This window comes from Podarcis erhardii, assembly GCF_964252035.2.
Source record: "Podarcis erhardii genome assembly, chromosome: 2".
Classification (NCBI taxonomy): Eukaryota; Metazoa; Chordata; class Lepidosauria; order Squamata; family Lacertidae; genus Podarcis; species Podarcis erhardii.
The window spans coordinates 36,498,976-36,624,377 of record NC_138498.1 but is presented as its reverse complement, the minus strand read 5'-3'; the positions used below and the strand labels follow the sequence as shown (position 1 = coordinate 36,624,377).

Here is a 125,402-nt window from a genome sequence, read left to right as displayed (position 1 = left end):
GGCAGTGCGACCAGATTTGCTGCACCAGGTGTCAACCCTAGGGGGCACCACAGGGCATCACAACTCTGATGTAGTGAGTTAAGCAGAACGGAAGGTGGGAGCCGAATTTTGACTTTGCTGAAGTATGAAAAAACAGTTCGCTGTCACAGCGCTGTCAGGCAAGGAATGTCCAGAGCGAGGAATTAACTATAGGATTGTCAAAAGTACACTCCTACATTTCTCAAGCTACTCCAAGGTGTGCACCCAATGAGGCAGTTTCAGCGACAGGGAGGTCCTGCCCCAGACCTTCCACATGTTCCTCTTTTCCAGGGACATCCCTGATTTAGAGAAGCCATCCTGGTTTCTGATTTGATCCCGGAATGTCCCGCTTTTCCTTAGGGCATCCTAATTTTCATTGGAGTAATGTTGGAGCGTATGGAGTTATCAGACCCCCAAGCCGTCTGAAGGCAATCGGGTATAGGGGTGGGTTTTTTTTAATGTTTAATGTTTTATTTTGTTTTTATACGTATTGGAAGCCACCTAGAGTGGCTGGGGCAACCCAGTAAGATGTGTAGGGTATAAATATTAAAGATATCGTTGTGGAATGGGATATCCCTATTTTAATTGGAGAAATGGTGGAGGGTATGCAACTTTGGCTCATGTATCTCCCCCACTGGAGCTGTGCACAAGCAGGCAAAGACTACACCTGCGTGTAACCTTCTGTTCCTCCCACTTCAGTCCTCTTCTGGTCCTGGGAGACAGTGGAGCAGGAGAGGTGGGGGCAGGAGGAGGAGGAGGTATGGAAGCCCTTGACTCTAAACCAGCCTGACTTCTCTCTCCCTCCCCCTCCCCCTGCACCTGTTCTCCACTCTCCAATCCTGCAGCTTCTCCTGCTTCTGACTCTCATCTCGTGGCCCTTAAGGGTTCCCCAGATCCCTTCTTCCAAGTCAGCCTCCAGCCCCTGCCCTTCTCCCAGTGCCCACATCAGTATTCAGCCACTCCCTCTGCCCTGCCACATGTGACTTATTTATCCCTCAGAGATGAGGTGGTGAGGGGGGGGGGTCCTTCCATCGTGGGAGGAGCTATGGCAAGAATGGCAACAGGAAGATTTACATATGCAAATATGTGAAAACTTCGGGCCTTTGGAAGTGCAGGAATTTTCCCACTTGCTTTACTGAATTGGACTTTTGTTGTTGTCTTTTGTACTGTTATAATTATATATCTACTGGACCACCTCTCCTGGTATGCCCCGCAGAGGACCTTATGGTCCATGAATAACCATAGTTTAGAGGTCCGCGGCCCTAAGGAAGTCAGACTATTCTCCACCAGGGCCAGGGCCTTTTCAGTGATGGCTCCGACCTGGTGGAATGCTCTGTCCCATGAGACTAGGGCCCTTCAGGATTTAACCTCCTTCCGTCGGGCCTGTAAGGCAGAGCTAATCCACCTGGCCTTTAATTTGAATTCAGCCTGATCTTTTATTTCCCTTCTCTTCCCTCCCCCTCCCCATTTATGAAGATTACCCACTCTGACACCCCACAGCTAATTCTCCCCCGGCCTCTTCGCTGGCCCAAGTAGGACCAATTCAGCCAGCTAGCCCTGGGGATTATCTAATGTTTATTTCCCCTAAATTGATTTTTGAATTTTATTCTTATTCATGTTTTTATACTGTATTTTATGCTGCTTTTATAATTAAGTGTTTTAAATTTGTTGTTAGCCGTCCTGAGCCCGGTTTTTGAACCAGGAAGGGCAGGGTATAAATAAAATTATTATTATTATTATTATTATTATTATTATTATTATTATTATTATTACTATTATATTATTTGTGCAGCACTACTGTTTGATTCCTTATTTTTCAAACCAGCTTCACAGCAACTAGCGTTCTTAAGCCTTTCTTAATTTGTCACCAGGCAAGGCGCGGACAACTTTGCATGGGGGGAAAGGCATCCCCACCCCATCGACACCATATATGGTGTGTATACAAACATAAATGAATCTGACAGTAATGAAGCTGTGTTGGTGTGAACAGCTGGGAGGAAAGTACAGTGGTGCCCCGCAAGATGATAGCCTTGCAAGACGGAAAACCCGCTAGACGAAAGGGTTTTCCGTTTTGGAGGTGCTTCGCAAAACGAATTTCCTATGGGCTTGCTTCGCAAGATGAAAATGTCTTGCGAGTTCCTGCGGGTTTTTTTCCTCCCTCCCCCTTTTTCTAAGCCGCTAAGCCGCTTATCTGCTTATCCGCTAAGCCGATAAGCCACTAAAAGCCGCTAATAGCGCTAATAGCGCTAAGCCGCTAAGCCGTCAATGGGCTTGCTTCGCAAGACGAAAAAACCGCTAGACGAAGAGACTCACGGAACGGATTAATTTCGTCTTGCGAGGCACCACTGTACTGTGAAACGCATGGCGGGGGGGAACCAAACAGTTCACTGCACTCTAAGATGGCAATGTGGTGACTGGGAAGCTCAATAGCCCAGTTGGTTAGAGTGCGGTGCCGACAACGCACTCAGGTTGCAAGTTCGATCCCCATAAGAGACAGCTGCATATTCCTGCATTGCAGGGGATTGGACTACAGTCATACCTTGGATTACAGAAGCTTCGGGTTGCACGATTTTGGGTTGCACACTGTGCTGAGCCCGGAAGTACATGCGCAGAAACGCTAAATCGCACTTTGCGCATGCGCAGAAGACCAAATCGCAACCCGCATGTGCGAAGATGCAGCACTGCAGGTTGAGGACGCTGTGGGTTGCGAACGTGCTTCCTGCACGCATCCACTGTAGATGGTTCTCAGGGTCACTTCCAACTCTGTGAGATATCCTGCTCTATGAGCCAGCTACTGGATTGGGAAACTGAGCAGCGATTGTGCTGTAACCTGGGTTTTCCAAATCATAATCTGACACCCTAATCACAAATCGTGCATCATTAGCACAAGAAGACTCTTGTTCTGAGTAGTGAATACATCACTCTGGGGTTCAGCCATATGACATCTATGGTCTGAGAGTGGGCGCAGCCCCAACACTTTACCTGGGAGGCTGTGCAACTGTGTGCCTAGGCTACAGGCTACCCCGGTAACAGGTAGGTGGTGCTAACATATCACAGACTCCTCATTCTTGTTAGTGCAGACAACCTAGGACATTGGTCACATCCATACCATAACTCAGAGCACCTTTACAGTACATGGTTTCTCCCAAGGAACCCTGGGAACTGTAGTTTACCCCCTATCAGAGCTACAGTCCCCAGCAACCTTAACAAACTACATTTCCCAGGATCCTTTGGGGGATAGCCATGGTGTATATACAGTCTGAAAACTGTTTCCCACTTCTTCAAACCCAGCTCTCTGACTACAGAGGCCCTCCCTATCTCTGATGTACTTACTCAGCAATCCTTGCTTTCAACCGACCTCTCTGACTCGAGTAACTATGGACTGCTCCAAAATCTCATTATGCTGTATTCAGCCACACTGCATAAAATTGTTTTTCAGGACAACACAGATATATTTTATCCAGAGATTCAGTTAATCTCATGAACAGACTTTGGTTTGGAATAGGTTTGCTGCCTCCAAGACTGGAGTCTACCTGCCTCAGCCATTAACTTGCTGGAAGCCTTCAGAAACTGCCCTTTCTCCCTTATGGGTAAAGATCATTAAGTTGCTAGGAGAAAGGAGATCATTTTTTGCCCTCTTTGCTCTCAGCAAGTGAGCTGGTGTTTGTGGACTGGTGGTTAGTGTCAAACTAGGACCTGTGAGACCAGAGTTTAAATCCCCAATCTGTCATGAAGATTACGGGGCTACCTACCTCACAGGGTTGTTGTGAGAACAAACTGGGGAATAATCATGTATGCCTCTTTGAGCTCCTTGTGGAATGCTGAGATAGAAATGTACAAATAAAACGAAACATACCGTATTTTTCGCTCTATAAGACGCACCTTTTCCCTCCTAAAAAGTAAGGGGAAATGTGTGTGCATCTTATGGAGCGAATGCAGGCTGCGCAGCTATCCCAGAAGCCAGAACAGCAAGAGGGATCGTTGCTTTCTCTGCGCAGCGATCGCTCTTGCTGTTCTGGCTTCTGGGATTCAGATTTTTTTTTTCTTGTTTTCCTCCTCCAAAAGCTAGGGGCATCTTATGGTCTGGTGCGTCTTATAGAGCAAAAAATACGGTAAATAAGAACACATTTCTTACAAAGCACCTACTGCTGCCTCTAAGTGTAACTTGCCAAGGGCCTTACTATAATAATATAATAAGTTACAGTCTAAATTAGAATATACCTCTTAATAAGTTTTAACCCTCATGACAGAGTTAATAATGTATTGTTCTTTTGCTCCACCATTCTTGTCCTGTATCTCGTGGGGGAATTGTAGCATACCTGCCTGGTGCCATTAATATAGGTCTAATCTGCCTGCTTTCATCCCTAATTCTCCAAGTGATGTCACAATCCAATTTGTGACATTGTGCATGCTTACCACGAAACCAGGTCAGCAAAGCCGCGAAGCCAAAAGAAAAGAAAGGTCCTGTATATTGAATAATATTATTATTATTGTGGTGGTGGTGGCAGAACAAGGTTGTTTATGAAGGACGTTGCCTACGCTCATGTGGCCAGGCTCCATTTTGCTTTTTGAGGGAGGGGGGGTCACGTTTTGAATCCAATTGATTTGCTGTCCTAAAATCAGCAAGAAACAGAAACGACCCACTTTCCCTCGCCCAGTCCTTTCCCTCTGCTCTCATTCTAGAGTCACAGGCTGTCTTGGCTGCCGCTTTACGTCTTTTAAAACCACATGAAAAGAGAAACCAGCCCTATATTAAGACTTACACGGCGTTCGCAAACAGTGTAAAGATAATTGATTTAGAGGAACCCCAAGGCACTCAGATTCTGCAAAGATGAAAGCCATGCAAGGATCTAGGCAGACAGATACAGATTTTGTTATTATGTGGCGTGAGCTTCATCTCAGAAGCGAACTTCAAATGCAGTGAATTCCACAAATTTGTCAGATACAGGCTCAAATCTCAGGCATCTTTCAAACAGGCAGGACGTGTGTCTTAAAATCTATAGGAAGCTGTCGCTGAGCGAATTCATTATGCCATTTGTTTAAATCATATTTCTCCCCACCCCGCCCAATCTTGCACTGGTTCAATAAAACAACTTCCTAGGCAGTTAAAAGAAAACACTTGGAAAAAATCCATTTAAGATAAATACATCCCTTAAAACAACTAAGAATGCAATCTTCCCCATGTCTACTTAGAAGTAAGGTAAAGGTAAAGGGACCCCTGACCATTAGGTCCAGTTGTGACTGACTCTGGGGTTGCGGCACTCATCTCGCTTTACTGGCTGAGGGAGCTGGCATTTGTCCGCAGACAGCTTCTGGGTCATGTGGCCAGCATGACTAAGCCGCTTCTGGCGAACCAGAGCAGCACACGGAAACGCCATTTACCTTCCTGCTGGAGCGGTCCCTATTTATCTACCGTATTTTTCGCTCTATAACACGCACCAGACCATAACACGCACATAGTTTTTAGAGGAGGAAAACAAGAGAGAAAAAAATCTAAATGAAACAGTGGATGTATGATTTTTGTGGTTCATGCTGTGGCCACAGTGAGTTTGGAGTAGCCCAATGCAAAAATCCTGAGGATCCATGTGGATCCATGCTTTGTAACCACGTTTTTGCACCACTGCGACCCCAGGCAACAGTGGGTGTGTGATTTTTTTGGTGCAAGATGTAGCCATGGACATGCTATGTGATCTGATGGTGAATTTGGGGTGACCCAGTGCAAAAATCCTGAGGATCCATGTGGATCCGTGCTTTGTAACCACGTTTTAGGTGGGGAGGGAAGGAAAAGCACTCAAGGGACAAGGAGCACGTGTGGGGTGTGTGGAGAAGGGTGCTGCTAATAATGCAGGAGAGGGGTATAAGAGGAGAAGGCTCCTCTCCTCTCCCGCTTTGCTCCTTTGAAGCAAGCAGGCTCTCTGTCCCTCTCTCCTCCCCACTCAGCGGCTCTTCTCCCGCTTTGCTGTTTCAAAGCGAGCCATGGAGGAGGGAAGGAAGGGGAACCATGGATCCTCTGCTCATAACTGCAGCAGATCCCCCCCCCCGCCACCTGTAGGCATTCGCTCCATAACATGCACAGACATTTCCCCTTACTTTCTAGGAGGAAAAAAGTGAGTGTTACGGTACTTGCACTTTGACATGCTTTCGAACTGCTAGGTTGGCAGGAGCTGGGACCGAGGAACGGGCGCTCACCCCGTCGCAGGGATTCAAACCGCCAACCTTCTGATCGGCAAGTCCTAGGCTCTGTGGTTTAACCCACAGCGGCACCCGCGTCCCACTACTTAGAAGTAAGCCCTGTTAAATTCCATGGGACTTAGTCACAGGTAAGTGAGGCTAGGATTGCAGCCTATAATAGATTAAGAGGAGGTCGATGATAAAAAAAAATCTGTAATGAACAATCGATAAAATGGTTAAAACAGCATTCAGATAGTCGGGGGCTTCCAAAAAAGCCTTTGACAAAGCTCTTAACAAAGAGGTGGGTTGAAGGATGGGCCATAGCTCAGTGGCAGGAGCTGATCCAGGCTGAATCACCAAACAGCACTTGGGAAGACTCCTTGCCTGTACTCAGGAGGGGTGCTGCCGGTCAGTGTAAACAATGTTGAGTTAAAAGGACCAACAGTCTCTCTTGGTACAAGGCAGGCTCCTTTGTTCCTACAGGTGGCACTCCCCGGGGGGGTGGGGGGGTGGACTTTGGCATTTCAAATGTCAACGGCACCCTGCACAAGGCCAAAATTCGCGCCTCCAAGCCTTCCGTTCTTGCACATGCACTACATCATAGTTGCGAGGCCCTGCAGCAGCAGCCCTTGGAGCCCAGTGGAGGGGATGAAATCGGTGGCGCTGTCCTATTCTGTGAACCGCCCTGGAATCTTATGGGCAGTATGTTAATCAATCAATCAATCAATCAAATAAATAAATAAATAAATAAATAAATAAATATCTGCCTCTGGCACCACCTGAATTAGAGGGAGAGCCTCCTTTGCTGTTGTTTTTAGAAGGGTACAGGGAGTTGTGGCTGAAATGTGTGTGTGTGTCAGGGGCTTGTGGATAAAGGCCTCCCATACCCATCTGAGCAGTGCTTTCAAAGTGCATGGTTTGATCTTCATAACACGTATCTTCTTCATGACCTCAACTTGGAACTAGGGCTTTGCAATGATCGTAATTAACTGTGGGTTGTTGTTTTTTCTAATTGCATGTGTTTTTGTGTAAATGTGTTTTTATTATATTTTTACCTATGCTTATGTTAAGTTATAAGCCTCTTGGAGACCTTTTGGGGGTGGTATAACAACAACAACAACAACAACAACAACAACAACAACAACAACAACAACAACAACAATTTAAATTATATCCTGCCCATTTGGCTGGGTTGCCCCAGCCACTCTGGGCAGCTTCCAACACATATAGAAACACAATAAAACATCAAACATTAATAGTAACAATCTGATCCAATACAAAAAAGTCACAATAACTTTTAAAATAAACAACCTATATAAAATAAAGCAATATTCAACAATCCCTTAAGGGTGAGCAACAAATTATTGTTGGATGGAAAAGCCTTCTTGCAAAATTTGAAAACATAATGTTGGTAATAAATAAATATTGTGGAAGAAAATAATAATAATAATAATAATAATAATAATAATAATAATTTTTATTTATACCCCGCCCTCCCCAGCCAAGGCCGGGCTCAGGGCAGCTAACAAGCAATAATAAAAACAAGTTGAATGAATACAACTTAAAAACAAGATTAAAATACAACATTAAAACACTGAAACATTAAAATGCAGCCTCATCACAGGAGGAGAAAGGAAAAAGGGAAAAAATATAATAATTATAAGAGCAGTTCTTTCTCGTTCGTTCAGACTTCTCTTGCCCAAGTATACCAGTTTCGCTCACCCATTCTTCCCCCTCCCTCGGGGGGGTCCCATGTCAGTATCATATTTAATGGCCTGGATGTAACTCTTGCCATCCTGATGGCTGAAATCAGAGCTGCCAACATTCTTTTCTGCCAGAGCTCCTGTGTGTATCCTCTGACGGAAGAAAACCAACAAGTGTCATCTGTTCCCGCAAGGAGGCACAGCGACAGAAATATGCAGCACTGCGTAAGAGTATTGCCAAGAAAACTGACAGCAGCAATCACAACCATCACTTGTCTTCATGATTTTTTGAGTGGGTGGGATGGATAGAAGTAAGACATTGCACATGTCTCTCTTCAGTCCAATGGAATATCCACTGCTTTCTAACTCACTAAAATTCAGGGAATGATTTACAAAGCTCCCCAGGCCCTTCCGTAGTGGCCATCCTCTATCAACTGAAATTAGCACCTGCCCAACAAGGGGCTGATAACAATTCGGATTGGACTTCCCTTTGCCTTTTAAATTCCCCACCATCTGGCTCCCCCTGCTGGCAAAACGTTTAAATGCAACGAATAGCTCTTCGCAGCGCTGTATGTATTCTGCAATTGGCAACAGGAGACTCTGGAAATAAATAAGGCTTCTGGGAAATTGTCCACTTCTGGGCTTTGTGAGCACAACGAGGTACACACCCCAGGCAGCTGGTTTTACATGTCACAAAGGGCAGCAAATTATTAGCTATTTAAGTTGTTATTATTGTGCCTTTCCTCTCCCAAGGAGAGGCAATTGTTGGATTTCCTGCCAAAATAATGCGGCCAGTCTTAAGTGTTTTGTTTTTTTCCATTTTGATACAGCCTGGGCAGGATGGCCTTTACTGTTCTGCCTCAGGCAGCAAGTGTCTCAGGTAGGTCATAATGCTAACAGCTGCCTGAATCTCAAAACACGGGTGGCAAAAAGAAGAGGAGGAGTTTGGATTTTATATTCCGCTTTATCACTACCCTAAGGAGTCTCAAAGCGGCTAACATTCTCCTTTCCCTTCCTCCCCCACAACAAACACTCTGTGAGGTGAGTGGGGCTGAGAGACTTCAGAGAAGTGTGACTGGCCCAAGGTCACCCAGCAGCTGCATGTGGAGGAGCGGAGACGCAAATCCGGTTCCCCAGATTACGAGACTACCGCTCTTAACCATTACCCCACACTGGCTCTCATTGAGGCTTAGCCAACAGGGAATGTAATTATCAGTATGTTCGTTGTGTAGCTCTTCCTGCCCCCATACACCCACTTGGCAACTGCCTTAAAGCAAGCCTGGTCATTGGTCCATTTAGCTTAGTGTTGTCTACACGGACTTGCAGCAGTTCTTGAAATGGGGACATTCCCAGTCCTACTTAGAGACACCAGGGACTGAACCTTCTGCGTGCTCTACCACGATGCTACTGGCCCATCCTCAATGAAAATGTCTGAAGACGTTGCCTTGAAGTTAGCTTCTAGTTCCCAGTTTGAACTAGGTGCACAGCAAGCTGTCTCACACCAAGTCAAGCCAGTTACCATGCAATATTTGTGTGTGTGTGTGTGTGTGTGTGTGTGTGTTTGTGTAAACAGCATAAGTGCTAAATAAACCTGGAGGCTTGAAGCTCTGTGACTGATAGCACTGGCACAGGTGAGTGGAAAGGGATAGTGACTTGCCTGTGCCAACAGATGTTACCCGAGTGCCACTCAGTTACCGTATTTTTTGCTCTATAAGACGCACCAGACCATAAGATGCACCTAGTTTTTGGAGGAGGAAAACAAGAAAAAAATATTCTGAATCTCAGAAGCCAGAACAGCAAGAGGGATCGCTGTGCAGAGAAAACAGCAATCCCTCTTGCTGTTCTGGCTTCTGGGATAGCTGCGCAGTCTGCCTTCGCTCCATAAGACGCACACACATTTTCCCTTACTTTTTAGGAGGGAAAAAGTGAGTCTTATAGAGCAAAAAATGCGGTACTTCCCTGGTCTTTTGTTTGTTTTTGTAAAATGGATTTTGCCGCAGCGGAGTTCTACTGTTAGAAAAGTGGCATCGTCTGCAGGCAAGGTGGTTTGCGAAGCAGAAGAGTCCATGTCCCTTCCCTGACTCCTGTTCAATGCAGGGAAAACAACTAAGGGAGGGGAGGCAGGGATAAAACAGGGAAGCAATATGGGGTTCTTTCAGGTGCACATGCTCACAGCACGGCAGAGCTTGAAGATTGGAGGAGTTGAGCTGAAGGATGAATGGGGAAAGTGGACTTGAAGGAAGAGGCATCATCACACAGGTGATCTGGAAGGCGGTGGAGTGATTTGGCATTTGGGGCTCAGTCGCTTCCTCCTCCCTTGTACAGTGGTACCTCGGGTTACATACGCTTCAGGTTACATAGGCTTCAGGTTACAGACTCCACTAACCCAGAAATAGTACCTCGGGTTAAGAACTTTGCTTCAGGATGAGAACAGAAATCGTGCTTCTCCGGCGGCGCAACAGCAGCAGCGGGAGGCCCCATTAGCTAAAGTGGTACCTCAGGTTAAGAACAGTTTCAGGTTAAGAACAGACCTCCAGAACGAATTAAGTTCTTAACCAGAGGTACCACTGTATTCAGATTGCAATCTTGGGCAGACCATTCGTATCCACCTTGCCCAGCACAGCTGCTTCCAAAAGTGGTCAGTCAAGCGCTTCTGGGAAGCTTGGAGGCAGGACATAATGAAGGCAACAGCCATCTCACTGACAGCAGTGGTATTCAGGGGGGTTGCTTAATAGGAAGGCTTGCGGGTAGATGGAGATGATCCAGTAGGCTTAGCTTGGTAGGTGTGATCTGTAAAATTCCCACTTCTTGGGGTGCTAGCTTCCTCTGGAAAATTTTGAGGTGGAGCTGGCACAATATTTTTTTAAAAAAAATTATTATTTATACCCTGCCCATATGGCTGGGTTTCTCCACCGTCTTTACTACTTTCAAATTCAAATAATCCAGTCTACAAAATCCTGTGCATGGCCTGTATTTGAGTAGAATTGCAGAGCTATGAAAATTATGCTGTGTTATGGCTTTGTTTGACCTAAGAGAGAAAACAGCAATTGGGCTCCTGATTTTGCATTTAAAAAAAAAACTCTGGTAGGATCTTCTCTTGCAGTGTTATTGTCATTTTGCACCACTCCACTGCAGTATGGCAGCATAAAATACTCTGCTGCAGCTGCAGCAACAGCAGCAAGTGCACCGTAAAACACTGGCGCTGTACATAATGGCTTGCGCTTTATGGATATTTGCAAGCATAACATTGAATTATTGCCTGCTCCAGAAGGGTTCTGCAGCCTGTTTCATGATGTTATAACAGACTCTAACCAAAGTGACTGGCTTTGTTACTCCCTCGATTCACCATTTTGCATTTAGCTGGGGATTTTATCAACTAGCCATGTTCCCAGATGATACGACGAGATATATTCTGCCCACCTCAGTGTTTCAGAATAAATTATGCAGAATGTTGTATTCAATTTGCGTAATTTATTCTGATTGCAGTTTGCAAAATTTGCAAGCACAACCGGGAGTGGTGGTAGGAGGGAGTGTGAAACTGCACAGCCTGCAGTTAAAGAACTAAGATTTGCCAGGAGAAAATCTCTGCATAGGCTGCACTCCTACACAGTTAGGTACAGTGATGCCTATTGATCTGCAGTAGTCTGAGACACACCAACAGAGCAGTCCTTGCCTGTCTGCTCAGAAGGAACTCCACTGAGCTCAGTGGGACCTACACCCAGGAAAATGTGTATGGGATTGGAGGCTAAGACTGCACAGGATTCAGGTACTCAAGAGAATTACTGGATTTTTGGCCACACCCACTTTTAATTTCTAAAGTACACCGTTTGTACTTTTCCACATTTTCACCCTATGCGAACTAGAAAATTGGTTTCGAAAACTAACTGAACACTGTCATTGTTAAAGCCTACAAAGATCTGGAGTGACGGATGCCACAGAAAACAGAACCAGTGTACCTACAATAATTGCACAGAAGGAGGATTTTGACAGGTGTGGCTTGCCATGTCGGAGAGCCGTATATTTGCATGTGTACTGAAATGTTCTCTTCTGCCATTTTAGTGTGCAGTTACATTTCACCTTACTCTGAGACTATAGTAGACTCTAGGCTATAAATGCAGCAGCTGCGACCTCTTGAGCGGCCATTTACTACTTATAAGGCTGCCTGGAAAAGGATGTAATTTTGTTTTCTCTTGTGGGGAAACTCCCTGCCCTTCCTCTCCCCCAAGCCCTTTGATGTTCCATGTGCCCAGTCCTCCACACCAGGTAATATAAGAACGGGAAGTTTTGAGATGCTCAAAATTCACCAGACATTTCTGTTGCAAAATGCAAGGAAATAGGACCGTGTGCCTTGAGGCCGAGCAGCTCAGCCGTCAGCCAACCCCTAAGCTTTGTATATCCAAACAGCCTCATGGAGCTTTCTGCATAGATATCAGGTTTCCCACCGAATGTTTAGCACTGCCCAAAGAGTAAGTTATGTGTTTATATCACTGAGTTTCCTATTTAGGCTTGCAGGGGAGGATTGGCGAGGAGGGAGGAGCTGGGTTGGGCGGGGAGGAAGAAATACACATCAGTAATGCTGTCAGCACAAATCTATATATGTCTATTCAAAAGTAAGTCCCACTGAGTTCAATAGGGGTCTCTCCCAGGCCACTGTGTATAAGACAGCACCCTGAATAAATAAATGCAGGACTAAAAATGATCAGCTGGTATTATTATCAGGAAGCCTGTTCCCTGCCTGTGTTTTTTCTTTCTTCACAGCGCTGACTTCTGATTATCTTAAAAACCCCCCAACCAAATTGTATTTATTGTTTTCTTCCAAATAATGTTTTCTTGTCTCCTTAGGTGATCTTTCGTTGCTTAGAATCCTACTGCCTCTGTTAGAAAAATGAATTAGAGTATCTACATCTTTTTTTATATACTGCAAAGGTGTTACTAAGGCTGCAATCCTAAAACTGCTTACCTGGAAGTAAGCCCCATTAATTCAGCGCGACTTACTCCAAGTAGATGTGTTTACAACTGCGCTGTAAGGCCCAGTATGAATCTAGCAGGCATGGGGTAAAGAGATTGCTGCCCCTTTTACAACCCTTGATATGAAGACAGGCAGAATTTAACCTCACACTAATGAAGCAGTGCTGATGTGAACAGCTGGTGTGTGTGTGGGTGTGGGTGTGGGTGTGGGTGTAAGTGCTGTGAAATGCACTGGAAAACACACAACTCTGCAATCTAAGGTGGTAACATCAACACACCCTTAAACTGTCAATTAAAGAATACTATGCAGCTCAAAAGGCTTGCATGACTAACCTTTATCAAAGATGTTGAACTAATAAAATATATCATGCTGAATATTTTGTGTTTCTGGGAGCTTAGCCTGTGCACCTTACAGCACCATTCTTTGCATGTTTATAACTTGGAGGCAAGTCCCACTGAATTACTCCCAGGTAAACGTGCTTAGCATTTTAGCCTCAAGCTAGTATAGCTGAGATATTTAAATTGTGCTGTAAGCTTGTCTCTAAACTACATTACAACTGATTCTCTGTTTAAGCCAACTCTGCAAGGCTTGGGCATCATCTGTTCCCAGCTTGGCAGCACAGGATGCAACAGACACAAATTCTTAAATGTTTTTAATGTGCAATTCCTGTTTCTTTTAGGCAGCATCTGTTGCTTGCTGAGCGCTCACAGCAAGGAAAATGAGAAAAAAATGGTTGCTGAAGGATTTGATATATTTCAAACATTTGAATCCCATTTTGTTCCAGAGCTGTTCGCGTAACTTTTGTTGTGTGCTTGAATCCATGTGGACAGATTAATTTTTTAAAAAGGGAGCATCATTAATTGCACAGCTTTGGGTGTTAGTTTAATAAACCTTTGTGGAGCTGCTGGATATAATTGCATGTAGCACTAGTGCGAAGTGTTCCAGTGCTGCCTGGGAAATAGAAGGAGGTGGGGAAAGAAAATTGTAATTTTTAAATGGATAATGTAATTTGTTAGTTGTAGGGCCCTCCAAACATTGATGAAGACTGCTGCCTCCACACTGGGAGACTTTGTGCCAAGTTTGGCTATGGTATCTTGAGCAACAGCCGGACCAATGCCAAAAAACAGCCAGTCTTTTGGTTTGCCATCTTGATTCAAAATGGCTGGTGGTCAAATATTGATGAAGACCGATTATATCACAAGAGGCAGCTGTACCTATACATAACAGACAAAACAAACAAACATTTCCAAACAATATAGTTGATCCTACATGGAACGTGCTTTACTGCCTCAGACAGGTATAGGATGTGTATACATTACCATTTTGAAATGCAGCCAGATGGTTTCAATCTGAATTGAAACTAGTTTGGGGTGGGAATGCATCAAAATGCAGTATTGATTTTGGGAATTATGGGACTAGAGTTACTTAAGCAATACAAAAATTTATTTATGTATGCGACCACTGCAGCTTAAGTGATTTTTGCCCAAAGATGGAAAGAAGAAAACATCCCAACCAAAGAAGAATGGCAACAGAAATCATTAGAATACTCAGAAATGGCAAAACTTACTGGAAGAATAAGAACCAAGAGGATAAACTTTTAAATACAGAATGGAAACCAGTTATTTGCAACATTATTGTAAACAAGTTAAGACATTAGCAGGATTGTAGTAAAAACATGCAGTAACAGAAAACTTATAATGACTATTTGGGATACATAATAAATAGGGGTAACTTGGAAATGCAGTAAAAAGTAGAATAGATATAAGAAACGGTAGAAAGGGGGGAAATGAAAATATGATGTGTGGAATAATTTAAATTTATGCTTTGTGTTTGTTGTAAACTGAAAAGTATAATTTTTTAATGCAGTATTTCATTAAAAATGACAGGACACAATATAGATATGGATTGTGGCAAATCAATACAGATATGGATTGTGGCAAATATGTGTACACTGCTTCCCAGACCAGAGGGCAGTGGATGCAGAGTAAACAGGAATGTGCATACAGCCTTTGAATTCAGGGGGTGTTTCGGACCACATGCAGCGATTCCTCAGATGCACCCATGTTTGGTCAACTCAATGGCTTTGTATGCAGACTGTTTATTTATCTGGGCTGCTCTTTGCCTGCTCTTCATTAAAATAAAACCCAGAACAGGTTCCAACATGGAGAACACATAATACCTACTCAACCATGAAAACAATCTAAAATCTCATTTTAAAATATCACAACAAATCAAAAAGTGCCAGAAGTGCTTAAATGGGTATACATCCTCAAGCTGTGTGAAAATTTGCCCACCAAATTGTCCATCATAACTGTGGGTGGTGAAATTGAAAAAATTACTGAATATTCTCTGGTGTGCAAGTGAAATTCTCCAACAGCTTGGGAATGGTTGAAAAATATCTGTCAGTCTGTTTCTCTCTCTCTCTCTCTCTCTCTCTCTCTCTCTCTGTGTGTGTGTGTGTGTGTGTGTGTGTGTAATTCTCAAAACGGTATGGCTCAGTTAATACAGAATGAAATTATGTTATAAATTCATACTAGTGGACTAAGGAAGGAATAGGCTTGGAGTACCAAACCCCTTCCTCCTTTCAACAATATTAACATATTGTTATGTAGTAATTTAAAACTACACTGTAGTATGTACAGTGCTTTTTTTCTGGGGAGACGCAGGGGTATGTATACCCCTAAACATTTTGTGAATCTAAGTTTGGCCTCATTGAGGGGCAGTATTTCAATATGAGTAGGAAAATGAGAGTAGCTAAACATTTTTTAATATAGAAAAAAAGCACTGAGTATGTAGTAATTTATGTTACTGTTATGTAGTAATTTAAAACTGGATCCACAGCTGCACCACTTTGTTAGGGGGGGGGGAGAATGAGGGAAGGAATTTCACTTACTTTTTAAGAGCGGATTAGTTTGAAATTCTCCAGCAGTTTGGCAGGAGCCTGAAAAAGAAAAAGAATTTAGTAACTTGCCAGAAATTTATGTTCTGAGGTTTTTCAACCCATCCCTTGGTGATAAAGGTTCAAATTGTTTTACTCCAAAAAAGATAATACTGTTTGGCCTGTACTGATAAAATTACTATAGTAGCTATGAGGTATAAATAAATGATAACGTCACCATTTGGCACATTTGGACGGCTATCAGGAACACATTGCTCTGACAGAGCCCACTATTTTCCTAACCCGATGCTTTGGGTACTTGGGTCTAGCTACCATTAAAATTCCCCACAGTGCATCCATTGCAGTATTATTCTGGGTTATTGTAATGAATTTAAATGGCAGTTCTCAAGCACCTGCTGCCAACCTATTTGCCCACTTGAGAGGAAGGCACCAGCCAGAGGGGTAATTTCATGAAGACATCAGACCTAGGGCTCCTTGAGGGCAATGGGACTTGCTCTCAGCCAGGTATATTGAACTGCAGCCTGGATCTACCTTATTATAGGCTCGCTTCTGAAACAAATAATCTCATATACATTGGTTTCAGTAGGATTATATCTGCTAGTAAAGTTCAGGAACTGCATAAGACTTTTAGCATTGTTAAGAGACCGATTCCTTCAAAGAATGACAAAAGCTCAACCTTCCTCCACGGATATTTTAAGGTGGTGAGGGAGAGACTATTGTAGTTCTTTCAATGAGGCCTCACTAACTGGCAAAACGATGTGAAAACCGAAACAGCTAGCTCCATTTTTAGAAAAAGATCAGAGAAGCTAAAACATCTCTCTTTGTTCCCATTTTTCCTTTGAACATGCTTGGTATATGGCTGAATTCTACCTTTGGTTTAAAGTGTGTACATAATCCAGTTACCACCTTGAACTGCAGTCGCTCCTTTAAAGCTAAGCTACATTGATGATAATGATGATGATAATTTATTTGTTCCCCAGCCACTCTGAGCGGCTACCAACAAAGATTAAAAATACATTAAAATGTCACACATTTAAAACTTCCCTAGGGTTTTACTTTAGAGTAAAGATCAGCTGCAAAGCAAATCTGTATCCACGAATCATTTCCATTCAGGGATAGCTTTACTTCCAGATTTAAAAATGAGCTTAAGAATCGCCCAGCACATGACCAGAGAGAAATTACTTTGATTCATTGTGAAAGCTAAGCAAGTCTCAGCAGGGTGAGTATAGGGGGCTGGGAGACCTGCTACCTAGCAGCTCCCACCGTACACTGCTCTGAACTTCCTGAACAAAGGACAGGATTGAAGTATAATAGTAAAAAAAGAACACCTTATGATGATGTTACCCCTGAGAATGCTGCACTTGCTGTGACAAGTAGAGTCTATCTACCCTTCCTGGCATTATGCTGCTCTAGTCTGTCTACTAGGCTTCCTAAATGGCCAGATTGAAAACAAACAAACCTCAAACCCAGCTTGCCCTGTCTTGTCCCTTGTGGTTTAGTTAGCAGCAGCTTAAATGGGTAGCAGTTGTGAGACATGGCTAAAGAAGTCGAACAGTTAAGGCTGCCAGTTTTTCCCCCTTCCTGTCAAGGTTATTGGGCTTCTCCAAAAGCAGGAATGTTTTGTATTTGTTAGGTACTAAGCTCGGATCCTAGTACAATAGGTAAGTAGGATCCTAGAATGCAACAACTGATTGGCTTGCAGGAGAAGACCAATCAGGCTCCAGGAGGAAGTTAATCAGCCTATTAGGCTGGTAGAATTGCAGAATGCAACAACTGATTGGCCTGCAGGAAAAGACCAATCAGGCTCCAGGAGGGAAGCAGAATCAGCCAATCAAACGGGACTCATTGTATAAATAATGTATATAAAAGCCTGAGATTGGGGGGGGGGCAATTCAATCACTGTTTTATAAGCTGCAATAAAGAGCATGAAATCACTACGGGACTCCCAAGTATATTTCAGTATTCAACTATTACTCATACCAAGTAGTTCCAAATTATTTATCAAATGACAGAGGTGACATTGAAATCTGATGGATTATCATTGCTGAGTTGCCCAGAGGATGGGTGTTAAACAGAGTGACTAAAATGTTACTTATTAATTTTCTTATGGTGTGTGGTGGAGAGGAGGGACTTATTGGCATGCAACTGTAGAGGCTATTAAGGAAGGGCTGCTAACAGTGTTTGAACTGGCACAAAGGTAGAAATGTTATTCATTTCTTTTAACAATTTATGTACTGTTTAACACCATAGTTATGAATGCAAGAGCCTGTTGAATCAGGCCAATGGCCCATCTAGTCCAGCATCCTGTTTTCATAGCGGCCAACCAGATGCCACCGGGCTCCAGTTCATTCTCAACCAAACCTTGATATAGGTATGAACTGTGGAAAGGCTTTCTGCCTCAACTTCAGTGTTTCTTTGTGGTTACACACCATTCTAAGCATTCCTGTTGATGGAATATTTATTTGACTTCTATTCGTTCGTGACATCTTGCACGAATTATATGGCTTTTGTTTGTGAATTAAGAAACAATGGATAGTGTTTCATAAATATTGCCAATACAATATTAGCCTAAGTGTTGCCTTTTGTTGATCAGTCAATATCAGAAAGGGCACCCATTCATGGTATAATGGAATCAGCATGGTGGCACAGAAGGTTTGTTATCGCTGTGGTTTGTGAAATACAGTGTTTGTCATACGAATGCAACTTTACAGCAGGCAGAAATTCAACAGGTGAATGGTTTGAGACATAGTAATATAAATCACACAGAGTGTATATGAATGTCATGCATACATTGAAAGGCACAGTAAGCCTTTCTTTGAAAGAAGGTAACAACTTAAGGCAACAGAAGAGTCCTGATTGCCCATCTTTGCCTTCTAATTCCAGCATGTTCTTATCCCAATCGAGATATGGGCATGCTCCTTTATTTGTGTGCTAATTCAGGCACATTGACTTTGTGCGGACTCAAGGGAAAAGGGAGCAATCCCAGGGTGCCCCCATTTCTTGAGTCTGGCTTGCGACCGTGCTGATAAAAAGTCTGGCCAGATTAAATGTTGGCCACCTTACACTGCAGTCTTAAGTACACATAAAAGGACGTGGGTGGCGCTGTGGTCTAAACCACTGAGCCTCTTGGTCGGTGGTTCAAGGTGAGCTCCCGTTGCTCTGTCCCAGCTTCTGCCAACCTAGCTGTTTGAAAGCAAAGCAGGGCAAGTAGATAAATAGGTACCTCTGCTCCAGGAAGGTAAACGGTGTTTCCGTGCGCTCTGGCACTCGTCATGGTCCTCCATGTGCCAGAAGTGGTTTAGTCATGCTGGCCACATGAGCCTTAAAGCTGTCTGCGGACAAACACCGGCTCCCTTGGCCTGAAAGCGAGATGAGTGCAGCAGCCCCATAGTCAACTTTGACTGGACTTAATTGTCCAGGGGTCCTCTACCTTTTACCTTTACCTTTAAGAATACATACTAGAAAGCAAGTCCAAATGAAATAAAGTGTGCCTTTCTGGGTGAGTATGTGTCGGCCTCTGCGGCTTAGGGTGAAATAACCACCCAATCCCAAGCAAGCTTGCTTAAAATGCAAGCCCCATTGGGCCAAGTCTAGGATTTCCCCTCAACAGGACGACGAGGAGTCCCCAAAATTCAGCAGGGCTGGCTTACCCTTCTGCAGTAAGCATATTATTATCATAATTCAATTTATTACCCAGCTTTCAGCAGCAGGTCCCAGGGTTGGTTACTATTTAAACCTCAAATTTAAAAGCAGTTAAAAACAGATTGTACTCAAAGGAATAGGGAGGGGCCCTTAAAACATGCATACCAGATGTCAAAGGTGTAAAGAGGTGCATCTTCTGCATTCTCCAAAAGCTGAAGCTGGCAGATGCCCCTCTGTGGGGAGGGAATCCCACAATTTAGGGGGCTGCTACAGAAACGGCCTCACCTTCGCCACCACCCCATTGTTTCTGAGGGAGGTGGAGCTACCAACCCACTCCTCCCATGCTGAGCTTAACACTGGGGAGGATCTGTAGGGAATGAGATGGTCTTTCAGAAATAAGGTGGAATGTGGGCGCCCTTAATGTCATTTGGGCCTTTACAGACCCTCCATGTGTCTCAATTTCCTAGGGACAGTCCTGGATTTACAGAAGCCATCCTGATTTCTGATTTGATCCCAGAATGCCCTGCTTTTCCTTCGGACCTCCCCATTTCCACCAGAGAAATGTTGGAGGGTCTGGAATTATGCAGCCTCCTCACCCAAGGAGATAAGTTAACTATACAACCTTTAGAAGACATTTGAAGGCAGCAGTTTTTTGGTGTTTAATGTTTTACAGTATTATGCTTTTATATATGCTGGAAGCTGCCCAGAATCACTGGGGCAACCCAGTCAGATGGGTGTGGGGCATATCTGTCAACCTTCCCTTTTTTTGCAGGAAATTCCCTTATTCCAGCACCGTTTCCGCTGCTTCCCCAGATTGTTAGATATCCCTAGACTGTCCCCAGGACAAGTGAGGCTGCTGATCCCTTATTTTCGAGACTGCTGATCCCTTATTTTCAAATCTGAAAGTTGACAGCTATGGTGTGGAGTGTAAAATAAATAATAATAATAGAATAGGACGTTGCTGTTTTCATTGAGGAAATGTTAGAGGACAACTTGAATTGATCCCGGAAACGAGCTGGCAGCCTATGATTCGGAAATAGTGTATGTATGTAAGACATTTAAGTAAATTTCCTCTCAGCGCCACCGCCGGACTTCTTTTGAGAGTAAACAAGGCTAGATGGGCTCCAGCTGTAGGCTGGAGGGACCCGGGCCTGCAGCCTCGCGGCCCACCGCTCCCAAGCAAGAGTGGCGCATCGTGAAAAACAAATTTGGAAAGTTGAAGCAGAAAAAGATGGGAGGCAGGCAAGCAGGCGGGTGTTCGCACCCTCGCGAAACTTTTCCCTTCCCTTTCAGCAGGTCGGCCTGTGGTGACTCTAGGAAGCACCGCCTTTTATTCCAGCGAAACGTCCCCCAGCTCCTACCAAGGTGAACTTGGGCAGCTGGCCGGCGGCGGACTCCACACGGCCACCAGCACCGCGCTCGCTGCCGCCGCCGCCCTCGCCCTCGCTCTCCCTTCCCTTCCCTCCATCGGGCCATGTGCCAGGGAGCTGCTGGGGCCGCGAGAGGAGGCGCCGCTGGCTGCTTAGCAGGCGGCCTCCATTGGCTGGAGAGCAGGGCTGCCGCTCACGTCAAGGCGGCGCCCAGCTCCTTTGCAAAGCTGCCTCCGCCGCTGCTGCTGCAATTGCAGCGAGAGGAGAGAGGAGATGCTGCTGGCGTTGCCGAGGTTGCCTTCTGCACTCGTAGCAGCAGCGGCCGCAGCCCGAGCTTGAGCTATGTGCATGATGATGCCGGCTTCTTCCCGCCCCATCCCAGCTGCACTGCTCTATAAGGGATTCCCGTTAGCCCAGCTCGCCTAAACGGCCCCCAGGTTGATTCACTCCTTTCGCTGGAGGGGGGGGGCGACGGAGGAGGAGAGGGGGCGGAAAGGAGGGAATGGGGGTGGAAAAGATGGGGGGAATGGCTGCCTCTGTCCCCTGCTCGGTAGCAGCAGCAGCAGCAGGCACCGCCACCCCCCTGGGGGCGGCAGCAGCAGGCAAGTCAATGCGGCAGCTTCTCCAGTGAGGGACCAGCAGCGCAGTTGCAGGAGGCAGCGGCTGACCTGAGTGCCTGCGCGCGTATTGTGTCTCCCGGCTGCCTTTCCGCGCCTCTCCTCTCGCTTTGCAAAGGTGCGAGCTAGGGAGGCGTCTCTCTCCAACCGCCGACCCCCGACCGCCTCCTCCCCGGATGCCCTCTAATACTGTCCTACGTCTCAAGCATGGGAGCGCTAACCAGCCGGCAGAACGCAGGAGTGGAAGAGGTGGACATCCCGTCTAATTCCATCTACAGATATCCTCCTAAATCCGGTAAGGCTTAGCCGGGATGGGAGGAGGAGGAGCAGCAGCGGGGAGAGGCGAGGAGGGGAAGAGATCGGGGAACTAGCAGGGTGACGAAGCAAGGCTGGACAGTTGAACTCCAGGCGGGAGCCGGCGGGGGGAGGTCGCTGGATTTCGGCATTGCACAAGCTGCCTGGGACGGGGGTGAAAAGCAGGACTTGCCTTTTACCGCACTGAAGCTGCTTCTTTGGCGGGGAGGGGGCGCAGCCAACGAGTTTTCGGAGAGTTTTGGTGTCGGTCGAAGAAGGTCTCCCATGCAAGTAGCTCGAGAAGGTCTGGCGGCCGAGAATGCGGGTTTCTTTCGCCTGGGTCGACCTCCTCTAAAGCGCTCCCGGTGGCATCTGAATTGAGATAGCAACATTCATGGCATCATGCTTGTTGGTAAAGAACCTTTAAAAAATACTAAGTATTCTGTGGTGTTGTTGTTTTTAAAAAAGCCGAGCCCAAATCCAATGAAGGATTGCAGTTCCTTTTCCCTAAAATATCTGTGTGTCCTATGCCACCCCTTGGAATGGGGTTTTCGTACTTGGTACCTGTATTGACATTTTCACATGCTTGTTTATATTCTAATTGCTGTTTGGAAATATCCCATCCATCCTGCTGTCTAACAGTTTTTCCGCTGTTGCTCACGATGGAATGTTTTCCAGTATTGATGGGACAGGGATACTGGGTTACCGAAGCCACACATGTAGTATTAGGTGGGATGAAATCACAGTACACTACTGTACTTTTCTCACTCTCCTACATATAGGTGTAGAACTTCATGGTCTGCTTGTCAGTTTCCTCCTTTTTTTTTTAAAGGAAGCTAGAGGTAATGGTAGCTAGGAGAGACAGGATAAAATGGGATTAGAATTTAGCTTGCATGCAAAGTGTTGGGTAGCTGATTTTTTTTCCCCTTGACACTGTTCCTGTGCCTTTAACAGTAGTCTGGCATGCAGAAATTATGACAGGTTAATTTCCATTTTTTAAAAAAGGTTTTCCTGCTCCATTTTTGTCAGGCAGCTATTAAAGGAAGGAGGCCATGTGCAAAGGAAGGTACTTAGGAGCTATTGTGCATAAGAGAGGATTTGAGCAGGTAGTATTAGCCATGCAGGAGTTGGGAAAACATGTAAGTGCCAAATATTCTTCATCCTGCCTTTTAAAGGGGTATACTCTTTGCATCTGATCATTCTGGTTCTGGGGTCCCCAGTGCATCTGGGGTCCCCAGCCAAGGCTCCTCTGCCCTCTCTTCCTGTTGGCTTTTTTGTTGCATTTGGTTGGGTGGAGGGTCTTGCCTGTTTGAGTGGGTGCTGCCTTCTTTCTTCTAGTTCATTTATTTTGGGGTGAGTGTAAATGCCTTGCCTGCTCAGGGGCATTCTGAGCATCACCAGCTTTTCCTCGTGTTAAATGGGTATTATTATTATTTTTTTTAAAAGCCTGTGAGGGCCAAAAGGTTGTGGACCCTTACTGTAGTTAATTACACAGGAGAATGCTTTGCAAAAATGGGCGCAAAACTGTGCTGCGCATCCTAGTAACTTGTAGTAGTTGCATTGGGACACTACGCTACACAGACTGATAGTTTCATTTCTTATTCAGCTATCAGCATTCTGAATGCAATCCTGTGCACACTTAGAAACCCATCCCGTGGACCTCAGTGGGACTTAACTTTTGAGTAAAACTTGCATAGGGTAGCCTTTGCTTGATTACTTAAGATTAACTCCAGTTTCAGTCATTGGGGCCTGCATCTGAATACATGTGCTTTAGAATGAAGGTGCCAGGATATCTTACTAATTATAAATGAAGGGTGTGGTCTTTTTTAGCTGCTTTCCATATTTATTGCTGGAATTTTTAGAAAGGGAGCTGTGTATTTTTACTAATATTAGTGTAGCACATCAAGCTCCCTTGAAGTCATGTTTCTATTAATTATTTTTAATTGTGTGTTTTGAAGATTTAACTCCCATTGGGACAGTGTAATTCAAAACAAAAGGGGTTGGGTGCCCTCAGATACTCAGAAGGGCATCTATCTAACCCTTTTGTTTTTAGTCCCTAGTGAGCAATCTTTGGAGTCTAGGTGATTCCAGGGTTCTTGTTGAAGCTCTGCACTAAGTATATTGTTAGGAATGAGTTGTGACTGTGTATGGCAGTACCAGGGGGCTGGACTGGTGTTGAGGCCAGGGGACACGTCTAAAGAAGATGCAATCTATTGAGGCCTCATCATAACCGCTTCTTGCTTAAGCCCCACATTGTCTGAATTTCTTGAGTTCACTTGTCAAGGTCTGGGTAATAGTTGCTTTCATTTATCATTTCTCAGCTTAGTTGACATCCAAGAACTCATATGGAGTGCATGTTTGCAGAAGCTGTGACCTTAGCTTTCACAATAGTTTCTCTTGGTGCTACAAACATGCTTGACTTACTTTTCAGGAAACATTCAGAGTAGGGTTGTGTTGTAAGGCCTACTATTTTAAATAGGGCTTACTCCCACGTAAGCTTCTACAGAATTGCAGACTTGGTTTGAATTTATATGCACACTTAACCGGGAGTAGGCTACATTCATTGAGGCAGGATTTACTTCCAAGTCGTCATGTCTAGGATTGGGTTGCATGACTGCAGCTTTCTGCCTGTTTCCTTGATCCTAGCTGTCATTGAGTAGCTGCTGAAAATATCAAAAGCTGCCTTATATTGAGTCAGATCATTGGTCCAGCTAACTCAGTACAGTGTTACCTTGGGTTACAAACACTTCGGGTTACAGCTAACCCGGAAGTAGTACCTCGGGTTAAGAACTTTACCTCGGGATGAGAACAGAAATTGTGTGGTGGCAGCAGGAGGCCCCATTAGCTACAGTGCGACCTCAGGTTAAGAACGGACCCCCAGAACGAATTAAGTTCATAACCAGAGGTACCACTGTATTGTCCCAGGTCTACCTTGATATGTCGAGGATTATTGTTGTTTCATGAAGGGTTTTTAACCACTGCTCACTTCAGTGTTTATCAGGAGCATTTCTCTTCCGTTAGAGTAACACAGAAGTTCAAAGTCCTTTGTTTTATTTAATTTTCAAATCACAACTTTATGACCTTTTAAAAAGAGGGGGACGTAAGGTTGTGTTTACACTTGAAAATGATTTGTTCGGCACTGGAGATTGTTAACAATAGGTGGTAATTTTGTTAAGCAGTTAATTATCAAGTTAAGGTAAAAGAAAAAGGGTCCTTAATGATGTCTCCATTGCCCAAATTACTTGCTGATTACCAGCAAGGACCTTTGCAGAGTCATTGTTAACATAAACTGTTTCTGTATTGAGAATACATGCCTGGCTTTTTCAGTAGGCAGAGCAGCTGGAATCGGTTTGCTAAAACATCTGCCTGGCTGTTGGCATTTAGCAACTTTTCTTCCACCAATTGGGACAGAAGGTGTTTTCTGAAAGATTCATAAGCATAAACAGATGATGCCTGCCTTTACTTTAATAATTTTTTTTTTAAATGGCCACACATTGGTATGGTGCCCTTTCTGTGGAGTTATGCCTTGTCCTTGATGGGCTGAGTGCAGTGGGAATGGCCTTTCCGTTTGGGCCATCAATCTCTTTGACGGCTGCTGGTCGTTTTCTTATTTGTGACTAGTTTATTTTTTATAACAGAAAGCTTTTCAGCAGCAGCTACCTCTTGAAAGAAAGAGCCTTTGGTGTGGGGAGAGTTATTCGGACGCATAAATAAGCATGCCAAGTGAACAGATCAGCAGTGTGCTTGGTGCTGTATAAAACACAGGCTGCACACAGTTCCTGCCCAGAAGCTGTGTCTGCGATAGGTTAATAACATCAACCAAGAACACATGAGCCTTTACACCAGGGGAGTGTTGCTCTCCAGGCCTGCTTACCTGGCCCTTGGGGCACTCCTGGGACTACACCCCCTCCAACCTGCATCCTTCTCTGGCCCTGATCCACCCCCTCCTGGAATGTTTTTGGATGCTGGAAGGCACCCTTGAATTGTGATAGTGCCTCATGCTTGTCTGGATGAAGGCTGGAGAGGTGTGTGTGTATTGTGGTGAGAGTGGTGGGTATCACAGAATCGTAGAGTTGGAAAGAACCACAAGGGTCATCTATTCCAACCCCCTGCAATGCAGGTATCTTTTGCCCAACGTGGAGCTCGAACCCGCAACCTTGAGATTAAGAGTCTTGTGCTCTGCCAACTGAGCTAGGTAGAAACCTTTGCATTCTGCATGTCTGCAATGTAGCCTACTGTGCAAAGGTCTCAGCCTTGGCCCCGCCCACTTCTTTTGCCTATGGCCCTGCCCACTTTTTCCTCTAGCACCCCCCCTTCACCCCCCCCCCCGTCAAGGGTGCCCTCTACGTAATGCAGCCCTCAAGCTAAAAAAGGTTTCCCACCTCTGCCCAGGCTGTGTGCTAAATCAAGTAAGATGCTTCAGGTGCCAAAGGGAGAGTAGGGATGGACTGTTACCTACCATTACCCACGGCCCTCTCCCGACTAGTCTGACTGTGAAGCCACAAGGGTGAGGTTTATTTAGGGAGCATTGTTTTAAAGGGAGATGTTTTTAATTTACTCTACAGGGTGGGATGCTGCCCGAGAGGTGCTGAGCATCAGGTGCGCTGATGGCTGGCTGTACCTAACTCCCCACAGGACGTGGGCTTGTTGGCAGAGGAGGGTTTAATCTCCCTAGGTGAGAGGTGGGGAGAAGGTGTCTGTATTGCCTCAGGTGGGAATCAGTGGTGTTTTTCTCCCTGCTGTTGTTTTATTGAGTGGACCTATTTTTCTCTGCATGATTATAGGTTGGTTAAACATTTGGGTGTTTTATTGAGGTCAGAATTGAGCGGCTGAAGTGATGTGCGTTTAAGGAAAGTGTGCTTGTTGGGGGGCGGTTCTGTTTTTTAGAATGTGTATGTGAATGATTTTGGTGATTACGTATGCGTTTGTAATATTTATGATACTTTCATGATACATAATGAAATTATTTTTGTAACTCTATTTTGATTTGTGTATGTTTTGCTTTGGTGGTTCCCTTACTTCTTTTGTACATCGTTCAGAGAGCTATTCATTGATTGTGTTCCTTAAAGTGTGGAATTGTTTATTAGTAGTACAATATTGTTTTATATTTAAATGTGGAGTTTGCCTTACATTTCCCCCCCTATTGATTCATTTTTGCTGGGAAGCATTTTGTTGAAATATGCTATGGCAAACTAAGAGGATGCACTGCATATTTCTTACCTCAGAGCAGAATAATGTTGTGAGGTACCATAAAGTAATTTGTGCTAGTAAATGAAGATCAAGAGGAAGAAGTAGAAGCATCTAAGGTTAAAAACTTTGTACATCTTACCTTATATGCCTTTTTGGTTTTTTACTGTAAACATTTTAAACATGGCAATGTCCAGTATGTAATTGAGAAATCTGACCCAGGGTTCTAAGCACACTTCTCTGCACGTCCCAATATCCACCAAGATTGGTGGCGGTGTCAAAAAGAGAAAGTGAATAGATAAAGCATTGGAGTCTATCAGCTAGGCATCTTCCAGATCTATCATCTATCAGCAAGGAAGGGTACAGACTGGCTGAGAAGGTGGTCATGCATGCATATGAAAGAGAACAGGGTGACAACAGTTACTTTTGCCCTCCCCTTTGTGGCATACAGTCTCCCTCCACCCCCCAGTGTCCACCAAGGATCATTTAGTTCAACCCCCTGCAATGCAGAAATCTCAGCTAAATCCTACATGGCAGATGGTCATTCAACCTCTGCCTAAAAACCTCCAAGGAGGGAGAGTTCGCCACCTCTTGTGGGAATCTGTTCCACTGTAGAAAAACTCCTACTGTCAGAAAGTTCTTCCTGATATTTAGTCAGAATCTCCTTTCTTGTAACTTGAATCCATTGGTTTGGGTCCTAGACTCCAGAGCAGGAGTAAACAAGCCTGCTGCATCCTCCATGTGACAGCCCTTTAGATATTTGAAGAGGGCTATCATATATTATATCAGTCTCCTCTTTACTATACTAGGCTAAAGATACTCAACTGTTCATCTTCAGTCTTGGTTTCCAGACCACTGATCATCTTGGTTGTCCTCCCCACACTTTCCAGCTTGTCAATATCCTCCTTAAATTGTGGTGCCCAGAACGTGCTGCAGTACTCCAGGTGTGGCCTGACCAAGGCAGAATAGAGTAGTACTATTACTTCCTTTGATCAGGACACTAGACTTCTGTTGATGCAGCGTAGGTGGTGAGAGGGAGGGGTTCTTAACTTCTTTCCACATTTGCTGTTTCCGATGCTGTAAATCGACCAAAGTGCTTTCTCGTTTAGGAGAGACTTGTCTCTCCTGTGTCACCTCTTTGCTTCCACTGGAAATGGATCCCCTTCATTTAAAGGAGCTGTTAGGCTGCCATGAAGCTCACACTGCCTCTAAATATGAAAATTCAGTTAGCTATCATGGCGCAATGGTCAGTGTCTGTCTGTGGGGAAACTGCTGTATTTAAGTAGTTGTTGCTAAATGTGGTCAACTACGTTAAGTAGGAAGAAATTAAAGGAAGAAATAGATGGTGCAATTAATTGGTGGCACTTGTTAGGGTGGCAAACAGGATGGCATCAGAGTAAGGAGAGTCTAGTGAATATTATTTTATTTGGCTGCTTGGACAGCAGTGCTTTCTGTCACAGCGCTAGAACATTGAGCATCTCTGTTCAGTCAGTGGCCTCCTGCTTAACCATGTGCTCTCTGCCAGAGCAACAGTGGACATTGTCATTCATACTCGTAGGGAAGGCACACACAGGAGAGAGAAGAGTGTGACAAAGGGTGGGGGAACCCCCAAGAGAGCCTGTCCAACTGTAACACAACAGCCCTGCAGTGCTGTCAATGGGACCTGTTCTCTGGTAGTTGCTGCCACCACCCTCTCACTTATTCTTGCAGCCTAGATGGGACAGGACCTGGGATACACCAAAGCAAAAACTTTTTTAAAGGCTCCAAACCATTGCACACAGCACTCCTCAGTCCAACCTGCTCACAAACTGCTGGGGGAAAGCAGGGCTAGATTCCAGCTGCCTTATCCTAGCCCAAGATCAAAGCAACTAGCTTGTTATCCTGGCAAAGCCTTCTAAACTTCCTAAAACCCAGGAACTCTGAGGCCAACGCACCCTGCATTTTTCCATACGGTTCTCTTATAAATGAGAAAACCTGAAAATATTTTGATTGAAGTACGGGGTAAAAGCAGTGGGTCCCCAATTGATGCCCTCCAGACATTTTTGAATGGCAACTCCTCTTGGTCCCAACCAGTCTGGTCAAATGTTGGGGATGATGGACATTGTAGTCCATTGTAGTATTTGGAGGGCTTCACTGGTTATGGCTGCAATCAAAAGTATGTAGAGATAGGTTCAAGCTCACTAACTAGTCTCCCCCAAAGTTTACCTTTTGTTCCTGGGCTCTTGTCAGCAGCAGATATAAATAAGCTCTACGGTGCCTGTTCCAGAGAGTGCTGCTTTATTAATGGCTGCATGATGTTCATTCAGCTATTGTAACAGTGGGGTTTCTTGGACAAGAATACAGACAGATGTACTTAATCTCCGTAAAGATCCTTAAGTAGGCCAGAGCACATGTCAGAACCACCACATGGATGCTGCCAAAAATATGGTCATCTTGTGGCAACTGATTACTGGCTGTAATGAGTGCTGTATGGAACTGTGCGACCACAATATGAGTCTCCTTGCTACTATTCCATGTTTCTGATAGTTGCTGGCAAGGCTAATGGAGATACACAAACTACTCTTGGGATGGTGGTGATTTTACATTTCTATCCTGCCCTTGCTCCAAAAGGTAGCAAATTACAAAGCAGCAAAACAGTGCATCAGCAAATAAAATATAAGCACTTGAACTTCAGGAATATCTAAAAAGATGAAAATCATCTGAGAATTGTCGCGTATCCTCACAGCTTATAATGTCAAGGCTGCAAGGAATACGGTCTTTCAGCCATCAAATGCCTTGGTGAACAGAGATGTTTTAAAATTCCTCTTGAATGTTAATGATGGGGACAGAAGCAGCTCACCTGGGGGCGGGGAGCATTCCACATATGGGGTGCCACTCCTGAAAAGGCCCTATCGTGCCAACTGTTCTGCCTCCACCTGTATATAGCAGTGTTGCATAGGCATAATGCCAACATTTTGGAAGTTAGACTTTTTGTAAAGTTGGAGGGGGACAGTCTTGGTGACCCGAGTCAGCCCTGTGTAGTAAAGTGATTGGCGGGGACTTTCTTGATTTTTTTTTTTAAAAAAACAAGGATGCAAAGTTCCAGCAGCACCGCACAAAATCTTATCAGAGCGAAATTTTAAAGACTATCGATTGCAACCATGCTGCTCTGTTGCAGCTTCAGTTCACTGATTGAGGTTTGGATATGAGTAGTTCTTGACAGATGGTGTGCTCTATAGATACCTGGTCAGTTCTTTTAACATGAAATAGGGTTGTATATTTTCTGCAGAGTAGGTTTGGGTAAAAATGGCAGAAGTTTTACGAGTGAGAAGAAAAAGTGGTAGGTGGACTTGACTGTAATTAAATCTCAGCCCAGGACTGAAAATTACTTGTGTGGAATACCTATTGGCTGTATGCGTTCAGAAATTGTAAACGGGCTTGAATTTATAGTAATGCAATAGATTCTCAAGAGATGCGTTTTTCCCCTACTGCATTTTGCACTGGCGCCCATGGAAGGAGGCAGTCAGCTACTTCTGGTAAATGCATAGGCTTATTCTGTCGCAGCAGATGAGCTGTTTACTGTGGAGAAAAGGAAGTGCTGCTTGGATTTATTGACCATTCATACTAAATACTTCTTCAAATAAGCCTCCAGATACATGGAGCTTCCTGCTGTGATTTTCCTGTGCTGTGGTTTTCCCCCTGGAAATTCCCAAACACACTCCTGGCCTTGCTGGTTCCTTTATGAAACGTAGGAGCCCTTTTTTGGCCCTATGTGCAGGAAAATAGGGAGGGGGGATACTGATAATCTGATCAGGAGGTGGAACAGTTTGAAGGTATGGCAGGATTCAGGTGGGAAAAGATACCTTGACTCTCTGTTTAAATATGATTATATTGCCCACTTCTGTGTGTCAGTGTGGCAGAGGAGAAAGCGTGAGTTAGGATTAAGAGAAACACACCCTTCCATAAGGTTCCTTATAATCATCTAGCCTTGAGTGCTATACAGTACTTACTGTTCAATGGAAGCCTAACCCATCAACCTAAAAATGTTTCAGTGGTTCCCAAACCTTTTCCATTTGAAAATTGTTGAGGGTCTAGGTGGACCATTTAATGATATTTCTTCCTGTTGTAGTGATCGTAGTGTGCAGTGCTAGATGCTGCGTGATCTTAAACTTCATTTTTGTTGCTGCTTTTCTTTCTTATACAGGGTGAGTCCTTTAAAAGAGACCCTGTGGATACAGAGTACAGTGGTGCCCCGCAAGACGAACGCCTCGCAAGACGGAAAACCCGCTAGACGAAAGGGTTTTCCGTTTTGGAGGCACTTCGCAAAACGAATTTCCCTATGGGCTTGCTTCGCAAGACGAAATGTCTTGCGAGTTCCTGCGGGTGTTTTCCCCTTTCCCCCCCTTTTCCTAAGCCGCTAAGCCGCTTATCAGCTGATCTGCTGATAAGCCGCTTATCAGCTGATCCGCTAAAAGCCGCTAAACCGCTAATAGCGCTAATCTGCTAAACTGTCAATGGGCTTGCTTCGCAAGATGAAAAAACCGCTATACGAAGAGCCTCACGGAACGGATTTTTTTCGTCTTGCGAGGCACCACTGTATACATGTTCCACGGGGCCTCTTTTAAAAGACTCACTCTGTATACAGTATTGCAGTTTATTGTACTGAAATTTTAATTCCATAGAATTCAAGCTATAATACAATAAAATGCAATATAATAAAAGAACACAATAAAAGCTCGTATGAATATTTAATGCAATGAATGTGCCATCTTCAAACAGATCCACACACACACTGCAGACCACCTGAATGTGGCCTGCAGACCAGATTTTGGAACCCCTTGGCGTGGATGATTCACAAGCCTGTGTGCAGCTTTTTATTTCTAACCAATTTAATACAATTGACATAATCAAGTGGTAAAACTCTTCCTGGATTAGCCCATTTCAGGCTCTAGTGGTTTGGACCTGGGTGGGGTTTTGTATGTTTAAGTGTGCCCTTACGGGAAGAAACCCACTTGTAAACTAGTGTAATGGAGAGACAGTTTAGAGGTTTTTAAAAGAAAGAAAGCATTTAAACATGCATCGAAATAGAAAAATATACATAGTAAGAATTATGCCAACCAATCAAACCATTACAATATAATACTCACTGTGTTGTGAACACATAGGATGAAGAGTAGGGAACCTTTGGTCTGCCAGATGTTGCTGAACTACAACTCCCATCAAGCCTGGCAGCAAGCATGGCCAATGGGCCAGGGATGATGGGAGCTGTAGTCCAGCAACATCTGGAGGGCCAGCGGTTTCCCACACCTGCATTAGGTGCATCATTGCTTTACACTATTTAGCGCATTTTATTTCCCACTTTCCAATGTGAGGCTCCAGACTCAGGCTGGCTTAGCTTCAGTAAAACGGCTGTATCGCTTCTTCCTTAGAATAAGGGAATGTGCATGATCTGGTACTCTTTTATGTGGCTATAAATCATGAATATGAATGGAAACTCACTTGTGTTAAACTGGTTTATTAGAACCTCAAGCATATTGTGAAATATCTATTAATTTCCTTACAATAACCCTTGAGGAATATTTTAGTTAAAACATCTATTACAATATATCATAAACTAATTCTGGCTGAAGCAGAAATTGCTGACCTTGTCGAGGCCTTCCAGGTTTTTCATTAAATCTGGTTAGTTAACTAAATCATGTCCAGCAGAGGTTTCACGTTGGGCGGACAATTGGGCGGACCAGGACTGCTCTCTTCCATGCACAGGTAAACAAATCTCCAAACTGAGAAACAGACAAGACATTTCCCCCCTAACCCCACCCCCCAAAGTTGCATCGTACGTATCTTCTTCAGCTTCTCTAGATACTATCCAGTAAGACCGGTCGAGAGCAGTAAGGGGCTCATGGGAAAGGAGGATTTCTGCACTTAAGTGGATTATCTGAACTGCAAGCAGCACAAGGGCCGTCTGTTTCCCTTGTTGGTGTACAAATGGCTCCAGGATAAATGCCGCCTACTGCTTACCGGTTCACAAGCCCTTCCCTTTCTGTAAGCATCTGTATAAAATGTTTCTATCTTAAATTAAAAACAAAACAAAACAATAAACCAGGGCAAAAGTAGGCAGCTAATTAGCCTGCTGCTCTGTCCAGGGCACAGCTGAGATTTTTTTCCTAGGCTTTCCACCTTCTGGGCCTTCAACACAATGTTAAACCCACAAAACAAGCGCCATTGGGAGCATAATTAGGATGTGCAAGCTTATATATTTCTCCTTCACCCCCGGTTGCTCTGCGTTTGGCTTCTCTCACACGCATCAGACAGCTTCATATCTGTATTTGCAGGTGTTGGCATCTACGTTATAGAAACCTTGGTCATGTTCCATGTAAACTGCTTAGAGAGGTTATGGATGATTAAGCAGTATATAAACCTTGTTGAATAAACTAACTAACTAACTAACTAATTAACTAACCAACCAACCAACCATGTCCCCATTTTCTTTGTGACCTTGTAAGTTGCAGATTTCTTGAGAAGGACTGCATTTCCCACAATAATTTAACTGTCTTTAATGAGGTTTTAGTCCTCTTGGGGCAGGTGTCTGTTAAACAGCTGTAATTTGGTTCTTATTACTTGAGGTAGAGGTTTCCCTCTCCTTCAAGCCTTTCTTTCTAATTATATTATATTATATTAGCAATAATATATATGTCTTCTAGGACCAAGACCTTTGGAGTGGAGGTGGGGGGAAATGCTGTTTTAGTAGTGGGATTTCACATAGGTTGGGTGACAAACAGAAATGCTAAACATCTCTTACTACTCTAATCAAAATCTGATTAGACCAAAAGCCTTGCTTTTAATCAGTGATTAATGTATTAAGACTTCCAGCCATACTTTCACAGATGGGCAGTGATGGGTGGGTGGGCAGCTAATGTTGGTTTTGGAGTATAGCTACTAGGGCACACAAATTGTCTTCCTCTATCTTTTATGTAACCCTGAAGAGGGGAGGGAACTCTCTAATGCACACATTGATCCAGAGCTTTATCTGTGTTTAGTTGCTGGTGTCCAAATGATTATGCAGCAAGTGAAGTAGAAGGCGCTATATGCCTCAAAGAGATTTCCTCTCTCCAGTCAGTGAATATCTAGTCAGTTTTATAGATTCTTCACTGACTACGAGCCAGACAAAGAAACAAGTCTCAGCAATACCCTTTTCATTTTTAGAATGAGGTTTTTCCAGCTTATCTGTTCTGCTGTGCTATTTTTAAAAAAATCTTTGAGGAAGAACTGTGATGATTATAGAGCCACAATTGCATATCTGAGGTTTGAGGGATGAGTGTACTTTGAATTTTCTGCCGTTACAAAGCATGCAAATCTTGTTCCTTATAAAATCGATATGGAGGATCTCTCTGTATAAGCAAATAAAATTGTTTCAGAAATGTTGGTTAAAAAATGGCTGGGTTTGCAGCAAGTTAAAAATTGTAGCTTGAAGAGTAGGTGGTTTTTGTTGCCAGCATATCTCCCCTTACCAAACACATTCCATTAAAAGTTGCCATGTTGGAGGTTGAAATTGTTGTTTTTAACAATCAGATATCCGAATAGAGGATCTACCGTATTTTTCGCTCTATAAGACGCACCAGATCACAAGACGCACCTAGGTTTTGGAGGAGGAAAACAAGAAAAAAAATATTCTGAATCTCAGAAGCCAGAACAGCAAGAGGGATTGCTGCACAATGAAAGCAGCAATCCCTCTTGCTGTTCTGGCTTCTGGGATAGCTGTGCAGCCTGCATTCGCTCCATAAGACGCACACACATTTCCCCTTACTTTTTAGGAGGGGAAAAGTGAGTCTTATAGAGCAAAAAATACAGTATTTCATTGGTCTGGTGCCAATCCATTGTGTGGTTTTTAAAGTCAGCTTTACAATTGGCCATTTTAGTCGATGGGCAGCTTAATGCAGCTATGCATGTCAGTGAAGGAAAATGAGGACTTGGAGAAGACCTGGAAACGATGTGTGACTTCTCCCACGCAGTTTAAAATGGTGAATGTGCCAATACCTGACAAGTAGAAGGCTAGTTAGAAGTAGTGGTGGTAGCTGCCAGCATATCTGGATGGTGTGGGTGGGTGGGTGGGTGTGGCTAGGTAGGTAGGTAGATCATTATGTGTGTATATGTATATATTGTTGGTGTCCATAGAGTGAAGGGGAATGGGGACTGTGGTATCTTTAGGATATACAGTTTAATTTACAGACATATACAACCTGAGCATAGGATGGAAAGGCTCACAGCATTCCCACATGAACACTCCCATTAGCTTTCTGGGTTTCCCCAAAACCATAGCTTTGGATTCAGCACAGAGCAAGACTCATCCGGCCAGGTAAGGTGGGAAAAGGCCCACTCTCCTCTTCCTGGAAGCATCTCCACTTAGTGTTACTATAGTAACATGGCTCACTCTTGAAGATGCTGATGACAGTACTTAACTGGCCAGCTAAGACCATTAGTTTACAGAGAGATTGGTTTGGCCAGTTCAGCACATTTCCTCTTTTGGGTTCTAATCCAGGCATAGGCAAAACTCCGGCCCTCCAGATGTTTGTGACTGTACTTCCCATCATCCCTGACCATTGGTTCTGTTAGCTAGGAGTGATGGGAATTGTAGGCTGGAATTAACCTGTGCCTGTAATCTCATGGTTACAGAATCACATTCATGGAAGCAACCCACCAGTATTTTCCACAGCAACCCTTCAAGCCTCTAACAATATACTGTATGTCTAAAGGTGCAAGGCAGTGTTTTTGAGTTTGATTGAGTAGCAGTCAGTGATGGTGTGCAATTCCTTGACATTAAGAATGCATATTGTGGCTTCGGTTGTATTCTGTGGCTTGGCTTACTTCCCTGAGTGATCTGCTCGCTTGTGTTTTGAGATCTTTGTTATAGACTGATTTTAAGAGCTTCTAAAATCATAATCATAAATACCACCCCAAGGACATTTTTTTCCTAATTTGTAACATGAGTAAATGCTTTTTTGTAATGCGTGTTAAGTGTTTTATCAGCTACATATACGTGATCTGATATGTGTTCTGCAGCTTGGCTCACCTGTTTGAGTTATAGGATCTGCAAGTGATTCCTGCTTTCCCCCTATGCTTCTGACACAGTTATATTGCATTAGGTTGATCTGTGGTTTCCTGATGAGGTGTGCGGATGGCTTTGCCAGGTGGTGGGGGGCTTAGAAGTATATGAAGTGGCTATACACCTTTGATGAATAGAGTGTTTTCTGCATATATAGCAAGTCATTAGGAAAGGTGCATCTGTTATTAATCTGGACACTTGCTATGCTTGTTGCTGTGGTGATCGAGTATGCATGCAACCGGCGGAAATTTATTAGCTTTGTATGTAACAAGTGATTTTTAAGCCTTACAGTGGTACCTCGGGATAAGTACTTAATTTGTTCTGGAGGTCTGTTCTTAACCTGAAACTGTTCTTAACCTGAAGCACCACTTTAGCTAATGGGGCCTCATGCTGCCGCTGAGCCGCCGGAGCACAGTTTCTGTTCTTATCCTGAAGCAAAGTTCTTAACCTGAAGCACTATCTCTGGGTTAGCGGAATGTGTAACCTGAAGCGTATGTAACCCGAGGTACCACTGTATTTATTGAACTTCTGGTTGGTCTGAATGGGAGCAATGTTAAACACGTTCCAACTAGCAGGTTTGATGTAGGAAGTAGTGAGAGACTATAGGAAGCATTTTGAACCCGTTAAAGTGCAGTACACTTTCTCATCCTCATCTCACAAAAATCAGAAAGATCTGTTTTAAGCGACAAGTCTTTTAAATATGCTCATGCACCCAAAGTATGGAAGCTCTAAAACTTAAGGATTCTTCTTTTATTTATTTAGGGTGGAATTTAATGTAGCTCTGAGCTCCTTGTTCCATCAGTACAAGGATTTATCCTTGTGAAACAAAATGTTCTCTCCTATCCTCCCAGTGCCCCCATTAAATTGGTTCTAAAGGTCCCCCCAACCACCTGGAGCAGCTTTGCAGAGGGTGCAAGGGGTGAAAAGTCCCAGGGCACAAGCAGAAATCCTTGCACTGGCAGAATGTGATGGTTCATTTATTTATTCAAATATTTATAAATCTGCACTTTCATAAAGGCATAATGCAGCAGTATGTAGCAATACAGGATTACAATAGAATCAGTAAAGGCATCAGGAAAAACACAAAAAACATCTGTAAATACTGGTTGATTTGAAAGGAAACAAATACGTATTGCAAAGGCCTGCATAAGCAATGGTAATTTTCAGAAGACATCTAAAACTGGGATAGCTCGGTCGGTAGAGCATGAGGCTTTTAATCTCAGGGTCATGAGTTTAAGCTTAATGTTGGGCAAAAATATTCCTGCATTGCAAGGGGTTGGACTAGATGGCCCTTGTGGTCCCTTCCAACTCTATAATTCCAAGACAAGGACGATTCCTGCTTACCCTCCAAAGTGAACCTAACATCAGGATTCCCCACCCACCAAAGCTGCGGAGAAAGTAGAGTGATGTCGAAAGGGAAAGGGTGGATATGCGTAGCTTAGGCTCTAGTCACAACAGGTTGGACTGTAGAATATCTTTACTGCTTACACAGAAGTGATAGTAGCCAAAAACTGGAAATCGCAAGAGATACCAACAACAGAAGAATGGCAGATGAAGATGTTGGACTTTTTGGAGCTGCCCGACCTGACTGGAAGAATCCGCGACCAGAAGGAAGAGGAGATACAAGAGGATTGGAAGAAATTTAAAGAATATTTAGCTAAATATTGTAATGTAAGATAAATATGAAATTCTTGGAATTAACAAATAGGCTTGGGGTAGAATAAGAATATGTGGTACTAAATATTAATGATTAGAATAATAATAATAAAGGAGAAGAGGTTAGTTAATGAAAGGAGTTAATATTATTAGAAATATGAAATTGGAGATCTGTTATACAGGTGATATAATGAAATTCAGATAGAGGGGATTTGAGGAAGTCAGTTACCAATGTTAAGAGATTTAGGTATTTGAAGTAATAATCTTCTTATGTGTTTAGTTTATTTTCTTTGATTTTTTTTTCGGTGTGAAAAATCTGGAAAATCAAAAAAAAATGGAAGAAAAAAAAGAGAAAGTAGAATGTTGCTGAAAGGGAAAGGGTGGATATGTGCAGCTTAGGCTATAATCGCAATCGGTTGGACTGTAGAATATCTTTGCTTATCACAGAAGTGATATTAAGGTGCTTTGCCATGTTCTCTCCAGGCTTGTCCACCTTGCTTCTAGGATGATGCAAACTTTTGTGGGTTCTGTCTTGCTAATAACTATCTGTACACCAGGGTAATGAAGAGTAGTCTCTCTGGAGAGGTCTTTGTAATTAAAGCAACCAGTTTGACACCTGAGATTAATTTTGGAAAGATAAAGCTACTGCTCACTATCTGTAAGGCACACAGCTGTGTGGGGTCTAACCAGTTGTTTTCTAAAAGCATAGTTCTGCTGTTCCTGCCTGACACTTGGTTGTTGCTGTGCGTTTTTGTCACTGGGAAACAACAAGCAGCTTGCTAGGCTGTCAGGGAGCATAGGTAAATTTCGTTCTTCTGGTGGTTGTGTTCACATAACAGATAGGCAGCTGAGGGGAGGCTCAAAGTGGGGACTGCGTAGTTCACAGCTGAGTCTCTTAGCCTTGGTTATGGGAGTGTGTGCTACACTCTCTTGCATATTCAGCATTGAAAAGCAAACTTGAACTCAGAGCCATTTGGCCATTATGCTCCATCCCATAGACCTTTTTTGTGGATGGGTCGCTTTGCTGCAAAATATCAAATAAGATCTCTTTAGCACCTCATAATGGATTCTTTGGAGACCAGGATCTAAAGCTACACGTGCAGGGTGAGGTAATACAGTGGTACCTCGGGTTACATACGCTTCAGGTTACAGACTAAGCTAACCCATAAATAGTGCTTCAGGTTAAGAACTTTGCTTCAAGATGAGAACAGAAATCGTGCTGCAGCGGCGCAGCAGCAGGCCCCATTAGCTAAAGTGGTGCTTCAGGTTAAGAACAGTTTCAGGTTAACTACGGACCTCCGGAATGAATTAAGTACTTAACCCAAGGTATGTGTAGACAAGATGAACTGGAAGCTCATAGAGGGGCAAGAGGAGGGATTTTTGATAAGTACTGTACAGATCTAAGGTTGTGCATGGAATTCCCAGACATACCTGGAATACTGCAGTTGGAAGCAGTGCCTGGGTGGAAATTGGCAAAAAAATGTATGGCAAAAACGCTCAACAACATTTGTGTCTGGATTTTCACTTTCTGGAATATGGCAACCTTATATGCACAGCCCTGCAGCCCTTGCCAGGCTCATCTTTCTTCTGCACAACTGAATCCTGACCTCCCATTGCATCTGGTCACCTAAATGTGTGGCTTGCTGTGATTCTGCATCTGTTTTTCGAAGAATGATGCAAGGTTTTAACTATGCTCACTTTTAAATGAGGTCCTTCATCTCTCAGCTTCTTCCATGTTTCATTAGAAGGCTAGATTAACTCTCTGGTCAAACTGCATTCCTTTTCTCTTGCCCCTCAGTCATGTGCCTGCATTGGTTTTGGTGAGCTCCAGGGTTCTTTCAAATGTCTGTCTGTCTGCCTCTCCCCCCGCCCCAACTCTTGTTTCCCTATAAATTATGTACATGGAAAAAATGGGGCCAGAAAGCAGCAGGCATCAATAATTGATTGCAGAACCTTCCTAAATGATGAGCTGCATCTTGGCGTTTGTAGAGGTGCCTCGTGTTCTTCTTGTCTGGAAACAATTGTATAGGGGTTGTTGTTTTTTTGATGACAAATATACAGTATTGATGTTTGCAAGGGGATGCTGCAGGTTTTTCAGTAGATGTTTTATAAAAGAGAGCTTTGTTTCATTTTGAACTGTTGCCTTTAAATTTTTATTTCTTTAAAAACATTTTGCACTGCCTTTCATACACCATGAAAAGGCAGTGTACACACAAAAAAGGGAGTGTGTTAAACTTAAAATTCAGAATGAAATGGCAGCTACTAGGTCAATGGCAAATAAGTTCAAGCCTCCTTAGTGGAGATTTTATTTTTATCCGCTCGATATCTCTATTAGTTTTGAAATTGTTGTTATACGTGCAGTTGTTTTAACTGGACCCGTTTCAGTCTGGGTTCAGGCCTGGGCTTGGCATGGAATTGGCCTTGGTTGCCCTAACAAATGACCTCCTTCGAGGGACAGGTGGCAGAGTGCAACCCTACTACTGCTGGATCTCTTAGCGGCTAGGGGGCTGCACGTCTAGGTTTTGGCAATTTAACTGTGACACTCTTCTTATCCCAATGCTACTTAACATCTATATGAATCTGTTTGGAGCAAACCAATAGGAGGTCTGGGGTACAGTGTCAGTATCCTGATGACACTAGGCTTTGCTTTGCTATCAGATCTGAGTCAGGAGAAGACAGTGCATAGATTGAACCAGCGCCTGGATGCAGTTGTCGAGTGGATGATGGTCAACAGATTTGAAGCAGAGTCCTGCTAAGATAGGGACAGTGTTCACACTTCCGTTTACTGTGCAACCACTGTGTTTCCAGGGCAGAGTTTTTAATCTATGTTCACCCGACAACGTCATACAAAATGCATTTATATTCTGTACTTGGTTGTGAGATACTACTACTTGATGCTGCTGCTTCTTATCACAAGACCATTCCTAATTTGTCTCTAGCCAAGGTGTAAATGTCTTTGCATGGGGTAAACACATCCCCACCCCATCAGTGCCCCCCACAAAGAATCTGACACTAATGAAGCCTTGTTGATGTGAAGAGATAGAAGAAAAGCGCTGTGAAATGGATTGTTTGCTTTAAAATGTGTATATAGCCTTTCTGCAGCAGGTAATACCTCAGGCAGCTTACATACACACAAAAAGGATAAAACATACAGTGGTACCTCAGGTTACATACGCTTCAGGTTACAGACTCCGCTAACCCAGAAATAGTACATCGGTTTAAGAACTTTGCTTCAGGATGAGAATAGAAATTGTGCTCCGGTGGCGCGGCAGCAGCAGGGAGGCCCCATTAGCTAAAGTGGTGCTTCAGGTTAAGAACAGTTTCAGGTTAAGAACCTGAATGAATTAAGTACTTAACCCGAGGTACCACTGTATTGTAAATGTTGAGGTTCTGTCTGGAAAATAGAAGTAGATGAAGATAAATCATGCTAGCTAGAGCATTCATCAGACTGGTTCAATATGTGCAAAGCCATGTACAAAATATTATGAGAATTGAAAATAAAGTTTGGTTTTATAGAATCTCTGACCTGGTTTAAGATCCATATTTGTGATATTGACTCATTGTGCAGGCTTGTTACCCAAGCTGAAGTTTCTTTATATAAGCCATAGTAACCCACCAAAAAGAGTCATTGCGAGGCCAAACATAATAGTCTATAAAGTCACCTTGAAAGTTTTACGGGTGAAAGGGTGGACTTTCAATATTTTAAAAATAAAATAATGTCCCTCACCAGATTAAAATGTGCTACGGAAGCAATTACTAGAGTAATTGTCGTTACACATTTCTGTAACCTATGAAGTGATGATTCAGCTGACTTTTGTATACCTACCACCAATCCTCACCTCAAGGTGAGGACAGCAGAGGAGTGAAAAGAGCACGTTTTGAATTAACTGTTGCAGCGTGCGGCTTTTAATAACGGCCCTCAACCCATCCAACTGGAAAATAGCTTGTGAAATAGAAATGTTTATGTACTCCTTAAAGATGAGTGTGTAGTTCTTACTTCTATGGCCTGTTCTATAAAAGCGTTACTATGGTAGTAGCGGTGATGTGGTTTTGCTCGTTTGGATCAGAGGACGGGTAAAACTTGAATAATTGGCAGTTTCAGGAGAGTAGCCATGTAAAAGTTTGTAATGGCAAGGTATGCTCTGTGTAATACCTTCAAGGTTAACCAAGCTGTTGTGGAAAGGACAACAAATGAAACCGCTCTGCCGGGGAAAGCTCTTATCCTCGTTTTCTTTAAAAGCAAAGGCCTATCTATTACCACTAGCGTTGTAATACTAGATTGTTAAAAGTGCATTTGACCTTTTTTGCTAAATCCCGTAGTTGGGATAAAAGTGCATTAGAAGGGGCATGGGGAGTGTATGTATACACATTGCAAGCCTGCTGTGAGTGGTTCTATTCTAAGATGTTCAAACAAACAGTCAATAAAAGATATGTGTAGGAAGCTGTATGTGAGCTGTAAAGAGAGAAGTTTGTTACCCTTTTGTTTAAATTCCATACAGAGTTTTCCAAGTGTTGCCATATCCTATTATTTTTATGTGGCAGGGTAGTCTCAAATTCCACTGCCGTGGAAGTCGATCACAATCTGAGGAAGCTTTCAGAGCAATTGCAAGATTTCCATTTTTGCTCAAATGTTCTTTTTTTTTTGGTGGTACCTCAGACTCTTTTTTTTAAAAAAAAAAACCACGCACTGGGTGATACACAGAGTTTGTCATATTCCTAAGTCCATTGATTTCAGTGGGTGTGCTCGTGACTGTGACTAACTTTGGATATGATGCATAAAGCTACTTTTTCAAGATGGAACATAGTGCCTCAGGGCAGATGACCTCAAGGCTTTCTTTAACACGGGCTGGAAAATTTTCCATGGCTATATTTCTCTGCAGAAAACTTCAAACTTCTAGAAATGCATCACTGATGCATTTACTAACTTGCTTATATACCCTGCCCTCTATCACGTTGCGGGGTTCACAATTTGTGCAGGCGACACGACATCAGTAAAACCAAGAGCGAGTAAAATGTTCTATAAAATATTCATCTTAAAGCTGTAACATTAGGCTGCAAGATTAACAGTTCATACATGCTTGAGGAACCAAGTACTAACGTGGTACCAGAACAGAGCCAAAGTTGGTGCTAGCTGGGCCTCAGAGGAGTGGTCATACCACAGACAGGGTGCCACAACAGAGAAGGCCCTTCCTCTTCCATTGCTACATAATCTGAGGTATACCTAGGCTCCCTTGCGCCCTGGGCAAGGAGCTATATTGGTGCCCCACAATCCCTTGCACCCTTGACAAGGAGATACTGGCTGCCCAGAGGAGCAGCCCGGGATGTGTACACATGGGTGGGTGGGTTCCTAGCCAGTCTGAATCAGTGGATAGGAGTGATTTTGCGTCCCCCCTCCCCGGGTCTGCATCATTTGCAGGAGCCAACCTGACCAACCCCTAGGTATGCCCCTGCAAGTAATGTTTCAAACTTAAACATGGAAAGCGTAAAGCTGGTGGTCAACAAAAGAGGTTTAAAGACTGTCTCAAGGCAAATCTTTAAAAATGTAGTATAAACACCAACAATTGGGAAACACTTGCCTGCGAGCACTCCAATTGGAGAACAGCCTTTACCAAAGGTGTAACGGGCTTTGAAGACACTCAAACTCAGGACACAAGGGACAAATGTGCTAAGAGGAAGGCACGCTTGGCAAATCCACACAGTGATCAACTCCCGCCCAGAAAGCAATGTCCCTACTGTGGAAGGACGTGTGGTTCCGGAATTGGCCTCCAAAGTCACTAATGGACTCATTGTTAAAACTGTGTGTATGGAAGACAATCTACAAGTGAGAAGAAGAAACACGTAATGTACAACTCTCAAAGGTGGGATGCAGAGAAGGGCCTCTCCAGAAGAATTTAATGCTTAGGCAAGACAACAGAGGGAGAGGTGCCTCCTTCAAACGTCTCGGTCTGAGGCTGTCTAGGGCTTTTTAAAGTTATTGCTGACGTCTTGGAATTTGGATGGGAAATATATTGGCAGTCGGTGTGGTTCCTTTTGAAACCAGAGTCAGGTAGCTCAAGCTAGCTGCTCCACTTGGCAAACTAGGAGCTGGTACTAGCTGCAGCATCTAAGTCATCTTGAAATGGCAGCCACTCAGAGTGCATTACAGCAGTCCAGGTTTATCAGAACATGGGTTACCATGGCAACCCTACTTGTATACTGGAATGGCTGTAGCTAGCTGGTGAACCTACTGCCCAAGGACCAGCTGGGACTTCCAGATATCTAAGAGTAAGGTAAAGGTAAAGGGACCCCTGACCATTAGGTCCAGTTGTGGCCGATTCTGGGGTTGCGGCGCTTATCTCGCTTTATTGGCCGAGGGAGCCAGTGTACAGCTTCTGGGTCATGTGGCCAGCATGACTAAGCAGCTTCTGGCAAACCAGAGCAGCGCACGGAAACGCCATTTACCTTCCTGCCGGAGCGGTACCTATTTATCTACTTGCACTTTGATGTGCTTTCAAACTGCCAGGTTGGCAGGAGCAATGGGGATTCGAACTGCCAACCTTCTGATCGGCAAGTCCTGGGCTCTGTGGTTTAACCCACAGCACCACCCGCGTCCCATCTAAGAGTACTCCCATACATATTTGCTCCTTCGGTGGGGGTGGGGGGAGGGGGGAGTGTATCTCTGGTAGAGATGTCAAATAAATTCAGCACAGGTCTGTCTGTTTTGAGTCCTATAATAGAGAATAAAACCGATCACAGAGGTTTCCCTTTTGAATATGTACAGCTAACCTGAACAACGCTGCTAAACCCTACTGCGGGGAAATGTATGTGTTACTCTGGCAACAGACCTTGTGTTGTCCCTGTAAGTGTTGCAGTCTCCTTAAGTGATAGCCTTTGGACTGTTTCTCAGCATCATTATTATTCATGGTTTACAATTGTGGGAGAGACTTAAGTGCACACCTGTGAAAAATGCTGTACTGGGATGGCAGAGTTAAGCAATGCTGTAAAATATGGTGTGCAATCTATAACTGTGTGTGCGCGCCAACCAATGACTTATAAAATGTAGTTATTAACAAATAATGTAAATTTAAGCCTAGTGGCTAAGCGGCTGAGCTACAAATCAGGAAGTCGACTTATTTATGTGAAGTTCAATACACATAACAATTAAAAGCACTATAAAAGTGCCAGCTACCCCATTTTTCCTTTCCTTTTTCAGTTTGCAAATTTGAAAACTCTGCCAGGAAAAGTGGGTGTTGGATGAGAAACATCATATGGCTTGGAGGCAGGCATACTGTACATTTGCAAGGAGGGACGGGGAAATAAAATGTTTGCTACTGACTCACCTCTTCTGGTTTCAGAGTTTTGAATGAAACCAATAAATATCTCCACAACCATGAGGGCTAGGAGCTTACTGTTATTTTAAAATTAAAGCATTCATTTTCGCGAGTTATTCCACAGTGCATTGTACTTATTGTGTCCATGTTGATAATTAGAACCTCTGTGATGGTTCCTTTCCTTCATAGCACAGTGGTACCTCGGGTTACATATGCTTCAGGTTACATACGCTTCAGGTTACAGACTCCGCTAACCCAGAAATATTACCTCAAGTTAAGAACTTTGCTTCAGGATGAGAACAGAAATTGTGCTCCAGCGGCACAGCAGCAGCAGGAGGCCCCATTAGCTAAAGTGGTGCTTCAGGTTAAGAACAGTTTCAGGTTAAGAATGGACCTCCGGAACGAATTAAGTACTTACCCAAGGTACCACTGTATACCGAACTCCTTTCTCTGCTCCTAATTCTAACCAGCCTCTTTGTTTCCCTTTCTTTTTCAGGAAGCTACTTTGCCAGTCACTTCATCATGGGAGGTGAGAAGTTTGATTCTACGCATCCTGAGGGCTACCTTTTTGGAGAAAACAGCGATCTCAACTTCCTTGGGAACAGGCCTGTAGCGGTAAGGAGGGGGAAAAAAATCCCGTTTTAATAAAGTTGGATTTGTAGCTTGGGGGGGGTATGAGTGGACATGGAACAAATATTCCTTTTTAGGAGTTTTTGTTTTGTTTTGCATTCATCCTCACTCTACCTACCTCTCAGGGTTGCTGTACATATAAAATGGGAGGACTATGTACACCATTTTGAACTCTTTGGAGGAAAGGTGGGATATAAATATAATAAGTAAGCTGTTATGTGCACTTAGTCTGATGGGAAGGCATTTTTATGTTAGATCTGTTTCAGAATCCAATTCAAGATCCCTAAAAACACAGTAGGGTTCTTAACATCCCTAGGTAGCTCTTAAATCTAGCTGTGAATGTTCATTGGTTCTGAGGTGTTGTCCATTTGGTGACATGGGCAACCCAGATGCAAATTGATGACTACTCAGAAATGCGTGGTTTGCAATGATTCACATAATCAAGCGCTTCTCTGAGGGTACCAGGAGGCAGCATTGGGTGCTTTATCTAGAAGGCTGTCTGAAACATCCCTCAGCCACATGTTATCCTTTGTACAATATTCCCCTGAGACTCAGTTCAAAAGCAAATGTGGAATATCTAGTTAGCATGAACTGTGTAGGAGGCATGGTATTGCTGCAGGAAATGTTAATGCATTTTGTATCTTTTGAATTGTAATTTTTTTGTGGCGAATCTGCCTGAGATCTATAGATGAAGGGCAGTTACACATTTAGTAAATAAAAAGAACAAGAATAAGATTGCTTGTTGATGTGCGAGGGTTTGAGAGGATGTGTTTTTTCCCTATGATAAGGAGACGTGTGTTCTTAGCGCTGTAGAGTGCACTTCCTTAAACAAACAACTCTTAAACAGAGAGCAAGTCCATGTCAGAATTTGCAGGAATCCAATGTGTGCAATACTGAATAAACATTGCAAATACTGTAATAATAAAAAGTGTATAGACTTTGTGTGTTTATGTATGGCACGAAGTGCTTTTACAGATAATTGAGGAGGAAGTGCCATTATTTGGTTTAATTAACTTTGTGATTCGTGTGTTTAAGAACCGTGTGTCTGAGGAGTGTACAAGCGTCTCTCGTGGATTAGAGTTGCTGGATGATCCGCCTATATCTCGTCACCTAAGGGTGTTCTTTACACACTTGAGTTTCCAGGCAGTTCAACATTTCCTATATGCTCCTTTGTCTTAAGTAGTTAATTCTTAGCTTCCCTTCCACTATTTACAAGAGAAGCCTGACATTTTGATGCAGAGTATTCTGGACAGAGCTTTTGCTCTTTTTCCACCCCCACCCTTCATTCCTCCGCTTGGGTCTGTGTGTCTTGATGTGTTTGTTCTAAAGAGCAGCCACAAAGTGTCCTTGATCCTATTTCTCAGGCTGAAGCAGCCTTGCTTTATTGCCTGCTAGCTCAGCAAAGCGTTAAATGTCAGACCGTGTTTCAGACCTTCAGGATGTGCAAGACATTAATTATGGACAGAGGGTCTTCTATCCTTCTTCCCTGTCACATTCAGAACGTTGTCCTCTGTGTGAAACGATAAGATGGGGAGGTGCGTTTCTACAGCGTCCAGAAGTGGTGTTCTATGAGATGGATGGAAGAAGCAGAACAGCTTTTCAGTTCAACAGAACTTTTTGCTGTGCTCACACCCTGACTTGCCTGTAGGGTTGCTCATGTGTACGGAGAGGGCATGCCCATGATGTTGCACCGTCTTGTCGCTGCACTCGCACAAAGGGCTCTCATGTCAGGCCTCCATCCTTTGACACACATAGCTGAGGAGATGCTTCAGAGACAGGGACACAACATTGAGGCAGGGCTAGAAGTGTGCCCTCGCTCCTGTTGTTGCATATGAATGCCCTGTAACAAATAAATACATGAATAGGGCTTTTACCTAGGAGTGGAGGGGGGCTAGAGTAAGGGTGGCACGGCTGCAGTGGAACACTTTTATTGCTGCCCAGTTCTTTCTTGTTCAGGTTTTGGAACAAGAGCCCCACACAGGGTGAATGATTCCTGCATTGCAGAGGGTTGGACTAGCTGATTTTCGTGGTCTCTTCCAACTCGACAATTCTGTAGCAGTCACGAAATTAAAAGACGCCTGCTTCTTGGGAGAAAAGCAATGACAAACCTAGACAGCATCTTAAAAAGCAGAGACATCACCTTGCCAACAAAGGTCCGTATAGTTAAAGCTATGGTTTTCCCAGTAGTGATGTATGGAAGTGAGAGCTGGACCATAAAGAAGGCTGATTGCTGAAGAATTGATGCTTTTGAATTATGGTGCTGGAAGAGACTCTTGAGAGTCCCGTGAACTGCAAGAAGATCAAACATATCCATTCTTAAGGAAATCAGCCCTGAGCGCTCACTGGAAGCACAGATCGTGAAACTGAGGCTCCAGTACTTTGGCTACCTCATGAGAAGAGAAGACTCCCTGGAAAAGACCCTGATGTTGGGAAAGATGGAGGGCACAAGGAGAAGGGGATGACGGGGACGAGATGGCTGGACAGTGTTGTCGAAGCTACCAGCATGAGTTTGACCAAACTGCGGGAGGCAGTGGAAGACAGGAGTGCCTGGCGTGCCCTGGTCCATGGGGTCATGAAGAGTCGGACAGGACTAAACGACTAAACAACAACATAGTCATAGCACCACATGTGACATCAGGTGTGGGGCAGGTGGGCGTTGTGTGGGGAAAACAGCCTTGCAGGCCAAAACTGGAACCCATACTAGGGCAAAATAGGTCTGTGAGGTGGAGGTCTCCTGTCCCTGTACTAGACCTCCGCACAGGACGCCAGCAGGAGACAGTTCTCTGCTGGTGCAAATACAAAGGGGGTTCAAAGGCAGTATTGTTGAGCCCGTAAACTCCAGGTCATCGTTTGGGGAATATCTGCATCTTTAAATTGAGAAAGTAGCTGAAAACAAGGAACAAGCAGCCCGCCCAATTTGTCCTTGTATTTCAGCAGCACTATAACCTTGTCTGAGGCATTTTCCCTGGGCCAATTTGGTCACGTGCATAAGTAAACATCCTGGAGGATTTCTCTCCAAGATACAGCTTCCTCTTTACATCTCTCACAATGTCCCTGTGTTTGTTTGTTTGCCTTTTGGCTATAGAGCTTTTGCATGTATATGTGCCTCTTTGCCACTTTCCGCTTCTTCAAAACAGGCAACCTGTTTCTTACAATGAAGATTAAATAATAACTTAAAGAAGATGAAGGCAAGCTATTGATTTGCTACTAGCTTTGATAACTGTTATGTACTGAGTTGAATAGGATCCAAACTGCAGCAGTCTGAGTGGTCCTAGAACAATAGGCTCCAAAAGGCAGCAGTCTGATTGGTCCTAGAACAATAGGATTCAGAATGCAGCAGTCTGATTGGTCCTAGAACAATGCAGCAGTATGATTGGTTAGCAGGAACCACCCAATCATGCTCCAGATAGAAGTGAATCCACAACCTGATTGGCCTACAGTAGAATCCTGGAATTAGCCAATCATGTGCAGCCCATTGTGTAAATAATGTATATAAAGCAGATACTTTGAGGGGACATTCATTCATTCCTCCTCACCACTATGAGCTGAATAAAGAGCATGAAATCACTTTGCGACTCTGAGTATATTTCAATAACCTGCCCCCACTCTCTTTTGCCCTACCCAGTTAACCATCTAGCCACATGATCTGCAAATATTCCTGGCCTAAAGCTGCTTCCAAAAAAGCCTTATGTTGAGTCCTGCCCAGCTATGGAGATATTCACTAGGTTCACTGTAATTTATTACTTGATCTAATTGCCCACCCCAGTCCCAATAGTGCTATACAGTGAGAGGACAGTTCTTTCCCCCCCCCTCTGTTGAAGATCCAGGTGTACAGTGCTTGTGCCCATAACATTTCCTGCGTCTATGCATTGTTTATGCACATAACCTGTTCTGTATTGTGTAATATCTTATTATCTGGAATTCATAATTCTGCCATGTATTCTCAGCCCCAATCATATCAACCTTGAACCTGGAAGCCTCAGCAGTGGAACTTAGTTTTGATTTGTGATGCAATTATATTTCATTTCTCATTTTGTTTAAAATACTGCTCAATGTCGTTTCGCAGCAGAAAAACTGTAGCATAGCTAAAAGTAGCAGCACATTAAAAAAAACTTGTGTTACTACCTGCAGCTTTACCAAAGAACTAAAAAGCCGAAGAAAGGAAATCTTCATCCAATTGTACTTCCCACCCACCCAGTAACTACAGAGAGCAGCTTCTCTGCAGGGTCCCTCTAATAGAGTGCAACGTTTATTTAAAACGAAATTGCTGTTCTGAGACATTCCTAAACTTTCAGGGCCGGGAAACAGAAAGTTGAGCTGGTGTCTCCGTTTTAGGACACATATTGGAGCAAGTGAGCATTAAGAAATGGAGCTGGCAAATAATATCATAGCATTCTTTGTTCCCTTAACTTCCTGACCATGCTGTGTGCTGTTTATTCATGCTTTCTTCCTCCCCACCCTCTGTTCCCTTTTCGTTATGCTTGACCCATTGATTGTTCTGATCCAGTGGAATACAGAGGGCTTCTTTCTGTAGCAGGGAAAGGGGCATCAGAAGCTACACACAGGCCGCTTCTCAGCCAAGACAGAGAGTGACACTTTTTCTGCAGAGATGCTTATTCCCTTCATCCTCTGTCAGGCACCACTTCCTTGTTTTGTATTCTAAATGGCCCCCATTTGCTCAGTAATGGGGCATTTCCTCCTAGCAAAGCATTTGGCCTAGATAATGTTTTCGCTTGCCTGTGAAGAAGCCCACTCTTGCTGCTTGTTGAGCACATTGTAGTGATTAGTCTCGTCACAGCCCAGGGCTGGATTCGAAATGATTTTCTCTGGCTTGGCAGGGCCAACATAAACTGTGTTAAAGTTACAAGTGCATACTGTCTGTCCACTTTTTTAATCCACTCATGGAAATCTTTCGTGGTGTGAGTGGATTGGTATCGATTTCTGCCTACCAGTCCCACAAATTGTTTATTTATTAAAATGTTTAAATAGATACCATCTGTTATGTGGGCATCCCAAGGGATAGCTCAGTTGGTAGAACAGAAGACTCTTCATCGCAAGGCTGTGGGTTCAAGTCCGATGTTGGGTGAAGATTCCTGCATTGCAGAGGGTTGGACTAGATGATTGGGCAGCTAATGAAGAGGCATGCCTGCATCATTTTGTGTTCCTATCTCCGCTTCTGCTCTTTTGGATGTGGCAATCATGATCCCATATCCATATTGCAGCCATTTTGTGTTATGCCATACGCCCACAGCAGCCATTTTGTGACTAGCACCCACAGGCTCTCTCAAAATTCCAAATGTGCCTATTGGCCCAAAAAGGTTTGTAACCCCTATTATAGGACACCACCAATTTTATAAAAGGTAGAGTTGAATTAAACAGGCTAGATATCTGCCACACCAGCTACCAAACCCCATTAATTAGGGTAGATGGATTAATTGGCATTTGTTAAATTGCCAAGAAAAGTAGAATGATTTGAAATCAGCTGTTCTACTTAGGAATTCATTCCAAAGCACTAATTGCTTGCTACAATCGTTAGCACATGACTTCTGTCAATATTATCCTGAGTGTTTTAACATTTCTAAATATATTTTAGAAGCCTGTTTTATGCACTCTCGTGGTTCATTGTAAACATGAGAGAATGCAATAATAATTGAACATTCATTCTGTTAGAGATGTAATCATAGAACTGCAGAGTTGGAAGGGACCATGAGAGCCACCTAGTCCAACCCCCTGCATTGCAGGAATATTTTGTCCAATGTGGGGCACAAACCCACAACCCTGAGATCCAGAGTCTCATGCTCTACTGGCTGAGTCAATGCCTAATGTTTGGTTTCACCACAAAGTTTCATGCAAGGTGAAACTATACACCGCAGAAAGAAAAATAAACTTTGCCACTTTGTGCTCTGTTCTAAAGGCATCGATCAAAAGAGTTTGAAGGATTTATTTGTGGTAGAAACAAAGCCATCAGCTGGAGAAGGTGGATGACGTCAGGAGTCAAGTCTAATGGACTTGTTTGGTATCTGTGTGGTTATAGGAAGCTGAAATATACAAACATACACAGTCCTCCAGATTTCTATCTCCAGTACAGCTTCATTTAATCTTTACATGGCAGTTTACTAGTAGAACAGTAAACTTTGCTCCCCCTCAAGGCAGAGACAGTGTCCGTATTCTAGTTCCCTAAGGGAGATTGCTTATCCCTGGACCAGGTACCTGCTAATTTGTTTTTGCGCTTTTCCAAGAGCAGTAGACCCAGTGCAGAGGTTTCCAAAGGACATAGTGAGCCCCTTGGGCATACACGAACAATGCCCTGTTTCCTGCTAGGCATCCCACTAATATATGGAGTTCCCAGCCGCGGTTCAGATGGGCACATCTTGAAAATCCTTGGTAGCATGGTTAGAAGCAGTGCTGCACTGCTTTGAATAAATAAAGCAGTTTGAGGGTTCTTTCCCAAGTCTATTGTGCACCTAAGTGCATATTTGTGGTAACGGCATTCAGCATTCACATTTTTTTTTCTTTTCTTGCGTCAAAGCCATTTGGCCAAGGAGTGACTTGATATCCTCCCCCCTTTTGCCCTTGCTGTTGAATTATTTTTGGCAGCACTTGAGGATCAATGCATTTTTCCAGTGTTCTGCCGACGCAGCAGATTGTAAGGTAGAATCCACCCAGCCACACTGGAGGCAGAGATAGATGAATCACTATAGAACTTAGGCTGAAATCCATCTAAGCGTGGGCATGCACCTATAGCGTAATTTCTAGGAAGTCAGATTGTGCTTACTGACATTCAACTGTTTTAGAATACAGTGGTACCTCAGGTTACATACGCTTCAGGTTACAGACTCCGCTAACCCAAAAATAGTACCTCAGGTTAAGAACTTTGCTTCAGGATGAGAACAGAAATCGTGCTCCAGCGGCGCTGCAGCAGCAGGAGGCCCCATTAGCTAAAATAGTGCTTCAGGTTAAGAACAGTTTCAGGTTAAGAACAGACCTACGGAACAAATTAAGTACTTAACCCAAGGTACCACTGTATTATCTGCTGCAAGTGTCTTGATAGTGTGTGCCATCGGCGACAACAATGCATTTCCTGCCTTGTATACCCTAGACCCCATGGTCTAGAAAATAGATGGTGATGGATCCGGAACCCACAGAGCCATGAGAAAAGTCAATGCGCATGCATTTACCTGCTTTGCACAATTTCTTTATTATTCAAAAAATCCAGGTTTTTGGAGACATGTATTCTGTTTTGTCAAGGGAGAAGGTTAAGGGGTGGCAAAATACAAAATGCCACAGAGGTTGTGAGAATCATAGAATCTTAGAATTGTAGAGTTGGAAGAGACCCTGAGGATCATCTAGTCCAATGCCCTGCAATGCAGGAATATGCAGTTGTCCCACACAGGGATCGAACCTGCAATCTTGGCATTATCAGCACCACACTCTAACCAACTGAGCTATCCAGCTGTAGGATTAGAAAACTCCCTGCAGTGAGGCCAAGTCCTCTGTTGTGTAATCCTAGATGGGCTTCCCCATTCTATCCAGATTATACTTTAAGGATCAGGATAGACATTGGATGTCATTATTTAAATTAAGGATTTTTGTTTTGCAGCAGAACTCAGAATTGACCATGTTCATTGCTTTAATTTCTTTAAGCAGCATTCCCACTAATAATTGGTTTAAATTAGTTTAGCATTGATTTATGCACACATTGTGGCTTTAAGAACGCAAATTTGTGTGGTGCTTCCAGACGTAGATGAGTCTAGATTACTTTTGGTAGCTATGCGAGATTTGGGGCATCCCATGGAAATAAACCATGGTCCCAGGTTTGGGTGTATCATCAAGCCCCAAACCATGACTTGGCTCCCAGTAGAGTGGTAGGGGTGGAAGAGGAGCAAAGTGGCCATGAGTTTCTCACTGTGCACCAGCATGCTTGCCCAATTATGCAAAGTCATAATTTGTCTTAGTGTTATATGAGAACCAGGCCAATGACTGGCTCTCTGGATAAAAGTATCAGAAGAACTATTGCTCTACACACAAGGATGTTGAACCTTTGGCTCTGTGGACATAGCTGGACTCTCAACTCAATGTGGCCCATGGTTAGGGCTAGTAGGAGTACAGCAGCTTCTGGAGGAAGTTTCCCCTGCAGGAAGCTGGGAAGATTTCAGCTGTTTATTTGTCTACACATATAAGATTTGGTACAAGTCACCTCACTGCCTGCAGTGAGAGTGCTTGGTGCTTTGGCTTAATTTTAATTGGCATCACCCTACCCTATCCTAAAGGAGTACGACAAGGCTATATATTGTCTCCCTGCTTATATAACTTATATGCAGAATTCATCATGCAAAAGGCTGGACTGGATAATTCCCAAGCCAGAATTAAGATTGCCGGAAGAAATATCAACAACCTCAGATATGCAGATAACACAACTTTGATGGCAGAAAATGAGGAGGAATTAAAGAACCTCTTAATGAGGGTGAAAGAGGAGAGCGCAAAATATGGTCTGAAGCTCAACATAAAAAAAACCCTAAGATCATGGCCACTGGTCCCATTACCTCCCTGAAAATAGAAAGGGAAGAAATGGAGGTAGTGAGAGATTTTACTTTCTTGGGTTCCATGATCACTGCAGACGGTGACAGCAGTCACGAAATTAAAAGACGCCTGCTTCTTGGGAGAAAAGCAATGACAAACAAGCATCTTAAAAAACAGAGACACCACCTTGCCGATAAAGGTCCGTATAGCTAAAGCTATGGTTTTCCCAGTAGTGATGTATGGAAGTGAGAGCAGGACCATAAAGAAGACTGAAAGAATTGATGCATTTGAATTATGGTGCTGGAGGAGACTCTTGAAAGTCCCATGGACTGCAAGAAGATCAAACCTCTCCATTCTGAAGGAAATCAGCCCTGAGTGCTCACTGGAAGGACAGATCGTGAAGCTGAGGCTCCAATACTTTGGCCACCTCATGAGAATAGAAGACTCCCTGGAAAAGACCCTGATGGAGGGCACAAGGAGAAGGGGATAGCAGAGGACGAGATGGTTGGACAGTGTTCTCGAAGCTACTAACATGAGTTTGGCCAAACTGCGGGAGGCAGTAGAAGACAGTGCCTGGCGTGCTCTGGTCCATGGGGTCACGAAGAGTTGGACACGACTAAACGACAACAATCCTATCCTATTTCCTCTTCCTGTGTGCATCTGCTAAAGTAACAACAAAACATTACCACTTGGTGGCACCAAAAGGCTTGACATAAGGCTCCTTGTTTGCATTGCAGTGTGTAGCAATGCAGCCAGCTAGGTTTCCTTTCTTTGTGAATTGGGGGGTTGATATGTCAGCAATCTGAGTATACTATTCTATGGTTTATAGTGTTCCTAACATCTCGGAACAAAGCAGAGCCGGTATTGTGTGCTCTACGAGGTAACTTGGTGTTCTGCAGTGCAGAGCATTGTTTGGCTCCAGCCCATAAACTTTCACATGAACTTGTGTGGCCTGACATCAGTGGCCCTTCTGGGACTGGACCCTGCCATTGTTTGATTGGCTACAAAACCTGCATTTCTGTGTCAACGGTATTGGGATTGTCATGATGCCTATGTTCCACATCTGGTAGAGCTAGGCTGAATGCTTTTAACAGTTCATTCTTTCTGGGCGTTCTTTATGCTGTGTTGTAGTTGCTTATGTCAGCCAGAAGCTGTTGACTCAAATTGAAAGAATTTGTCGTGAAGCAATGTAGCATCCATAAGCTATAGATGAGTATATCGCAGCTGTGACAAGTCCAAATGGGAGCTCCATGAGGTTTCATTGCTCAAACACAAATCCAGTCTGAATGACCCTCTTCAGGCTTATCCTCTGGCCTGGTGCTGCCCCCATACCTGGCTTTTCTGATTGGCTGTTAGTATCTTTTTGTTTTTGAGGACTTGGGGAATGGGTACGGTGCACACTGATATTTTATCAGTGGGGTTTGAGTCGTGATTGATGTTGTTTTTTAATCCTCAGTTTTTTGTATCTGATTTTGTTAATTTATTTTAAATTTTCTGTTAGACAGTGTTCAATTTTGAACAGCACAGTATAAATGTTTCAGGGTTTTTTTTAAAAGGTATTTAAATTCATTATTCAGCTCTTGATTATAAATTCTGCAGGAATTAAGCAGGTACTTAATGAAACAGGCACAAGACAGATTGGTCTACATAGCTGCCAGGATCTGCTGCTTCACTGAACAAAAGGAAAGTTTTTACATGCAACATTACCTTTAGTAAACAACAAAACAATATCAACTTGGTATGAAAAGGCAACATTCATCCAAATTAGGACCCACGGGTCTATTGTATTATGTGTTGTATACTGTAATTATATCAATAGATCTAGCAATATTGACAAATTGGTTAACACAGTGCATGTTCAAACAGGAAAATGTCACAATGAAAAACAGGGGTTCTTCAAAGGAAAGAGAGAGAGAGAGAGGACAAGCAAACACTCAACCAAATGTGAAAATAGGCAAGAATGAAGCATATAGTTCATTTGTTACAAGCATTCCAACATGCTAGGGTTTGAAACGCCGTGTGTGTGTGTGTGTGTATTCTCAACACTGGAGCCATACCAGACAGAAGACTGAGGGCTTCTCCACACTTACCCTTTTGCCCAGCTCTCTCCAGGCAAAGGTCCAAGCTTTAACACTCTTTAAAGCTGAATCGGAGCAAACGTCAATTCGGGGTTTTCACAGGGAAAGCTCTGGAGCAAAACAAAAGTTGCTCTGACACAGAGCTTTATAAAGCGTGGACCATGCCTAAAAAGAGCGAAGGAAAGGGAAAACTGGATAAGCCCTTGGGAGTGGCCATGTGTGTGACAGAGCTCTTCTTCAGATAGCACCAAACCCTTTTGAAATGAATCCTAATTCTGCCTTGATATCTGTTCTTTGAAGTTGAAATATTCTTTATCAAGAGCGCTTCAGTGAACCAAGGGCTTGTCCACATGAGCAGAATGTGGATTTGCAAGGGCCTGTCTCCCCATTAATACAGGGGCATCGACATGACACCCTCCCCATCCCAGTGTTGTCATGAACTGTTCCCCTTTGAAATGTGGGTTTGCTTGCTTGCTTGCTTGCTTTTAATATTTGGAAAGTCCAAAGCCATTAGGATTTAAAACTGCCACATTTGAAATTAGAAAGGTCTCAAACAACACTGGGTTGGGGGTCCACATATTGCTCTGATGTGGACAAATCCCAACACTGATAACTCAAGAGTACATCTATGTTAGCTGCTTTCTTCCCAGCATTGATACCCCCTGCATGGCTTGCACAATGCTATGCTAACTGCCTGTCCTGCTTATTTCCTTTCCTTCTAGGGAAACTGCCTTGCTTAACTCTCTTTCTCTTCCCCTGCTTTTTTATATGCTTCAATTGACTAATATCAAGCAGGCGTAAATAATCCCTTTTCTGCTTCTGGAGCACAGTTGGTTAAATAGGCAAATCTGTAGTCATTCCGTGACAGGCAGGCAGAGAATAATCTCTGCACCCACCTCCAGATACTGATCTAAATTGGCATTTTGCTGCATCAGCAAGCTAAAAATATCCCCTCTGTTTACTGCACTGGGCATGGTAGACTTCTACGAGAGTAATAGGAAAACAGGGAGGAGGCAAGCAAAGCATGAAAGGAGCTGCAGAAGTAGTGCCAAAACAGCTTCCACCTTCTCACCTGTATATGTGTATATATACTGAATCTCGGTGCAGGTGATGGCTTGTGTTGCTATCTGTTTTAAGACTGTAATGGAAACATCCTTCTTGCTCTAAATAAATGAATAACTTGGAACAAAGGTTCCCAAGGCAGCTGTAATGTGTCCATAGTGCATGCATGGGATGTATTCTGCTGCTTGGGAGGTTTTCACTGTCTCAGCAGGCACAGAGGAAAAATGTACTGTATTCCGATCTTTCAAAGCGACCACTCTTCCAGCAAGGGAGGGATAAACCACAGCTGTACCAGTCTGGGGTCTCATCCATGCCATACATTTAGAGCATGTGGTCCCCCCCGCTCAAGTGTTATAAGAATTGTAAGGTCTTAGATATATAATAAATGTTCATAAATGTACCAAGTAAACATGTACATAAATATATAAACCACATGTCTGAAGCAGCACAGGAAGACAGTCCTGAAACCATTTCGACTCCAAAGCTGACCAAATGTTTCTCTGCAAGGAGGGAGGAGGTGAAAAAAACCTTCCTTGTTACAGGAATTGGGTAATCACCATTTCAAAGGAATGGGCAGACTACCAGGAAAGGCAATCAGATAAGGCATTATCAGATAACCTGACAGACCGGAAAAACAACAACATTCAAATTTCTGTTGTAGACCGCCTTTTCTGTGATGTAGGTATGATGTTGGTGGGGGGTGGTCTTGGGTTCCACCCCTTCTGTGATGTATGCATGATGTTTGGAGGGGTGGTCTTGAGCTCCAGGGCAGGGAATTTAAAATGTCTATATAAGGGCAGGCACACCTTTGTTCTGGGTCCTCCTCCGTCCTCCTGCATGTGAGGGGAGCACCCTGTTGCAACAGCTTTAATAAAGATCAGGCTCATCTATACTTGTCCCAAGCCTAAAAAGCATGGGGCTGAATGGTTTTCCACTTGTCCTCTGCTTTTTAAGCATGCACCTTAGTGGTTTTGCATTTGCCCTGCAACATTCCTATGGAAAACACATTTTTTACTGCTGATTTGGAACAAGTGGCAATCCACAGAAAATCCAATTGCTGTTTGGTCCTCCGCGGTAACTTCTGGGTTACCAGGGGGAAGTAATGGGGCAAGCAGAGGTGTGGACGAGCCCAGAGAGGCGCCTTCCAAAGGTCCAGGAACAACAGTTTAAGTTCCATTGCATTTCCAGTTGCGGGACTGTTTCAGTTGCCATGATTCAAAACGTATCCGGCTTGTTTCTAGTGATTGTTTCTAGTGATCCTTATAAAAGTCTCTGCTTCCCTTCATTTTCAAGGGCAAGCAATGTGTCTGTCAGGATCCTATTGCCTATGCAATACTGAGTGAACATAGAAGTTAGGCTTGTGCCAGTCACAGCAGATGGGGCCTTAGAGACCAAGTGACATCTTAAAATGTCAAATTCTCTTCCTTTCCTCTCTGTCTAGTTTCCGTATGCTGCTCCACCGCCCCAGGAGCCAGTGAAGACACTGCGAAGCCTGATCAACGTCCGAAAGGACACATTGCGCCTAGTCAAGTAAGTCGCTGTTGCTCCACAACAGGGGTTTGTAGCACTCTGATGTTGAACCATAATTTATTTTAAACCGGTTTAACTCAAGGAGCTGACCTTATAACTTCCCAATCCCAATACCTTTGGTTGTGGGGACAATCCCTGAGCTCTGGTTTGCATGTAATGTGAAGCCAACCTCTGGTTGCTTTCCCTCCTGTCGTGTCCCAGGCAGAAGTGGGGAAGGAGCAACCTAGGAACTTCTGAGCAGCGTGCACTAACACGCTGCCTGTTGTTTTCAACTATGGTTTAACATGATGTGCAAACCAGGCAGCTGCTGCCAAGCTTGTTGAGCCCAAAAATTCTGCAAGGATTGGGTCTTTTTCAGCCTTGCTACCAGGAATCCTTTTGAGTGGATATGTGACGAAATGAATCTGGGATCTTCTGCATGGAGAGCATGTATGTTCTGCCTATGAGCTATGCCCCTTCCCTTCCCCACTTCATCAGATAACTCTGTAAAAGCACCTTCAGCCAGAAATGATTTTTTTAAGGTGCCAAACATACCTAGGCCTTCCTAAATAAAAAAAATCTCTGCAGTGTTTTCAAATATATTCCTGGACCATGAGCACTTGTCTAATAGGATAGATGGGGTGTTATACACAGTGAGTTCTGTGTGCCTTTGCAGTTACGCATTCTGACAAAGGGTGCCCTCTGTTAGGTGCCTGAGAGCTGGTTTTTCTTAATTTCCCGGGCACAAAATTATGGCGTTTAAGTGGCAGAATGCATGCATGGTGTGCCAGTTATGAATGCTGCATATGTGTGTAAATGAGCAGGTTTCCTTTCAATAGAAGAAACAGAGGCGTGATCCTTTACCCAGTTTCGGTTAGTGCTTTGAAATGCTCAGGTCTTTGCTGCTCATTAAACATGATCAAGGATCATCCTTCCTCCAGCCTCCCGCATACTTGGGCAAACTCAGCTGCTCAGAACACACATGAAATCCAACAGATGAGAGTGTCGTGCATTGTTTTGATCCTTTAAACCCCCCCCCCCCATTTGAACTTGACTTCAAAAAGCAAGGCTTGAATTTAGGTAAGCCTGTTTGCTCCGTTTTGATAATGGTCTGCTGGAAGCATTCCCATCAGCTGCAGGGGAGAGATCCGTTTGTAGCTCCTCAAGATTAGTGCAGAGATTATCTGGCTGTTTTGGAGGAGGAGTTACACAGATGCCCTGTAAGACAACGAGACAGGCTGTGCCTTTATATCTCTGTCTTCTCCACTTGGCTTTCAGGGTCACTGCAGGTGACAACAGGATTAGACGGAGTTGAATTCACTCCTGTTGCTGGGCTAAAATCAGAGCCAGATAAAATCCAGCAGTTCAGAGCTCAGGACCTGAGGGGTTGCCAGGGGTGTGTGTGGAGAGGGACTGACCTAGCAAAGACTGTGGGCAGTATAGCGGCAGTAATAAAACAGGCCTGGGTGAAGGGATGTTCTCTACCAGTTTAACATGCCGTGAGTCTGGTTACTAAGATTGCCCTTTCCTTACTTGCATTCTGGATTCAATTTGCATTTGTGTTTTCAGCTATTTTCAGAGGGATGTTGCCAAGGCCTGGGAAGTCAGGCATGCAGAAAAGGCAGCGGAAAGGGGTGGGGGGTGGGGGGAGAAGCCTTTTGGTAGCCCTTCCCCCCCCCCCACTGCTGCCAGTGGCTGTGTGCATGGGTGGCCAGAGGGGGCTCCCTCCCCGACAGTGGGTGGGTGTGAAGTAAATACCCCAAATACATAAACAAACAAGGATACATAATTTAGCACCACAGAATTGGTCTGCTATTTCTGGTAGATCTGGTAACCATGATGTCTGAGAGACTAGTACTCAAGAGCCACATCCGTACTACAGTGGTACCTCTGGTTACGTACTTAATTCATTCTGGAGGTCCGTTCTTAACCTGAAACTATTCTTAACCTGAAGCACCACTTTAGCTAATGGGGCCTTCTGCTGCTGCGCCACCACTGCACGATTTCTGTTCTCATCCTGAAGCAAAGTTCTTAACCCGAGGTACTATTTCTGGGTTAGCGGAGTCTGTAACCTGAAGCGTATGTAACCCGAGGTATCACTGTATATAGTATATTTAAAGCACTGTTGTCAGGGGCTCAGGAGCAGAGGCACAGGAGAGGGAGGAAATGGAGAGCGAGGGGGAGGAATCCGAGGGGAGCGTAGGCGGTGACAGTGGTCAGAGTGATTCCATGAGCCTCTCCAGCGAATCGGAAGATTCACAGAAGGGAGCGCCGATGGCCAGGGCAAGGGGGGTGCCAAGGGGGAAACGCCAGCGGGGACTCCCAGAGCAGCAGTTGGAAATCAGGACCAGCTTCCCCACCAGAGCGCAGTGGGGGGGGGGAGTCCCAGGCATCGGGACCAGTGTTCTCACCACCAGCGAGAGGAGATGAGTCAGGATTGACCACGCCTCCATTGGAGAGCGGGGAAACGGTCAAGAGGAAAGTTACCGGCTGGGCGCGCGCGCCAAGTTCAAATGTACAGGCGAGCGGCACAGCAGGTAGCCCGGATAGGGAGCCAGGTCCTAAAGCCCGCCGGAAGGAGGGGCAAGACTCAGGGGGGTCAGCGTCAGAAGAGTCCAGAAAGGAGGAAACCCCAGGGGGCAGAAGGACCCAGAGGAGGAAAGAACAACGGAAGAGGTGGAGTAAGGCTAGAGTCTTAAACTGGTGTCTAGGAGGCGGAGACTCAGATGGAGCTTCGCCGGTCTAGGTTCTAAGACGTGGAGTTGCACGCTGTGGTTTGGAAATGGAAACTAATCTTCAATAAAGACTTTTATAAGTTATTACTGACTAGCGTTGGTCCTCTGTGAGCTGGGACCTAGAGGCAACTCTGACAACTGTGATACCACTTTAACAGTCATAGAGAATCCTGGGAACTGTGGTTTGGGGGGAGGGGAATTGTCAGGTCAGCACCCTTAACAAACTGCAGTTCCCATGTGTCTTTGAGGTGTGTAATTAGGAAGCCATAACTGTTAAAGTGGTATAAGAGTGCTTTAAATGTTTGGCACGGACGTGACCCCTCTGTCGTTTCTCAACATGGTAGTCCTGGCATCTTGATGATGCTGTACTTTTACCCACAGCTGAAACTCTCAGTTCTTTATCTGATTCCCACCCACCTTTTTAACTCATTGCACTGCTTGCTACAATCAATTTCACACACCCGGCAACTTCATTTCCAATAATATTGACTCACACCATAGTAATCCATTTTAAACAAAATAATAATAATAATAATAATAATAATAATAATAATAATAATAAAATAATAATAAAACAGCAGGAACACTGTGTTTCTCTTGCCACGCTTACTGACTCTGCAAACATAGCATGGGGCACCAAAGCCCCACAGAAACACAGGATTTCATTTCCAAAATAGTTACCTTCAGGGTCCAGCTCAGCCCCTTGCCCCAGAGGGGTGTGGCCAGAAGTATCAGCTTTGGGTAGAGGTTTGTTTCGACACACTTGATGTAGCAGGGATGAAATGGGTGTCTGGAAGGAAGAAGGGGATGGCATCGCATTCTGTTGTCTTACTGTGGCAGGTGGGTGCGGACATCTGGTCAGGGTTAACTAACTGAGGACCTGGAGTTTGTGTCAATGCTGGATGGGCTGCATGCATACAGTTGCCTCCAGGGGTTAAATGTTTTAAAGTTCTGCTGCAGGTGTGCTTTCAGCACAAGCCATTTACTTTCTTAATGTTTACTTTAGCATAGCGGTAGCCAATGTAGCACCATGCATTTGTTGTTGGACTCGCCATCCTTGAATGCTAGCCATGCCTGCTGGGGCTGACGGGTGTCGTATTCCAACAACATCTGGAGGGCTACACCTGTTTTAGCAGAAGAGAGGTCAAATCACTTCTTGGGCATTTTAGGTTGGGTCCTTTCTGTTTGTTGCAAGGTCTAGAGCAGGCATAGGCAAACTCGGCCCTCCAGGTTTTTTGGGACTACAACTCCCATCAAACCTAGCTAACAGGACCAGTGGTCAGGGATGATGGGAGTTGTAGTCCCAAAACACCTGGAGGGCTGAGTTTGCCTATGCCTGGTCTAGAGCTAGACTAATTTCTTTGCCTATGTCTTTATCCACCAGGTGTGCGGAGGAAGTGAAGACTCCAGGGGAAGAAGTCAGCAAAGCCAAAGTCCAGTACAATGTGGAATTCACATTCGACACTGATGCCCGGGTGGCTATAACAATTTATTACCAGGCTACTGAAGAATTCCAAAATGGAGTAGTGAGGTAAATATAACGAAAGCTGGGTTGGGGTGTGTTTGCTTCCCACAGAATCAGATGGCTTAATAATAGTATTGCTGAATTTTTTCTTGCATACTCAGACAGGGTGTCCAAATTTTTTGCACCACCAGTGAATGGAGGGAGGAGGTGGACTGCATCTCCTGGCTCTGCCAATAGCATCCATATGTTCAGTGCAACATTTGAAAGGAGAGCCTATTCGCGTGTGCATAGGAAAGCACATGGGCTTTCCGTACAGTTGTGAAGCCTGCACCATTTCTCCCAGCCCCAGCCTTATGTTTAAACATAAGAATAGCCTGCTGGATCAGGCCAATGCTCTATCTAGTCCAGCATCCTGTGCTCACAGTGGCCAACCAGATGCCTGTGGAAAACTCTCAAGCAGGACCCAAGCACAAAAGTACTCTCCCTTCCTTTGATTTCTAGCAACTGGTATTCAGAAGCATTGACTCCTGGGAAACAGCTGCACATAGTGCAAAATGAATTAATCTGCCAATAGCTAGAACGCAGAGCAGTTTTAAAAAAACACCTGTTTTAGAATTAATAGAACTCTGGGTATTTTGAGTGGCACCTAAAGACTAACACAGTTAATTATGGTGTACTCTTTTGTGGGCCAGGATCCACTTCATCAGATCCTTAGTCGATGAGTGTTTTTGTATATATATATATATGGGTGGAAAGGGAGAGAAAATGTTAGCAGTGAGGCCATAAGGAAACAAAATACAAGAAAATAAGAAAACTGGAATTGCTTTACAGCATAAACATGTAAAATAAGGGCAGTGACCATTCGCAAAGCAGTGTGAATGATAACACAAGCAGCCTGACATTGCTAAGTTTATTGAAACATCCATTCTGGGATAGAGCAAACACTAGTCTAAAATGCATGTAGTTTGCAGTTCTCTTGTATGCTACCATAAAGCGAAGCTGGCAGAGTCCTCGAGGGACGAGGCTGCAAATCACTGTAGGTTCAGGCAGGGAGCCAACATGTGTAAATCATTCTGGAAGAGCAAGGGCAGGTGACCAGAGAAAAGGCCACACACATTGGGCCCAGAAGCAGAATAGATTAAAAGCACCTAAACAGCAACAAAAAGCCAAGTGGGTTGTTGTAAGGGCCTTGTGTTGAGCTTGCTATATGTGCAGGGGAAAGAAATCAACTAGACACAAGTTAATGGATGGGCAGAAAGATTACCTGCAAGGGTCTGTGTAGCAATTTGAACTGTCGAATCTTGGAATCAGTGTCAGCCTGTAGCAAGGGAGAATTCATCCTAGAACAGCATTTGACAGCATGCACAGAATCAAGAGTAATATGGCATCTGATAGCATCTCTGCGCATTTGCAGAAAAGGCAATGTTGCAGTGGCATACCGAAGCCAATCTGAGTTGAATTATGTAGATGCTATCAGGATGTAGATGAGTGACTCACCATGGATCAATGTCAGCGTGGGCTACCACATGCTGGGGTTGTTCTGGAAATCGGCCTTGAGGATACCATTAGAGAATCTTGATTGGAGGCTTGATATTCTGGATAATAAGGAAGTGGCTGTCGGGGGATATTAATGTAATGCAGACCTGAAATCCCTTTAAACTAGTAAGAGCCTGTTAGAGATAAAGCTGGTTTGCTGCATGGAGGAAGATCTTTGTCTTGGAGTGCAATTGGGGGATGCTACGTGTTGGGATTCAAGAATAATTAGCAGATGTTCTGTGACTGTTCACTCTTTGTTGTCTTCCCTTTCCATGGTAGTTACATCCCCAAAGACAATAGTTTGCAATCGGAGACTGTCCACTACAAGCGAGGGGTGTGCCAGCAGTTCTGCCTCCCCTCCCACACTGTCGATCCCTCGGAATGGACTGAAGAGGAGGTAAGGCAAAGTGGGTTTGGAAATGTGGGGAGGGAGTTTAAGGGATATTTTCAGCACTGGAGGAGAGGCATAATAATTAAGGAGTCCTTAGTACGTTGTAAGGACCTATCCTGATAATACTAACACGGCAGGATACTGCCCCATGGGAATTTACAAACAGAAAAGATGCAAGCAGACTATACTGTAGTATAGAGGGAAATTGAGTCTATTCATCTCTTTTAAAAATGCAGTATTGATACAGAAGCACTTAGCAACTCTAGGTGTTACTGGGGGCCGATGCCCCTGCTCACTTCGCTCACCGCTGTATATATTCCTTTCTTCCTTCTTGTTCTTTTCAGCTGGCCTTTGATCTGGACCGTGAAGTCTACCCCATGGTGGTTCTTGCAGTGGTAGATGAGGGAGATGGTAAGTGATGCTCTTAAGGTTTGGATTCATTTTGGCACTGAGTTAACACGGATGCTCAAATGATTTTTGCCTGGCAAGCTGTAACTGCAACCCAGCTTCTATTTAGATAACCACATCCCGGATATCCATCAGATGCCCTGCTGAGTGACATTAGCAAACAAATACACTCTGAAAACTGCCTATAATGAGCTATTTGTACACATTTAATTGATCTGTTTATAGGTTTTACCAACTTGAATTGTGTTCATCAGTGGACACCTGCAATTGCAGAAAACCTGTACCAGGGGTGACAAACCTATCACCCTCCACGTATTGGCAAACTGCAGCTGGCATCACCCCTGGCCATTGGCCTTTCTGGCTGGAGGTGATGAGCGCTGAAGTGCAATTGTATCTGTATATTCTGTGAGAAACCCAGCCAGATGGGCAGGGTATAAATAATAAATTATTAATTGATTGATTGATTGATTGATTGATTGATTGATTGATTGATATATTGGTTATGGAAGGCCATCCCTGACCTCTATCATCTATATACAGGCTTCTGCATGTGTGTGTCAATCACTCTCATTCTTGCCTGTTGCCTTGCAGAGCATATGGGCCATTGCCATGTACTCCTGGCAACGTTTGAGAAGGTGAGTGTGGTCTTTCTCTTGACCTCTTGTCCAAGCTAGCTTTTATGCCCAGAAATCTGGCCTCCCAAATGTGAGTAAAGAGCTTGCTCTGAAAGCAAGTCCGTGGTCAAAGGGTTAGGAAGACTGCTGAGCCGCTTGGGTAAATTGGCAAGGGGCAAGCTCTGTAGACTTCTCCAGCCTCTGCTTCCCACCACATTCTCCAAGTTACATGACTTTGGATCATGAGGAATGGCTTGGAGAGCTGCCCAGGCTTCCAAGAAGCAGCCAGGATCTCTGAACAATGTTGGCCTTTTTGGTAGAAGGAGAAAAGTTCTGGGCCGTCTTCTATATAACAGGATTTCATGGAATCAGAGGGGATCTGAGGATGGTGATCCTACTGAGCACCTGAGGTTGCAGGCTTTGCACACTGCTTGTTTGGTGCTCTGCTACACAGTGATATTGGTAGCACTGTCTATTCGCCGTTCGCCCAAACACCAAAGAAGAGGGGCATTAATGTTCAACAGGGATATAATCAGAAGACATGCCTGTGGAAACAACCCAAACTCGCTTATACCAAAACAAATCAAGCCCCCACCCCCCAATTCCTTCAGTTAATTAAATTTAACACACACTCACCCCTTGGCTGAGTAAATGTAAAAAATATTTACGTGACTACACAGCGAAATAAATATAATGGATCAGAGGCTGCTTTTGAACTGTAGCAATCTTTTGTGAGCGTTTGAACAGTAAAGAAGAGTGGTAGGAGAGTTGAAAGGGGAGTGATTCTTAGAAGATTCTTGGAGCACAAGGCACAACATGAATAGGATGCATTCCTTTTGCATTCTGCTACAAGGCGGACGCGTTCTTTTTTTAAAGCGGATGCTCTTCAGTAGGCGAATTCTGTTTCATCGCAAATGTATTCTGTGAAGCCTCTTTTGACAGACTAAAGCTCTATCTGATCGTTTGTGTTTTTCTCCCAGCATGCCGACGGCAGCTTTTGTGTGAAGCCCCTCAAACAGAAGCAAGTGGTGAGTGTGTGGTTGGTGCTTGGTGGTGGCTGCCTGCTGCTTTAGTTCAGGTGTGTCCCTGGTTACTTTTCTGGGAAAGCTGCCTAGAATCACTGAAGATCCCTGAGACACAAGTATATTTGGGTGATAGCCAACATTAGTCATACTCAGATTAGATCCATTTAAGTCCATTCATTTCAGTGGGCTACCTCTAAGTTGGATATTGCCCAGTTGGGAGGGGATCATATGAGTTGGGGTCAGATTTGTTTGGGATCTGCATCCCAGGCTAGTCTCAACCATCCGTGCCTATTGCAGAGAGCATTTAGATAAAAGGTATTGGGAAGCCATGGAGTAGGGAAAATTAGAGAACGGTTTGATGTTAGAACCAATGGATGATCCCCTATTAGGACATGTCGGTTTAGGGATGAAGCTTAATTTTTGCAGGTTTCTTCCGTGAGGGGTCATAAAAACACGTGTTTGGAAGCCTATGTCTGATGAAGAAGCACACAATCTGCTTTACAAAAATACCAAGCAATGCTAAATAATAAAAAAATAAAATTAATATATAATAAAACCACAAGTATTTGGCAGTCTTTTTTTTAAAAAAAGAATTCTACGCAATTTTACACATATTTTACTTACCAAACAAAACTAAATTATATGAATTTAACCAAAATATCTTTTGATTTCCCAAGTCATGTTACAATTTTTTAGCACCCCTCCTTTTGGGAATCTGAAAGTTGAAAAATTCAACATGCCATAGTCACCCATAGCATTTAAGTATTGCAGAGAAGCATGGAGTTTACTTCCCCACAATAATGGGCTAGTGTGTGTGTGTTTCGGTGGGCTGAAGCAGACTGGTATCTTTGGATTAGAGAAGTTCTTGTTTCTCACAGAAGCTGTCTGTAGTTCTCCCCCTCCTCCCGAAGGAGCCCATTTTTTTACTCTACTTACCTCCAATTACTTATGTGTTGATTCTCTCTTCCTGCCCATGTAGGTGGACGGAGTGAGCTACCTCCTTCAAGAGATCTATGGGATAGAAAACAAATATAATACACAGGATTCCAAGGTGAGTACTGAAGCAGAGGATACAGGGCAAGTTCACATGATGTAAAAATACACATGAAACAGACTCAAGAAGGTTTTGTTTTCGTATGAGAGAATTTGCCTTGGAAAGCTGCTGTGGCAGAAATTTTAAAATTTAAAAGGGGAGGACCTCTTAACCTTTAGTTACTGCTCAATTTTTACAGTTCTCTTCTCCCCCACCTCCAATACATCTGTGTAAACACAGGAAAACAGCATTCTCATTTATTCAAACTCATTAAGGAAATATTTGAACGTCACATTTCACCTACCTGTTTTGTATTTTGCTTTGCTTTGCTTTCCTTTCCAGGTGGCAGAAGATGAGGTGAGCGACAATAGTGCAGAATGTGTGGTCTGCCTCTCTGATGTCCGGGACACCTTGATCTTACCTTGCCGCCACCTTTGCCTCTGCAATACCTGCGCTGACACCTTGCGTTACCAAGCCAACAACTGCCCCATCTGCAGGCTGCGTAAGTCTGCAAACTTCTTTACATCTTGATGTTTGTCCAAATTAGAGGTAGCCATATCCTGGAAAAATCGGTGGCTTATCCTATTTGATCCTCTGACTTTGGAAAGCTAACATTCATTTTACATTGTTGACAAAATCCTGTCTGATTTTGCATGCAGTATCTTATTTTTAATTATTATTTTTTTGTCACCATGGGCAAATTATAGCGTATGTTGTTATATTGCACCTGTCTTCTGAGGAGGCAGCTTCCAGGCAGGGGCTTATTATTGCAAAGAGTCATTCAAATATCTCATATGGGCTGTTGACAACAGGGGTTTCCAAATCAGATTTCACCCAGTAAGGGTAAATCTGGATTAAATTTATGGGATTGCATTCTGGTGTTTTGTGGAAACCACACAAAATTGTGTGCATGAGGAGTTCCTGTCTGTCAGTAAGCATCCTTAATATTTGTTGCTGGAAGCTGTTTTTATTCCTCCTACCCTTCATTCTCTCGCCCTGCAGCATTTCGGGCTTTGCTACAGATCCGAGCCATGAGAAAAAAGCTGGGACCCCTTTCTCCAACCAACTTCAACCCTATCATCGCCTCCCAGACATCGGACTCAGAGGAGCACTCGGTTAGTATAGGTGTGCTGGTGGTCCCAGTGTTGACACTGCCCTGCTGTCTTTGCTGAGCAGGTCTTGCAGACTGTGAAATAGTTTGCTGAAGAGGAGTCGGGCACAGAGAAGGCTTCTTTAAAAACCTTCCCTATAGTAACGTATGCACAGAGCCTGTTGCGGGACTGCTGCACAGCCAGTGGCTTTGGGGGTCCAAGGAAAAGGTGCCACTGATGACAAGGGCAACCAGCCTTCCTCACAATGATTCAGGTAGCGTAGCAGGAAATTCCATGCAAAATCAAGCAAATCAGCCTTGAGCCAGAAGCCATGGGTTGAAGACAGAAGAGCTAGGGATCTGGAAGCTTTCTTGGCAAATGAGGCCCTTGTGCCTTATAGCAATAGGCACCCACATAGAGTGAGTTGTTCACCTTCTGCCAGTCTGCATGTCCAGAATTTAGTGCGGATCTGGTATCTATCTAGGGGAGAGCTGGGATTCATTCTAGGTCCACATGCAGAGTAGATTTAAGGTTTCTAGACAATAGTGCTTCAGACTGCAGGTGGTGGAAGGTAATATCAATTTCTTCTCCTTTTTTGCTGGTTTCTTTTTTAAACAGCTTTGCATTCTAGTCTTCTCCCCTCAATACTTTAGTTTTGAGTGCATGTGGACTTCCACCACCACCCAATGGATAAATAATTTTAACAACGTGACCTTTTCCACACGGTGGGCAGTCTGAAGAGATCTGAGCCCAGAACTAATTTACCACCACATCTGCAATGTCAGGGAACTAGGCTTGAAATGTCAAGCTTAGAACAGAAAAGTGTGCACTGTATCCTCTTGACTATGGAAGTTTGTCAGAATAGTAGCAGGTTGTGTGTTGGATGATTCCTGTGTGTTAGTTCCCCCCTCCTTTCCTCACTCACACTCTCTGGCTTCTGTGCCCTGCATGGCTCCAGCACCCAAGGGTGTTCCTCTGCCCATTTTACAGTCACACAGTCGCAACTTCTGTGGGATGTAAACACAGGAGCAGTCAATGACAACATTCCTAGAGTGTACATGTTAGAACATGGGGAGGGATGTCTGTCCAGCAAGCAGGTAAACTTCCTGGGGACGGACTTCCTCCGCATGTGACCAGAGGTGAGTGTGGCCTCACCTGTGCAGGTAAATGATAAAAGCACAGGGTAGGCAGCCATTCTCACTCTTGCTCTCTCTGCCATTTTCCTTCGATGAAGCAACATCTAAGAATGCCCTCTTGGCTCCCAGCCAAGAGAGGAGATAAGGACTATCTTCCTATAAGATAGATTCTGAATGTATGTAACCTTTTTAAGCCTGTCTGCCTTCTGGGATCATATTGTGAACAGAACGTGAGTAAACTCTTTTATACTTTTATAAAGACTGTGTCGTGTCTTGTATTTTAAGAGGGAACAAGGGGGAAATTACCAGAGTAATTATTATAGAGGTTCTAGCAAACCTGTGCACACATTACCGTTGCGAACTTAAAGGGGAATGTCTATAAACTCTGCTGATATTTTGGGAACTTGTTAGCACAAGTTGGATTAGGATATAATCTCACAATATATCATTTCCTGCACCCCAGAACATTCCCACAACTTCTTCCAGCTAAAAGATTTCAGGTTAAGAAACCCAAGAGATCTGGTCCAGAATAAAGCATGAAAATATCAGCAACTTTATGTGAAATAAGCAAGTCTCCTGTCGGTGATCTCAGTCTGTCTGTCTCTCTCTCTCTCTTGCTCCTTTTATGTATGAGTCAGATTCCTTTGGAGGGGGTGGATCTTACTCCTCTGTGCTGAGCTCTCTTGTAAAAAGCTATGTTTGATACAGAGGGAGAGTGTTCTTCTCACACCCGTCTTCCTGGTTCCTCTAGTCTTCAGAGAACATCCCTCCGGGCTATGAGGTGGTCTCTCTTCTGGAAGCCCTTAATGGGCCTCTCACTCCATCCCCAGCAGCTCTTCCACTCCACGTACTTGGGGACAGCCACGTGTCGGGCATGCTGCCCTCATATGGCAGTGATGGCCACCTGCCTCCCGTCCGGACCCTGTCTCCCCTTGACCGCTTGTCGGATTGCGGCAGCCAAGGACTCAAGCTGAAGAAGAGCCTATCCAAGTAAGTACCTTGCTGATGTCTCCTGCACTGCAGTGGCTGTTGCCCAAACTGCAATGGCTAAGCTACAATCGCTGGCACCTGTCTGCTGTCTCTTGATGTAGCTGCTGCCTTCCAGGTGTATCTAGCTGCTTGTGGACGTGTCTTCTGTTATCAGCTTGTAGCTCTTTAGAGCTCCCCCTTCCCTTTGGTTTCTAGTAGAAAGAAGTGGTTTGTTTTCCACCAGGTCAATATCCCAGAATTCCTCAGTACTACATGAAGAAGAGGATGAGAAGACCGGCAGTGAATCTGAAATCAGGATTTCCAGGAGGAAGTCTCCTCGTCCTCATGAAGAGGTGATTGTTTGTTTGAAAGGTCTTGGGTTTATATTAAAAAACCACCTCTGCTTCCTGGGAACAGGAGGGTTAAAGAGCTTTTCTGCAAGAGATCCCAGGAGTTAAACCCGATGTCTTTGTTGCTCATGCTAAGGAAGCGTGCTGACAGAGCTCTCCTGAACCTGGTTTAGGAAAGAATTTCAGAGGCTTGGAAAAGCCCACCTCAAAGAGGAAGTGTGCTTTGCTAACTCAGGAATTCTTCTCTGGCTCAGATTGAAATCAGAGCCAGGGAAGAATTACTGGCTTCCCTTGTTGCTTAAATGCTTTGCCAGGCCAGGAGAGATTGAGCAAAGCCTTTCTTGACCAGAGATTGTTGGAGCACTGCCAAGGAACTAGACCACTTCCTGTTTTAAGGGGCTAATTTGTTTGGATCTTTGATTGCCTTGGTAAAATGATCTGAGAGCTTTCTCATTTGTTTTCAGAAGACCTCATCTCTTGTGTCCATTAATCTGAAGCAAGTTTGGGGGAGTTTGCCTATATGTAATGGCAAGGCTAAGCACACAATTTATGGCAGTAGTTACATCACTGGAAATTATGTTTCCCTCTTAACATCTGATGCATTTTTTTCAGGAATGTGGTGTGACGCCAGAAAGTGAAAACCTTACCTTATCCTCCTCAGGAGCAATAGACCAGTCTTCATGTACAGGGACACCTCTCTCTTCTACCATCTCTTCTCCAGAAGGTATAGAAGGAAAGCTGACTTGCTTTGATTCTGGGGGCACATCTTCAAAAGACCCCTCAGCAAGCATATTAGTGGTTTTCCTCAATCCCACACTTCTTCCCCCTATACCACCTTTTTGTACGCCTTGGCAGAGGACATAGGCTGAACACCAGTGCACAGGGATAGACCACAAGATGCACAATCTTGGCTTTAAAATAATAAAAAAAAGGTTTTGCAGATGTTCCACCTTTTGGCCTCCTTGCTTTTATGGATATTGTGTTGATTAATTAATGGGTTGATTAACCCATGCTGCTGCTATACAGTTGGAAAGCAGGAAGATCAGTGAGTAGCTTTATCGTAGGATTTGCTAGAAAAATGCAACCTGTTCTGTTGATAGAAGTAATATGACTCATGCAACACGTTGGCGACTAATATACACACAATAATTACCAAAATGATTATACATTCTTTATCAATCTTCTGAGAAAAATACAGAACCTTATGCAAAGCCACAGAGACATTATAACAGAAATCAGACATTATAAGTTCATCTTAGGTTGGGTAGTTCGCAAGTCTCTGTGGCTTTGCATAAGGTTCTGTATTTTTCTCAGAAGATTGATAAAGAATGTATAATCATTTTGGTAATTATTGTGTGTATATTAGTCATTATCATAGGATTTGAGCTAGAAGAGACAGCTCATGAAAGACACGTGATCAGGAGCCGGATACAGTAAGGAAAACGTGTGATGTACCGACTGAGTTAAGAGCACAGCAGAGTGGACCTTTTCCTTGCACAGGACTGAGGCTCGGGTTGGATCCTGGAAGCTCTTAAAAAGCTTGTTTAAATTTTTTTTTTGCTAAACTTGTATCTCAGCTAGTTTATTGTGTGCCCCTTTATAACCAGCCTCCCTGGCAATGTCTTGCCTGCGCCCTCCTCTCTTTCCTTAGATCCTGTTAGCAGCAGCCTGGCCCAGTCGGTCATGTCCATGGCTTCCTCTCAAAGCCAGCACTCTGAGATCAGCACTGACACCATGTCTTCCATGTCAGGCTCCTATGTAGCTCCTGGCACTGAGGAAGAGGGGGACATGATCCCATCGCCTGCTGTTGCCAGTGGGGTACCTTCAGAAGGAGATGTAAGTATGGCAAGCCTATTCAGATGACCAAGCAGCAGAAACTGTGATGCGGGATAGTTCATTTCTGTGATGACAGCCACCCTTATTAAGGCAGGAATGGGAAACGTGTGGCCTTCCAGATGTGGTGGAACTTCAACGCTCATCACTCCCAGCCAGGAGGGAAAGTAGCCAGAGATGATGGGGGTCGTGGTCCAACAATAACTGGAGAGTTACATGTTCCCCATCCCTACTCTAAGGGATCTGTTCACCATTGGGGCAGGCAAAGCACTTCATATAATGCAAGACCTTTTAAAATTCTCAAACCGAGAGAGATATTCAACTGTTTTAATCAGAGTAGACCCATTGAAATTAATGGACATGGTTAAGTCATATTCATTAATTATTTCCTCCTCCTCCTCCTCCTCCTCCTCCTCCTCCTCCTCTTCTTCTTCTTCTTCTTCTTCTTCTTCTTCTTCTTCTTCTTCTTCTTCTTCTTCTTCTCCTCCTCCTCCTCCTCCTCCTCCTCCTCCTCCTCCTCCTCCTTGAATTTATATACCGCCCTATACCCAGGGGGTTTCAGGGCAGTTCACAGAATAAAATAAAAGTTCTACTCTGGGTAAAACTTAGTTGAATACCACCTAGTTTTTTTAAAAAAAGTTATTCAAGCCATTTCTGCTATTGGGTGGAACCCAGTGATTATATGGCACACCTAACATCCAAGATGGCAGCAAACACACAGCATTGTAGGTTGTGGCTAAGCAGCCATTGCCTGGGTGCGGCAGAAATGGACCAATATGGCGGCCAGGTGCAGTGCTCTTTTTCTGGGGGGATGCATACCCCTAAACATTTTGTGAATCTTCGTACTTTTGTCCATTTACTGTATTTATTTTTCTCGATTTGTACTATAAAATGGTGATTTTCTTGAGTCAAAATGAGAGCACCCCTAAACATTTTTTAGAAAAAAAAGCACTGGCCAGGTGTACCTTGTTGCAAAAATTCATTTGAGAAGAGGTGGGAAGCCAGCGAGACATTAAAAAATTCAGAACGTGGGTTGGGGTTGATACCACTGGTGCAATTTGCCAGTGATTGTAACCTGCCTCTACAGGAAATGCACCAGTAAGTCCAAGTCCTGCCCTTTTCCCTTTCTCTTCCCTTAGTCAACCCCCGTTGAATCTCCAGATGAAAATTTTGTCAGTATGTCAGCAGAGGAACGAGACGCAGAGGTAAAATTCCACATTTGAAAGCCTATTTACCACAGGGGGGTTGAAGGGGAGGGATGATTGGGTGTAAAAGCCAGTGGCTGAAGCTTTCTTGTGAAAACGTTTTGCTTTGGCAACCTGAAAGCCTAGGCATCAATTAAGGAGAGAAAGGCAGATGGGAGCCAATGAGTAAAGTGAAATACTGTAGATAGAAAATGCTGTAAATTGTGTAGTTGATAAAGGGGAAGCTGAGAGCTGCTCAGTGATGAAGTTTGTAGCTCAGCACAAAGTGACATACAACTTTTTTGGAAAAGGGTGTTCAAGGAGATAACAGAAATCACCGGGTTAAAGCTGACTGAAAGTCCAGAGGTAGCATTATTAACAATTTACAATGGGGTGGAAGGTTCACAGGCTATGAAGGACTTGCTCACAAAGTTATTGACAGCTGCATGAATTATTACAGCTAGGAAGCAGAAGGGGCAAGCAGAATATAAAATGGAAGAATGGTATAAAGAGGTGTGGGATGTAGCTATTAATGATGAATTAACATGTGCTATTATAGTGGCGCTGTGGGTTAAACCACAGAGCCTAGGACTTGCCGATCAGAAGGTTGGCGGTTCGAATCCCCGCGACAGGGTGAGCTCCTGTTGCTCGGTCCCTGCTCCTGCCAACCTAGCAGTTCGAAAGCATGTCAAAGTGCAAGTAGATAAATAGGTACCGTTCCGGCGGGAAGGTAAACAGCGTTTCCATGCGCTGTTCTGGTTCACCAGAAGCGGCTTAGTCAGGCTGGCCACATGACCCGGAAGCTGTACGCCAGCTCCCTCGGCCAGTTAAGCGAGAGTCAGTCACGACTGGACCTAATGGTCAGGGGTCCCTTTACCCTTACTAACATGTGCTATTAAGGTAAGACAGGGAATATGCAGGAGAAATAATTTTGAGGAGCTATGGAAGGTATTTGTAGAATTTGTAGTGTTTAAATGGAAAGGGGTCAAACCATCACAAGAGGTGTTGAAATTTTTGGAGGTTGGATAGTTACAATGGAATGGTCTCAGGCGTGGGGTGCACATTTTAATTCTTATTTATTTATTACTGCTTCATCAAAATAAAAAAATAAAGTTATAAAAAAGGGGGGAGGAAATACTCTGGATCAGTGAGGGAACAGGTTCATCTGGCTAATCTGAGTCTTCATAGATTGCTGTTAGCTAAGCATATTCTCTATGTTGCTATTCCTTGCTACCCAGCCAAAGCAGCTGCTCAGCCAGAGGCTCCCTGTGAAACCTAGTGTGCCCATATGACTGGGACTCCAGTTCTAGAAACAAGCAAACTAAACTTCATATCCATGGCTTTCCGATCAGTCAAAGCAACACTGCACTAGGTTTCACAAGGAGCCTCTGGCTGAGTTCATTTGATCAAGCCAATTTCAGGTTTCTTCTGTGGAGAAAATACATAGGAGAATGCTTCTTTTGACACCCTTTTAAGGAGGGAACCAAGCTCTGATAACTGAGCTTTTGTGTCTTCCTCTATGTATTGCAAGTCCTTCACTTTTAACATTTGCACCTTGTCATCTTTTGTGGCAGGGGAATGACGTCATGGAGGAAGAGGCTGGCTCCCCCACACAAGAAGATGGTAACAGAGAACAGAGCATTACTCCTTTCCCCATATTTTTTGGCTATGTTCCATCACATCCAGCTGGCAGTGTTCACAGTGGCGGATAAGGAAAAGCAAGGCTGAGCGGGGGTGGGACTTCTGGACAAGCTCAGCCTTGTTTATCTTGTAGTAGCAGAAGGATGGTCTAAAGAGTTTAGAGTTGTTGGGGGGGGGGAGTTGTAATATAAAGCTACTTGATGGCTTTCCCTGTATATTGTGGGTTTATGTGTTTCTGATGCTAGAATATGATGTCTAGTTTTTGCAAAGTAGTGTAAAACAGCTTTCGAATGTTTCAGTAATGCCGCTCACAAGTGAAATTATAAAAATGTTGCAAGGTAGGGACATAAATGAAAAGTCCTCAATTTCAAAATGCCAGGGTCCCTTACTAAAGCAATAGCAATTCCAAACACTTCTCTGGGAAATGGAGCGGGGAGGGAAGGATGAAGCCGAGAGCAATCTTCAGATAGCTGGAGCATCTTTGGCAATACCCTTAGCAGTGGATGTTCTGGTGCAAAATTGCAAAACTGAGAGGGGAAATCTTCACTGTTGCAGATAATGACCTACTAGGTTCAGTCTTTAGCTACGTAGAGGGCTATTGACACCAGAACTTTGCAGTAGCAAAGCATAGGTCAATGCAAATCATCACATTTTGGGAGCTAGGTCATGGGCCGCTGACGTAGGGACCCTGATGGAAAACTGCTCCCCCAAAAGTAAGGGATCTGTGACACTCCCATAACCCCAGATGACGACACACCTCTTTGGTACTTTTGGAAGATGCAGAGACAAGCTCTCACTGTGGTGGGAAGAGAAGCCAGGTAAAATGGGCTTCCTCTCCTTCCTTGGTGTGTTTGGCTGATTAGAAATCAACCCGCTTTGTAGAACTTCATAATAAACATTCTTAAGAGTTTTCATACACAACCCTCCCCAAGTAAAATAGCTTTTAGTTGACTCGTGGACTTTCCTTGTGAACTCTGAGCATCTCATTTTTAAAAGGCAAGTTTCAGGTGCTCATGGTAAGCAGCAAGGAGACGAGCTCGAAAATACCGCAGCCGCATGCTTAATAATTGGAAAGTTAAAGCAAAGCTTAAACCCACATGTGTGTTATGATTCTGGAAGTTGACGTCCACAAAGCATATGCATAGTGAATATGCAATTTCAATGGAACATGCCAATTAGCCTCAGGCTTCTGCCTCCTGGTATGCTTGCAGAATGTTTCATGCTGCTGTGTTTTTGCTAACATTTGAGGGTTAACTTAAAAGCTGCAGCAGGAGTTGGGCCAAGTTTACCCATAACTGGAGCAAATTGTAACTCAGTTAAACTGTGGCATGCCACTAGTTTTGGGTGATGGGGAGGGTGACAGATCGTGTGATCTTTTTCTCTTCCATGCGCAACACTTCTCACACCCTCAGTAAGCACCAACAAGGCAGAGAACCCATTTTTAAATAGCAGTATAATGGCAGTGTTCACCAAAACCTGGTGGCTTTTCCGTGGGTCAGCAGGTGCCCTTCCCTTTCCCCCCTCCAATGGCTGGGGCTTCTGCTTTAGTGCCAGCTGCGCTTCTGGGATTTCAGTGGGGTTGCATGCTTGCCTCGTACAGCAGTCGTGCAGCACAATACTTCAACACATGCCCAGCAGCCCACTCCATAAACCAGCCATGCTGGAGTACTTGGCTGTGCATCAGTTTTGCTTCTTAGCATGTCAACCAAAGCGGCTTTGAGGGATTCTATCACCATTAAGACTTACTTTATTTTGAAGCTTGAAATAGCAGAAGGCCTTCTAAACAGCACTCTTATTTAGACATCCAGGAATGCTCTTCTGGTGTTCTTAGGACTTGCAAGTTTTTGCACATTTGCGCGTCCAACCAGTAGGGAGTCCAGAGTAGGATGGATAGTCTGTGTGGTTGATTAAGTAAAGAACCACCCACATTATTGTGTGGAATGCTTTTCTTTCAGGGCTTCAGAGAGTTGTCACTGAAATATTTTTTTAAACATAGTCTTCTGCTCCAGCCCCCAAAACCACTTGTCCAGAAAACAATTGAACAGATTTCCTCTTGCAAGGTCTTTCGCTTTTTTAAAAAAAACCAAATGGCAAAATTTCTATTAACTTTTCCGGAGTTGATATATGGAAGTCCTGTAAATTTCTTCCTTTACCACATATATATGTCTGTCTCTTTAAAAACAAAACAAAAAATGAAATAGTATCCACACAGTCTAAATTTAATTTGGAATATTGCAAGGAAAAATCATGAATAAGCCTAAGGGCTTTTGTAGGGTAGGGGGAGGGGTATAGCCAGATCTTGTTAAAACAGATGTCATTGTTGGTTAGGTTGGGGCATTTTCAGAAGTAATGCATCACTCAATGTCCTGAGAGCTTCAGGTAAAAGAAGATGCCTCCATTTAAACAGACATTTGACTCAGTTTAGCCTTCTCATTCAACTGTTAAAAATGAAAACTCACCGCAGTAATTATGATGTGTGTGAGCACCTCTTAGAATATTACTGGAGAAACGTGAAAAAGGTAGCCTAAAGCAATCACAGTTTCTGCTTTACAACATTAAGCTGTGTATGTGTCAAAGTAAACAAATCTGTGCTACAGACCTTTCTGTATCTGTTTTATACCAGTGCAAGGCATCATTCAAGGAATCCTGGGAACTGTCGTTCTTGTGAAGGGGCTAAGAATTCTGTTAGAAATCCCTAGCACTCAACAGAACAGGAAACGGGAACTCATTGAGCTCCTGGTGACATTGTTGAACTCCAGCCCAGCATGGCCAGTGGTCTGGGACTATGGGAGATGAAGTCCAGGAACATCGGGAGGCCATCAATTTCCCCATCCCTATCACAAAGAACTACCATTCCCAGAGCTACCCGAAGAGAAGGATATGTCCAATGGTGCTTATTTGCGATACAAAATTAATAGTGCTTTCTTTTTGCAACCATTGAGGTTCCTGTTGTGTTGCGTTTGCTGGAGTGGTAACAAGTTGGGGGAACGTTTTGGTTTTTGAAGCATTCATATAGCTTCCTCCACAAGGCTTTAGACACCAGCCAGAGACCTGCAAAACCATTAGCTGGTGATGGCCTTCTCTGCTGTTCCTTTAGCTTTCCCCCTGCTGCTCTGTAATCTTCCTTTCTGTGCCTGCTTATGTATTGCCTTTGCAGAAAGGGTAAAATGTCCTCCTGTGCTTGTACCCTTTCTCGCTGGCAATATTTTTTTTCCTTGGAAACCAGGATAGAGATGGAAGTGGTTGAGGAAACCTGCCAAGATGGCTTAATGCAGACGCAACCCAGTCGAATGCCTTATTGTCCACTCTCTATGCCCCCATGGGCTGCCGTTGAGGCTTTCTTCCCCAACTCCTGATACGAACTGTTTGTGCCTTCCGATATTTTAAGGAGAAAGAATACGTATGTCAAAGCGCAGCCCCATCCCCTCTCTAACTACATTAACTCCCTTACAGGCCAAAGGACAGGCGCATACCTAGGTATGGAGTGTGACAATAACAATGACATTGGCAACGCAAGCGTGAAAGCACTGGACAATAAGCTGTGCTCTGAGGCCTGCTTACCTGGTGAGTGGCAGTCTGCTGAACATGAACTTTTGTGGGTGTGTGGAGGTGGGAGGGGAGCCTCTTACATACCCCCCACCTTGTCACCTGTCGCCAGCAGCCAGAACGTAACACTTGCATGTATATGTAGCTATACTTCATGTTGAAACAGGCAAAAATAAAGGTGCTCAGCTATGGCATCTTCCAGATATTTTAAACCATGCCCACTTACCTCCCCTGACCAGCCCTGCATCGCACCACAATATAGAGAACTTTTTTAGGTTTCCTAACTTAAGGCAAGTTTTTAATATGGCTTTCTCCACTGACCCCTGGGAACCAAAACTCCCTGAGGGTGTGGAAACATCTTTGTCGGAGTTCCTAGCCCATAAGACACGGGAGCCACATTTAATTCCATGTGTAGCGTGGTGCCCATTCTTATTTCTTACTGAATATTTCCATCCCCTTCTTTCTCCTTCTGTGTCCTACTCTCTCCCCCTCCACATTTTTTCCTCATCTTTAAAACTTTTTGAAGCCAAGGGGGGAAAGGAAATGTCAGCACTGCTCATGCAGCCCACTTTTGGTTGGGTTGTAACCCACCTGGGTGTCCTCATCCACCTGTTGAGGACAAGTGCCCGAGATCCTTCAGCCATGGCAGTGAAAGCCATTTTAGGTGTACAGTTTAGATATATTCACATATGCCTGGCATAAGAAATAGGGTTAAGTTTTAAAGTTGAGCCCAAGATTCAGCGTGCAGAGTTCTTCTTGACAAGATTAATAGTGGCAGGATAAATTGTCAGCTCCTAGATAAGCTTAAGCATAGATAAGTCAAAGCATTGGTTAAATCTGTTGGGTACAGAAGGAACCACACATATTCCATGATATCTAATTTAGTGTCTCCATGGAAAAGATGCTCTATTGGGGGACTTCTTCGTGCACTAAAATAAGATTCAGCCATCGCCCCCAATCTCATTCTATTTCTAACCAATATGTAAAAGTCCTTCAGATTTAATTATTTTCTTTACACATAGCTAGCCTGGTTAGTAACATAACGAAAAAGTATGTTAGAGACATGCTTAATAATTCCTTGGCTTAGCCCTGGTATCACATTCCCCACCTTACTTTTTGTTACTAACCCCGGGTATGCCTTGTGTGTCTCTTTGCTGTTTCATTGATCTTTTTGCCCCACTGGGTTTCATCAGTGTGAAAGTTCATGTTCACTCTACGCCAGCAAATTTCTTGTTTTTCTTTTCGTAGCCCATGCTTCCACCCTTTCCATTTCTCCGGGTTGCTGAAATGGCTGTAAATTTTACTGACTGACCTTTAGGGGTCTGGACAAAACTGAAAAGGGGGGAATAGAATCCTGCATTATAGTTGAGCAAATTGGCCTTTCCTGGTCCAGGATTAATGAAAATTAAAGATTTGTTGGTTTTTATTTCTAATGATTGGAAACCATGGGCACAATTCTGTGCCGGTTCATTGACATATAAGGGTCTTGTGCACCTCTGCCCTGGATGGATTGCATTCATGTGTTCCACCCAGAGAGGACTTGGAACACTTACCTAGTGTGTGTTTTAATTTCTGTTTATTTTAATAGGATTTAAGTGTTCCTAACCTCTTCTGGCTTACGCCCCAAATCTTTAAAATGCAGGTGCATCAGACCCGTCCTCCCATGTTAGTAAATTTGTTGTCATTTGTAACACCATAGCAACCCATCTATTGCTTATTTTGCCTTCCGCTAAAGCTTTCAAGGCTGTAAACTTGAGATACCTGAAAGAATCTTTCTTGGTTGGTCTAATTCACTGCTTCGGAGAGGGAGAGCTTTCTCACATAGCTGCTAGCAAGCTAGCTCTCTTCCTCTGTTGTGCTGTCCCTCTGTGTAATTTATTTCACTTGGGGAATTCTGCAGTTAATCCAAGCTTTGCTCTGCAAAAGCATATGTGCCCGCAGATAAGAGACCCTCTAACAATAGTGGCAAATGCCATCTTTCTTCTGGGGCAGGAATTGTTTGAACACAGCCACATGCAAGGTCATTTATAGTTACAAGGTTAAAATATTGCACCATATTATGTCCTTGCAGTATTGGTACCTTCAAGCGATCATGGCTCTGTGTATAAGCCCAGACCCGAGCAAAATCTTAACCAAATGCCTTTCTAAGTACAATTTAGTGCATATCCATAACCCTTCAAATTGTGATCTTTTAAACTGGGAAATCCTGCTTCAGTCAAGCAAGCTATTGGAGGGCAGTAAAATAAATCACTGGAACATTTTTTTCCAGGGGTCTTAAAATGGCTATTGGGCAGTGAGGAACTAGAGAACAGAGGCTGACACATGCAACCCATCTTATTCAATAAAGTCACCAGTATGGATGTAATGAATGTCCTTGACTTTCTTGAAAACTGCATACCTGGTGTAGTGGATAAGTGTTCCAAATATAGCATCAGGTATCAGAACAGTGGTTGCAGTTCTATCAGAAGAACAAGAAGTGGGGAGGAGGAATGACATGTTGCACAACATATTTTACAGCTGAGCTATTTAAAGTTGCCTAGAACCTGTGAAATAGCAGGCTCGTCAATGAATTTTTGAATAAGGAAAGATAGAGAACAGTAGCTTAATATACTGTGCAATATGGTGCAAACTGGTAAAAAAAAAAGAGGCTTTGTAATGCATCTCTGTGCTTTTAAAGTGAACAACAGTGTGCATTAATGATAGCATGTGAACTATCATGCAAAATACTACTTTTAGCAAATCCTCCCTCTTCCTGCCCCCCAAAAAGTCCATCATGGCAGATAAATCTCCATAACACTTGATGTCAGGTTTTTTTGTTTGTTTGACTTTTAGGAAAGGAAAACTTTCTCATATTTAAAGGCATATACTATGGCAGTAGTTAATGAGTTAGCTACTGGCCAACTTAATGTAGCAGTGTCTCTTATTCTTCCTGTCTCTTATTTCATCACATAACTTCAGCAGTGGGAGAGCATTATGAGATATTTCTCTAAATGTGTTGTAGTGGAACTTACTCCCTAGCATACTTGGTTGTACATAAGCTTCCAAACCCAGAACCTTGGCTAAATTCAAGAATTGCATTGGATGAAAGATCCCATCTTTATCACATCCCAGCTATTACCTGCATAGACATAGGAAGTATTCCCTAGCGTTGCCTGCAGTGCTTATTGAACTGTAGGAGTGGAAGCTGGGCATCAGGAGACCTGTGGAATAAATTACTATACAGTCACCAGAGGTCTCATCGCTTCCTCTGGCTTGCATACCCTTTGCTGCTTGCAGGAATCTTTTCACCCTTCACTCTATGCAACAGACGAAGCCAAATCCTCTTTTTCCCCCTAGCTGCAGCGTGTTATTGTGCAAACCCATGCTTTGCTTTGCAGCCAGTCAAGAAGCAGCATGTACCTGCTTCCATGGTGCACAAGCTATATATGTAAAGCAGAATGGGGAATGAGACTTTGTGAGTTGCCTATTCGCAGATGCTGTGCCCTTGAGCTTTTTGGTATATGGCTGGAGTAATGCTGTGCCTGGCTGATCTAATGGCAGGGGTGCATTTCTGAAGTTGTCCTCTTGTTTCCCTCACACTCCATTTCCTTCACCCCAAAGTTCGAACTCCTAAAAACAAAACAAAAAAGCACTTCTAGGTACTCCACTTCAGTTTATCTGAGGAGGGCAATCCCGCCCCAGCTCAGTCTCTTTGTTTTAAGGACTTTTAGTCTCTGGGTTCTCTCCCGCTTTGTAAAGAGTGAATAGGTACAAAGGTAAGTACGGGAGATGGAAAAGCAAAGTACAGTGGTACCTCTGGTTACGTACTTAATTCGTTCCGGAGGTCCGTTCTTAACCTGAAACTGTTCTTAACCTGAAACTGTTCTTAACCTGAAGCACCACTTTAACTAATGGGGCCTCCTGCTGCCGCCGTGCTGCTGGAGCACGATTACTGTTCTCATCCTGAAGCAAAGTTCTTAACCCGAGGTACTATTTCTGGGTTAGTGGAGTCTGTAACCTGAAGCGTATGTAACCTGAAGCATATGTAACCCGAGGTATCACTGTATTAATTTTGAATCTGCGATAGTTGGCTTAGGGCTTGTCCGCACTGGGTTTTAATGTGGGTTTGCAGCTGTTTGTGTTCCCAGTTGATTTGCATATAGTGCACATGACATTGCCCTCACACAACATCAGTCTTGATGCTTTTCCCTTATAAATTTTGGCTTATTCAATACGGGGATAAATTTAGTAAGTTGGGGGAAATCAGGTTCCAAGCCACTCAATTTGGGGTCATGGACAATTTGTTTCTGTGTTGTCACTTTCTGCTACTCCCCTTCTTATGTACACTACTTCTTTAGTGCTTTCATTTCTCTTCTGGCCTTGCTTGTAACCATTTCTGGTGATATTTTTATTAATTTTTTCAGATTTGCACAAAACCAGAAAACTGCACGAGCAAACTGCATTAAAAATCCCTACACCAGATTTATTGGGCAACAACTTGAAAAGCGTGTGTTTGAGAATTTACATTTGTCTTCATTTCTTTTCTAACATGCCAATAAAGGTGTGTCAGGAACTTAGCCATCTATGTATATATGTATTCTTTAGATCACTCAAGATTTGCACAAACCCAAAAACTGCACAAGCAAATTTACTATTGACTAAGTACTTTTGCACACTTCCTTGGGCGGGGAATATATATATATAACGAGGTGGACACACAGCTATCTGTGCACATGCTCTGTCAGCACTTAATTGGCATGATAGAACCAACAAATTAGAAGGCAGGGACAAACGCAAAAGGGAATGCCTACTGATATGGTTAATAGCCAGATGTAGTGGCCCAGATGTGGGACTAAATAATTCTCAGATGTTGATAAAAACAACATAAGAGATGCAGAAAAGAATAAAGACCACTTCTTTCAGGTGTACATGCCAGAGAGCAAAATACAGAAATGGTGTCAAATACTGTTGTATGTTTCCCTTCTAAATATCCACCAAGGTCATGTGTATATGGGAGGTGGAAGGCAGCAAACCAGTCCACACATGTATTATTTGTTATTCAAAATCTCTGCATGTTTTGTGTTTCCCAAGTAGGAAAAAAAAGTGGTACAAACAGGGCCTTTAAGTAAATTGGCAACTGGGCAAGTGGTAATTCACTCAAACAGCTTGATGAGCATGGCTAGCTGGCAATGATCATGTTGGCCCATCTCAAGGGATTGTGCTGCAGCTATCACAGGGCCAAATAGTGTTCCTTTGGCACCCAGTAATAGGTAAATGTTTATAGTTTGTTGTGTGTCTCCAGCTACGCATTTTGCTCTGCTGAGATAGTCTCCCAGCTACAAGCAGAACACTCAGAGGGAATTGTTTATTGAGCTCTTAACATGGATACCCCTGAGCCATTGTTAACAGGGTATATGCACATCTGGTGTATTCTAGAGGCTACACAACACAACTGTGCTTTCCAGTTATGACCAGACAGACACATCTTAGCTGTTGCTTCTTTCTGTGTTAATACATAATGCTTACTGAAACTGCCCTTTAAACATGAAGGTCCAAGAATGTGGGGCACAGGATAGCTTAGTTATGACCAGACAGACACATCTTAGCTGTTGCTTCTTTCTGTGTTAATACATAATGCTTACTGAAACTGCCCTTTAAACATGAAGGTCCAAGAATGTGGGGCACAGGATAGCTTACACTTCTTGCTTCTTTTTAGGTTCCGTGCAAAAGTCAAAGTGTAGCGACCTTAAATTTCGGATGGCAACACTTTGGTCTTGCAATTTGTTTTCCCAACATTAATGTAAGCTGCTTTGGGAATCCCTTTTGAACATAGGGCATAGATTTTACTATTAAATGAATAACGCTGGGAGCTCATGGAAAGCTAAGAGTAGGTCTTCTGTGCATCAACCGTACCACCTAACATTTAGCCCAGAGAAAAGTTAGCTTGGCCCATTCAAAATGCTATGTCCCATGTCTGCCTTTGGGGGCTATGTCTGATGGATTGTGCCCCCACCCCACAGTCTGCTGCCAATTCTGTGCTATAGAATGTATAACAATGTTATATTGTGACATCATTGGCCATGCAAGAGGCAGGGAATCTCTGTGGAATTGTTGGCTCTTGTCTTAGCATGCTTTGCAGGTTTAATGGCCTAGCTTGCCATTGGCCTGGACCAACAATATCTATGATGGATGTGAGCTGTTTTACAGGGGTAGAGCTCAAATTGAGTTGGGCTGCAAGAATTAGCTTACTGCAGCACCGTTCTAGAGCGCCAGCCCTCTCTTGAACATCCATTAATCAAGGGCCCCTGCTTCCCATCCCATCCGCTTTAGAAATGTTTCTGTGGAATAAAACAGCCTTTGGATTAAACCTATGCTCTGTCCCATGCTCCTTGTAGACACCTTGGGTTGGGTTCCATCCCTTTATGATAGGCTACTCACAGTAACCAAGACATGCTTGGAAATTGCCACTGACTTGGAACACAATTCCTAAGAGTTTCAGCACACAGGCTTCTATGTGAAATCTCCTAGACTGGCATTAGGGATTACAATGTAGAAGATAGTTTTTGTTTTGTCCCTTTTTTGTGCTCTCTCTCTTTCTCTTTCTCTCTCTCTCTCTCTCTCTCTCCGTTGCATGCATTTGCATTTGTGTTGTCTGTCCTTTCTCTTGTTCACCATTTGCTTCTGGTCTTTCCTACTAAACAGCTGCAGTTCCGGAATCCTGCCCCATAAGCATTGAGGAATAGGTATGAGATTTGCGAAGTCCTCTGCTGCTCACTTCGTCTGAATAAACCTAGATTTCATTTTGCAGTATAATCTTTCTCTCTAAGGCTTTGTTTGAGCAACACAGTCCTCACCCCCTACACACTTTTTTTTGAAAAAAGGAAGGATTGCTTCTTGCGCATGAAATATTGGCAGGGGCAAGTGATTCTTAATCACTTCTTGAACCAAAACACAAGTGCAGAATGGGCTTTCTTAACTCTTTGGTGCAAATGACTTTTAAAAGCCAAGCTACAGAATCTGAGGCTGCAATCCTACACATGCTTACCTAGAAGTAATTGCCATTGAACCCAGTGAAACTGACTTTTGAGGAGACATGCACTAGATTACACTGTAAGGCAAACTGTTTGCATCTATTCAAGACCAGTAGAACTGTGCCTGGGTGCATTTTTCTGTTTCTAGCCATGTACTGGTTACCCAGGCTATTTCATGTTCAGGGACTAAGTCCACAAATGTTACAAAGGGTGTAGTGGGATGGATTTTAGTTCACATGTACTGGGGCAATTATTACCCACCACAACTCTTGACTCTCTTTTGCCTTAGGATAGGCTGCTAAAAAATAGAGGTCCCAGTACCAATCCTTGGGGGATTACACTTTCAACATCCCTCCATCCCTGCTCTCTACTTCCTGTTTCTTGATCCACAACAGGACCTCTCTAATTCCGTGACTGCTAAGCTTACTCAGGAGCTTTTGGTGAGGTAGCTTGTCTAAAGCTGCTTGAAAGTCCAAGTGCACAATATCAACTAGATTCCCTCTCTGTTATATCTATCTATTAATCTGTCTGACTACAGAAATATATTCACTGTTTTTGTCTTGGGCGCTCAGCCACTTTGATTAGCAAATGCCCATAAAATGTTTCCTTCGCAAGAGTGCAAAAAGACTTATGCTGCTGAATTGACTAAATTTGACTATTCAAGAGGTTGCTGTAAACAAGGAACTTTCATTCCTTGTGCTATCACATCACAATTAACTTTACATTTCAGCAAGGGCCCATTCCCGAATGAAGGGGGAGTTCTCATACTTCAAAGATTAAGTCCAGGAGGGAGGGAGATAACCATTGCTGGATATTTGGTTTCTATATAATAGTTGCACTTTCTCTCTACGCAGCAATGATTTCCTAATGAAATCCCTGCAAAGTGTATGAGATTTAGAGCTGTTTTGCAGGAGTTAATTGCCTCATTTAGCATATAACTATGCTGTAGGCTGGCAAGTGGTTTTCTTTCTTTTTTTTGTTTAGTACAAATATAATGCCTTGGGGTCAAATTAAAGCACATGAAAGATGTACTTAGTTGCTTCCTGTAGTAAATGAAAATCCCAGCTTATAACTTATGGCATTTCTTGACTGTAGGCTCCATAGATGCCAAATAATTAAAATGTCTACTTTTTATTCACTGCATCAAAGATTAGAATATAAATAGCTGCGCTGTGCCCAGGGCGGCTATTTTCATACTTGGGCTATAGCTAAACTAAGATAAGTTAGAGTTATAGGAAATGATGTACAGCACTCTGTTAAAATGGTCCTGTTATGTTATCAACTTCCTAAGTCTGTCCATCTGCAATCACAGAACACAGGCCTGGGCCAATAGGGCTGTTCTTATGGAAAGGAAGATATCAAAATATTCCTAGAATGAAGAGCCTCACAGGCAATTCCTTTTACTAAATCCAGCAGCCATTTGAAGATCTTCTCACAGTGTGAGGCTGCTAAATTTAGGAAGGGACCTAAGATACTTCCAGACACCATCTGCCTGTTTCTTATATGGAAGACATTTGTAGGCATGCTTTGTGTACTTTCAGAAACTTTCATTTTGTTTGAAACAACAGCAGCAGCTTCCATATTCACACTTGTATGGGTAACCTGTCAAACCTGCACTGAAGATACTATAAACAGCTATTTATGTTGGCTGGCTTGTTCAATTTTTCATGATCACCTGGAGGACCTAAGAGCACGATAAGTTTCCTTTTCTTTAAATGGATGATTAAAGTGGTAGAAGAAATTATGACAAACCTCCATTAATATATTTTAAGTGCAGGTAGGAAAAGGTAAATGTTTTTTAAAAATAATATAAAAATTAGCTTTACCAAAATTCAGATATACCTTGTAACAAATGTCAGTGTTACAGAATGAACCCAGGGCTCAATGAGGACCTAAAATGAGTTCTGTAAAAACTGCCACCCCTAGTTATTGGCCGTTATTAAGAACCAGTCTTCCAGTACTCTTGCCAGAGTCTGTAGACCACTACATCTATTACTTGCCTAAATTTTAAAGCACAAACCTCTTGTTTTTCCATTCTTTGGTGCTGGTATTCTGCTTCCTATTATCCCGTTAAGCTCTCGCCAATAGTATTATCCATTACTTTTCTTCTCATAGGTATCCAGGCATCAGCTGACAATCTTCTGAATCACAGCCAGACCCTGAGGCGCCACTTTTCTGCCAGCAGCATCAACCTGGAGTACGATGAAGATTTGCAATGCATGCTGGGACTTCTGTGCCCTCGATGATGTTGCATTGTGTGGAGAGGAAAATCACAGCACTGAACATGTTTCCCTAAAACACTTAAAGCAGCAACGCTGTGGGCATTACCCCTGTCAAACCCTGCAGATGATGTGACATTGTTTTAAACACCACACATGGTAGCCAAGAATCCACATTGCCCTTGTAATCATTCTATGTTAAAACGAACACACAGTAGGACTGGCTGAATGGCTTAAGTTGGGTTCAAATGATGGTTGCCTCCATAAACATTGATGCTTTGTCTCCTGTTATCATCTTGTCAACTCAGCATTCCCTGTTCTCTGCTGATCTTTGTCTTTATGGTGTAACCGAATAATTGTTTGGTAATTGCCATAACACCCTTTTCCCTTTTTTAAAAAAATCAAGGAATTAATGCTGCTTCACCTATTTATAATTCTTGACAGGTGCATGTAGAATGTGTACCTGTAAAAATGCAATGTACACAGAGGACAAATTCATACTTGCAAACTAATGCATTGGCACAGCTCCCTATCACATCCACGCAGTGTGGAAGACATGTATTCGATGCCACCTAATACATGCAGCAGACCTGATAGCAGAAGAAATGAGTTTATAGTTCCTTCACCCATTCTACACTTACCCTGAAGACTTTTGAGCTGCCCGGATAATGATTCCAGGTCACAACTAAGCAATCAATATGGGGGATATGTAGTATCCATTATTCTTCAAGATTTGGGCTGAATTCTATGCTGCATAGAAGTGGCAAGATCTAGTACAAAGGGTTCCCCCCCCCCCCCTTTAAAATATGGAACATCTAGCAGCTGTATCTTAGAATGGGGGAGAGAAATGGTAAGCAGACAGCCAATCAAGAGAAAATGACAAAAGAGATTCATTGTGTGAAAACACAACACCGCCCTAGTGGCTGTTTTCTGCTAATTTTGGACCCCATCAGAGGTGACAGAACAGGTGAAATTAGGCATGTGGACTTGTGGTTGGGAAAAATTAACTGCCACCAAGTTAGAGGAGCGTTAGTAAGTGCACTTGTAAAGTGATATTATTAAGGCAGACTGTCCCTTAAACTTCATGCATGGCATTACTTAAAAGTGCAGTCTTCCCCCTATGTGATAAAGGCCTTTTAAATGCACCATTAGCTATGCATTTGTTAATGGTCTTGGTTTCCTTGGTGATGAGTGTATGCAAGTCCTGCTGAAGCCAGCAGTTCCCCAGTCATTTTAACAAGCTGTCCATCCCAGCAGTCGAATTTGGTCTTTGGTTGGGACCCACCTGTTGAGTCAAAATTCTCATCTTTCCTTGTGCTGCATTGTCAAGCCTCCCCCTACTGTGCAGAGGCTAGTTGCCAGCGGTCTGGTGAATCACCAACACAGTCGTTTTAGAACCTGCTGTTTGAGAATATTTGCACTAAAACCATTGGAAGTTTTGCTGTTCTTGAATTGAGGGTATGATTTCTAGTACACACTGGCAAAAAAAAAAAAAAAGGAGTGAACATAAAAGTGGCATTTGAGCAATAGCAACTGTGGGGGATGGAGTGGGGATGAGTGAAGCCTCCTCTTGGTCAGGTAAGGTTAGATTGGTGGTGGGTTTTTGAGCTGGGCTTGACTACTCTTGCCTCCTACCACTTTCATTCCTTTAGCTCTTTCCTACTGTAGAACAAAATTAATGGTGTAGCACAAAGATGGCTTCACAAGTCTTTCTGGGCAGACTCCTTTGATCCTCCAGAAGGAGGAGAGCAGGTTACATCTTTAGCTTTGTGTTAACCGGCCCCCATCATCAAAGGCAAAGACTTTGTCTCAGGCCTTTCTGTCGCATTTTCCTGTGTATGGTCAAGCAAGAAAACATTTGTGTTGCATTGTCTTCACCAGCAACACATCCTTCAATATTCCATTTCCCTGTCTACTTTTTGTTTCTCCTTGAAAAGGGGAATGAGAGGATTAAGAAGAATGCTGGACACTTCAGTTTTTCTGGAGAACATTGGTTGTGTCTTTAGAAACAACAAAGAGGTATTGCGTCCCAAGTGTGCACATAGTTATTTTGTCCACCCCACCCCATCTGGTCGATCAGGTTTTTCTGTATAATCTGTTTACAAGAGACAAAGGGGTAAATATACACACCTTCCACTGTGAAATGCCTGTCATGTGGCTCTGGCCTTTACTGTAATTGACTGGTGGTCATGACAAAACTCTACAACCGGAGACCTTGGATACAGCCTTTAACCTGCTAATTACCACGCTGAGGAGCTTTCAGTATGGGAGTCTTGGGGAAATGGCCGTGTGGTCTTGGGAGTCCTCACAAGGGATAGTGGGGTTGGTGAACATCAGAAATGCTTGCTTTAGTTAAATTAATCAAGTTCTCCTTTTCCCACTGCTCCACCAGTAAGCCTGTTGTAGGATAAAGTGCATTTTCTCAAGATTTACCTAAGCATTCAAAACGCTGTATGAAGCAAGACCTGAAGACTGGGAAAAGCAATAACAAGAAAAATAGAACTGGCATAGACAGCATGGTTGTGTGTTTTTCCTCAGTTCCCTCACATACCCCTCTGAAGCAAACTCTTGTTTATGTTCCAGAGATTTCTCAAAAAATTGTAATAGTGGCAACATGGATGGAATGTGGGGTGGGGTTATTGAGGAGAAATGTATTTTCTTTTTGTTATTTCCCCCCTTTACAGGGGTGGGGGACAGTCAGAGGCAACAGAAATTGCAGGTGCAAGATGGTGTCCATCTGAATTTGTTACTGTGAAGCAGGCACGTGCAGCAGGGAAGCAAGTTGTGCCCCATGGAAGAGTACAGTCAGACTGTTCTTAATGGGTGCACATGCCACAACATGGGACTATGGAACCTTCTAGACACGCTTGTGTGCACCTCAGTGGCAGCAATGCAATATGTATTTATGACTGCATGGCTCTTTAAAAGAGTGAATAAAGCTGTTTACAAGGGATGGACAGCTGTTGCCTGGAATTGTTTGTGTGTGTCATTGTCTGAGGTAAAAGATGTGTTACCACCACACTATTGTGGGCAGCGGTTTAAGTCATAGGGGCAGGCTGCTGCTTGCCTGTCAGTTCATTTGTTTAAAAATAAATTTTGATGGGGGGGGGCTGTTCTAACATTCCTTAGGACATATTGTCCTATCTGCTTCCTCTTATGACAGCTACATCTCAGCAACACAAAAGCCATTTTCAAAATGTCAGGATTCATCTTTTTATTGTTGTGCCTGGAACTGAGTAACAGATCTATAGAAGCCGGAACGATTATTTGCGTCACTTAAAACAACGGCCTAGGGCCACAGTGAGTTATATGGGAGGTGTAGTGAGTCTTTGAAATCAGAAGATGGCATGCAAGAGCCAAACACACTCTTATTGCCCCAGAGAAAGGGATTTGCAAATTACACAAGAGGTAGAAATTACATGAATGAGAAGCTTTTTGAGAAGAAATGGGTGGGAGAGATCTGCCAGTACTAAATTATAGTCTGGTCACAAACAAGGTCTGACCAGCAGAACGTCTCTGCCACCCAAATTTGAATTGTACTACCAGAACATCTGTTATTACAAATCCAAATATTGCAGAATGTTGAATTTCAGTCTTGTGATTTTGTAAGTTGGATTTTGTGAGTTTTGTGAGTTTCAGTTCTAGAATTGGAGCGCCACCTGTCCCTGCAAGAGCCATGACTGTTAGGGGTAGCTCACTTGTAGGGTGATGAGAAGCTCCAGAATGCTTGTCATCTCCCCTATTTCTTTATCAAAACTTTTCCTTAAAAAATAGCAAACTCTTATAATGTTTCCAAAATGTATAGTATCTCATTGCTGGCAAAATACTGGGATGGTGGATTCTAGGGCTCAAGTTTAGGCTGGATTCCAATCATTGTGTTACTATACAGACTGGGGGACAGAGAGGTTCTGGAGGGTAAGAAAGAAAAAAAGGTGCCCCCGTTACTTTCCTCCCTCCTAAAATCCCCCGATATAGCACAGGTAAAGGAAGGTTTGGGGTTGCTGTTTTTTTACCTCATGAGTCACACCTCCCTGACCCTAACCCCTAAGCCCTTAGTTCAAGGGCTCAAGGAAGACAACTTCTAGCATCTTCTGTACCCCTTGCCTTTATAAACAAGCATAGTCATGATGAAACAGGACAGTTTTTGTTCTACAAGAGCAAGCTACATGCATGCAACAATTATTTATTTTTACAGATTGTTAAATTAACTTCACTGAACTAGAACTAAGTTTGTCCTTTCAGATTGCAACTGTCCTTCACCCTTCCACATTCTCACATATACCAGCTATTTATTTGCTACTGAAAATTAAACAATGCTCACCATGCAATTCTAACTTTGCCAGCAAATAGAACTGTGCCCTATTAACTAGTTGCCAGGAAGATGGGGGGGGGGGGCTAATGCGTGTGTTTTGGTTTCACAGCAGTAACGCTTACCGCATGAACATTTAACAGGGTGGTTGATAACTGGGGGATTGGAGACAGTCCGTAATGGGTGGTGCACTAGAGACAATGTGCTTTAAAATCATTAGAGGAGAAACTGTGCCAATATAATTTCCATTCTGAGATTGGCAGAGCAGAAGTGTAAATGGCAGAGAGCACCCTTTAACTCAAGATGTGCGCCGCTCTTTGTGAGTGAGCAACTGGTATGTTGCAACCTCTGCCGTTGGCGCTGGGCCTGCTTCCAAAGTGGGTAAACTGTCTTAGCGGGGCATTGTCTGATGCTTTTGTGAGGGCAATGGAATGTAAATGTCAGATAAACAATATGAGAGAGAGAGAAAAGATCTTTAAGGGCAAGAGATTGGCTTTATGTGTGAAGGAGTGATACTGGTCTCATAACATTTGTATCCTGCTTTTCCTCCAAGGAGCCCAAGGCAGTGTACTTGATTTCCACACAAGCACACTGCTTCATTTAATCCACATGACAACCCTGTGAGGTGGTTTAGCCTAACAGATACTGACTGGCCAATGCAAGATCTAGCCAGTCCTAGTCTGGGACTCTAGCCAGTCCACCACTCTGGTTCAGTTGAAAGCAGCCATAGTAGAAGACTCAACTGTCTTGGTGGGCTGTGGGCAACATCAAAACAAGGTTTTGAGAACTGTACCACATCTCTGCTGTCCTTTTGACACGGAGGGTTTCTGTCCATTTCTCCCCTGCCTGCCCATACCTTACTGCAGCCTGTTTTAATTTTTCAAAGACTGTAGGGGAAGTGACTGATTAACAGAAATATTTGGACACTACTAGCCAGGTGTGTTGATGTCACCACAGTTCAACTCTGCGCAGCAAAACTCTGCTGAAGCTCTCCAGAATAAAACACACCTCAGAGCATCAGCTGACCTGAATGAGGTAGGCTCACCTTCCATTTCTAAGAGATTTCCATGTGGGAAATGTACTTAATTTCAAAGTGTGTGTGTGTGTGTGTGTGTGTGTGTGTGTGAGAGAGAGAGAGAGAGAGAGAGAGAGAGAGAGAGAGAATGAGAATTGTAGGCAGAATGGTAGAATGGCACTTCAGCCATAAAGCTCCCCTTGAGCTCATTAGTACTTCTCAGCCTTGCCTACCTCACAGGCTGTTGTAAGAATAAAAAGACAGGGAGTTATATAACCTAACATGGACTCTTTGGAGGAAGAATAGCATGAACGTGTAATAAATACCTAATATCCATTTCAACCATCCCTTTTTTCTGAAAGAAGGGAGGGGGCATCCTATTATATAGGGCGGCGGCTGTAGCCTCTTAATTAAAGAGGGGGGCACATCCAGCAACCTTTTTGATGCAGGGTCTGCTGTTCTCCTACACACACAATATTTCCCCCCCCCCCCTATTCCCTTTCATCTAATTACTTCAGGTTACACAAAGATCAAGGGGAGAGAAGGTAAACTTCTCAGAACTGAAGCAGGTAAGCAGAAGGGAAAAGCCGTGCTGGCTGCCTTCTCTGGGCCCAAACTGCACTGGGGTCAATTTGGCCCCCGGAATTTCTTAGCATCATGAAAGGCTAACTATTAATTCAGCCATGGCCAAGGTTCAAGGAGAGCCAAGACCTTTGCACATGAATGCCCTCTCCTCCTCCACACCCCTCCAACGGCAAGCAATGACTCTTCATCGTTTTCTCTCAAATATAACTTCAAAGCAGAGGTAATGCCTCGTCGATTGGGGCGGTAGAAGGGGGGGAGAGAGTCAGCAACTGCCCTGCCCTGCCGATCAGAGTGGACAAAAGCAACGCCAAGCTAAAGAGATGAGGGGGGAAATTGCCCCACTGAAAGGAAGGAGCAGGCGGTTGAAATCGTTCCCTTTCTTTCCAAGGCCTGGAATCTTTCTGGTTGCTGGGTTGTTTGTTCTTGGCAGAGGGGATCTCTCTCCCCACACCTCCAGCTTTCCTTTAGTATCCCGAAGAATAATGGGCATCTGGGAGCTGTTTCAAGTGGACTTTAATTTGTCTTAATGAAACTCACAGCAAATAATTCCCAAGCGCCCACGCCCCCCACCCCTCTGTGTGCGCAGTGGCCACATACCAACCGAGCCACCCTTACAAGCAAAGCAGCCGACGGGGGGGGGGGGCGGCGCGCACACAAGCACGCGCTTTTGAAAAGAAGCCCCCACCCCCTCACCGGGTCGTTTATTTTTTTTAAAAAAAAATGCGTGCGATTGCGTTTCATCAGATATTTAAAATCACTGAGATTTTAAAGGTTTCATAAGCTTCTCTTTTCCCACCACGGCAGCCAGGATCCGTGACTAAAAATTAACTGGTGGCAAATGAAGCAGGTGGGAGGGGGGCGCGATGTGGAGGGGAGAGAGATGGATGGGGGGGGCAAAACAAAGTTTGTGCAAAGTAGCAGAACCGCAGAGAGAGAGAGAAACCCTGTCAAGTGATTGCGCTCTCCATGGAGATCCGAGGACCAATGAGAGGGGCAGAAGCTGTTTATAGGGGCGGAGCGTCTCCATAGCATCCAGAGAAGCCTTTCGGAGCAGCTACTTATTGACAGTCATTCTGTTGCTTACAAATCACAGCGGCTCCGGAATAAAAGGGCTCTGGCAGCGAGGGGCGTAATAATTCATCCAACGGGAGAGCAGTAGAAGAAATCTACCTTATTTCCCTACCCGGCCCCCACCGCCACACACTTCACCCCACTGAATATTCGGCGCTTAGTAGTAAACACTTGGCGGTAGTGGGATTCCTTCGTAGGAACAGGTAAGATAAACGGAATTATTTGTTTCTTCATAAGGCGGGGAGGGCAGGCCAGCTTTATTTGTCCGCCACGTTATCCTGGGGAGGCTGGAATCCTCCCAGCACACAATTTTTTTATTTTATGGTTCTGGCCAGACGTGAATGCAGAGGGACCCTCTCATGAATCCATCAACGCAAATGTAACAACACTTTCATTTAAAAGGGGAAGAAATAATCCATGGTAAGAGCCTTTTGGGGGCTTGATTGAATTCTGTGTTTTTCATGTGAAGATGGTTGGCATGAATCTTCATGTACTAGTTCAGGGGGAGTAAAGCTTAAATACAGGTACTCGGCCACTCTTCTTCTGGTTCTCCAACCTAAACGCCCTCTTGTTATGCTTACATATGTGGCATACAAGATTCATAGGATTTCAAAGCAGCCCAGTCCTATGCATAATATACTGGGCATTAAGCCCCATTGAGGTAAATGGGGCTTACTCTCTGGGTACAGGATTACAGCCTTGAGCAGCCTAGGTGTGATTTTACCCTCTGCTCTATGAACCAGCTGAGTCAAAGCAGTCAGGTTTAAACCGATTTAGCTCCCTGCCAAATCAATGGGAGCAATTTACAACCCTAAGCCCATTACCTGAAGGTAGGTCCCATTGAAATCAGTGGGATATACATCACATAATGTGTTTGGCACCGGGGTGCCACTTGCCTTAATGAAAGTGCTTCAACTTATGGATTGTGTTGCTGGAGGTAGATTTTCCTTTTTTAAAAAAAAATTGAATCATGTTTATCCCCAAGATAGCCTTGGAAATTCTAGGCATTATGGAATGGCATGAAACTCCCACCATCTTAACCATTTTTAGGGCAGTATTCATACCTCTAATGTTGAAGAAAACAAAAACAAAAACTGATGGTGTTGTGCATTGAGTGAGGAATCAATGACAGATTTAAAACAGAGGCTACTTCAAATCACTAAGATGGAATCTGTAAAAGGGTTAGGGACTGTCAGGTTTGCAAACTGAAGCATTTATGAAGCTGAAGAAATTTTTATTTACCTAGAAGGAGATTCTAACATGTTCATTTCAGTTGCATGTTTCTAGCTGGGTTTTAAGTGTTTCAATAGGAACAAATGCTACTTAGATTCTTGGCAGTTTTGCGAAAAATCTTGCCACAAAAGAAAAAAAGGGGCATTTGGGTGAATTCCACCCATTTTAGGCTGTAGTCTGCATAAAGCAGGCTACACCCAGGGATGGCTCAATTCTCTGGGATTACCTCAAGGGTATATTTGGCTCCAGTGCTTTTAGAGTGTCTGGCTAGAAAACAACCTGCTCAAGTGTTTGTTTGTGAGCCGCCCATTTGTTAGGGGCTTTGAACTTCTTCATGTTATTGTTGCAGGATTGTCACCCCCCTGCCCTTCCCCCTTCTTCCCCCTTCCTGCTCTCCCACAATTCCTGAATGTTGGACTTGCCTATTTTGGCTTCCCCTGACATGACTGACAGCTGGCTGAACATGCAGTCTGAAGAAGAGAAAGGCCAGGAAAGCAGCATGGCGGATTCGAGCAACCTGGACGACAGCTTGACCAGCCTACAGTGGCTTCAAGAATTCTCCATCATCAACGCCAACATGGGCAAGGCAAGCTCTTCCCCTTGCAGCACAGATCCTCACGGCTATCACAAGATCCCTGGCTCTGCTGCACCGTGTTCCCCTCTAGCTGGTGACCCGGCTTGCATGGGGATGCCCCATACCCCTGGCAAGCCAATCTCCTCTTCCACATCCAGGACTGCACACCTGCAAGGCCAGCCATTGGAAGACATAGATTACAAGACTAATCCCCACGTAAAGCCTCCTTACTCCTATGCCACACTCATCTGCATGGCGATGGAAGCGAGCAAGAAAACCAAAATCACCCTCTCAGACATCTATAAATGGATTACAGATAATTTCTGTTATTTCCGCCATGCAGACCCCACATGGCAGGTAGGTGCCTAGGATGGGACAGCCCATACCTCTCTGCATTTTGGCCACCCAGTCATGTGGGTGAGGTTATAGTGCACTTGCTACTGTCTCCATGTTTTCTGTTGGCTATCCACTGCAGTTCATGACCAGCCATCCTCCCAAATCAGCCTTGATGCTTCTATGACTTGCATTATCTGACAGTGAAATTGTTTCACCACTATTTAAATTCTCATAATTTCCATGTGAGGCAAGTGTTGTGTACACCTAATATGCTAATGAAGGAAATCTAAACTACTTGGCCAGAATCCTTAAAAATGGCCATGTTTAGAGCAGCAAACAGCTCCCTACATTCTTAACACACAACACAGTTGATGTTTAGTCGTTTAGTCATGTCCGACTCTTCGTGACCCTGTGGACCAGAGCACGCCAGGGACTTACTTGATGGGACTTACTCCCAGCTAAGTAGAGTTAGGTTTGCAACCGGGGGCTGGACCCACACCATACCTTTTGAGCACATTCAAAGCATTCACACCCCAAATAAATCCTGGGAACTGTAGCTCACCCCGACAGAACTGCAATCCCCAGCAGCTATAACAAACTGCAGTTCCCAAGATTATAAGGGGTGGTGGAGGTGGTTATGTGCTTTAAATGTATGGTGGGTGTGCAAATTTAAACACTAGCACCCTTTTTCCTGGATCATCTTTTGTCATACATACATAATGTGAGGTTCCATCACTGTCAGTTGTGCCACCTTACAGGAGAACCAGCTGTGTCTGTGGTCAGGTGGCTGTAAGACCCTCTTGCCACGAGATGAGGAACAGATCTCCTGTCAACCTCCTATGACATTAGAAAGCGACCAAGTGTTTGTAGTATTCATGCTGCAGCTCCTTTCTGTGCTTCCTTCTCCCTAGAGTGCAATTACTGTTGCTTGGTATGTTTCCTATCAAGGTGTTTTGCCTGGAATAAGCACTTAGTAGCACACAGAGGTTGTGGTAAATGAGAAAGCAGAGCAATGTAAACAGGCATTTTCTCCTTTTGAAGGTAGCAATTATCTAACAAAGACTGTGGATGATTGAGAGAATGTCCTTTTTTTTGAGGCTCCAACAAGCGTAAAGGAAGTGCCATAGAAAGTACAGAAAAACAACACAGGGGCAGTTAAGGGGAAGAGAGAAGGAAACAGGTGGAGGGCGAAAGAAAAGTAAAGATGGCCGGAGTAGGAGCCAAGAGGCGGGTGGCGTTGCCTAGAGGTGATTCTCCTCCAATCTTTCATTGGATGCTTAATGCTGATAATCCAATCAGTCATAAATGGACATTTGGAATCAATTAAATGCACAACTGGGAGGCAGGGGAACCATTTAGAGAGGGAAGGGGGCAGTCAACCCCACTCCATCCTTCATTGTGGATAACATGTGATTATTCCCCACAAGTGTTTATATTTCTGGTTACAGTGAGGTAGAAAAAATAGCCACAACAAACACTCTCAGGATACCTGGTTTTTTAAAATAAATTTTATCTTGAATATACCCAAGAGTAAGCCTTGCACTTTGCTGTAAATCTTAATGCTCCACCCTGAAATGTCTTTGATTTTTTTCCAGATTTCAGTGGGAACAATCTTGTTAGGAGGGCTTTGGAAACCAGCTCTTTGAATATGGAACTATCTTCCATATTCAGTATCTGGAAGCTTAACTTCTTGTATCCAAAATTTAGTTGGTCACACAAGTAGGATATACTTGGCCGATTTGCATCATGCCTGGAGAGCATTTAAAACAAGCAACTGCTTTATACACTTCTAGGGAGAAAGAGGAGAAAAAGTCAGGGGTATAAATTTCTTTTCCCCCATCCCACCCTTTGATCCACTGAGGAGGAAACGCAAGTGCCAAAGAAATTGATGTGTCTTTTCTGTGCGACCTGATGCTTTCCAAGATTGACTGTGGAGAAGCATTTGAGATAAGGCAAAATAAAGATTTGAGAGAGGTTATTAGGAAAGAGGTGCATCTAAGTGTAGAATGGCTGGGATATTGGATCAGAAGTATGCAGTGCCTCAAATGGTCAAAGACAGAAATATTATAACTTTTCACTAACCTCTTGGAGAGGTGTAAGTAACCTGCAAGGTGTTGCTAGACTACAATTCCCATCATCCTTGATCAATGGCCATGCTGGCTGAGGGTAATGAGAGTTGAAATCCAATAACGGCATATGAAGAGCCAAAGTCTCATGACCACCAGCTGAACAGCCTTGGACATAAGACATCAGCCTGCAATGAAGGCTGTGGCCTGTAATGAGAATAAATTCACTTTTGTTACCATGTTAACAACAATATTGAAATAATGCATGTTGAGGCTCTCTCCCTCCCATAGCAAGCACTACAGTGTAAGGAGGAATCTCTGTCCTTGAGCACCACCTCCTTCAATTCCCAATGTCTGTGATACATGGTAGACTCATTTGTGTCTTTGGCTCCTTGAGGTTTAAAAATATTTGAGTCAACGGTAGGCTGGACAAGTAAAAGTTTGGGTAGGAAAAAAGAGGGAAAGTTTTGCCTTTCAGAAAATCCAAATAAAATTTGTTCACCAGGTCTTTATAAGGTACTTAACTGGACTCTATTGCTGTAGCATCTATATGGCTTGTAATTTTTTATGTCCTTCAAATAGTCCTGGTAAGACAGTGAATCTGTAGCCCCACGCCAATAGACGGAGACCCAAAAGTCAGCCTATTTCAAGCATCCACTCTTAATTCTATACCTTGGACTTTCCCTTCTGCTCTCAAAGCACTGTTTTCTAAAAATAATAACAATCATCATCATCTCAGTCAAAGGAAAATGATGAGTACATGTCATTCATTTCTGACAATTGATGTGACAGTTGTGATATTCATGGGTAGTTTTAGTGTTGAATCCTTGAGGGAAACCCTCTTGAGATGTTCCTTGCCACATCATCCTTAAGATCATAAGAGCCAACTCCTAGGGGTTGAAGGGAATTCACCCCCCCCCCCAAATTGAGGGGACCACCCCCCACTAAGTTGATGGGCATTGCCATTCAAATGGTGTGCATGTACCGCGTCATGTGATCAATTACAAGGGGTGGGGCTTATATGGGCCCTCCAGTATTTTATTGAAGTTGGCACCCCTGCTTAAGGTGAAACAAAGAGTTTCCTCTCCATCCTAAGTGATTAGTGAATGAGTTAGATTCTAGGTGGCTGGATATGATGGTGATGACATGACATGTTACAGAATTATTGTCATTCCATCACCTGTCAAAAGGCTGCCACTACACACTGCTAAGCTTGTTTCCAATCCTCCTAGTAGACTGTATCACAACCAGGTCTCTTGATGTGCCAAAACACTATTGCTTGCAGTCACTACAATAACGCTGCTCAGTGTAGTCGATGTTTCTGATTCCTACCATGGTCACAATGCATAAAACAAGTGTAACATCTAGCCTGATGAAGACTTCTGGAGAACTCAAAAGCTTGCTCACTATTTTCTGACATTCTAGTGGTCCTAAATCCTAATAAAGGTATTGACCAAAACTAAATCCATTATGTTTCCTATGAGATTGGAACATTTTATGTTTTACAGAATTAACAACAACATGGGGATTAATAAGTACAAAAAAGAAAGAAAGAAAACCCTTGCATATTGATGTGGTTGATGCAAACTTTCCTGTTCTTTCTTTCCCCCTTTTTAAAAAAACAAAAACCCAGTATTCACTCCCTCTTTATCATGATGCAGGTGGTTTGATGGATCCTTGCAGGGAAGAATGATAAATATGCTAACTAGCTGGGTAATAATCAGCTTGTAGGCAAGCCCAGCAGATTTAAACTGACTCTAGCAGGGAAGAGGGTTATTCTCTGACCCTTGTAAAATTTCATTAAACAGTAAATTCTGACTCATCGGAGACCAGCGCGTTCACAGGAATTTTCTTTCTTTCTTTCTTTCTTTCTTTCTTTCTTTCTTTCTTTCCTCCCCCTTTCTCCCATCGTGCCCATGTTCTCACCCGCCTCGTCAACCCCAGTTCCTGTAAGTGCAGACACAAAGTCAAAATGTCATGCCACCCATAAGCAGGGGGGTGGGGGGATGGGGAGAGATTCCTGTGGGAGCTGTGTGCTTTGGAAAGGAGCCAAGATGCCCAGGGAGTTTCAGCCTAGAGGAATAGCTTCTTATTATTATTTAGCCCTCCAGGCATTCAAGCCTTGCTTTTGCTCTTTGGCAATACGGATTATGGATGAATAAGCATAAAGATATCCAGGCAACATTTTTTTAAAGAAAAAAAAAAGAATGAAAAACTCTTGCACACAATCCTTTACCATATCCAATCTCTTAACACCCTCATGGCTTTGTGCTCTATAAGAGGGTGTTATTTACCCAATAACAGAGTTTCCTTTCTGATTGTGCACATCACTCCAGACATGCACATTCATTCTTATGAGGAGTAGCTCTATGGGAACAGTAAATGCCCCTTCTTTTGGTTTCTCTCTTTGTTGCTATTTTTTTCTAGAGCTTTTCTGATTTTTCTTTTCTTTTTATGATGATTCAGAGGGTGATTTCATATGAAGTCCATTCCAACCAAAGGATGTTCCATGGGTGCACAAATGTGTGTCGTACATGGGTGTGTAAATATAAGCAATCCATACCAAGGAGGCCAGTGAGTGTGCAGAGCAAGGGGGGGGGAGTTATGTTGTGTCCCCTTTTCCATTTCTGTCAAATGAAGTGGTTCTTTCACAGTGTCGTCATATTTAGCACCATAGTGTACCATGGTAGCTGTGGTTTCTGGGATAATCCTTGAGCATCAGACATGTTGGTTCACACATCATTTGAAGCTTAGCTGTGCTTTAAAAGGTGAACCTGCAGTGTGCTGGTGCACAGAGCAAAAACCGCAGCTGCTTCATTCCTCCCCTACTCCTGCCAGGAATGAAACCATGGTTTGGATTAGTGACACTTAAGAACCTGAGCTCACTGTTTGTTTTGTGCAAGCAAACCAGAAGCCAGAAGCCAAGAACAAACTTAGGTAATTTACAGTTTATGGTTTGTTTGGAGGGAGAAAAAAAAATGAGCCCAGGTTTAGACATAATCCTATTAGCCTGGCATGAGCAGAGGAAGAGCAAAGCAGCTGAGATGTTAACAGTCCCTCAAGTACCTTGCATGTTCGTTTTTAAACTATAGGTTTTTAAAGTGACACATCAGCCAGGTCAAAATCAGTTTTCTGGCTAGCATGGGGTTTAAAAAACAATCCAACTATGAGGGCCATAAAATGTCTGGCTTACCTTTCTGGTCTCCTAAAGCATTGAGGTCTGTTCTCTTCTGATTTTGAGGAAGTGAGATGGTGATCTTCTTCATCTCACTGTTCAGAAAGTTGCTGTGAACACTTCTGACCAAAACTAGTGAAACAGAAACTGTCTCTTCTAGCACCATGGAAGGGGAAAAGGCGCTATTTCTACTACACTATTTCACTGCATTACAGTCTGTTCTGGTCCAGACCTAATATGCAGTCTCTTAGATTGAAAGAAACTATTCATTGTAACTGGGGCTGCCAGATGGGCAGGGTGTTGTTGTTGGCATATTAAAGGAGACACTTGATCTTATGATGACTGACACTCAGGATAAATGGAGGGCATCTGCATTAGCTTTTTCTTATATTAAGGTGTTCTCCCCCTCCAGTAATTCTGAATGAGCTGAAGCTTGTGGGAATATAAATGTCTTTCCTTAAGCATCACTAAAGGACAGCAAAGCTGGGCATGCGGTTGCTTAAAAATTACTTCTCTTTCTTTGCCCTCCACCTGCAGAGATTGTTGGGGTGCCTTATTTCCAGAGGCCAATTTTCCTCTTAATCTTCCACATATGCCTCCATCAAAACTCTCTTTGCACTTTCTCTTCCACCATCCATATTTTTTTCTCGTGCCAACACTGGACTGGATCATTATATTATCTTGTACATCCATCCATACCTGTCTTCAGGCTACTCCACCATGGTTTTCTGGTTTTCTTTTCCAGCTGTAACTAATTTTTTGTGGTTACTGAGTATCATCTCTCTTTTTTAACCACATCAGTTGTTTTTAAGGATGTTTTGTACTTCTGTAAATTTTGGGATTCCCCCTAATTACTCTAGTTTCTCGGTGGCTCGGTCTTGGCTCCACTTCTGCTGGCATGTTTGTTATTTAAAGGAGTGATGGAAGGAGGGCAGCAGACTAGAAAAGGTGTGTCAATAAGAGAATGAGTGTCTGTGTACTATGAGGGAGATGAAAGACCCTTTTCACGTTTTAAGTATTATTATTTATGAAAAGTTTTAAGTACAGATTTAAACAGATTTAATCTCATTTAGCTCTCTTCTTGACTTCCTTGACAACACCTTGGAAATGGTAGCTTTGCAAGAGTGCTGAGAATTATTTCTTAGAGACTTCTGCACAGAACAGCAATTTGAAAACCAGGGTGTGCTCTGAAAGTCGTTTAAACTTGTAATATAGACACACATGGCATAAGATCTTTTCCTGAAAGCTCAGGGCAACTTAGAACATTTTAACAGAATCAAACCTTGAAACTAAGGGCAGATCCATACCCTACATTTAAAGTACATCCAACACACGGCTTCCCCACAAGAGTCCCAGGAACTATAGTTTCCCCCTTACAGAGCTACAATTCCCAGCACCCTTAACTGCAGTTCCCAGGATTCTTTCTGGGAAGTTGTGTGTGTTAAATGTGCCCTAACACTATGCAATGCATGCACTAGAAAAAGCAGACAGGGTACTAACACCCCTCATCTCCCCACACTTGCCATTGGCATCTATAGACCATCTCAAATGAAGGTTCTTACAAAATACTTCCAGTAAATATTCTGGTTCATGTCGCTCTTGTATGAATTTAATGCTCTTGTGACATGATCTGACGTTCTTGGTTGATCATAATGGTTAAAATATTGTGATGGGAGTTGAGGCATGAATCCATATATTTCAAAGTTGTATAGTAACAAGGATGGTCATTTATCTGTAGAAATATGCCTGGCCATGTGGCTCATTTAAGCATCATTCTATTCCAGATTCAGTTTCACTGTGGCAAGCCACTTCAGCCTTCTTCCTCGCTGAAGAGACCTTCACACTTACAGCTGATTCAGCCGCCTTCATTGTATTCACTTCAATGTGGGTTTATGTTTGCAGTTACTTATATTAAAACTCCATTTTGTTTAATTCTGGTTTCAGAACTCCATTAGGCACAACCTGTCCTTGAACAAGTGCTTCATCAAGGTGCCACGAGAGAAGGACGAACCAGGGAAAGGTGGATTCTGGAAGATCGACCCCCAGTATGCAGACAGGCTGATGAACGGAGCGTTCAAGAAGCGCAGGATGCCCCCCGTGCAAATCCACCCAGCTTTCACCGGAAGACTCCAGCAGGATGCTGGCTCCAGTTCATTGGCTCACCAGGCGACGGCATCTTGGAAAAACAACAGCATCCTGAAAATCAACATGGAGTCTCAGCAGCTGCTCAAAGAGTTTGAAGAAGCCACCGGCGACCAGAACTGGAATCCGGCAGATGGGAAAATGAGCCATAAACGCAAGCAGCCACTCCCCAAGCGAATGTGCAAGACAGCCCGTCTCGCCAGCTCCCCTCTGCTTACTCAGGAAGAGCAGACAGAGCTTGGGTCTCTGAAAGGTGACTTTGACTGGGAAGCTATCTTTGACACCACCTTAAATGGTGACTTCTCCACCTTCGAGGATCTGGAGATCACTCCTCCTATCAGCCCAATAACCAGGGATGTAGACTTGACTGTGCATGGAAGACATATTGACTGCCCACAGGAGTGGTGCCCTGCCGGGCAGGATTACATCCTAACCGAATCCAACCAGAACAGCTTGGACTTTGACGAGACCTTCATTGCCACTTCTTTCCTCCAGCATCCCTGGGATGAAGGGAGAAACGATTACCTCTCAAGTTCTGTCAACATAGACCCGCTCTTTGAACTCAACGATCCTTCGTTGCAGACGGAAATGAATGACTGGAGCAATGCTGGGTGTCTTTAATGAGTGACAAGAGCCCTGGCTGGAAGGCTCAAGATCATCCCAGACTGACCTGCTGTATGAACAAGATTGGCCCAGTGCTGCAGGACTTTACACTAACAGTAGAATCCTCTAGCAAACAAGACATCTTCATTCTTGGGACCACGTGGATCACAGAGGTGTCATGGGAGGGGAGGGAAAGATCTGGAGAATTTGGCAGGATGTATCTGAAAGCAACACACGGGGAACTCTGTACCCCAAAAGACAACAAAATAATAATAATACAGTACTTATTTTTGTGTTCTTTTAAAGAAATATGGAATTTTTCTACTTCGGGGGTGGAGGGGATTGAAAAGGGCATATCTTCCTTGCAGGGGAGGGCATGACATTTGAATATAATGGAATAGGATGGAAGAGCTGGCCTTTTCTGGTTACTAAGAACATGTTAGATCTGTGATTTCTGTAATTTCCTCTTCCTTCTTTTGTTCATTTGCTTCTCCCTCCATCCCTCTCTTGCATGTGAGTGTGTTTGCATTGTTTCTACCCAGGGAAAATTTCTTATAGGTGAAACATGGGACAATTAAGTAGCAGGCAAATACAATTCCCATCTGTATTCTAGGAATTTCAGCCACCAGTCTATCTAGGACTAGTTTAGATGTCGACATCTGTATGTTCAGAAATGAATCAACAAGGCAAGATCTTTCAGGCTTATAAAATGGAGAGCCTACTGTATATCTATATATCTATTACAAAACCTATATTTTTAGCTACAGGGCACAATCAGTAGAGTATTTACAGCGGGGGTGGGGAATGAGGATTGTTTGTAATAATGTTAATTAAGATTGAAGTGTATCAAGCATTTGTTATACAGAGAGGAAATGTAATAAAATATGCAAGTGGGAATTCCTGCCAGTAGAGGATTTTTAAAAATCCACAAATGGGGACCTGGCATTCTCTAGATGGTCCTTTTTACTTATTTTTGTATCTTAAATTCTTTACATTTTTGCAATCTTGACTGTGTATACTATAAGCCTAGACATTTGAAGTCATGGCAGGCAGGCCCTCTAAAGTCTTGAACAACTAACGAAGTGCCGTACCTTTTCCTAGCTGGAAGCTATGAAGGAATTTGTGTGATTAAAAGACAGACTCCGACAAATCAGTTGCCAACACAACTGATCAGTAATGAAGGGCTATTATTTTCCTCTCCTTTTGGCCAAGCAATCCCAAGTGGGTACTTCTAAAATATTGCTCTGCTTTAGTTAATGTCTCCGTATATTTGAGTCTCTAGCCAGCGAGAGTTTAAAACAAAACTCTGATTAGGCATGTTAATCAGTGGCACTAGACTCATGGTAGGTACACACTGTGTGATAATTTGTATTCAGTGCTGGATGAAAGTGCACTTTTGTGGTGCCGTACATACCGACAACATCCCGCTGCATATTTTTAAAATGCACTTTTTTTTCAAAGTGAGGAAGGAACTACACATGTGCAAGTGCGGTGAGGTGTTGCACCATTTATTCCAGCACTTTGGGGGGGGGGGTGTGACTAGACTACATGAATGGAGGGGAGTAGAAAACATCGCTGTTCACTGCTTCTTAAACACTCCTCCTACCTGTACAGTATGTACAGATAGCACAGAGACTAACTCCCGCTTTAGGCAACGTTGCTGTGCAAAGCTATGTACAATGGCAAAGTGCTATGTACAAAAGCACTCTTTGGAATAACAAGCCCTGTGCATTTCAAACCGTACGTGTGCCCATAGTCTTAAGTGGATGGTTACAGGTAAAAGGCTGTATATGCAGTGGAAACTGCAAATGAAAGCTTTCCCCCTGCCTTCTTATTTAGCTTCCATCCTAAAACTGAAGTTGCCACCCAGCTAGGTGTTTAGCCCACAGCTAATGTTAAGCCAATAGTCATCTCAAGGTTTATGTGCATTCAAATAAAGTAAACTCTGCATATTCCCAATAGTTATGGAGATTCCCCCTAGGAACCTGGCAGTCTTGTCTGGAACATGATGATATTTTATGGGTATTTACCTTTCTGGAATGGTAAAGCTCTACTGTCTGCATTTAGCAGATGCAGAAACAAACAGAACGTTCATCAAGCAAACGTCAATCCTTTTTTTCTTTACTTCTCTGCACCTTCCTGAATAATGTACACCCACGTGCATTATGTTTTGAAATGTTAATGTTTCCATCCCCTTAATCAGTCTGCCCCAATGATTTTTAAGTGGGGAAAGGCTACAACCTGGGGAGAAAAGTGCAGGCTTTCTGTTTTTGTGTGACAAATATGATGAAGTGCGATAAATGCCTCTTTAGAACCGCATCTGTTCACATCAGAGTATTCTGCCCGCCCACCAGTTTATTTTAACAAAAGAGCTAGACTTCCAGGGACAATAATTTGACACCTAGAGATGGCTGCTTCCCATGCTATATTCTCTTTGTTCACAGTTTTTTTAAAAAATAACCCGCATCATGGACACAGATGAATCTGCAGAGAATCCAAGCACAGCTCTTTGCTTTCTGCCACCAATATTAGTCCTGTGCTCACATTAGTGTGCAAGGAGAGATGCGGCAATGAAGCATTGTTATTTCCTAACACTTTTAGTATTCAGTGTGCTTTACAATCATCCTCACACCATCCCTCAAAGGTACGCCATTGAATCCCTCTATAGGCAGAAGTCTGGTGTTTTTATGTGCAGTAAATGTGCATTTGATTCTGAGTTGCTGCACACTGTCTATACACATCGGCTGCACATTATATTTTCCAAGCACTTGACCCACATTTATTTTTTTTATCTTGGGATATGCAGAGTGCACACAGTCTAGAAAGGGCAACCTGTTGACTACACATCCAACCTCTGATACAATTTTTATGTGTAATCAAGAGTTTATGAGTTCTGGGTAGCACCAAGGTAGTCCCATATTTGGGATGGGGATAGACACCATTTATTCCTTGAAGCGTCTGCAGGAATGTAGGACATAAATTCGCAGATAAAATAAACTGCCCCCAAGCATGGACAGCTTACACCCTGCCAAGTACTAGACTCCTAAAGAGTAACAGAGCCACGCCTCCTGGGTAGTAAAAATGCTCTGCCTCGTGACATTCACAGATGAACTGCCACCACCTGCCTAGTCTTCATTACTTGGGTGATAAAGCACATGGCCCCCCAAACTGGCCATCTCTAGTCTAAAATATATTGCCTCCAAAGGTCAATGTAAGAAGATTGCTCTGGAGGTACACACACACACACACACACACACACACACACCTGGAAAAGTCACAGGCATATGAGTACCTGAAAAAGCAAAGTAATGGAAGGCAAAGTATGTTCATATTCTGGGACCAGCTGGTATTAATATTGCTAATAAAAATCAACAGAGCTTCCTGGAGCTGAGCAGGATTCAGCCCTCTATTTGATTTGTAGTGGGAGTGTAGAAGAGTACTGTATCTGGGAACCATATGGATCACCTAAATATAATGGGGGAAGAGGGGAACCACTGACATGGAACTGAAATATGAGCAATTCAGATTCTAATCCACTCCTTTGCTGTTGGAAATGTTGTTAATTTACAGTGAGTTAAAATACTAGATTTTCTTTGGAGTGTGTTTAGATTAATGAAAAATAGCAAGCTAGGAACTGTTGCTGTTGGAAACAATACTAGAAACCTTAATCATGTCCGTAGATATGTGTACATGTCTCTCTCTCTCTCTCTCTCCTTATTGCTTGTTTATTGAAAAATAAAAATTAGTTTGGGTAACTACTGGAAAAGAAAAGCCCTTATTTTAAATTATGGATATATTTCAGAACTAAAATGAAATGGGGACTTTCATGCAAAATGGACCCGGTGCTCAGCATCAGTTTTGAAACAATTGAGGCAAAACGGAGTGATTTGCTGAATTTAAAATTTGGAACTTTAATTCAGTGCACTCAGATTTGGAATTCACCTTTCAATGGGCACGAGACATACAGAGTTCAGCATTTAAAATCCTATTGTTCAGTGAAAGAGTTAAGTTTGCGCTTTAACTCTCTTCCACCAAAATCAATAGGACTAAATAGAAATCCAATGGATTTTTTGTTATGTCTCTTTGTATTTTGGGATTTGGCATTTGAAGCACATATATCTGAAAAAACCTAAATATGTAAATATGTACTCTCAGATTTACAACCTAAATGTAATATTCAGCATTCAAATCAATGAGATTTTTGTCCTTGATTTCAATGGGTTCTGGTTGCAGTCAGTGACTTTACTTCAACTTATTTTTAAAAAAACCTAATACTGCTGCAAATCTAATTTCAGTGTTCTCCTAATGAGTAAAGTCGCTTTATTGCAGTCAATGACCAGTATCAGGATGACCAGTATCAGGAGGTATTTAAATTCATGTTTGTCTTGCACGTTTAGAATAGTGAATTTGTTCAAGCTTTTCTCAAGAGGTACAGATCAGTTTAGGTCTGTGGAAGTTGGCTTGAATTTCTGGACTGCCTACTGCTGAAAGCCTGGTCCCAGTCTCCATACAGCTTCAGGAGCACAGTGTAATTCAAGAGATCAATGGCTTCAGAAACATAGCAAAGTCTAGAGGAGGATCAGCAGATGGAAGTTCTAATAAGAAAGGCAAATGTGTCTGGCTGAACCAACTACTCATCTGCGCACAAAAGGGCAAGTTGTGAGAATGGAATAAATCCAATTTGCCTCCTGGTGAACCTATCGGAGATAAAAATCAAATTATGCTCCTCCCCCCCCCTTTATAACAACCTGGGACCGTCAGGCCCACCTGTTGCTCACAGGATCTAGGTGGAGGAATATGGCACAAAGTTACTCACAAAACTCATTTGCTGCATCAGGCTTCTGCCCTCCAGATGTTTTAGACCACTGCTCTGAGCAGCTCCAGGCTATGGCTGATGTGCGTTGTAACCCAAAAACATCTGGAAACCACAAAGTTGGCAAAGGCTGTGCTATACAAACAAGGTGGGAGCTATCTCTCAAAATGCACACACTACAAATACAAACTATTTCCAAGCCTCTGTTATGGTCAAACCTGCTAAACTTCCAACCAAGAAGCTCTGAAAAATAAATTCTCTGTAGCAATGCAAAACGTTAATTTCACGAGTGCTTTAATGGAAACTGCAACAGAGAAAATGGGCTGCTTCCACACTGGGGCTTTCTAGCACTACGGTTGGACTGGGTATAATTCAACATAGTGCTAAGAAGTTTCTGGATGAATCCTTAAAGCTGGCTCTTTCAAGACTTCCCTCTCTTGTAAAGTGGCACTGCCCACCCCGTGGCTCCAGATCCTATTCAGTTTAATATAGTACAGTGGTACCTCAGGTTAAGAAGTTAATTCATTCTGGAGGTCTGTTCTTACCCTGAAACTGTTCTTAACCTGAGGTACCACTTTAGCTAATGGGGCCTCTCGCTGCTCCCGCGCCGCCGGAGCACGATTTCTGTTCTCATCCTGAAGCAAACTTCTTAACCCGAGGTACTATTTCTGAGTTAGTGGAGTCTGTAACCTGAGCGTCTGTAACCAGAGGTACCACTGTATTAACCATGAAAGACAAAGGTCAAGTCAACTTGATAGTAGTCAGCACAATTGTAGCACAATTATTCGCATCTCCAGACTGTAACAACTGAAATTCATCCAATAAAACATGGCCAGAGCTTGCTACAGACACTTCCCCAGATCGTCTGGATTCATTTCAAGCTAGTTTAGGCCTACTTTGGGGACTGAAATGGCTTTGGGCAGTTCCCAATCACATTTTGATGCACCAATGATGCATAATGCAACCAGACCTGGGATTATGGGAAGGGCTTTCCTGAACTATGTTATATAACCAGTGAGATTTCTACTAGGGAGACATGATGCTCAGCACTTCATTTCTTATATTTCCCTGCACATTCACCCAGCAAGGCAACCTCCTCTGCGATGTCTACTTCCTTTGCGGAGCCTTAGCTGTAATTCCACAAGCAGCTGACAGCAGAACGACAGAGAGCTACAGTAGTGCAGAGGAGCGACCCAGGGCAACCCGAAGGCAAGACCAAAAACAGGGAGTGAGCAGCATTTTGGACCTCAATGATTCAGGGCAAGGGTGAATTTTCCCATCCCCTGAAGTTCACTTCGACAGGCGGATGGAGCCATCGCCTGCCAATCACCTGGTGTCACTTTGACAGCAGGAAAGCCAATGATTCTTTTTCACTTGGCAGCCCAGCTTGAATTCAAGAGTACCCTTCTTTAAGTGGGATTTGCAGGCACCACCAGCTGCCTGGAAACTCTGCTTTGGTAAGGATGAGCTGCTCCCTATATTTTAGCATCACATTAGATATCACGGGCAGAAGCATGTTACATTGCTCTGATGGATCCTTTAACTAGCCCAGGACAAAAAGCAGCTTTGGGAATCATAGAAGTGTAGAGCTGGAAGGGACCACAAGGGCCATCTAGCCCAATTCCCTGCAATGCAGGAATCTTTTACCCAACGTGGGGCTCGAACTCACAACCCTGAGACCAACAGTCTCATGCTCTACCAAGTGAGCTATCTTTCAGGGTGAAGACAAGGAAAAGACACTCAGGAGTAGAGGAGCAGCATGGGTGTGTGTGTGTGTGTGTGTGTGTGTGTGAGAGAGAGAGAGAGAGAGAGAGAGAGAGAGAGAGAGAGAGAGGCACTTTGCTCCTGATCTTAGTCACACACCCCCTTCTTTTTGCACCGTGGGGTTCCAAATAAAGGTTTACCTGCAAAATGGAACTGGTTCAAGATATAGACATTTAGCATAGCTGAAAAGGTATATTAGTATCGTGTATTAGTATCCTTTCCTTTTCAGAGAGAACAGAGAAGGGACTGAGGTAGCACTTCACACTCTAGAGCAGGTGTTGAGAACCTCAGGCCTGGGGACTGACTGTGGCCCTCCACACCCCTCTCCCCAAGCTGCACCCCCCTTCTCAGCCACCCCCCTCAACTGCCCTGCTTTGGAATGTGTCCTTGAGCTCTGCTAATGCCCTCTGGGTGAGGATAGAGAGAGGTGTGTGTTTGTGTAGAAAGTAGTTTATGGTACAGAGGTGAGATTTAGTTCCTTTGCTCACTTTTACCTCTGGCTAGGTACCTCATTGGCCTGTGGCTCCTGGAAGGTTGCACAGAAGGAAATGTGGCCTTTAATTTGGAAAAAGATCCCCCAACCCTTCTCGTGGGGGTGGGACTTGATGAAATGAAGAAAATTCAGTCCATTTCTGTAGTGGAAACTATCTTGTGCTCACTCCAAGCTAGAAAGCTCTGGTGTGGAGAAGAGATGGCCCAGGTACCCTGAGAAAAGCACGGGAGTGAAGCACACACAAAGGAGACAGTAATAGATGAATCCACTTGAGACTAATTATGATCAGAAGCAATTGCTTCTGTGAAGATGTTGGAGGCAAGGAGAGGGAAGGAAACATGAAAGGTTAGGGAGGGTGAACTAATGACCTTCGAGTGGCACAAAGGTACTTGAGGAACAGTACAGGAGAGAATGCCAGCCACACACTGGTCAAGCCATGTAGCGAATGGGTTGTTTTAGGGTGATACCAGGTCAAAATTGTGAGCTTATGGGACACCATGCTTCACTGGGGTATGGCAGCTTCAATAGGAGGCATCCATGTATTTTTTTAATAGGAAGTTTCAGCAGTCTCATAAGCTAGGGAGTATGTTAGAGAATTTGTGTTGGTTCATGAAACCTTCACCTTTGGTACAGCCATAGGGAAAGCGGAAACTGGCAGCTAGTAAGAAGCACAAGACCTTTAAAATCATTATTACATGGAGGTGTGGCATCTCGCACAGAGCCCCTTCCTTCGTTCCGCTTAATGTCCCAACACCTCACCAGGAAGCTAGCTCAGATACTCCAAGAATTAAAAAGGGGCACAGGGATTCAGCCTGCCTCAACTCCTAACAATCTGACTTCTCTATCTTGCTGAACTTTTTGGGCCCTCTAGATGTTGCTGGACTACAGTTCCCATCATCTCTGCACTATTAGCCATGTTGTCTAGGAATGATGTGAGCTGGAGTCCAATGGGTTCCCTACTCCTGTTGTACATGAGCAAAGGGCCCTGCATCTCCTTGGTCCTCACCCATTTACCTGCTGCCTGCCTGTACCCCCAACTTCTCTCCCCTCCAACTCTTAATATTCCCACTCCCACCAAATGAGACTGGTATCCATGAGGCATTGCAACAAAAGTCTTCCAAACTATCATTAAAATAATAATAATGGTGGACCACAGTACCATTGAGTGAATTATGAGATGCTCAGATCCCTTTCGTTTTATTTCTTATTATGTACCACAGCTGGGGTATCTCACTTGCCAGCATCCAAGAGGCCACGTGTGCACATTGTGCAGGGGGCTCCATAGCAAATCTACTGATGCAGAAAAGGCATCAACTGAGGTAGAAAGGACATCAATTCCCCAACAACAGGACATTTCAACTCTCCTTGTTGTAGGCAGCCCAAACTACCCAGTTACAAGAGAGAAACCTGTGACTGCCTTGCGTGTGTGTGTGTGTGTGTGTGTGTGTGTGGTCATCCTTCTCTCCCCCCCCTTCTGTTTTCACAAGATAAAACCCCCTCCATCACCTTGAAGTTGCTGGGGTTGGGAAAATCCAGGTACCTGTATGATTTTGGCTCCCATGGGGCCACCAAGAGCTTGGGAAGGTTTAAATGCGGAGGGAAAGTGGGACTGAGGGCGGGTCAACCACCTCCCCACACCAAGCAATGCTGCTCCAGCTCAACCCCCACGGCTTTTAAGTAAGTACAAATCCGTCTGTCAGGGGGACAGCAGGCCTCCCAAGTTACGTGTTGTTTAGCCCGGGCAGTTGTCAAAAACAGCTGTGCCAACCAGCGCCTTTTTTTAAAAAAAGCAAGGACCCCCCACCCTCCGCCTCCAGCCCACTCTCTTCGGCTTCTCCCCCACCCCTGCAAAATGGAAACCCTTTGAAATATAAAAGGGAAACGAGGAAGCGGATGAAAAAAAAAACCCACCCTCCTACGATTCTTGCAGCAGCAAAGTGTCAGCCAGGCCCCAGGAGGGAGAGCGAAATAAAAGCCGCATCGTCATACGAGGCTTAGGAGGAAAGGGGTGGGAGGTGAGGAGAGAGAAACCACCACCTTTTGTCCAGTTTTTAAAAACGAAACAAATTTCTGAGTGGTTTTCCACCCCACCAGTGAGGGGTTGGGTCGGGTCCACCCTTTCAAACGTTTGTGTGCAACAGCAGCCCACAAGATGCGTTTGTAACGGGGGTGGCGGGGAGAGTAGATGGGAACAACGGTGGCGTAACCAGGGCGAGAGGTGGGGGGGGGGGACTGGAGCCGGGGGTCTTGTTTCCCCCCCTTTTTCTTCCTCTTTTTCTTATTATTTTTAAACTTCGATTCCCTCAGAGCTTGACGCTTTCCAGCAGCCAACAAGGAGGAGATTGAGCGCAAAGAATGCGAGACAATAAAACTTTCTCCCCCTGGGTTGTCAACTTTGCCCTCCAACGTGAGCTTGGGGGGAGACTACAGCGCCTCTTACAAAGCACTATGTGTACTCAGGGAGAGAAAAAAGAAGGGGGGGAAGAAACACCGAGAAAGGCAGGTCACGGCCCTTTCGCTGCTCGGCCTGCCCGGGCTTGCCTGGTAAAAACAGGAGTTTTCCAACACCAAAGCTTGTGGGCAGGACTCTTCCCCACCCAGGCACCTCAAGGCCTCGCTCCATTCCCGGGGGAAGTGGCGCGCTTCCCTCCCTAACTGCAAAACCACAAGCGAGGCCAGGGTGGGGAGGAGCGAGCGGAGCTTGCCAGGGGTTTTTGTGTGTGTGGAGGGGGGGAACGTGGTGGAATCTTATTTGTTTGTTTAAGCCAGTCAGTTTCACAAAAAGCGTTGAGGGCTATTTTCCAAAGCGGGGAAGAAAGGAAGGGTTTTTCTTCCCTGTGTGCGCGAGCAGAGCAAATGCATTGCAGTTTGGCAGATCAAACAAGAATTGTGCAACGCAAACTGCGCAATGGCCATCGACCCTGCTTGCGGCTTCTTTTTGTTCCACAGCCATGCAGCTAATTCGGGTTAGAGCAATTTGCTCCCCAGCCCCCAGTTGAGGCAAAGGCAACCCTTCTAGACAATGGGTTAGTTGCAGGCTTCTTCGGATTAGGCAGGCCTCTTGTTGGTAGAGGGCCTGAGCATCTTTCCCACGGGCCTGGGCTAGTGGAAATTGCCTTTTCCCCAACAGCAAATGAGAATGTTTTGTTCTGGTGTGCGCACAATCACTTCCCGCCTCCAGAACACCTGACCAAGACACTTAAAATGACTGGGGTGCCCTATGGGGTGAGGGACACATTCCTCTCTCACACCCCTGCGTCCAGGGCCATCTTACCCATTAGGGTTAGTGGCGCCCTGTGGCATGGCGCCTGCCCATCAGGGGTGCCCAGCAGCAGGAGTCCGGGACTGACCATGAACAGCTGCAATGGCATGCTGGGTGGCAGCAGCAGTGGCTCTTCCTACAGCCAGCCACACTCTCTCACTTCCTGCCTGGGAGACGAGGCAGCGGTGGTGGCATGCAAAGCTATACAGCGCCCTTCTCCCTCCTGCCTGCCCCGCATGGCAAGTGAGCCTCAGGCTACCCAGCACAGGGTGCAGGGATGATGGGGCCAAGAACGTCACCCTCAGCCCCTTCCGTTGAGGAAAAAGGTGGAGGAGGGATTCATTCATATTTGGGGCGGTGGGAGGGGAAAGCTGGGGGGGGGGGCGCGCACTACCATTAGGACTCAGTTCGGAGGTAAGGATGGACTTGAGAGCATGCTTTCCATGCAGTTAGTGGTTAAAAACAAACATCAAGAAAAAGTCCTTTAAAGATGGGGGCGGGCTTTAAGGTCCTATTGCTTTGGAATTGAGGACTTCATTAAATTTTCTTCTGCCTTTTCATTTTATTTTGTTCTAAGGGCTTGTTAGAGATAATGTGTAGCAACAACTCTGGGGAACCTTTCCTAAAAAAGGTCAACAACTCTGGGAAATGGGGGATGGGGTGGGCCTCAGCGCTGGAGGGATCTTTGCACCACGGCGCTGGATATGCTTAAGACGGCCCTGCCTGCATCTGCCACTTTGATTCCATAAAAACAAGAACCACAGAGCTGTAGAGTTGGAAGGGACCCTAAGGGCCATCTAGGCCAACCCCAAGCAATGCAGGAATTGCAACACAGAGTTCTCCAAGTGAGCCAGTTCCCAGGAAGCCAAACGCTGGCAATGATTGTGGAGACGTTCCCTGGGCCCTGCTGGCATCAGGTCTTCCCCACCCTTCTGTACTGCTCGCCCCCTTACCTGGGCAGGACTCTCTTGCCTCTCTGTAGCTCTCTACATGGCTGGCAGCCATCCTGCTCCTGGCGAGCCAAGGCGTCATCACTCCTGGTCAACGTGTAAGTGGGGATTCCCTTGCCCTGCCCTGTTGTATCCCCACCGGCTCCCCTGAAAGTTCCTCAGAGAGAAAGATAATGCAGGAAGATGCAGGTTGCAAGTTAATGGCCCCCTGAGGGCTCCCCTAAACATTCCTCAAGTCTCTCAAGGGTGCCCCGGTTGACAACTAATGCACTAGTGAGATCCTGTCCTTTGTTAGCCAGGAAGGATGCCTCTCTTTGTTCTTAGTATTGTAGCACAGCTTTGCCAACTTGGTGCTGCCATCCGTATGTTTGGGGCTATGACTCCTGTCAACCCTAGCCAGAATGGCTGTAGTCCCAAACATCTAGAGGGCACCACCAACTTGCAGAATACTGCTGTAGCACCTGAGTGCTCTCCGTCGTTTCACTGCTACCATCACAGGAGTGGTGCCCATTCATAGCTTTCAGCAGGCTGGTGGCATTGCCTAAGCAACTAGAAGAAGAAGAGTTTGGATTTGATATCCCGCTTTATCACTACCCGAAGGAGTCTCAAAGCGGCTAACATTCTCCTTTCCCTTCCTCCCCCACAACAAACACTCTGTGAGGTGAGTGGGGCTGAGAGACATCAAAGAAGTGTGACTAGCCCAAGGTCACCCAGCAGCTGCATGTGGAGGAGCGGAGACACGAACCCGGTTCCCCAGATTACGAGTCTATCACTCTTAACCACTACACCACACTGGCTCTAGCAATGGCTGAAATCCAAAGGGGTTGGTCTGTGTAGTTCAGGACTCCTCCAGATGTAGTTCCAGGATTCTGTGGCATTACTGAGGCTTATGGAATCACACAAGGATAAACTTGGCCATTCCTGGTCCTCATCTGGATGTCCATATGCTTAGTGGGGTGTGGTTGATTCACTTTCAAACAACCACCTGGCTTAATTATAGCTGCAAGAATTGAGTTAGCTGGTAAGTGGAAATCTGTGGAGGGGCCTGGGCCAGAAGATTGGCTAAACCTGACCTGGGATGCAGTCTATATGGTGAGCTGGGGAGAAGATCAGGCATGGGAAGGGAGCCTCTCCAGAGGTTGTTAGCAGAGGTGTTCCAAGGCTTCCTTGCACCCTTGGCAAGGAACTGTACTGGCGCGCGCGCACACACACACACATGCCGTCCTATGTGCCCTTGGAGCCCCAATGGGCACTTGGATGACTGGGGAGGGGCCCTGCAGGGTTGCTGCAACGGCCCACATCACCTCTGCCAAGGTGCCCAGAGGAGCCTGCATGCCTCACCTGGCTGTCCAGAGCAGTGGAGGAGCGGTTCAGGGAGTATGCTGGTGTGCTCCTAGCCACTCCAAGCCAGAGTGATTTTTGCACAAACGCACCTGGACCTGCGCCCTTTGCAGGTACCAACCTGACCAACCCCTAGGTATGCCCCTGGTTGTTGGGTTCCAACTCTCAGCAGGACCAGTTGTCAGGGATGGTAGCAACTGGCGTCAACAACATCTGAAGGACTACAGGTTCCCAATGCATGAGGTAGAGCGCATTTGTAGAGTCAAAACTGATTGATCGTAATGATGTAAGAAATCTGAATATGACTGTAAATAAAAGCTTGCTGCAGCTGTAACAAGAGGTTTAAATCTGAACATGTATGAGTTGCATGCATTAGAGACAATGCCCCCCCCCCAATTAGAGACAATGCCCCCCCCCCAATTCATAGCTCCCTTTGTGAGATTCATTTCATTCCATCCAAGTGCTGTGTAGCTCTTTCTGGAGCCAGCAACAAATCTACAGCATTTCAGAGGTTGGCTCCTTCTTGGGAAAATAATGACTGTGCAGAGGACTATTGAGGAGCAAAGGTTCAACATAATACAATGGCCCATCATTTGGATCAGCATGATTATTACTTTTCTGTTGCTTGTTTACCATATTCCCCCAGCTGTCCTGCAAACTATCTTCCTTTCTCCCTGGGCAAACACCAACACCTCAAACTGCTCTCCCCTTCAGAGGAAAAATATACACATAAGCCCTCCTCTTTTCCCCCTCTCTGGTTCTTGCCATCCTTTTATTTGTTGCTCTTTCTCTTCCATTGAGTACAGGGGTTGGCACAGAGCCATCTTGGCAACAACCTGCTTTCACTTGCTAATCATTCTAAATATTGAAAATCAACGCCTAGAATAAACAGCTCTGCAATGGGGCCCAGTCTTTGCTCAGTTTGGAAATGCTAATCTGCCCAGCTTTTGTTTCCTTCAGGAGGATTTGACGCCTTGCCTTCTGAGCAGGTCACAGCTGATGGTTCCCCAACCCCTACCCCCCCCTTTACATTTTTTTTTCTCATCCTGAAAATTCGTCCCCTTCTAACATTACTCACTAGGGTGGGAAAAAAATAAGGAATGGTGCAGGGGAGCAGAAGGGCTGGACACATGGTGCATAGTAATGAAGAAGTGTCCAAAGTTGAGGAATCCAGCTTCCAGTGCAGAGAAGAATCCAGAAATTCAGATATGTTGTTCAAATGCCCCTTTGCTTGGCAAAATGAAGCCAGAGATTTCGTGGGAATGGGCTCTTTTCTTCTTCTTCCCCTTTGTTCTTTTTGGGAGTTCTTGTGCTTGTTCTCATCAGTTGGATAGTCTAAATTTTAGGCTGTTAAAAAAAGCAGCAAGCGTCTTGGGCTACAGTTCTAATCCAGGACCAAATGGGAAATGTTGAAGCTTAATAGCTTCATTGTTCAGTTTTGTTCCTCAACCAATTTTGGTTTGTGGGGCATTCTAGCCCAGCCCGCCTGCCCGCAACTGCCATAGGATTTACTAGATAAGAATTGCTCTCGTATCTGAAGCTGAAGTCCATTTCACACATTACACAGAAGCAAACTCAGGTTGGCCACTAAATGTGCGCTCAACAGATTGCTGCAGGCAGAACTCCCCAACTAGTACACCTGCAAGATACTGTACTGCAAGCTTGTGTTTTACATCTTAACTTAGGGGAGGTGGCTATGGAAGGAATTCAACCTAGCGTGAAGGAGATTGTTCCACCAGCATAAGGATTTCAGCTTGCAAGCGGAATGATCTCCCGTCTACTCACGTGCTGTGTTCTGGGGGTTTCCTTGACCCATACACTGAGCCAGTGGGGAGGTGCAGGGGTGGGAGAAGAGATGGGAAAGCCCCATTGCACTAGGAGAAGTCCTTGCATTGGCTTCTGCTAGTGGGACTCATTAGTTGACTCTAGCCCGTAGCTCAGTGGTAGAGCCCATGCCTTGCATTCACCGGGTCCCTGGCATCTCCAGATAGGACTGAGGAAGACGTCTGTCTGGAACCCTGGAGAACTGCTGCCAGTTCATCTACTTATTTTCGGTGTTGTATCATCTCACAACATTTGTGAGTGACACAGCGCAAGAGACATACACTGCAATCCTAAGTGTGTCTACCCAGAAGTGCAAGTCCTAAGAATTCAGTGGGTTTGCTCCCAGGCAAGTGTGTGCAGTGTTGCAGCCTCAGTGACATGTTTTGGTGCCTGATTTGAAAATAATCTATCACTGAATCATGTTTATTATCCTACCACTTTTAAAAAAGACCCAGCGCTGGGAAAGATCTCATGAGTTCCCCTGGCCATTCATATTGTTGTCATAGCTGGAGAGCGGATCTAGGAAGGATCTACTAGGGTTTTCTGTTTTATTATCATTGCTTAAGGTCTAAACCACTGAGCCTTGGGCTTGCAGATTGGAAGGTCGGCGGTTCAAATCCCCGCGATGGGGTGAGCTCCCATTGCTACCCGGTCCTTTCTCCTGCCAACCTAGCAGTTCAAAAGCACATCAAAGTGCAAAAATAGCCCTTCACTTGTTAAATAGTATTCTAATACTATTAGAGTATTAGAATACGAAATACAGCCAATGATAATCTAGCTTGGTGTGCCACAAACAGGAGAGATCTCTCACAGGCTTGATAGCAATACCTCCATATTGAGTTGCCAGCACTTGGGGGGGGGGGGATCCGCTTCTGTGCTTTTAAAGAGGTTTGCTTTGCAGTCATTAGCAGGTAACTGTGCCTATCACATGCCATGAATTTCCTTTCACCCACTTAAACGGGGTGTTGGTTTTTTGCCATTGTCCCAGGAGCAATCTGGGTGGACAGTTTGCAAGTGTCTAGTGCTTTGTATTTGAATGGATTGAACTTCTAGAGGTGTCTTGCTGCTCACAAAAGTTAGCGCTGCCCTTGGCTACGCAAGAGAACTTCAGTAAAGGAAGCCTAGATGGTCCTAGACTGCCATTTGGGAATAAAAGGGCTAAGGTATTTTCCTCTGGTGTTGCATAGAGACTGAGTTGGCAGAGCTAGGAACCAGACGGAGGTTTCCTGCATCCAGAGGCTATCAGCTCACAGCTGGCTTCTTTTCCAGAACACTGTCATGCATTAAATCCTAGATCAGGCTGTGACAGTAAATCAGTCTTGTCCTCTTCACTCTTTATGTCTATTCCTCCTCTGTTGGATGACATTAACAAAATCCTCCTAACAAGAGGGATACTTTCCCAGTTGCCAGTTCTCACATAATATTAGTTCTGTTGCAGGCTCTCAAGGGAACAATGGAAGTTCCTGATTTTCCACATGCACACATACCTGTCTGTTTGCTTTAAATTGCATTCCATCCCCACTTCATACAAATTCAAGGACAACCCATGACCTTACACAGTCGGTCACTTGTCCCGAAATCATAATAGCAGCCCAAATGAGAAACCCCAACCTGATTATTTTAAAATTCAGGTATGTATGCGTGATAATCATGGTTATAAATGTATGTCTGAATGCTTACAGTGGCCTCCACAGGTGCCCCATGCTGGTGGCATTTCATTTTACTTTGGCCCTTCAAATCAAAGCTGCTAACCTGCAGCTTAGGTTCAAGTGTGCTTCAGATCTGCAGTTTACAGAGCCTAGCACAAAAAAGAACACCATCTGCTGTGGCAAGCGTGTGTGCTCAACCCAATCTCAACATCATTATCTCAGAGCACTGTCTCCAGATAGGGAGTTTCCAACCCAGGGGATTTGCAGAGAACACACTGTGCCAGTGCTTGTGTGCTAGGCTTTTTTCTTTTTTCTGGTCCCTGTAGAGAGCAGTGTTTCAGGTCAAAGTATTTTCTCCAAAGCAGCTGTGGGACCGTTTGATTTTGTTTTCCACTGCCCTGGATCAGCATGCGTATTTACAGCTATGATTTGGATCCTTCATAGAGGAAAGAGGGCCTAGAGATTTTGAAGCTATCTGAAAGGTTGCCAACTGACCATACTGTTCTCTGGTGCTTAACAGGTTTAACTGCAGAAATCAGCAGGTGACACTTTTCACAACATTATACAGAGATAAGCACCACCCCTGCTGATATCTATACAGCAAGCTGCTGTTAAAGGCAAGGCAAGGGCAATTTAAAAGTTGGTAACCCTACTCATGCATGTGTGTGCTTCTTCTTCGTTTTAATAGATGACGTAGTTTTAGGCTGGGATGCATTGTGACAAAACAAGCTATTATTTGGCATACAGTATATCTTAACATGTCGTTAAAAAACCCCAACAGCCTTAAAGGTAAAGGTAAAGGACCCCTGGCAGTTAAGTCCAGTTGCGAATGACTCTGCGGTTGCGGCGCTCATCTCGCTTTACTGGCCAAGAGAGCCAACGTTTGTCCACAGACAGTTTTTCCAGGTCATGTGGCCAGCATGACTAAGCTATTTCTGGCAAAACCAGAGCAGTGCACGGAAACGCCGTTTACCTTCCACCTATTTAACAAGTGGATTTAACAAGTGAAGGGTAAATTTGACTCGAATGCGCCCTGCATCAACTGCTGAGCATAGGGGCTAAAACCAAGGTGGGCTGAGAGACAGGTAGCCAGGTGAGGTTCTGCCACGTCACTGCGCTCTGCTGGCCTGCTTGGCGGCAGTCGAGATGCATGTCCTGCAGAGTGACCTGCCCCAGGGAGCCCGGCTCCTTAATTACTTCGCCTCCTTCCTTCCGCGCACCTTTGGGAGGCCAGAGAGGTAAACAAATATAAACAACATCCATGGCACCCAGCCGTTAACTGGCTGACGTGCTTCTCGGCCGAGGCAAATGTGTGGCACAATGAGGCTGGCAGGCCAGGACATGCCCATGAAAGGAAGAAGGGGCTTGGGAGAATGAGGCTACCAGTGACCTGAAGCCGCAGGTGCAGCCTGTCCTTTTCACAGCCAGCATGCCAGGAGAACAATTCCTGTCAGCTCTGGCTCCCTCAGCCCACACCCTGGTAGACACAGTTGTAATGAACATCTCATGCACCTGTTGGCTCAGTAGGTGTGTGTGCGGTTGCCAGTGTATTCTCAGAGCCTCTAGAGGAGGGTCTCAAGCTATCCCTTCCTCCCTCCCTCTCTCCCTCTCTGCCCCTTGGCTTGTGCACTGGCAACACCCTAATGTGTTCCTCCATTATTTACTTATGGGACTGATAAACTGCCCACCATTTAGAAATATTGTGGTGGTATGCCAAAAGAGAAATAATACAGTGGTACCTCGGGTTACAGATGCTTCAGGTTACAGACGCTTCAGGTTACAGACTCCGCTAACCCAGAATTAGTACCTCGGGTTAAGAACTTTACCTCAGGATGAGAACAGAAATTGCGGGGTGGTGGCGCGGCAGCAGCAGGGAGGCCCCATTAGCTAAAGTGGTACCTCAGGTTAAGAACAGTTTCAGGTTAAGGACGGACCTCTAGAACAAATTAAGTTCTTAATCCGAGGTACCACTGTAAATGCAAAGTTAAAACGATAAGAATGTATTAAATCCGTCTGTACTCCCTCTTTGTGGTGTAGCCCCTTTCAGCAGTTCTATGGTGAGAACCGTTAGCTATCTACTGGATGCCCCTTCAGGATTAGTTCCTAGGGGGACAGGGGGGAAACCCTTTGATCGACAGATGAATTACTGTAGTGCTGAATTTTGGTGAATGTTAATTCTGGAACAGTTATTTTCACCCCCAATCCCAGGAAAATATTTTCTCCACTTCCAAAATGTGACCCGACTTCACTGTCCATCACTACATTCGTTAGGTGGGAAGACCCTTCATAAAGGACAAATGGTCTTCCGCATGGAGCCCCCCCTCCCGCCCTCTGATCCAAAGGAGTGTTACATTTAGAATGCCAGAACGAAAGAGAGATGAAATGCAATAATTTGTGTGAAAGATGGACTTTCTTTGGAACTGCCCATCTTGAGGTTGAGGAACACTCAAGGTGCAAAGGTCTGCTTGCTGATGGTTCCTCTCTTTCCACCCCCCCCCCTCAAAAAGGGTTCTGGTACATTATTATATGCTCAGCATGGATGTATTAACACCTGCCCTTCAGGATTTCAAAGATGAAAATAGAAACACTTTTGTGTGTTGCCATTCTCACTTCAAGGATTATTGCTTGAGCCCCCACTGCGTTACACGTTGCTGAAGGCACTTTTCTGCTCGTGGTTTATGCTGTGTTTATTTAATCTGCAATATAGGCTGACCTTCACCAGCTTCCAAAGGAACTTTCTTTAAATGCATGCACTTTCTTAAGAATGTTTGAGGTGGATCTGCTTGTATTTATGACAGAATAGCAGGCACTCAAAACACATTTACCAACATTTGCTATCGGGGTAATTAGCAATGGAGAATACAGAAGGAAAACGGCGAACTGACATTTTTAGTTCATGCAGGGTTTGAAGGATGAGGAGATGTCACAACTTGTGAAACTTATGGTCGTCCACATGGTGCCAGAGTGCAATTTCCATCATTCCTGACCATTGGCCATACTGGCTGGGGCTGACAGGAGTTGGAATACAACAACATCTGAAGAGCCACTGGTTCCCACCCCTGTTCTAAGGCAGGGGGTTGAAGAGGGGTCTCTGTGAACAGGTAAGTGTGTCTATTCCTCTGCTCACTAGCAAAGCCAACAAAGGGTAGGTGTGCAATAGAGGGTCACTGCAGGAATTCGGCTATGGGAATCTGTGAGGCATGCATGCCTCATTTGCTTGGTTTGCAGGAGGTAGTGCTTTGCTGCTGCAGCTTTCGCCACGAGACACATTAACAAGGAAGAGTGTATAAATATCCA

The 125,402-nt window shown here is 44.1% G+C and overlaps 2 protein-coding genes and 3 long non-coding RNA genes across 10 annotated transcripts; 2 read left to right on the top strand and 3 right to left on the bottom strand.

The window, feature by feature from the left end:
• Positions 1-13,114: 13,114 nt before the first annotated feature.
• On the bottom strand, positions 13,115-17,613 carry LOC309335748. Its single transcript, XR_014153705.1, has 3 exons — positions 17,220-17,613; positions 15,755-15,802; positions 13,115-14,075 (listed from the first exon to the last, which is right to left on the bottom strand). It is a non-coding gene; the product is annotated as an uncharacterized lncRNA (long non-coding RNA).
• A 2,741-nt stretch (positions 17,614-20,354) lies between these two features.
• On the top strand, positions 20,355-91,853 carry RNF157 (ring finger protein 157). Of its 4 annotated transcripts, XM_081850764.1 has the most exons (20): positions 20,355-21,684; positions 45,412-45,530; positions 58,647-58,735; positions 62,834-62,980; positions 64,730-64,847; positions 65,186-65,252; positions 65,841-65,884; positions 66,844-66,891; positions 67,868-67,939; positions 68,264-68,423; positions 68,924-69,036; positions 70,900-71,138; positions 71,362-71,470; positions 72,080-72,191; positions 73,119-73,303; positions 74,440-74,505; positions 76,059-76,107; positions 79,579-79,689; positions 86,353-86,393; positions 88,797-88,933. In XM_081850764.1, the coding sequence occupies exons 1-19, from the start codon at positions 21,597-21,599 to the stop codon at positions 86,391-86,393; spliced, it is 1,977 nt and encodes a 658-aa protein (XP_081706890.1). In that variant the 5' UTR covers positions 20,355-21,596; the 3' UTR covers positions 88,797-88,933. The 4 variants fall into 4 exon arrangements, with proteins under 4 accessions (XP_081706890.1, XP_081706891.1, XP_081706888.1 ...); XM_081850765.1 differs by lacking the exon at positions 79,579-79,689; XM_081850762.1 differs by lacking the exon at positions 86,353-86,393 and having other exon boundaries at positions 20,356-21,684; positions 88,797-91,853.
• On the bottom strand, positions 42,279-44,882 carry LOC309335756. The gene is made up of 2 exons (XR_014153713.1): positions 44,190-44,882; positions 42,279-43,852 (listed from the first exon to the last, which is right to left on the bottom strand). It is a non-coding gene; the product is annotated as an uncharacterized lncRNA (long non-coding RNA).
• On the bottom strand, positions 46,475-50,961 carry LOC309335249. Its single transcript, XR_014153422.1, has 2 exons — positions 50,539-50,961; positions 46,475-47,385 (listed from the first exon to the last, which is right to left on the bottom strand). It is a non-coding gene; the product is annotated as an uncharacterized lncRNA (long non-coding RNA).
• A 3,146-nt stretch (positions 91,854-94,999) lies between the features above and the next one.
• FOXJ1 (forkhead box J1) lies at positions 95,000-108,456 on the top strand. 3 transcript variants are annotated; one of them, XM_081850850.1, is made up of 4 exons: positions 95,000-95,029; positions 95,903-96,083; positions 97,463-98,044; positions 105,209-108,456. In XM_081850850.1, exons 3-4 carry the CDS (start codon positions 97,523-97,525, stop codon positions 106,025-106,027), a joined length of 1,341 nt encoding a protein of 446 aa, XP_081706976.1. In that variant the 5' UTR covers positions 95,000-95,029; positions 95,903-96,083; positions 97,463-97,522; the 3' UTR covers positions 106,028-108,456. The 3 variants fall into 3 exon arrangements, 2 of the variants coding, with proteins under 2 accessions (XP_081706976.1, XP_081706975.1); XR_014153618.1 differs by lacking the exon at positions 95,000-95,029 and having other exon boundaries at positions 95,718-96,083; positions 105,209-107,947; positions 108,058-108,456; XM_081850849.1 differs by lacking the exon at positions 95,000-95,029 and having other exon boundaries at positions 95,718-96,083.
• Positions 108,457-125,402: the final 16,946 nt, after the last annotated feature.

What these genes read in the sequence shown, in the direction of transcription:
- RNF157 (XM_081850762.1), top strand. Translation starts at nt 21,597, where the DNA reads ATGGGAGCGCTAACCAGCCGGCAGAACGCAGGAGTGGAAGAGGTGGAC. An exon ending in TCCTGGCAACGTTTGAGAAG is followed by an intron (nt 65,885 to 66,843) that starts GTGAGTGTGGTC and finishes TTTTTCTCCCAG; the next exon opens with CATGCCGACGGCAGCTTTTG. An exon ending in CTGAAGAAGAGCCTATCCAA is followed by an intron (nt 71,139 to 71,361) that starts GTAAGTACCTTG and finishes GTTTTCCACCAG; the next exon opens with GTCAATATCCCAGAATTCCT.
- FOXJ1 (XM_081850850.1), top strand. Translation starts at nt 97,523, where the DNA reads ATGTTGGACTTGCCTATTTTGGCTTCCCCTGACATGACTGACAGCTGG. An exon ending in ATGCAGACCCCACATGGCAG is followed by an intron (nt 98,045 to 105,208) that starts GTAGGTGCCTAG and finishes TTCTGGTTTCAG; the next exon opens with AACTCCATTAGGCACAACCT.